The 127,794-nt window shown below is 39.1% G+C and overlaps 1 long non-coding RNA gene and 1 pseudogene across 1 annotated transcript; both read right to left on the reverse strand.

Moving 5' to 3' along the window:
• Nucleotides 1–25,825: 25,825 nt before the first annotated feature.
• On the reverse strand, nt 25,826–26,934 carry LOC114708347 (annotated as a pseudogene).
• A 21,849-nt stretch (nt 26,935–48,783) lies between these two features.
• Nucleotides 48,784–101,290, reverse strand: LOC119086131. Its single transcript, XR_005090692.1, has 3 exons — nt 101,270–101,290; nt 54,107–54,223; nt 48,784–48,794 (listed from the first exon to the last, which is right to left on the reverse strand). It is a non-coding gene; the product is annotated as an uncharacterized LOC119086131 (long non-coding RNA).
• Nucleotides 101,291–127,794: the final 26,504 nt, after the last annotated feature.

A 127,794-nucleotide genomic window follows, 5' to 3' on the forward strand; every position in this document is an offset into this window, starting at 1 on the left:
TTAAATAAAAACTAAAAATTAGTTTAACAAAATTTAAAATCATTGCTAAAATAATAGGTAACATTTATTGTGTTTTTACCCTCCTATATTTGACTTTGAACTTTAGTTCAGATTATACATATTTATTACTTTGCTTAAAATACAGAAGCAAAAATGAATGATCAAAAGAAAACTAATTTTTGCTAATGATTTATTCTGTGCAAGAAAAACAAAACCTGTTATTTTAATTGATTAAGTCATAAAGAGTCCCTGAAGCAGTCAAATCTTGCTATTTGCTCAGACAATTTCTGCTAATCCAGCAGCACTTAACAAGTTCACATGTGGTTAGCTTTTCTTGCCATAGCTATATATCACATTTCTGTGCTGCAAAGCTGTGCAAAAGAAAATCAATATGCCAGGTTTAACAAAAGGACAGGAAACATGATGTTCTCCTATATTTTCAATGGACCTCAAATGACTTTGCTGTTCATACTCAGGACAGCTTATGACAGAGAAACATACTCTTCAATGGAAACAAATCTACAACAGAATGAATTATATAATTTGGAACTGAAGTTCTGCCTTATTCCAAAATAGAGTTTATTTAGAAGAGTGCTATTCTCATTCCCTGGGCACAGTATATTCAGCCACTTATAAGACATTATTTCTCTTAATGAAGGCTTAAATATACTCTCTAGGTCAGTATAAATGTATACTACTTATGATAATATTTTGAGATACATACTGAATTTAGGTTTTAGATGTATGATATAGCACTGAGGAAACAAAACAAAACAAAACACAGAGGATCTTGAGCTACAGCCGCAGCTAATTGAGTGCAGATTTTGACACGTTCTCGAATTGCTGCAGATGTACATTATATGCTGGAGTAGATTAAGAAGAAAACACTCAGAATGAAGCAGGAGTCATCACGACCAATAGATCAGCACAGAGCAGAGCCAACCAGCCTCCTCAGCTCAGCAATGTGGAACCAAGTATGGCCACACAGGCAGCAAGCTGAACTTCAGCCAGGGATCCAGAGTGTGGTCACAGTTGCTCCCAACCCCCATCCCTTTTTTGTGTAAAGAGAAAATTGTTTTTGGAATTGTTAAAAGGGCCTGATACACAGAAAATAAGAAAGCAAAGTAATATATTATGCTCGAGAAATACATGTATACATCTGGAAATTCCTTTGGTAATTCTCTGCATCCTAATAAGAAGTTGTAAATAGATTAATGATGTACAGCTGAGGGGGGGTACTGAGCAGTGCTGAAGGTGTGACTACTACAGAAAACCGCAGACAACCACACCTTTCTAAACTTCCTACTCCTGTGCCATTAAAGAGAGGAGAGGAATATGTTCCCAATCAGAAACTAACACTGGAATGATTTTATGTATTGAAAAACATTAATATTGCTAAAAATAATCATTTTAGTGAAATTCATACTCTTGCTTCAAAATACACCATAGTTACAATATTGCTAAGATCACATCAGTGAAATGCAACTTGTCTGGTATTCAAAACATTCAGAATAACAGAGCTTGAAAAATAATCCCAAAGCACAAAAGTCATAATTTCACTGCATATTGAAGTAAACCCTTGTAATAGACTGTCTCAAAATATAAGCTTCTGAGGAAGCATAACTTAGCTGACCTCTAGCTTTACAAATATGTACATACATACACATGCATACCTGCATACATATGACACAAAAAATTCAAATATACTAATAGTCATATGTAATCCTCAGTTAATTGTATGGCCTTAATATAGTCTCAGGAAATTGGAAACAATACTGTTAGAAAATGCCCAGTTATGCTGTAACAGCAAAGAAGGGATCTGCCCTTTTTATCTGGAGGAATCCTACATTACTGAGAAAAGGATCTAAATGTATAATTGAATTTAGGTTTAAATGACAATTCATATAGATTTAACACACTGTAGTTTTTTTTTTTTTTCCCCAAGCTCTGCAATGGCTCTTGGTAACATGTCCTCCTAAATGGAAGTCATCCATTGATGAGATTTCCCTATTACTTTATTCCCAATTAATCCAATTACTGTCTTACTTCCTATGTAGACTACTAGCCTGTTTTTTGAGGCAACACTGCTCATCTTTGGCTGTCTTGTTTAGATGCCTGCCATTGGGTCTCTCCTGTGCCATTTTAAAGTCAACAGGGTAGGGCCTTCCTTTACTTCTGTGAGCACACTCCATTTCTGCAGCACCATCCTCTCGTTATTCCTGCCCACAAAGGATTTTCTCCAAAATAACAAGATAAATGGAAAGATCTTTTCCAAATTATCATATGTTTCCACCATGGCTCTTGTCTTTAGAGCAAAAATAAGATAGCTCTTACAAACTGAAATATTTGATGTACTTGAATTCTTTGCTATAGAGTGCTGATTTAATGGTGTGTAAATAAAGAAAAGCACTAGAAACTAACCCAGGGCTGGAAAGGATCAGGGAAAAAAATCCACGTGATTATCTAATACTTGAAATGGTAAGTGATCCAGAGTCATCAGTTGACCACAGCCACACATTAGTCATGTCTACCTTGCTGTTGCTCTTTCAACGTGCTGTCCTTGTCCCTTCACTGAGTATTGTCTCACAAAATGATTGCAAAGAACTGCCAGTTATGAAACTGTGTCCTGACAAGGTTTCTACGACTTTGAATAAACACATTCTTTTTCAACTGCTAAACCTTCTGTGTATTTTCCAATCACATCTTAATGTGACTCCTGAATCACCAATTCTCCCTTTCTTGTCTATTAAAAGGCTTTGTGAAAAGGCTATCTTGTTCATAGGCTCCTTTTCCTTGTAGGAACTACTTATTAAGTATTTTTCCTGAGTTAAACCCAACGTTTCAGAAATGTTCATTACCATTTGTCATTGAAAATGGAATTTTAAAATACCCCGCCCATCTAGTTTGTCCCCCTCTTCTATGTAAGGCAGACAGAAAATACTGTGGTTCCTGAACATTCACATGGAGTCCCACTCTGAGACAAAACATGTTCTCATTTTCTCTCATTTACTTTCTGTTTGCTTTTCTGAGCATTTTAGACTTGGTTGCCTTATTGACCAGTCTTCAGCACTAAAAGACACCTGTGGCATTTTGTTGCATTCTTTGATCTACTGAGGCCATCGCGACTTTCCCTTTTCTTTTTTAAATCCCTTCTGACACCCATTTAAGAAGTTGTAAAACAATGAAATGAAATGACTAGACTGAAGTCAACAGCTACATGTCATTCCCATCACTTAATCATCAACGCTTTCTGCTCAGAGCTCTGAAGAAACATACAATGTAGAACTAAAGCAGATATATATATTAAAGATTCTTTACTCTAACAGATCCAATGTACAGATTTCCCTTATCAAGTTCTTGAAAAGCGGGGGTGGGATGTTGCTCATGATAGCAACAGACCCTGGTTTAAGTACTAGCACCAAGAAAAACAGTCGAAAATGGTCGTTAGATCTTCATTTGAACACTTCACCAGATGGAAAGCTTGCTGTTTACAGCACAGCTCATTCTGTTTTCTTAAAACAAGTCCATTGCTATATTGAGTCCAATTAATTTCCATAATATACAGTCAAAGTCTTTGTTGTCATGTCTATTTGGAACTTCATGTCTGGTTGGGGTTAGAAACAACTAAATCATTAAGTCCTTTTTGAGTTCTTTTGGAAGCTGAACTTTAGATGTGCATAGCATCTTACAGATCTGTTTTCTTCAATGGTACCAAATATCTACCATCAAATGTACTGAAGAATCCAAGGAAAATAAATTTTAAGAATTTAAGTGGACCATTAAAAGGAAAAATTGACTGACTTCAAGTGACAAGAACCATACATGAAGACACTGGCCTTCAGAGAGGCGGTGATCAATAGTTAAAGTAGGGCACATAATTAGTCAAGTGCTGAGAACAATTTCCCACTGAGTGGAAAGCATGGAGGACTGGAGGACTGTAGGACAGCGGAGTGCTGTGAAATACTGCCTTTGGCACATAGCATGACAGTCAAGCCATGAACTCAACTGCGAAAGACCAAGTCAGTGAGAACAGTGAACATTTCAACAGGCTACACTAAATGGACTCAGTGGGTTATTAATAACAACTAAAAAATGAATAGGACTTAAGGGCGTGAGGGTGATGTGTGGGAGTGCTTGGAGGGGGTGGGAGGGAGAAGTTCCTGAGGGGAGTGTGAGGCTGAGATGAGGTTTATATAATTGTTTACATGCATGAAATTGTCAATGAATAAGTAACACAATTTTATTTTAAAAACATAAAAATGCCCTGTATAATATTTTAATTCCAACCAGAAAAGTCTGATCCATGAGTTTTTATTTCTCTTTATAAAAAAAGCATGTGCTTCCAAGCTTTACATCTTAGGTACCTATCTATGTTTTCTTTTTTTTTTTTGGTTTTTCAAGACATGGTTTCTCTGTGTAGCTTTGCGCCTTTCCTGGAACTCACTAGGTAGACCAGGCTGGCCTCGAACTCACAAAGATCCGCCTGCCTCTGCCTCCCGAGTGCTGGGATTAAAGGCGTGTGCCACCACCGCCCGGCTAACCTATCTATGTTTTTTGAATTTCTCCTTTTCTTCATGATTCATGGGGCCAAATACCACACCTACTGCTATGTGGTGTCTAAATAAGGTATGTCTAAATAAGGTGTATATACACTCTTATATACATGTATATATTTCATTTTGAAACAACATAATAAGAAACATTATATTTAATGTCAAAACCCACCAAAGTCTTGTAGTACAAGGTATAATTCCGGAAGAAGTGAATAAGAAAATGACAAATCTTGAAACTGAACAAACCTGCTAGTTCTCTGGACTGGTTTATTTAAGGAGTAGTTTTGATAGTTTGGAATGGGGAGTGGGCAGCACAGGAGTGGACCCTCGTCAGCAGTTCCGTGAGATGAGCTGCTGTGAGGGTGAAGTGGCCGTGACAGTAATAGCTGGAAACAGTGAGTGTCTGAGGCTTTGAAGTCAGTTCAGCTTTGATGTTGTGCTCTCAGCTTCCATACGATAGGGTGAAGAGGAAAAGAAGACTTGTCAACTCTGTCCTTGGTGCTTTTACTCAAGAAATCTTAGCAAGAAAAAAGACCGGTGTTTCTGTGAATTTTAAGTATAGCATGGGCCTGCCCTATATTTTTAAAAAGGCCAACATATTTTATTCATTTGAGTATATGTATAAAATTATCAGAACATATGAATTTATTAGTGGGGATTACATTAATGATGATTTTGTTTTCTTACTATGTTAAGTACTACTTATATTAAGTAAGTGGGTGTGGTTTCTAACCTTAAGAAACTAACAAGATCAGTGAGCTTTGGCAGGCAATTCAAAACTTACAAAAAGCTATAGACTTTATGTAGTCCACAAGTCTAGAAGAGCTGCCTTGATTAGAGACAAAAGACATCACTACCAAGAATACATGTAAATTAAATAAACCATAACCAAGAGAAAGGAATAAGAATATCTTGTAAGTTCTATACTGAAATCAAGTGAGCAGACTTTTCTTCGGGTAGAACACTGTTCTCTAGTTTCACTCACTTGTCCACACTCAAGTACTGTCCTGTAAAGCCTAAATTGAGAACTACCAAAACACTCAACCTGGTTTTGAAGTTACAAATTTTACTTTATTTCAAATATTTGCTGTATTTGCAAAGGTATTATAATCATGTTTTTATAATATTTCATTTTTTGAAATTACAACTCTATTATTTTCCTCTTGCTTTTATTTTCTTTAATTGCTGATCTATATCTATACCAGCATATATATCACATACTTATGCAGGTCTGAGTCCTACTCTCCTCCTGTTCCTCTTTGTGTATAGTCCTGTGAATCTTATCAGGATCTTGTGCAAGCGAGGCAAATGCTCTATCACTGAGCTATACTCCTGAGGCTCTCACATTTTCCTGACATCAACTTACTTTCTTTATTTGCTTAGTTATAAGTCAAAATAAACAAATTTAATCTACTTTTGTATGTTATACATATCTTTTTCTAATACAAATCATAATGAAAATAACAATTCAAACAAACTACAGTTCACTCATGAACTGCCTGTGGTTAGTGTATAAAATATGGAGAGCATTCTGCTTAAGGGTAAAGGCAATTACTCATCCTAGTTATTTCTTGTAGTTAAATGAGAACTAATGCATCTAAAATATTTAAAATGTCCACATGTCTAGGGAAGTAGGATAATTAAAGAAAAATGTTATTTTATTTGGTTGTATGGCTTGATGCTTGCCACCTTGAACATTTGTTTAGTTATTGGACTTGTCCCCGCTTACTTTATAGACCACAAAGAATCTATAGTTACAAAATCAAACCTAAAAAACTATAACATAAAACACTGAGGATACCCGAGGATACCTGAGGCTACAGTAGTAATCTAAAGGTTAAAAAGAAAATATTTCCTTTTGAATCTTTCTCAGCAGAGTAAACCTGTTGCCTATTGTTTCAAAAGAAAAAAGAATTCTATGTTTTCTTGACAGAAATTAAATAAACTGTCACACACCCATGGCTTTGATGGGAAAGTTAAAGAACAACAGAAGTTCTATGGCATTTACCCTTGCTTACGCATTGGTACCACAAAGTAAAATGAGAAACGCAAAGCTGGATACTGAAGAGAGGCTAACTGCATTGCAGGAAAGCAGAAGCGATGCTCTGCTAAATTCTAAGTGCATTAATGTTGGCTGTAAACATAAACAAAACCACTGGTAAGCAATTAAATCTGAAGAAGTAGCTTATAAAAGTGGAAGATTTATTGAATGAATCACTTATACAACACCTGATTTAGTAGTCAGATTTTAAGTATTGCTCTTATAATGCACATTAAATGGTCACAATGCATCAAATTTTATAATGCAGCAAAAATGGCAATTCAATGCATTGTAAGGATTGTAGGACAAGAACATTAAAGCTAATCAGAGTATACTCTTTCAGCTACTGTGAAGGGTTGGAATCTGCAGGCATTTGTAACAAGGACTTTAAGATGAATTTGCCATCCCCAAAGTCATCTCACTAGGCAGGAAAGAGGAACTTGGTGACCAATAAATTACAAGAGAGCAACACCTTGGGTCAGAGGCACTGATGACTTCAACAAATCTCTCCCAGCTCAGGCAACAGATTAAGCTGCGGGATAGGACGCCCTACAACCTTAACCTGTTAATACCTCTAAATTCTTAAGTGACCTCTAGTCTGCTCTCCCATATTAGTTGTTAGTTACACTAATTACAGCTTAGCTGGTATTGTTGGTACCAGTTTTCCCCACCCCAAAGTCATGCAGAGAAAGGTTATCTCTAATAGCTTCAAATAACTTCAGCCAAGTTCTGCTGTGCACATTAGGAGCACTTACCTCCAGCTTTGAAAGGGTCTTTTATGGACATCAAAGGAACACTAAAAGCAATGCGTGTTTGTGAATTCTATAAAGCATTTCATAAAGGAAGCTTGTAAAAGTATGAACAGAAACTTCTGTGACTAGATCTTTAGAGTGATTTGTAAAAATCTAAATATATTGTGCCTTTTATTCTTATGTTTAACAAAAGGGGCGTGTGATTTTGTCCAGAGGGAACTTGTTTTACTTTAAATTTGTTAGCTAAGTAATCTATCCAAATTTTATGATTTTTAGAAAGGATAATTACATTTCTACCATGATTTTAGGGAATTATTTTAAGCCCCACATTTTTATTAATGTTAACCTAAGATTTATATGGAGTTGGGCATAGGATTCCAAAGCTCACAAAGATTCAAATACCATCTGTGATGCTGCAGTAAACTTTAAACAAGGCACTAAATCAGAACAGAGACTACCACAGAGATTTACAGCCAGAGAGCCACAGCTGAATTATCAGGATTAATATGAGTAGCTTCACACATAGGAACTGCAGGTTCTTAATACCAGGATGGTTTGCTTCGATGATATCTACCAAGTTCCTACTAAATCTTAAAAATAAAGTTATTAGCATCTAAAAATACAAAACTATGAAAAGATAGATAATAATAAAGAAAGGTGAAGTCAAAAGTTAAGCTAAGATTAGCATAGTTATTGTTATGGGCTTGTGGACTGTGAGAACTAGTGGGTCTCTGACTCTTGCGCCTGCTCTTGGGACTCTGTTCCTTCTGTTGGGTTACTATGTCCAACTTCGAATGATAGTTTTTGCTTCATCTTATTATATTTTATTTTGTCATGTTTGGTGTTTGTGTTATCTCTTAGGAGCCTGTTCTTTTCTAATGAGAGACAGGAAGGGAGTGGATACAAAAGGGGAGAGAATGTGGGGAGAAACTGGAAGAAGGAGAGGGAGGGAAACTACTATGATCAGGATACACTGTATGAGAAAAGAATCTATTTTCCTGTAACAGAAATAAGAGAGAGAAAAAAGAAAGATAAGCTAAGGATGCTCGAGGTAAATAAAGTAATGAAAACCATTTTATAAAATAGATACATTAAGTAATGATGTCTAACATCAAAAAAGAAGAAACTTTGTTTTACAAAAATGGACTTTAAAGTGAAATTTAGTATTCTTATAAATGTTCACTAACAAAAATCTGACCTAAATGAGATTGGGAAATGAAGAATCCTAAGGGTCATCCACACAGCATACATAGCTTGTCTTCAGTGAATCCCACACATTGGACCCGAGTTCTTTGCCAGTGTTAGAGTTTGGTCTTACTTTGTTCAGACTGTCACTGCGCCCTGGTTCATCATTCTTGGAGTAAGAAACTATGAGACTTATTTTTTCATTTTACAGAAGTTAAGAGACTGAAATTTTACAGAGACTTTGAATATTTTAGAGACACTTTGAATACTGTAGAGAAACTTTGAGCTTTGAAAGAAACTATATGTTTAAATTTTTACAGACTGGGACTTTTAAAGTTATTTATGTTTTGTGTTGTGATATTAATATTAACATGCCATCTTGGGGCTGAATGAGAAGGAAGGTTCTAGTAGAACAGTGATATGTCTGTGTGTCAAGTTGACAGGGTCAATTGTGCTGTCCAGTTTTACGTCAACTTGAAACAAGCTAGAGTCATTTTAGAGGAAGGAACCTCAATTGAGAAATGCCCTAAACAGATCGACTTGTGGGCAAGTCTGTGGTGCATTTATTGGTTGGTGATTGGTGTGGGAGAGTCCATGCTGGGCAGGAGGCCTGGCTGCTATATGGTATCAGGCTGAGCAAGCCATGAAGAGCAAGCCCTAAGCAGTGTTCCTCCATGATTCTACTTTCGTTTCTGTCTCTGGGATTGTACTGAGAGTTCCTGCCTGGACTTCCATGGATGATGGACTGTGATGAGGGAGCATAAGCAAAATAAATGTGTTACTCCCCAAAAAAGAGGCAATAAGGTTACTATTGTTAAATTCAGGACAGACAACCGCTGATCTTAAGATTCATTATTCCTTAATGGTGCACGCCTTTAATCCAGCACTCGGGAGGCAGAGGCAGGTGGATCTCTGTGAGTTCGAGGCCAGCCTGGTCTACAAAGCAAGTTCCAGGAAAGGCACCAAAACTACACAGAGAAACCCTGTCTCGAAAAACCAAAAAAAAAAAAAAGGAAGGATTACCAATTATTATGGCACTTGCTTTCCTATTACACTGGCTGCTAGATGCATTCAAATGTTCAGCAATTAAAATAGTCTTTCAATCTATAAAATTCAATATTTTACAATAGTTGTTTGCCTGTCAGTATAGCTAGTAGGTTCTTCTGTTTTTTGTTGTGGGTACCATCATGACATGTCATGGAGTGTTATTAAATAGCATTATTGTATATGAAACAGTGAGGGAACACTGACCGCCTACTTCTTAATGTCTCTGATGATGGAAGAGGATAAACAGCAGCTGCTTTCATGAACTAATATCCTTACCTCTTCCAAAGTGTTATAATACACACTACTAAAAGAAACTATACAGTAAGATAATTTGGGAAGTGATAATCAGAAAAAGAAATCAGAACTGGAAAAAAGAAACAAAAGGAAGACAATGATAAAAATCTCATATTTAAAAATAAAATATATAAAATAATTTGTGAGCTATGGATTTTTTATTACAACATAAAAATACAGAATATTTAAAGCTGGGTATAGCAGTGCATACCTTTAATCGCAGCACTTGGGAAGCAGAGGCAGGCTCATCTCTCTGAGTTAGAGGCCAACCTGGTCTACACAGCAAGTTCCAGGACATTCAGAGCTACATAATGAGACCCTGTCTTGAACTTCACACACACACCCAAAAAAGATATATTTATGTATGAGATTTAGGGATTATTTTAGTGAAGCATAGAAACAAATAAAATGAAAAATACACAGACCTTGAAAATTTCAAAAAGTTTTTTTCAAATAGATCACGACATTCTATCATTGTTTATTACATGATAGACACCAGTGAAAGTGGAACTGGGAGAGTTGGATATTCAGCCTGTGATTAGGATGGGTAGATTCTCACAGTGAGTCTTAGAATGACTATGCAATACTCCACCAGACAAATGATTCATTATTGTCCTCACTGAAACAATGACCGAAAATACAGAGTTGGCTTTTAGTAGGAAGTGATAGTTCATTTATGTATGGTTTATTTCAACAGCAGCATCACTGGATCAACTGTAAGAAAACATTTAAATCATAAATTCAAGTCCCTTCTGTTTCTTAGATGTTCACATGGCACAGATATGTGCACAAAGAATGTTCATCAAATAAATTGTTTACTGACTAATGTAGGAAACTCAGTTAAAAAATTAAAATGATACCTTTTTATGGATTGTGCCATTATCTAGTGCCCCAAATAAAAAGGATAAAGACCCTTTCACTTTCCATGAAAAACATCACATTTCTGTTAGTATTTTATTTAAAATTTCTGGCCTGGAAGACAAAACTCTATGGCTGTTGATTAGCTACCTTAATGCTGTGGCACCGAAGCAGAAAGACACTCTTTTTCTCTCCACGGTGTGAGCATGCTTGCCTTTTGGGGTGCTAAGGAAAACAGTTTACATTTTAAGTTAGTACACATTCACCAAGAACACTAATGGCATGTAATACATGGAATGTGATCATCTGTACGGCTGATTATAACAGAAAGAATGATTTAAGGTTACGGCTGAAAATCATACTTGGTATTTACTTATAGTTAGCAATATTCTTAAAAGTGTTTATAGAAACGACAACCCACTGTCCAAACATCCTCTATGCTGTCTTTAGCTGTTTTCCTAAGTATATATAATCATAACAAATTAAAGATGAGTGACAGGATTGACCATGACACACTAATTTGATGATGTTAGTACACTCTGGTCAGACTCAGTCTGGTGAGATGGTGTTCAGGTCAAGCACCTGGCAGGGTATTTCTCTGGGAAAATGAACTGTGTCTTCATCAAGGAAGGTATCCAAGTGCTCTTCCCAAGTAATGCCTTCTACTCTCCCAATGGTTTCAACGCTCCTTCTTCCACAATAGAAAAAACAATACCTACTGACTTCATTAGCTCCAGGTTTACTTTTAATTCCTTCTTTTTAATAAATGATATTTAACCTTATCAAACTACAGTGAATGGTATTACTTCTTTTCAATACCCAGTTTTTGATGGAGGTTTTTAAAATTACTCATCTATTTATTTTACATCCTGGCAGCAACCTTTCCCAGCCCCTCTCCCCCACACTCCCTCCCTTCCCACCCCCAATCCCCTCCTCCTTTGTCTCTCCACCCAGGAAAGGGCAGGTCTCCTAAGGGTATCAATAAAACATGGCATATCAAGTTACAGTAAGACTTAAGCATCTCCTCATGTAATAAGGCTGAGCAAGGCAACCCAATATGGGAAATAGAGTCCCAAAAGCCAGTAAAAGAGTTGGAGACAGTCCCTTTCCTGCTGTTAGGAGCCACAAAAGAGGACCAAGCTACATAACTGTAACATCTATGGAGAGTGCCCAGGTCAGTATCATGCAGGTCCCGGTTGCTGGTCCAGTCTCTGGTGAGCCCTTACGAGCCAGGCTGTTGACTGGTGAGCCTTCCCACACAGGTGTCCTTGACCCCGGCCCCTACACTCCTTTCTCCTCCTCCTCTGTAGGATTCCAGAACTCCACCTTGTTTGGCTGTGGCTCTCTGCATCTGCCTCCATCAGTTGTTGGATGACACCTCTCTGATGACAGTTGGACCAGGCACCAAACTGGTCACAGGAGATGGCCAGTTCAGCTACTTATCCACTATTGCTGGAGTCTAAGCTGGGGTCCTCCCCATAGACTCCTTGGAGACTGCCCTGCACAGCTCTGAAATGCCCCCAGCAATCCCTTAGCATTCTCCCTCTATCCACCCCAACCTGATAGCTCACGTTCCCAACCCCACCTGCCCTGGATCCAGTCATGAAATCTCTTCTATTTCCCCTTCACAGGGAGATCTGGGGGTCCCTATCCCCATGAATTCTCCATGGTTATCCTTTATTTTATAGCTTGTACCAACTTATGAGTGAGTACATAACCATGTTTGTTTTTTTCATTCTGGGTTGCCTCACTCAGGATATTTTTTTTTAGTTCCATCCATTTGCCTGCAAATTTCCTGTGTCCTTGTTTTTAACAGCTGAGTAATACTCATTGTGTAAATGTGCCACATTTTTTTTTTTTTTTATACATTCCTTGGTTGAGGGGCATCTAAGGTGCTTTCCAGGTTCTGGCTATTACAAATAAAGCTGCTATTAATAGCTGAGTAAGTGTCCTTGTGGTATGATTTGGGATGATTGAGCATCCTTTGGTTATATGCTCAAGAGTGGTATAACTGGGTCTTCTGGTAGGTTGATTACCAGTTTTCTGAGGAAATGCCACATTGACTTCCAAAAGTGGCTGTACAAGTTTGCATTTCCACCAGCAATGGAGGAGTGTTCCCCTTGCTCCCTATCCTCTCTAGCATGAGCTGTTTCTTGTGTTTTTGATCTTAGCCATTCTGACAGGTATAAGATGGAATCTCAGTGTCTTTTTTTTTGTTTGTTTGTTTTTTGAGACAGGGTTTCTCTGTGTAGCTTTGCACCTTTCTGGAACTCACCTGGTAGACCAGGCTGGCCTCGAACTCACAGAGATCCACCTGGCTCTGCCTCCCAAGTGCTGGGATTAAAGGTGTGCGCACCACTGCCTGGCCAGTGTTATTTTTTTATTTGCATTTCCCTGATGGCTAAGGATGTTGAACATCTCCTAAGTGTCGCTTGGCCATTGGAGATTCTTCTGTTGAAAATTCTCTGTTTAGATCTGCATTTTAAAATTAGATTATTTGGTTTGTTGATACCTAGTTTCTTGAGTTCTTTATATATTTTAGAAATCAACCTCTGTTGAATGTCAGGTTAGTGAAGATCTTTTCCTATTCTGCAGGCTTTCATTTTGTCCATTGACAGTGTCCTTTGCCTTACAGAAACTTTTCAGTTTCATGAGCTCCCATTTATTAATTGTTGATCTTAGTGCCTATGTTATTGGTGTCTGTTCAGGAAGTAGTCTCCTGTGCCAGTGCATTCTAGATTATTTCCACTTTCTCTTCTATCAGGTTCAGTGTATCTGGATTTATGTTGAGGTCTCTGATTCACTTGGACTTGAGTTTTTGTGCAGAGTGATAAATATGAATTAATCTGCATTCTTCTACATGCCAGCATCCAGTTAGACCAGCACTATGGTAATATTTTATTTGTGAACTAACAAATAAAGCTTACCTAAAGATCTGAGTGAGGATCTAAGCTACTAGTTAGCCATAGAGACCAGGCAGTAGTGACATACACCTTTAATCCTAGCACTTGTGAGGCAGAGGCAGATCTCTGTGAGTTGAAGGCTACCCTGGGCTACACAAGATTGATCCAGTCTAAAAAAGAAACAAAGCCAGGCAGTGGTGGCACACACCTTTGATCCCAGCACTTGGGATCTCATGTCTTTAATTCCAGCACTAGGAGGTTGAGACAGTAAGTGATATGGCTGGGCAGAGAGAGGAATGATGATATGGTGGGAGGAGACAGGAGCTCACACTCTTTCAGGCTGAGGAGTTGGCAAGGTAAGAGGTGGTAACTCTTTTGTCTCGCTGATCTTTCAGCATTTAACCCTATGTCTGACTCTGGATTTTTATTAAGACCAATTAGAATTCCTGCTGCACAACACCATTTGTTGGAGTTGCTTTCTTTTTTCCATTGTATAATTTTGGCTTCTTTTTAAAAAATCAGGTGCATATGTGGATATACATCTGGATATTTAATTAATTTGATTCCACTGATCCATGTGTCTGTTTTTCTGTCAATATCATGCAGTTTTTATTTCCATAGCTCTGTATTAGAGCTTAAAATCAGAGATGGTGATACCTCTGGAAGTTCTCTTATTGTACAGGATTGTTTTAGCCATCCTGGATTTTTTGTTTTTCCATATGACGTTGAGTATTGTTCTTTCAAGGTCTGTAAAGAATTGTGTTGTGAATTTAATGAGGACTGCATTGACTCTGTAGATTGTTTTGGTAAGATGGGCATTTTTAATGTATTAATCCTATTAATCCATGAGCATGGGAGATCTTTCCATCTTCTGATATCTTTAACTTCTTTCTTCAAAGACTTGAAGTTCTTGTCATACAGGTCTTTCACTTGCTTGATTAAAGTTACGCTGAGATATTTTATATTATTTGAGACTATTGTAAAGGATGTTGATTCTCTGATTTCTTTCTCAGCCTGTTTATTATTCGTATATAGGAAGCTCCACAGTTTTTAGTTGAGACATTTTCAAATTTCCAGAGAAGAGATACCGAGATACCGGATATAGCTCAGTTGTACAGGGCATGGTTGGTATGTATAAAGCCCTAGATTTGATTTCCAGAAAACTCTTCTCCTCCCTCTCTCTGTCTCTCTGTCTCTGTCTATCTCTCTCTCTGTCTCTCTCTCTCTCTCCCTGCCTCCTTCCTCACAAGGTATATATAGAATAGTGATATTATTTAGAAAAGTGCCAAAAAGATAGACCATAGACCCGAAACAGTGTGGCTCTATGTCTAACGAATTTTCTTTTTTATCATGTTTCTATCTATTTAATTCCTTTGTAGGGAAAAACTGTCTTCTGTCCAACTGTCTTCTCATATCTGTGTTCCAATACACACCTGGATTTTCCCTGGGAGTGGTAGGTATTCTAGTTTGAATTATAGTCCCTTCAAATTGATATTCTAAGCTTTCATATCTTAAAACATGATCTTACTTGGCGCTAAGGTCTTTATAGAGGTGATCGATGTAAAGGAAGTCATTGGGTAGGCCCAGCACTAAGCATGTCAGGATGATTATTACCTTTATATGACATGCAGTGTGGACAAAGGAAAGATGACACAGAGTCACAGAGGTACTTCATGCGAGGAAAGCGGGAAGGCACTCTTGGTTTACAGCTTGACAGTGAACCAGTCCCTCCTTCACATTAATCTTAGACTTTCAGTCTCCAGGGACAATAGCTTCTGGCTTAAGCCATCTACTCTGAGGTGCCTTGACAGCTCTAGCAAGCTGGAAGAGCAGATTCTAGAAAAGCCGGGGAGTATGTGGTTATTTTCTCCTGGTCCACTCTGTTACTGTAACAAACACCTGAGACAATCAATTTACATGGATGCAAGGTTGATCTGGGCTCACTCTTCTGAAGAGTTCAGTCCATACCCACTTGGTCCTGCTGGCGTGGGGCTCAGGTGAGGCACACAGTGGGGGGGCATGTGGCAGAGCACAGGTACTCCTCTTATGTCCAGAAAGCAAAAAGATGAAGGGGAGGGCCAGGCCCATCATCCCTTCAAGGGTAAGTCCAAATAAACGGAAGCCCTCCATTAGGTCCCACTTTCTAAAGCAGCACCACCTTCCAGCTGGACCAAAGTGGAGGTCAAACCTTTAATATGTAGACTTGGAGGACATCTGGACTTTTCTTCATCTACATAATAGTAATGTTCAATGACGAGATTGTGTGAACAGTGGGAGGAGCAAGAAGGCAACCTTCTGTGTCGCCCTCAGTCTGGTGAGTGTGCCACCTGCTCTGCTCACACCTGTATTTCTGCTTCATCAGCCTCTGGTATAAATCCCAGGTATACTGCTCTGTTCTTACTGTGGATATTTTGCACTTGTAGGCTGGAAAAAAGAGAGAGCACCCATTTCAACTCTATAATGTTATATGGTTGTCAGAAAGGTTCAATCCGACTCCTTTAAGTGAAAACACTGTCATTTGTCCGATTACCTAGTTGTCAACTAAGAGAAAAGATTGTTATAAATCTGCTCCCAACCCCATCTCTTTTGAGACAGTAGTTCAGGCTAGCCCTGTACTGAGGTCTGTGTACAGAGATGTGCATGTCTCAGTCTCCTGAGTACAGAGAGATTATGGTGTGTGCCACCATCGCCAGCTTTATTCTTATATTTCAACCATTATCATCAGCAATGAAATCTTCCATTATGAAAGTTCTCTGGCAACTGAGAATAATGACTATACTTTCTGCTCTTTTATTTATTTTGGGCTACCAGTTGTTAAATGCTTTAGTTTACAGAGATGCAGAAGAATTATTTTTGTGAGTTATAAGCAAATCATAGGCAAACTGTAATAGCAGCATTATGAAGAAACAATTATTTAGTGCTACAAAAGAGATGGATTTCCTGAAGATTTCTTTCAATAGTAGTCAAATTTATTCTTATCAACTTTTATCCTGTTTATTGATAGATGTAAAACAAGGCTCTTGAATGAATTAATTTGTTTAAAGTAACAGGGACAGTAGATTACTGAGCCCATATTGAAACGCAGAAATACACTTACACGTATATGATGTATATGTATATGTACTCATACCCAAGAAGAAATAAATCATCTATTTGTGACTAGATACAAACATGTCAATTTAGTTTAAATTTTACCTCATTTATGGGAGAAATAGTATCTCCAAAAATACTCATATGCCATGGTATTACTCCCAGATTATGACTGTGTTCAGAGATAGGCCTTTATAGGTAGTTCAACTAAAGAGATTATTAGAATAGATTATAAACAAATGAGATTCAGAGCCTCATACATGAGGGATATGAGCAAGACCTTCAGAAGAAAGATAACAAAGATACAAGGAGAAGGAGGTCGTCTGTGAGCCAAGGAGACAAACCTGGCCTTCTCTCAGTGCTAATACCCAGATCTCACATTCAGACTCCACACCAGTGTGGAGACAGATTTCTGATGTTTAAGCCAGCTAATCTAGCATATTTTGTTTGATAGTTTTATGCAATGCCCTACCAACAAAGATTTGCTTTCAACTAAAAAGACTTATCTTAAGATTTTAAATTGGATTTAGTAGATTATTAAATAATAAAAGAAGAACAGGACACCAAGTTGGGAGGAGAATGTGTTGGGGAGAGTGCTGGGTGAGCTGGAGTGGAGGCAGAGGTGCAGATGATAAAATAACAGTGTATCTGTACTTGTATGACGTTCTCAAAGAATAAATACAAATGTTACAAGGAAACAGAAACTGCTAGAATAGTCTGTGCACTACTCAAAAGGTGGCAGAGGGTAGTTTTCTCTGAGAGCCTGTGTCCATTGCTTTTGAAGGTCTCCCACTCTCTCAACCATTGTGCCTAAGCCTCTAAAAGTATCTTTAATAAAACCTCCAATTCTGATACAAAGAAAGATTTTATTCTACTCAATCATGAGTTTTAAATTTATGCATTATCATACATTCTAAAACAACAAATCAAATTAAGTAAGTATCTGTCATAATACTGCCCTGACAGTTACATCCACTTGGAAGGGTCCTAGTCTATACAGGCCAACAGAAAAAAGAGGACTAGCTTGGAAACAAAATAGTCATTCCCTTGCAGAAGGAATGCCAAACATGCTGTACAGTTTTAGAAGGAAGGAATTTAAAATGTGGTGACGTTTTCAGAAGGCCCCAATTTTTCCTGTTTCAACGGAGTCTTTGGCATGCAGGCAGGCAGTCGAGGAGTGAGTAGCAGTAAGTAAAGTCAGTTTTATTTTGTCATTTTGTTGGAAGTCAGGAGGAGGGAAATCTAAGATGTCCAAGTTCAAGCCCAAGCAGCCAACTCTGTGCAAGTTCACAGCAGGTCTTCTAGCTGCAGTGAGGTGGCTGAGTGGCCAAGAACCATGGCAACAACTCACAGAGCCTCTTCCTGGGCTTCCTCTAGTGGTGTTGTTCTCTGAGGTTACCAGGCTTGCTTTGAGGATTCTACTAGGTACCAGGATGGCTTCAAATGGATAGAGATAGAATCCTAGAAACCGACCCTGCCTTTCAACTCACAATTCCATAGCTCTCCTTTGTATTTGTTTGGTTGCTTCAAAAATGACAAGCATGGAAGGTTCTGTGTTAAAAGCAGAATTTTGTATTTTCAAATACTTTTTAAAATTGAAAATAAACATTCTGAAACACAGAAATGACTTGGGTTATATTATACTCTAAATATGGGTTAACCACACAAAGGTATATAAACACACAGATAATTATTGTAAATTACCATGGTGCACAAGAAAATAGACATATGGCAGGTGTCTACACTTTCTGAGCAACATCACACTCTTGAATTAATGGCATTTGGTTTTTAAAAATTCCCTAAAATCTTAATCTTTAGCAATATCTTCTAAAGCCTAACATACTAGGTTGTGTGTGTGTGTGTGTGTGTGTGTGTGTGTGTGTGGTGTGTGTTTATGACCCAGTACTCCTGTGTAGCTGGAAGTTTTCCTGTGTCCCACAAAACTTCCAGCTACACTCCTGTTTAGAGAAATGTCTTTTATAGAAATAACAAATGCAAGCAAAATTGAAAAGGTTGCATTTGTTCTTTTAAGAAGTATTTTATAACAAAGAAATTACTATTTTACAGACAAAGATGACTGGGATAAAGGTATACTGTGGATTGTTAAATTTTGAACAGGTTTTTTCAAAAATAGTTGTTGGGACATATGTAAACTGATAAATGTAATCCACCACATAAACAGACTGAAAGACAAAAACCACATTATCATCAACATCTACTTTCATCCTTCATGATAAAAGTCCTAGAGACACTAGGGACATACAAGATATACTCAAAATAATAAAGGAAATACACAGCAAACCCATATCCGACAGCAACCTAAAAAGAGAGATACTCAAAGCATTTACACTAAGATCAGAAACAAGACAAGGATGTCCACTCTCTCCACATCTACTCATATAATATTTGATGTCTTAGCTAGAGCAATGAGATAACTGAAGGAGATCTAGGGGATATAAATACGAAAAGAAGTCAAAGTATTTTTATTCACAGACAATATGAATGTATACAAAAAAGACCCTAAAAATGGTACAGAAACCATCTACAGCTGACAAAAACTTCCATCAAAGTAAAAGAACTGTGTGATAAAAACTTTATCACACTAGGGAAAGAAACTGAAGAAGATATCACAAGATAGAAAAATTCCCCATGCTCATGGATTAACATAGTGAAAATGGCCATCCTAACAATCTTCAGATTCATGCAATCCCAATCAAAATTCCAACATAATTCTCCACAGAAATTAAATGGAAATTTCCAGTTTATATGGGGACACAAAAAGCCAAAGAGAGATTAAAAAAATCTGGAATAATAAAAGAACTGCTGGATGTATTATCATCTCTAATTTCAAATTGTACTGCAGAGTTATAGTAATAAAAACAGCATGGTATTGATATAAAACAGACACACAAATCAAAACAGAACTGAAGACCCACACCAGGTTCACATATTTATGGATACCCGATATTGATAAAGAAGCAAGAAATACACACTGGAGAAAGACAGCTTCTTTTATACATGGCGCATGTCAAACTGGATGACTACATGTAGAAGAATCCAAATAGATTCATATTGATTACCCTGCATAAAACTTAACTCCAAAAGACCAAGGACTGCAATATAAGACCAAATACACTGAATTTGATAGAAGAGAAAGTGGGGAGTAATTCTGAACTCATTAAATAGCACAGGCACTAAGAGCAACAATTATTAAATGGGACTTATGAAACTGAAAAGCTTATGTATGGCAAAGAACATTATCATCATTTGGACAAAGCAGCAGGTTACATAATTGGAAAAGACTTTTTTTTTTTTAAACCAACTACACATCCAATAGAGGGCTAATATCCAAAATATACAGAGAACTAAAAAGCCTGAATATCAAGAAAACAATTAAAAATAGGGTACAGATCTAAACAGGGAATTCTCAAAAGAGGAAACCCAAATGACCGAGAAATACTTGCAGAAATGTTCAACATCTTTAGTCACCAGCAAAATGCAAATAAAACTACTTTGAAATTTCATATTACCCCACTAAGAATGGTCAAGATGAATAAAAATGATACTTTATTCTGGCCAGGATGTAGAGAAAGGGCAACATTTACCTACTTCTAGTGATGGTGCAAACTTGTACAGTCATGACAGAAATCAGGAAGCTGGAGATACTGAAGATCCAGCTATACCACTCTTAGCCACATATCTAAAGAACTCTACATTCTACTACAGAGATACTTGCTCATTAATGTTCATTGTTGCTCTATTTATAAGAGTCAGAAATTGAAAACAGCCTGATGTTTGTCAATGGAAGAACAGATAAAGAAAATGTGGTACCATTTACACAATGTAATACTACTCAGCTATTTAAAAACCAAAGTCATAAAATTAACAGGCAAATGGGTGGAGCTAGAAAAAATAATTGTGAATGAGGTAACCCAGAACCTCCCAAAACCCCAAATATGGCACGATTTGCTTACATATGTATATTAGCTATTAAGTCTTTGAAAGGCAAGCTACAATCCCTATAACCACAGAGGCTAGGTACAGAATAAGGGATTCGTGGGGAGGGAAGTATCTCTCAAGAAAGGATAAAAAAGAACAGATAGTTATAGATGGATGGGGGTGGGGGGGGTGAGACTGGGAAACGAGGGTTAAATGGAGTTGGGGAGGGAAGAGGAAGGTACGAGAAGGAGAACAGAGAAGATATCTAAAACTAAAAGCCCTTTAAAGAGTTGTAAGGAAACTTACTATACTAGAAGCTTCTTAAAATCCATACATATATGAAAAATATAAATAGAATCAACAAATAATGGGAGAGACACAGTTCCAATTGGACATTTCTTGCAATTAAGTGAAACCTCCACTGCCAGGAGTGGATTACAACTAATTGAGCTGTTGGCCAAAGGAGCCCCGTGGAAACCAAAAAAAACCTAGATATTGCAAAGGCTATTAGTTCCTCTCCACAAACTGATCGTAATGCCCTATTGCTAAAGACAATACCTACATATCTCACTGAATACAGAAAAGTTGAGTCAGTGCCTAATTAGAACCTTCACCCCTATTGACTATGTTCATGGTACCAGCAGTCACTCTGTACACATCAGAGGCAGGAGGTAAACACTAACGAAGCTACCAACCCCGCTGTCTATCATGGTGACCTGCCTATGTGACAAAGTGCAGTAGTGGCACAACAGCTGCAGGCGTAACCAACCGCTCCTCGTTCTGATTCAGGCCCCTTCAATGGATAGACCCAGGCCTGACACTCTTCTGGTGGTCAAAAACCAGAGACTGGGCCATGGACCTAGGGAAAAACCAAATACTACTGTTCTGCTAAAAGAACATAACAATTCTATTATATTCATAGATCAGTGTCTTGCTCAGCCACCGTCAGAGAAGTTTCCTCTTGTAGTAGATAACTGGACAATGTATGGAGAGTAAGAGACCCTGGAACACTCAATCCTAAATGGGATGCCTCTATCAATTCCCTCCCCTCGGTGCTTAGGGAACATTGGAGAAGAGGAGGTGGATAGATTGCAAGAGCCAGTGAGGATGAAGGACACCAAAGAAAACAAGGTCTTTCAGAAAACAATACGGTTGACACACATAAAAACTCACAGAGAATGTGGCAGCATGCACAGGGATAGCACAGGTCCAAGGCAGATGGGGTCCCAACATTGATAGCAGAAGTGGACACAAGCCCCATCCCTGAACTATAAGCTATCTTCAATTGACAACTGATAGTGAAGGAAAAGTTAGTTTTCTCCAATGGAGTCTCACTCTGCATACACAAACCTCATGTAAAGGAAGGACCCCATGCCTAGCAGCAGATGGCTAACACAAAAATGAACTCAATGGTATTTTTGGAGGTTTTTTTGTTTCATATGCTTTGTCTGGGCATTTTTTTTAAATCTCACCTTTTGCTCATATATTATAGTTTCCAATTGTGTGTTTTTGTGGGACTTCTATACAAGCAAATGTGTGTGTCTCTGTGTCTGTATGTGTTTCCTGTGCATTTTCTTTGTCTTTCTTTTTTCTGTTTTGTCCTATTCTATAATTTTTTTGTTGTTTGCCTGTTTGATTTTTAATGAGATAGATAGATAGATAGATAGATAGATAGATAGATAGATAGATAGATAGATAGATAGACAGAGAGAGAGAGGAAGGGTAATGGGTGGAGAGTCTTTGGGAGGAGTTCTGGGTGGAAAATCATGATCAGAATATATTGTTTAAAAAATCTATTTTCAATTAAAAAGAGAGAAACACATTTCTTAGGGCTGAGTGTGATGGGAAAACAGTATAATCCTAATTCAAAGCTAACCTGGGCTACATAGTGAATCTAAGTCAAAATAACAAATACACCTTTATTTTTGAGTAGTAAAAGGAATACTGTAATGCTTACTCTGATCTCTGAAATTTTTCACATATGCACACAAGTATCTTTCATAAATATTCTTACATGTTAAAATGATGGGTCATGGAAAAATTAAAAGGTTTTCATGTGAATTACCTAACAGCCTTTTCATGATGGTGGCACCAATTTGCATTCCAATAAACTCTCTGGGTCAAATTTTCATTTCTGTGATTTTCCCCCATCATACTGTATAAAACTACTGCAGTTTCACAATATCTTGTATATATAACTAGGCCACCATATCAAATTGAAGACTTTTGTGCATCAAAAGGACAATATGAAGAGTAGAAGGACAATCCTCAGAATGAAAGAAAATATTTGCAAATTACATATCTGATAAAGGTTTTAACATCTAGAATATGTAAAGAAAGAAATACCAATTTAAAAATGGGCGAAATAATTGAATCAACATTCCTTTAAAGAGAAAAACAAATGGACAATTAGCATATGAAAAGAAGCTCAATATCATTTGTGAAATATCATTCACTGAAGAAATGCAAATATAAACCACAATGAACGATCACTTCACATCTACTAAGAAGGGTATAATGGGAACAATGATAGGGGATAACAAGTGTTGGCAGGAATACGGAGAAACTGAACCCTATATGTTCCTAGAGGGATTCAAAATGGCACATCTGCTGAGGAAGACCTTTGGCAGTATCTCAAAAGTTAATAATCCTGCAATGCTTGGCAATTAACAGGGACCCACAACTGGCCACCATGCAGAGATTAAGAGACAGCAGAGGGCTCAGCTCTATTTACCCACTCCCCAAAGGCTCAGGGGTCCCTGTGGAAGAGGGAGGTGTGGGGGCAAGACTGAGAGTCGGGGCAGTGGATGACTACAAGGACAGTGTCCTCTGGACTCAGCAGGGCATTTGCACATGTGAGTGTACAGCGATTGTGACAGTATGCACAAGACCCATGCAAGCTCAAGCCAGAGAAAATCCCAGCATGGAGGGGAGAGGTGGGCATGGAGTCCCACCCCTAACTGATGGGCTATTGGCATTCAACAGTGCTAACTGCTGGGAGAAGGAGAATCAGTTTCTTTAGTGATATGACCTCAGGTAGGTTGACCACACTCCAGGGCAGGCCCCAGACTCAAGACAATTTGGGAACATAGACTGGACTAGATGGGGATAAGAAAACAATCGATTGAGAGAAAACAAAGTTGGGTGGGTAGAGAGATGGGGATGGATCTGGGAGGTGTTGGGGGCTGGGAATATGAACAATACATTGAATGAAATTCTCAAAGAGTTAATAAAAATGTTATTAAAAGAAAATAAGTTAATAGAACCACCCGACTCAGCAATTTTATTCTTTATTCAAGAGAATTGAAAATTCAGATTCAACAGAGTCTCTAGTACAACTCTCCACAGCAATATTAGTCTAAGTAGACAGACACACAAATCATAGTATATTTATGCAGTGGAATATTGTCCAGTCATAAAATAGAATGAATTCTGACAAATACTGCAACATATACAAGACTTGAAAACATGCCAAATGAGATAAGCCAGACATAGGGAACATTATATGGATCTACTAATATAACTATCTGGAGTACACAAACTCACAGAGACACAGAGCAGGTGGCTGGGTCTGGAGGGAAGGAGTTAGTGCACAGTGGCTACAGAGTTTACACTCCACAACTGTGGCACAGAACTGGAGTAGGAGGGCAGTAGAGGTGCACATTTTGAATATAATTCAGCTGTACAAACTGAATTTACACTCAAAAAATGGTTGCAATAGCAAATTTTACCAGACGTAATAGTTAATACTGAACTATCAGCTTCTATAATGAGGAAGAACTTACTAACAAGGGGCATTAGGTTTGTCTGACTCATGTGTGCTGACAAAATCAATCATGGAATCCAGGAACAAGATCAGGATGTAGTTCGCCCCAGCTTCTCCTTCTGACTCCCCCAAGGCACCTCTCAAACAGGCACCAGAAAACAGAACAAAACAAGAAAATAACACATGAAAAAGGTAATCACTTCAGAAACAAATTAGAAAAAAGAATAATGAAAAGAACCAGAAGAAACCATGAAAAGACCATGACTAAAAAATCAAAATTAACTCAGAAAACAAAGTGCAAAATAAAAGTAACACAGTATGATTTCGAAAACGCCCTGGCTACATCATTTGAATATTGATGAGGAAAAGGCATGGTGGCGGAACCTGGCGAGTCAGCAGAAAGCCCCCAGTTACACCACAGTGATGGAGTTTTAACAGACCCTGTGCAGGTAGGTTTGCACCAGAAAATCAAAAGGCAAAAAGATTTTTAAAAAATGTTTTCTTTTCTTTTCTTTTTTTTTTTTTTGATGCTGGGATCAAACCAGGCCTCTGTGTGCTCTATCCCCAGCCCTGAATAGGAAGATTAGGAACTGATCCGAATGAAAGTGGAAAACTTGAAAAAATCAGCTTTGGAGAAAAGATTGGAAAGGGGGTGTAAGCGCCCATTGAGAAGCAGTTCTGTAGAGCCAAGTGTGGAGAGCAGGGAGAACAGTGCCTGGCCATCACTATTCACACCATCGGGAACCACTACAAGAATGACCCTGGAGGCACGTCACAGCTTGAAACAAAGTAAGGGATATCCCAAGGAACAAGCCAAAAGAAGCTCTGAGAATTAAGAGAGCATTGGGGCTGAGGACTGTGGTGCTCCAGCTTCCAACCTCAGGAACCGTCAGGTTTGGATCAGAATGACTTCACTACTAGTCAGGGAAAGCGAGGCCCAGAGCAGTGCATACCTGGAGAAGGCGGAGAACTGGCCCTTGCATGCACACCACCCCACTGGCCGGAAGTGAAAAGGTGGAGGGGGAAGGTCTCCAAGGCAGCTCATGTGACTGAAAGGGCTTCTGTGATACTTCCTATTCCATTTCTAGGCCTCCCAGGGAGTAACGGTCATCCTGGATTTTGGGTTTGTGCAAAGTTCTGTTTGTTTGTAATAAAAGCTGGTGTAGTAGTTTTCTGTGACTTGCATTTTTAATCTTATACTGTGTTCTTAAAGAAGTAAACTCTTTGTGATTCCTGAAACAATAAGTAACAATGGGCACATCTTTAATAATAAAAAAAGAGAAACAAGTGTTGAAGCCACAAATATATTGTAATGCCAACGCCAGGGACAAACAAAGGTAAGAACAACATGAAGCTAGTGACAAGCTCTAACATCCCTCCCACCCTCCCGTATTAGATCCATCCTCTAAATCCTTTAGGCAGAGAACTGAAGGCCAAACCCCCAAACAAGCCCCTCTTCTCTCTCTATCCTCTGACCTTCCCCTGCAGGGTAAGCCCCTCAGCTTGACAGCCTGGGGAGGCCCAGAGTGGTGGCTGGGGCCGACAGCAGGGCTCCTCGCACAGGAAATGGGGTAGAGGAGTACAGGGGTGTAAGACATGATCCCCCACAGTGGGGAAAATCAAAATGGAGCCCCGGTGCCAGTGTAAAGCACACTGGTGGCCCTGGGAAAGGAGACCCCGTTGCCCCCACATCCTCCCTCCGGGAGGTATCACTGCTTGGCCAACTGCCCATCTGGCTCCGGTTAGAAAACCACACTTGGACCAGATCCTTCTGCAGCCGTAGGCGCCCAGCAATATAGCTGATTTGCTGGGGCGTGGGCTCTGGACACTGCAAGAACAGTTTCTCCAGATTGCTTCCAATGCGTCTCTCTCTGCTAGCACGTCTCCGCTTCCGGGCCTGCTGCAGGATCATCTCCATTCTGCATATGCCCAGAAGATTCTTCTCATCTACTTCCTCTAGCCACATTTTCAGCAGGGGTCGCAGCTTCCACATGTTGGCAAGGCTGAGCTGCTGGGCCTCGAAGCGGCATATGGTCGTCTGCTGAGAACCTTCCCAAACATAGCTCCTACAGCAAACCCCACATCGGCCTGTGAGTAGCCCAGGGTCATCCTCTTCTGTCTCAGCTCCTTGGCAGCTGCTCCATCTCTTTCTGTATGGCTGAAACGTCCTCTGGCAGTGCCAAATTTGGCATGTACCTCAGGGCGAATGTAGCGTCCGGGGCAGGCATCCTCAGAGGAACCCTGGGACCAGGCCCTTGCCTCACCCACTCCGTAGGGTGCTATCCCGCCTCGGAATTCATAAGGTGAGGGACCCAGAGGCACTCCCCACACCTCAGGGCCTGGACAGATGCTTGGTCCAATACCTGGCCGCACCATTAACCTGCCTGTGGCTGCTTGGCTGCTCAACCAGGTTGGGGTATCAACTCGCATGGGCACTGGCCCTTCCAGGCCACCACCACTATTGCCTGGGAGGGGTATAGACGTTTGAAGACCTGCGCTCGGCCATGGGGTGGACAGCACCTCCAGCAAGAGTCTGGTAGGAACTGATGGCTTCGAGGCTTTCTGAACAGCCGCCAGCCTCGCCCTCGAGCCCCGCCCCCCAGTGGGCGGAGACAGCAGTACAGGTAAGAGACAGGATCAAGTGTTGGGAAGCTGGGGCTTGGAGACTCGGGTAACTGAGTTCTCCGGGCTGAAAACACCGCGCCTGCCTCTTGTTCCGACAGTTGCTTTTAACTCCCAACTTGGTACAAATCTGGAGCTTTGCACCTCCATTCAGTCAGGTCCCTCGGTCACTACTTGGATCCTACGTATCCTTGAAATGGGACCCAAACCTTGACTTGAGTTCTCGGAAACTCAGATGTCTCTTTCTTCTCATGCCCTCCAAACCACCATCGTGGCTTCACAAATACTAACTAGCCACTATAGTTTCAGGCCTTGCTGACAGTATCTGTTCATTCATTAACTACTCCATTTCTACGATCTTGATGCCAAAGTTCCTCCTGTGAATATCCTCAGTCCCTGTGCCTGAAGAAACTTAGGCATACATGCTCCAATTTCTAACTAGGGTCAGTTTCCTGCCTCCGATTCTAGACCTACACTCGCACTGTGCCACTGCACTCCACCCCGTGACTGGCAGAATTTCTGGATAATATTAATGTTTCTCCCACCAGTCCTGCAAAACGTGCATTCTAACTCAGCTTCCTCACTCAATAGACAACAGACTGTCATCTTGCATTCCCTCTGGAGACAGGTCTCTGGGCTGACCTGAGCTGAGAATGCTGCTTGCACTATCTGACTCATCACCACCATTTCTTCTGTCCCTGGCCTCTCTCCCACCAGAGACACAAAGTTCTCAACTTGTCTTTCGACCATGCCCCTAACTCAGGCATTCGGCTCAAGGCCCCAAGTGAGGAAAACAAGGAAAGAAAGGAGAAGAAAAATCTAACAGGTCCACAGCTTCTGAAGAAGAAAAAGTTCCTTGGCTGGAAGATCTCAGCCTCATGCCTTTAATTTTTTAAGCCAACCACATACAGCTCTGTCTCTACCATGTCTACTGAAGTTGGCCTTCTTGAGGTCACTGAGAGCCTTCCAAGTATCAAATCCAATAGCACTGTAAAAATCCACATTCTACTAATGTTTTCTGCACTGTCTGGCAAGATAAACACAGTTTGATCCTTCTTTAAAAAGGTATATGGAAGTATCAGCCAACTTTCCCCCCTGACTTGTTTTCTGACTTCCACATCTGTATTTCTGCTGTCCCAAATTAAATTAGTCTTAGGCTTCTCCTTCAGAGGCCACAGGGACATGATCATAACTCAGACACCCAAATGTAAACTTCAGAGCTGTTTCTTCAATTTCGTGATATTGACAAGGCATAAGACACTGGATAGCAGCCTTGTGAAACATGGGAACTTGCTGTCTCTGCCATGCTTCTTCTCCTTACCTATTTAATTTAGATCACAGGATTTCTCAGGCACTACAATAATAACTGGCTTGTAGTTGGTTTCTTCTGCTTCTCTTTCAGGTTTATCTTTCACATTACTGCTATAGATAACTTTCTAAAAGCAAACCCAAATCAATCCAAATTTGAAACAACCAAAGAAAACCTACTGACATCACTTTACTCTTTGAATATCTCCAAAGCCGGCCCCTCTTCTCTCAGCTGACAATGAGGGCTGTTCACAGGACTGTACAACTACTCGGTCCATTCATTACATCCTCTCCCCATTCTTAGCTCATGGTCAGGGAGAAACCTGCTATTTTTCCCTGAAGATGTTTGCACCCTGTGCGCCCCTGTTCATGTTGCTCCTCCTGCCCAACAGTTTTCCTGCTTCTCAGTCTCAGTACTGTTTAGGAGTCTGCTTAGATATTCTCATTAGAAAAGAATATTCCTGATCACTCTCTGCAAACTTCAGCCCTGGCTCTTCTGCTTTCCCCTCTCTCCTATTTTACTTTGGCCTTAGTATACACTGCTATCTAGTACATATTTGTCTATGTGTCCACTGTCTGCTTCTTTACTGCTGTGTCTACAGGGTCTACTATAGTATCTGGCACACACAAGGTAATCAGTGACTAAAGAAGTATGCTGTACCTCCTGTTACCTGCAAGACTCAGGATAGACATCCCCTCATGGAGACCCTTCCCAGGCAGAAAAGAGGTCTCTATTGCTTTGGTAGTACTCCTCTCATAGTTAATCAAGTTTTTACTTCACTATTGGAGTAGACATCAACAATTCTTTTATGTCTCCATCTCTTCAATTTAAGAACATTTATGTGTCAGTAAGTCTAGAACATGAGACAACCCTGACTAATATAATGCACAATAAATTTTTGCTGAATGGCAACTTTTATGATGTTGATCATAAAGTAATGCTAATGTAACATTAAGAAACTTGACCTCAGGATGCTCTCATCTTTCCTCTCTTATATTACAACAAGGGACATATAGCCCTCTCAAGATGAGGGGAGCACCATGGAACTAAATCAGACTCAACACTACAGAATATAAGATTGTAGATGTGGTGGTTTAAAAGAAAATGCCCCCAAGGGAGTGGCACTATAGGAGGTGTGGCCTTGTTGGAGGAAGTATGTCACTGTGGAGGTGTGTCCTTGTTGGAGGAAGTGTGTCACTGTGGGGGTGTGGCCTTGTTGGAGGAAGTATGTCACTGTGGAGGTGGGCTTTCAGGTCTCATATATGCTCACACTACACCCAGTGTCTCAGACCACTTCCTATTGCCTGTGAGTCAAGATGTAGGACTCTCAGCTCCTTTTCCAGCACCATGTCTGCCTGGACACCACCATGTTGCACCATGATAATAATGGTCTAACACCTCTGAAAATGTAAGCCACCCGAATTAAATAATTTTTTTTATTTATAAGAGTTGCTGTTGTCATGGTGTCTTTTCACAATAGTACAAACCTTAATCAAGACAGTAGATATGGCCTTGAAGTTGTTTATCAGCAAATCGAATGCTATATCTTCAGGCTGAGTATCTGATTTATTTGAAGTTTATCAGTTTCTGCTGGAATAAGTCTGGACTAACGGTAGGATGCTTGTCTCACTCAATGCTGCTCCCTGGCACCCACAGTACAAAGAGAAGAGACATTTATTTATTCATTTACTTTGTGGTGCTAGGAGAAGAAATGTCAACTTAGTGTTAAATAAATGAACCTCTGCAGCACCAGTGCTGAAAAGACTTCCAGTTTGCTGGAAATGGATGACAGCCTCTGAAATCCAGCGTACGAGGTAAAGAATTTCACTAAGGAATAGTTTGTGCTGATGTCTATTCTTTCCACGTATACGTGTATGCCCCTTCCACCCAACTCACAAAGCAACCAGTGTCTGCCAAGGTGTATCACAAAGAGAGATAAAAGGGAGACACGGCAATTACACATTAAAGTTTGCATAGGAATAAAAAAACCTCACTTGCACAAGAGAACCAGAGAGAAAAGATTCATTAGTTGTTTAAAAACAATAGTTGAATAGAAACATTTTAGTGAATTGGAAAAAAAAAAAACTGACGAGTTCAAATGAATTTGAACTAAGCTTTATTGTATTAAACGAATTAAAACAAAGTAGCTAAAAACAATATGCTTAACGTGAGGCTATATTAACTTGATGCATTTTAAAATTAACTTGGGTGTTCTCAATTACTCAGTTAGACCTCATTTGCCAATGTGCATATCTCCTGGTTTGTGCATATGGGGGTGGGGGCACTACAAACTGGAACTGAACTCTTAGAGCTAAAGAAATCTTGGTTATCTCTTTAAAAGTACATTTAATGCACTATGGAAATAGTATGATCAGAGGAAATAAGAAGTACTGTGTTTGGTTGGCATAATAGAGACCAGAGGAAGCAACTATAGGAATACCCAAGACAACCAGTTCTGCTTGGACCGAAGGGCTTCAAAGGCTACACTTCACCAAATATGGGAACTCTTCTTGAGTGACTAGATTATGATGTAAGAATCAGGCCATGCTTATCCATGGAATTACAGGAAGGCATAAAAAGCATGAGGTCTCAGGCTCTCAGGTGTTTATTATGTGAATGAGGGAGAAGACAGACTGTCAGAAGAACAGGGAACTTACCCAAGGGGAAGTTACACACTTTCTATTATTAGTGTCCTTGGAACTAAGGGTAGTGCTCTGAAAAAGGTGTTTTAAGTGGAAATGCAAATGCACTAAGTATGAGGACTTGTATTCTTGAGTTTTCTTTGAGTTTCTTATTCCGAGAAGGCAAATAAAACTACTAGGATCCATTGGTTGAGAATCAGGAAATGGCGGAAGAAGATTTGTAATAAATAACCTTGTAGGATGTAGCTCATCTTTGGGGGAGGTCTTGCCCATGTATTTCCCTCCCCTCTGGACTTTCAGATACATTTGCTGCCTTAAACAATTAGTTGGAGTTCATGTGGGAGACATGGAACTTCCCTGGGATTGTGATACAGTTTAATTTGTATGTATATGCCAAGCAATGTGTTAATGCCTTCATGAGTGATCCATACTGTTCTGAGGATAGTAAGTTCAACAAAAAAACCAACTGCTTCTGAGGTTGACTATCATTAATTTAGCGTCATACTGTCAGTCAGTTATTTCATTGCCTCGCAAGGTGATGATTTTATTTTTCCAAATGCACCCTTTGAAAGTGGGTCATGCTTCAGGTAGAAGGGTTTGCTTAAGAGGCTGGAGGGATGGCTCACTGTTTAAAAGCACTTGGTGTTTTTGCAGGGAACCGATCAGGACTGGTTCCCAGTGCCCATATGGAGGTTTACAACTATCCATAATTCCAGTTGCAGGGGCTCCAACACCCTATTCTGGCCTTTGAGGGAACCAGGCATGCACATGGTGCACATACAAGCACACAGGTAAACACTACATCAAGTGAAAGCAGAAAGTGTCTGGGACAGGCAGCGGGAGAAGGGCAAGGAAGAGGGGACACAGCCTGGGTGCAGGTCACAGGGTTAGAGTGTACGGTATGAATCTACTGAATCAAAGAAACCAGTCACTTTGTGTAAGTGAAATATAATAGCAAAAATAGAGTATATGGGAAGCCCTAGTTTTTTAGAAGTATCACAAATAAACCAATCTTTTTTTGAATCCAGTTAAATTATCAGAGCCAGCCAAGAATTATGCAAAAGCAGGACAGAAAAAAAAAAAAAAACAAAGTAGACTGGACTGTGCTGGTCTCTTATTTCTTTCCCTCTGCAGGCATCAGGTGAGTTAGCACTGCTAAGACAGCAGGGGGTTCAGGCGCTTTCTCTTAGAATGGCAGAAACAGGGCACAGGACCCAGAATGACCAAGGAGCAATATAAAAAGCAACCACAGGAGAAAAGATTCACAGACTAGTCACAGCAAAGTCTTCTAGATCTAAAAAGTAAAGTTAGGATTGTAGAAAATGTTAGCAATTAAGTATTATAAAGATAGGTTCCTTGTATCTTATAAGAAGTGAATTAACACAACAGTACAAAAAATTAGTTCACTGAAGACAACCTCAAAATACATCACAATGACTGTCTCTGGGTTTTAAGTGTTCAACTGTATATAGCAAAATAAGATGGAGAAAATAAGTTATGAATTTAAGAAAAATTAATATAGTATTATGAATGTGAAAGTTGTTACCACACAGAAAAGCCTAGTCAGAGCAATGCAGGGACTAATTAGCTTGTTCTTGTTCTAGTCTTGTTCTCTGAGATAACCTTCACGGCAGGTGATACACAGCAGTGTGTAGTAGGAATCTTAACAATTCTTGCCAATTCCTCAGCTGGTCTTGTTTCCTCAGATTGGAAGCCTCTGAGTCCTCATCCAGAAAGAATCTCAGCTGAACTGTGTTGGTCCAAATCCTGAAAGCTTAACAAGCCAAATGCTTAACCAGCCAAATGCTTCTAGTTTCTGGTCCTCACGCCTTATATATCTTTCTGCTTTCTACCACCACTCCCTGGGGTTAAAGGCTTGCTTTCTGGGATTAAAGGCGTGAGTCACCATGCTTGGCTGTATCCTTGGACACATAGATTTTTGCCTCTGGAATGCTAGGATTAAAGGCATGTGGTACCACTGCCTATTCTCTATGTTTAATATTGTGGCTGTTCTGTCTCTGACCCCAGATAAGTTTATTAGGGTGCACAGTATTTCAGAGAACACAATACCACCACAGCAGTGTTTGCTACAACACACAGTAGGTAACACTGCATTGCAGGTAACAGTGTTTCACATTGGGATGATGTGATGAGATCATGGGTGGCCAAGCACTGGGCCGAGCTCTGGGAGTTTTCCTGAAGAAAGGGAAGAGGGATTGTAAAAGCTGGGTGTGTGTGTGTGTGTGTGTGTGTGTGTGTGTGTGTGTGTGTGTGTGTATCTGTGTCAAGGTCACAACAGAGGAACCCACAGAGACAGCTGACCTGAGTTCGTGGGAGCACATGGACTCTGGACCAACAGTTAAGGAGCCTGCCTGGGATCGGCCTAGGCCCTTTGCATGTGCGTGACAGCTTTGGAGCTTGGTCTGTTTGTAAGGGCCCTAGCAGTGAGATCAGGACCTGTCCCTGGCACTTAGCTGGCTTCTGGGAACCTGTTCCCCATGCTGGATTACCTTGCCCAGCCTGAATGCAGGGGGAGGAGCTTGGTCCTACCTCAACTTGATGTGCCATGCTATGTTCAAGCCCATGGGAGGCCTGTCCCTTTCTGAGTGGAGATGGAGGATGAGTGGATGGGGAGGGGGGTAGATGAGAGCTGGGGGAGGGAACTGGAAGGGAGAAGGGAGGGGAAACTGTGGTCGGCATGTAAAATAAAGAAAAAATGTTAATAGAAAAAAAAAACAAAGATCATGGGTAGAAGGATAGCTCTCTGAATACTAACCACAACACAGGCTTTTACTCATAAGACAGTGCACAGCAAACCTGGACTATAGTGGTGGTTTGAACAAAGGGAATATTAACTTTGTGTTATGATGACAGACCTTTATGGTCACATTTTTATAATTGTTGCTGCTGTTGTTTTTGTTATTCTTTTTTTTGGTTTTTTGAGACAGGGTTTCTCTGCATAGCTTTGCGCCTTTCCTGGAGCTCACTTGGTAGCCCAAGCTGGCCTCGAACTCACAGAGATCCGCCTGGCTCTGCCTCCCGAGTGCTGGGATTAAAGGCGTGCGCCACCACCGCCCGGCCTTTTTTTGTTTTTTTTTGATTTTTTTTTTGTTGTTATTCTTTTTCTTAGTATTATTGATACAGGGTCTAACTATTTAGCCCTGACTGTCTTGGAATTCACTGTGCAGACCAGGCTAGACTCAACGTACAGGCATCCATATGCCTCTACCTCTCAAGTTCCAGGATAAAAGGTATGTGCCACCATGCTTGACTTCTTTTATTATTTTTAACTTTGCTGTCATACACTTGCTGAGTATAAGTAAATACTCATGTCACAATATGAAACTATGTAGTCAGAGACCACATAGGGATTTAGAATATTCAGAAAAATGCATTTCATTTCATTTTGTAAATCTGGGTATTCATGAGACATGAATTTCCTATGCTAGAAAATAATATTAAGAGTAAAAACCCTACAGCCTTTATCAGAAGCCTCAGCAAATTTTAGTTATATGTAGAGCAGGTGGAGCAGTTAGTTGAATGGGGCTAGCAACAGGGCATCAAGGGACAAGTCAGTCAGACTCCCGGCAGAGATACAGTCTAAAGATTCTCGTTATGACAAACATGACTCCGCAGAGTTTGTCCTATTACAGGAGAAAAGCTTCAGGGATGCACTGAAATTGAGTATGGCCATGGTCTCCTATATTCAAATGACTGTTGATTCCTCCTCCAAGCAGGAGACACACACTAAAGGCAAGTTTCCATTTTACTGCATGGTAAAAAACAACAGAAATGGTAGGGAGTGAAGAATGGAAGCTGAAATTCATCATATGACATGGGCTCAGAGATGTAAATGAGAAGTGGGACAGAATTCCTGTTTAAACCTGATAAATCTAAAGGTGCTGTGGAATTATTTTTGGGAATTTAAAATTAACTGACTTTAGTAATATTACCTGTACAAGTGAATGTCCTTGAAATCTTGTCAAGAAACTTTATGAACGGAAGCAAGTGGAACAGAGGCGTCCATGCATTCTTTAAAAAATGAACTCTAATTTTGGTGACATTAAATATAATTAGGACCACAGAATTCAGGGAGTAGAAAGAATTTACTTAATCTGTACACTTAAAAACTTCCTTTACCATTGAACTTGATAAAGCTTTAGTCAGAGCACATTCCTAATTCTAGCACTCGGAAAGCGGAGGCAGCAGGATTAGGAGTTCAAAGCCAGCCTGGACTATGCCATCAGACTCTATCAAATAAAACACGCACTACTGCTACCACACAAAACAAACGAACAAACAGAGCTGCACATGCACACATGAACACAAACCCACAAAAAATGAATAGAAACACAAAAGCATTTTATCAAACTGAAACCTCTTCCAGAGTCACCTAACTTTAAGTCTAAAAGAAGAAAAGCCACAAAGTCAGCCACTCTTGAGTCATGTCAAAATCAGACTGTCTGCAGTCCACTGCTTGAGTTCTCAGCAACCTGCTCTTCAGTCTTTGTATACAGAAAACATAAATAGTTGAAAACCATGTCTTCTAAAAGACTCTGAACTCTGGAAAACCCATCAAACCAATTGAGACTAGAAAACTAGAAACAACATTTCTACCACCACTATTGATTCTCAGTATTATTAAATACTTTATTCTAGACCCACTTGGTGGAGAGTGCAAAGGGTATGCAGTGTAAGTGCGTGGCACTCACATGCTTAATCGTGGCATCAGTGGAAGCCTGCTAACCTGCCAAATTCCAGCTAACACTTGATGTTTCACCTGTGTAACATTGTCTGTAATAATTTAAATTCAAGAAAGGTATTGTTCTGTGTGGGAGAAAATGGGCTCTAAGGGAGCGGCACTGTTAGGAGGTGTGGCCTTGTGTGTCACTGGGGTTGGGCTTTGGGGTCGCTTTTGTGTAAGTTTCCCTCAGAGTGACAGTCAGTTGACTTCCTGTTGCCTACAAGGTGCAGGACTCTCAGCTTTTCCTCCAGCACCACATCTGCCTGCATGCCATGCTCCCCGATAACATGATAATGGACTGAACCTCTGAAAATGTAAGTGAACCACCCCAATTAGATGTTTATTTTATAAGAGTTGGTCGGGTAAGGTGACCTGCTGACGTCCCACGCAACCCAAGTCAGAAGCTCATTTTCTAGTAAAAGGGAGACCTGTAGGGTCCTGGCCCCCGTTTTGGGTAACTGTTGCCTTGCTTGCAGACCTTGACCTTGATATCCTCCCTATGCTAATTCCCTGACAGGTTCCACCCTCCTGAATGCTTAAGGGAAGTTCCTTGTCTGTGTATCCTGAATAATGGGCGTTAACAGCTTAGATGCAAGATTGTAAAACATCAGTAGCGAACTTCTGCCCTCCAGGGTCCTCCTATAGTGCTGTAAGCCTGTATTTAAGACCTCCTACCCCCTTCAAGAAATGATATTCGACATTTAAAATTAATATATATATATATATATATATATATTTGAATGAACACTGCGAATGTAATCTATGAATACCACAAATGTGATTAATATCATGAGTGTAATTAATGAATATTATGAGTGTAATTTAAAAAATAAAGAAAAAAAAAGAGTTGCCATAGTCATGGTGTCTCTTCACAGCAACAGAAACCCTAAGACATTCTGTTATGATTGTCAGAAGTGTAGAGGAAATAAAACCAAACTACCACACTTGAGTTTGTTGTAAGGATGATTTTAAAGGAAGACAAAATATTAAAGAATAGACTAGCTTTCAGGGACCGCATGAGCAGGAAAAAGAACCAAAGAGACAGCCTTGGTGTAGGACTTAAGAAGAGACTCAGAGTCTGGAGAAATCAAATAGAATACTGAAGAACAGTGTCAAATAAAGAGTTGAAAATTGTACTTCTGTAGGTGGTGATCAGGATGGAACCAGAATTAGGACAGAGGCTACATACACATAGTAATATCCAGCTAAGCCCAATCATCATCAGAAAGACTTCCTCCAGCAGCTGATGGGAGTAGATGCAGAGACCCACAGCCAAACATTAGGTGGAGCTCAGAAAACACTGCAGAAGAAGGAGAGGAAGGATTGTAGGAGCCAGAGGGGTTAAGAACGTTATGAGTACATGGTCCACGGAATCAACTAAGCGGGACTCACCAAGACTGAAGCTGTAATCACAGAGCCTACATGGGTCTGTGCTAGGCCCTCTGTATATATGTTGTAGTTGTTTAGCTTTGGGTTTATGTGGGACCCCTAACAGTTGGAGAGGGGGTGTCTCTGACTTCTTTGCCTGTTCTTCCCCCGCACCCCCCCCCCACTGAGCTGCTTCTTCCAGGTTTGACATGAGTGCTTATGCCTAGTCTTATTGCATCTTGTAATACCATGTTTGGTTGATATCCTTGGGAGGAGGCCTGCTCCTTTCTGAAGGGAAATGAAGGAGCAGTGGACCTGGGGGAGAGGGCAGGTGGTGGGGCTTGGAGGGGGCTTAGAGGAGTCGAGGGAGGGGAGGCTGTAGTCAGAATGTATTGTATGAGAGAAGAATAAATTAAAAAAGTTAACGAGCAGGGCAGAGCAGGGTAGACAGTAATAAGAGGCTTCTCCTCGGTCAGCATCCAGAGGACACTCACCCTCCTCACTTCCTACTTTGGCATACTTTGGTCAAGACTGGTTTATTTCCCCAAGAAACCCTGGCTCTCCACCTCCCCAGCACATGGTAGAAAAGAAGTTTTATCTCCATTGAGAAGTAAGGCATCTTGGAGTTTCGCCAATTAAATAGGAACCAAGGTGGGAAAGGGGGTGGGTCAGGTCCCGCAGAGGGGGTAGAAGACGACTGACTGGCAGTGAACGGCCGGCGAGAGCCAACCTGGAGTGGAACGGGAGGATTCGACTGCTCTGTGACGAGAAACCCATGACTGGTGACCTTAAGAACATCTGCACCAGGGAGCTCACTTTCTTCCCAGGCACCTCCTCATCGACACCCATGTATACCAAGGGGCATCGGACCTTTGGGACGAAAGAAGACTCAAAAGAGAATGAAGTGTGAATCTCTGCTCATCTGGAATTTGCTGTGCTGTGTCTGTCTCCTCACTGATCCAAACTGGTCATCTGTCCTGGGGCTTTCTAGGACAAGACTCTGCTCTCAATGGAGTGTGAGAAACTGTATGTGCTTTGTACCTATGTGTGCTGTGATATGTGCATATATGTAAGAGATGTGTTTATATAAGTTATGCATTAGTTTATTATCACTATAATCAATAAATTTTACCATACAGTAGATTAAAATAAAATATATTTATTCCTTTCTCATGTCAAAAAAAAAAAAAGCAAGGCTCTTCTATTAGTTTGGAAATAGGTACATGTTCAGAAGATATACTAATTTCTTAATGTGGCAGAGTACTACTTAGTAAGAGTACTATTCCACAAATTATTTCTATAAATTATTTCTTATAAATTAAGAAATTATGTGTGTTTTGCATGTATGTGCATGTGCTCCTGTATATGTGTGCATATATGTGTGCTTTTGCATACTTATGCATGTGCAGGCCAGAGGTCAATGTTGGTTGTCTTTCTCAACTGCTTGCACTTCATTATTTTTGAGACAGGATTTCTCATCAAACCTTGAGTCTAAAACAGAGCTAGCTGGCTAGCAAGCAAGCTCCAGGAATCTGCTGTCCCCATGGCCCCATTGCTAGGATTAGAGATGTATCTCCATGGCCACCTTCTCTGTGGACACTGGGGATCTGAACACAGAGCTCTTGCTTCTCTGACAACCATCTTACCAGCTGAGCTACTTCTCAAGCCTGAGAAACTGAAATGATACAAAACAACTTGACTCAGTTAAGATTATGCCATATGGCTGTCCAGACTTCTATAAACTAGCTGGTAATGTGTGTGCTCCACTCACCAGCACAACACTTTGAATAGCTGGGGTGAGATATGTACAGTTGAAGGAGATATTAGCAGATACTTTGGACAGAAATACTAGTGCAAATCTCAAAGACTCTTTCAACATCAATGTTCACACATACAAACTTAAGTCACTGATCAAATCATCTCTCAAAGTTTATAAATAGAAGTAATTTCCTTTTGGAAAGAATGATATTTTAAGAAATGTGATGAAATAAAAACTAAAAATTATATTCCCGCTTTCAACATGTTGATAACCAACTTTGAATATCTTAGGATTTTATAAGTAGAAAATATTTGTACTATGTATAGTGACTAATGTTCACTTGGGATATTCATTTTAGTATCAAGGATTATTGATTTTAGATGTTCTAAATCACCCCTAGAAAGTGATGCTGTTTCTCTGAAGAAGCACATTTTGGGAGTGTTTTTTCCAGTGGGCAGATTGATCACTGTGACTTGCTATTTGTCTCTAACCAGGCAGTGAAGCAGGATGAGAAACGTATACTTGGGAAGAAACAGATTCGGGACTGTGGGAAACCCAGCCCATAGTCCAAGAGAAATGAAAGACATGGGGACAGAGGAAAACCATACAGACTGGGCAGAGAAGACAGGTATGTAGGCTGGGTCATGGAGTGTTTATGGGCTGGCAGGATTAAGAATTTCTAGATGGGAGACTGAAAGCCAAGGCCAATTTAACCTTTCTGACAATCATAACTAATTTTAAAGAACATATAAAAATTCATATTATTCAGCTATTTATCCAAAAGCATTCTAAAGATAATTTGTTTTGACAATTTTAATAAATCTGTAGAAAGGAGATTTTAGTAAAAGGAAAGTCACCACCTTTACTAAATGCCAACTCCTTTGCAGGCCTTTCCATAAATTGTTTTAGAAAGTTGTGAAACAACAGCAACAAGTGTGGTGGCTATGTAAGAATTATTTTTAAAGAGTGAGCATTCTGGAGTGAGGCGACTTACATCCACTGTGATCAAAATCAGAGGGGACCAAACCTGACTGCAGAGATGACAGACATATTTAGGTAGGTTTCTTAAACTCATTCTCTTCAATGATTTTCTCAGAGTTTCAGATTCTAGTTATTTCTAATGAATGATTCATTGGAAACAGAATTCTTGGGGGTCAATTTGGGAACACTGCTACCTTCCATTCACTGTAATTACAATGTAGCAGAGAACAATGGACAGGAAAACCAACTGACGAGTAAGAGCCACAAGGCCAGTCCACAGCAGCAACAACAACTGTCTGAAAAGTGCAATTAGCTGACAGAAATGTCACTTAACGGATAAGAGTGTATCCTTTGAATGGAAGGAGGAACTGAAACCTTCAGCCAAAACTGATACAATATCACATATGCAAGTATGCTTTGAATTTTAAGATGTTTACAAGACACAGTATAGATTTTCAATTACCTAATTAACTAGAAATGTGTCTAAAAACATAATAGACAACTTAACTTGACTATACATTTTGGGTGATACCACTTTTCAGAGGCAATTACTGTTGATTTTTTCATGCTATCTTTAGAAAGGAAGTGATTATTTACTAATAAAAGAGATGAACTCTCAAGTGTCATTTCCTCAAGACGTATTTCCAGCAATATAGTGAAGGGAATATTTAGCAAATATTCAGTACAACAATTAGTATAGTCTATTGGAGTGAAGAAAATTAGGGTTTTAGTAGCAGGCTGTCATCAATTCAAATTTACCTGTAACTGCTAACATTCCACTTTGTGTTCATGTATATTGGCAGTCAGGTACATTTTTATCAATGGTACCACTTCTACCTATGAGTTAAGAAAGGCTCATCTCAATACAGTTCAGTTTTCTACTTCAATTCTTAGGCCACAAGATAGCCATCTGCTACTTTTTTCTTTTCCTCCTTTTTACATTATATGATTAGCTTTCTATCAGATATTCTGAATGGACTTAAATCCTAGAGAAAAGCCTGTCCAAACCATTGTAGGAGTGAGAAACAGGATGGTTAAAGGTCTTGGAGGACATATGCCAACATGCACCGGGTACCTAGTGAATACTAAGATCTTCCTGAAGACATGTAGACGATGATGTTGTAACTAGAGGCGGCTTTCTCCCAGGTGCCAGCCACTACGGGTAAATCATTCTGGGCTTGGATCCTTCAGGTTAGGTAGCAGGATCTGCTCACCTCTGGATGCTTTGTGACCAGAGCATAGGCTGCTTCCGGAACAGTGGCCAAACTGTAATAATTTTTTGGTAATCATGACCTTTGGCCGCCATGAATTTCAGAATATTGGTAAAGCAGGTCTGAGGAAAAAAAGTTGATATTTTCTAGGACTCAGAAGAAAAGGCACCTGAGAGGAACTGTTTGTCATCTCAGAGCTTACGTCTAGGAAAGGATCTCTGAGTAAGTAAGCACCCCTGCGGCAGTGGGGGGAAGGCAAGCCTAAGAGAATGCCCTAGGAATAGCAGTCACCTTCTCGGCCAGGCCTTTCTGGCCGCCCATTGAACGTTCATATTCTCTCTTTTACACAGGCCCTTCTTCCGGTTCATATTTTCTCCTATCACTAAAGAAAGCTATATACTTTCTATCTTGTTTATTTTTCATCCTCCTTCTTAGAACAGGAGTTCTGGTGGGGGGGGGTGCTTTATCTGTTCTAACTCAGCACGTATCTCCAGCAGCAGGGGCAGTGTGTCTTGTGTGTGAGTTCAAGGCCATCCTGGTCCACAGAGCTGGCTGAATGAACACACCAGGGCCGTGTGAGTGTGCTGAGATGGGGAAGGATCCAAGCACAGCAGCCTTTAGCCAACTACAGCGCAGGCAGAAGTGTGTGACAGGATACCCTGTCGGCATTGCACTGGCAAAGGCCTGCCGTGCCAGACTCCTAAGTCAGAAGACAGCAAGGCTTGCCAACACAACCTCTGTTCAAACGTTTACAGCTTCCTGCCCTCTCACCCTGAAAATGGTAAGAAAATTCTGCCTCATACACAGTAAAATTTACTATTCACTATTTTATTGGTTTGAAACACACACTATATGAGATAGTATCTCATTAAAACTGTACCTCTACTTCATGTCTCTTCCAGCTTTTATTGTCGTTAGATTTCTATGTCCTTGGAACAGTTTATCCAACTACTCCTTTTTCTTTTCTTTTCTTTCTTTCTTTTTTTCCTTCTCTCTTTCTTCCTTCCTTTCTTTTTTTTTTTTTTAAAGACAGGGTTTCTCTGTGTAGTTTTGGTGCCTGTCCTGGCTCTCCTCTGTAGACCAGAATGGCCTTGAACACACAGAGATCCGCCTGACTCTGCCTCCCAAGTGCTGGGATAAAAGGCGTGCGCCACCACCGCCCAGCATCAACCATTCTTTTTTCATACTTTCTATCTTTCTAAGGGTCTAGTTTCCATGTAATATTTTGTGAACCTGTCAACATAGGGAAACACAGGGAAACATGAATAAATACACTTTTTATGAATAGAAGTAGTGGCAGGGAAATGAAGGGAGAATAGGTGTTCAAATGGTTTTCACTCCTGTAGGATGAAATAATCAACAATAGCTTTAAAACAAATGAAAACCTTCAAAATTAAAAAATGCTTAATAAGAATACACAGTATTGCATTATAGTCTAAAAATATCTCCTTCCTGAGGAATTAAAATTACTTTTCTAGAGTCTACAGAACTTGTTCACATAACATTTGCCCCAATAACCATTTTAGAACAAATAATCAACCGTGTGGACTATGAGGCCTACTAGTCAGTCATCTTACTCTCTGAGAAACAGTGCCCCTGACTGATTTAATAGTGTGAGGCACTGAATTAAAGTAGGAACTCAGTCATTTGACATTGAGGTAAGAAGAGGTAGTTTATTGCTACCTCTTCCCTCCATATGTCAAACCCAGGCCTTCCTAAAGAGTGTGGATCCTTTCCGAGGGCATTTCCCTTCTGTCCTCCACATCCCCTTTGTCACTACTACAACTTACATCATCACACCTAAACACCTGCTTTTCCATCAGCCTTGTTGAGGCAGACAGGGCCTTCTAGCTTCTTATTCTTTTCTTCAAAAAATTATCATTTAAAAGTGTGTGTGTGTGTGTGTCTGTTTCCATGTGTCTATCTGTGACTCTGTGTGTCTGTCTGAATGTCTTTGTGGTGATATATTGTGGACCCCAACATATTGTATACCCTAATAAACTTATCTGGGGATCAGAGGGCAAAGACAGCCACTGGATTAGACAAAGAAGTCAGGCAGTGGTGGCACACACCTTCAATCCTAGCATTCTGGAGGCAGAGATCCATCTGGATCTCTGTGAGTTCAAGGTCACATTGGGAACAGAGCCAGGGTGGTGGCACACACCTTTAATGATCCCAGCACTGGGAAAGAAGTAAGATGGCAGGGCACAGAAAGGTATAGAAGGTGTGAGTAAACAGGAAGTCTCGCTCTGGAGGCTGAGGAGTTGGTAAGGTGAGGTTGGCTGTGGCTTGTTCTGTTTCTCTGATCTTTCGCGTTCACCCCAATATCTGGCTCCAGATTTTTTTTTTAAATTAATAAGACCTTTTAAAATTCATATTACCTCTCTCTCTCTCTTTCTCTCTCTCTCTCTCTGTCTGCCTCTGTCTGTGTGTGCATGCGTGCATGTGCACCACAGTGTAGATGCGCAAGAAGAACAGATGCACTGCATCTCCCTGGAACTGGAGTCACAGGTGGTTGTGAAGTGCCAATACAGGTGCTGGGAACTGAACTAAGGTCCTCTGTTACAGCAGCACGTGTTCTTTATTTTCCCCGTATTCATGAAGTTTGCTAAGATGTCCTGACAAAAGTGTATGTTACTCAAACGTGTTTTCCTATCTCCTCCTGTTGCCAAGCCATCTCACTCTCCCTTTATCTTCCTGGTATGCATCCCCTGAGTACCTTTTGTTAACAAGTTAATACCAAGAGAAGTCGCTGACTTGGAGGAAGAGCTTTTTGCTTTTGTTAGGAGGTAGAACGAGAGGGTTCGGGACGGCGGCCCCGACACCCCTCATGTAACACCACATGACGCTGAAGCCAGCTTCAGAGGAAGAACGCACCTGAGGGCAGAAGGACCAACCAGTCAAGGGGACTGCTCACTGCTCTGTTTCCATCTCCAGGACAGTACCCAGAACCAGCTATTTAATATCTGAAGACCCCATGGATGTGTATGCTGAGTGTGTATGAAATCTCCTTCTGTTTCTGAGCAAGGCTGTTGCTAAGCTGCCCAGGCTATCTAAACAATCCTAGAGTTAGGGACTTCAGCCTAGCTTTGAACTCGTGTTAGTCCTGTTGCCACACCTGGCAGGAAAGCTCCTGAATTTGTTGGACTCAACCCCATAAGAAGATTTCATAGAGTACCCAGTTCTGCTCTAAGGAAAAAAAAATGGTCAGAAAATGGCTGAATAATTTAGATGACAGTGCAAACTTAAGTGAGAAAAATAAAACATGTTTTTGATGGTCAGCAAAGTCTAACAGGGGTAGCAGTGAGGAGAGAAGCAGAGGCAGAAGCATGATCTTCAATGAGCTCTTAAATGTCTTTCTGTAAGAATTGCCCTGCAGGCCCAGAAGGTGAGCCTCATAAGGTTTCCCTCTAAATAAGCACACTATGGTGTTTTTGCATAGGGCATGGTGACCACAGTTGATAGTGAATCTGCAATATTAACTCCCTCTTTCTATGGAGTCAATCACACCCTACACAATACTCATTTATCATCTCAGTTTCTGTGGGTCAGAAATCTGAACACGGCTTAGCTGAATGGCTTTGCATGGTCTCTCACAACAATCAACCTAGGGCTGGAGTTGACTCAACTCAACTTGGAAGAACCCTCTCTCAAGGTCATTCATGTGGCTGGTGGCAGACCTCAAGTCCTCACTGGCCTTCCTTCCCATGCCAGTCTCCCCAGAGCAGCTTGTAGCACGGCAGCTGGTTTTCATCAAAGAGCAGGAATAGACAGGGAGCCTGAGGTCTGCCAGCACTCCACGGCTCTACCATGTTCCCCATTGCCCCTCAGCAGCAGGCTTGATAGTACATTGGAATGACCTTTCGAAAATTCAGTTATGATGCCTGCTAGGTGAAGCACCTGGGGAGCTGAAACAGTGTCCTCAAAGCAGTGTTAATATATAGAGCCATTCACTTTTGATCTAGGAATGAAGGAACAGAAATGGGATGAACCTCTAACGGTTACCTCTAATGATCTACTAATAAAACAGCTGCTTCCACTGCTGACTCCAGGCCCTTCTGCTCTAAGGTACTGGTTCACAAGAAGGAGTATTTCATTGGTACCACAATAAGGATGCCACAGAAATGAAACCACCATCTTTCCACTTCAGTCTCTCGATACTCCTGAAACAATGGAAATGAATGCTGCTACTCTCTTCTCCAGATGACAGATCCTCATTGCCAGGAGAAACTGAGCTGCTCTGACACGTGGGTAAGGAAAAATTCATCTGTGTGGTGTGTGAAGGGGAATGGCCCCACAGGCTCATAGATATACTTGGTTCTCAGTTAGCTGAACTGTTTGGGAAGGATTAGGAGGTGTGTCACTAGGATGGGCTCTGAAGTTTCAAAAGACTGGTACCATTCTTCTCGCGCTCTCCCCCCCCCCTTGCTCTGCCTTCTACTTGAGTATCAAGATGTAAGATCTTAGTTGTTCTTGCTACCATGCCTCTGAAAGTGTAAGCCCCAAATAAACACTTTCTTTTAGAAGTGCCTCGATCATGAAGTTTTATCACAGGAATAGAAAGGTAAGGCAATCAGCAATGCTGAAATTCTCTAGACTGCCTGTTAGTACCTCATGTAATTATATTAAATAGATTATAAAACTCTAATTCAGGCAGGGCTGCATATGGTCCAGACTGTAGCTAGAATTTTCCTGCCTTGCCCACAGTCAGGACAAATCTTTGTCACCCGCCAGTCCCACAGCCGCTCAGACCCAACCAAGTAAACACAGAGACTTATATTGCTTACAAACTGTATGGCCGTGGCAGGCTTCTTGCTAACTGTTCTTACATCTTAAATTAATCCATTTCCATAAATCTATACCTTGCCATGTGGCTCGTGGCTTACCGGCATCTTTACATGCTGCTTGTCATGGAGGCGGCTGGCAGTGACTCCTTCTGCCTTCCTGTTCTTTTATTTCTCCTCTCTGTTAGTCACGCTATACTTCCTGCCTAGCCACGGGCCAATCAGTGTTTTATTTATTGACCAATCAGAGCAACACATTTGCCATACAGAATATCCCACAGCACCAGACCTTCCAGGAACAAATGGGTGGGTCATTTCACTAGATGAAAAATCTTAACTAGCTGAAAGCCAAGGGGGTAATGAATTCATAATAGAAGGTAGCTACAAATACCAGCTATAATTAATTACATGAACAGTTTCAAAAATTAAGAAACTGGTATTTGTTATTTTTATATTTATGGATATATAATGCATATATACATATGTCTGCATGTGGATTCCAGGCTAGAATTCACTACTCCTACTTGAGGACTAACCAAGTCTGGTCTTGAATTTGTGGTAATCCTCCTATCTAAGTCAAGTGTTAGAATTATAGATGTGAGTCATCATGCTTGACTAGACTATGTATTAAAGAGGTGCATATGAGTATAAAGCTATAAATTTGATAGGCTGAACTATGGTTATTATTAAGAAGGTACACAGGGTGTGTGTGTGTGTGTGTGTGTGTGTGTGTGTGTGTGTGTGTGTGTTTGGAGGTGGGACTGAGACAGGGATTTGTAGACTGCCGAGTAGCACCATTCCCTGAATACAGATATGGACACTTCTCTTTCTCTTTTGGTCATCTTGTGGTGTAAAGCAGTAGCTAGGATTGCTTTTGTTTTTCTTCCCTTGGATTTTCCTTCAGCATCTCTGACAACTGGAGCAAGTGTGTGTTCACTGAAGTCCATGGTAAAGCACATAGACTCCACAGGGCATGTGTACCACAGACAACAGAGGCACTGTGAAGGAAATAGGTCCATCACTGTGGACTCCAGCTCTTGCTTCTGAGTTCTAGTAATCCTTGTTCTTTCTATTTTACACCTAACTTCTATAACTGTCTGTTCTGGTACTAAAGTCCCAAAATCAAATGCAAATTATTGTCCTTGTAAAGCTTGTTTAATTAGCTCTAGTCAAATACTAGTAAAGGAGAAAAAAAAATCCTGTTATCTATATGGATAAAGTAACTGGTCTTCATTCTCTCTGTTTTTTAGAGTTCTGAATTCAAGTGCTCACTACAACTTATTTGTAACCCCAAAATCAACACTACGACACTTCTGTAGTCATTTACATACATACACAGAGTTATAAAAATTTGAATTATCATTTACATGTTTCAACAAGACCCAACTCTGCCTTCTTGTTTCAGTTTTAATATTGTAAAGAAGTGGGCTCTTCATGGACTACTTAGTGTCAGATTTTTCACATTTTTGTGTTTTGACTTTACTATTTCAAATGATCCCCCAAATACAGCACTGTGGTACTGTCTAATTAATAATCCTTAGTTCAAGAAAACTGTGACACACCTTATGAGAAATGTATGTGTAAGCCTTGCACAGGTGTGCATTGCAGTGCTGCTGGGCATGAGCCTGAATGCAATGAGTCAACAATACATGTGATATGATGTGTGTTTGAGTAGAAATACATACAAAAGAAGGGACTGGTGCTGACTGGTTGATGAAAAAATGACAAGCGGCTCACTGGAAACTACCTCTGCGTTTCCCTGGGAGTACGAGTCAACATTTGCTAATTCTGTGCTATCTCGGCATAAAGCACCATGAGCAACAAAAATAGGATGTATAATGTACATATACCAATATATCACAGCAGAAGTACCTCACAGTAGTTTTATTTCTCTTAAGGATTAAACCTTAACTGACAAACCAAAAAAAAAAAAAAAAATTTAGCTGTAATAACAGTGAAGCTCAGTTAAAGTTTATGTGTTAATGATAATGATATTTAGCTATAAACATCACTTTTCACCTAGATTTGAACTACTCACCAAATGGTTACCTTCACACAATAAACACATTTACTTGTGATTAGCTGTCATCTATGACTAAGACATGGAATAGTCTGTGTTCCAAATCCCTGCTCATTTTCCAGCATTCCCAACCATAGCAAGTCAACTGTTGTCACTAGTTCTAACTCTGTGTTATCACAAAAATTACTGGAAGCTGCAAAAGCAAAAATCAGAAAGCAATGCCAATGTATACCACTTTCTTTACCTAGGCACTCAGACACAAACTCTTTAGGCAAGAAATGGATACCATCCTAACACATCCCAGAGTCCAGCTGCTTCTGGATGTATCCCTGTTTTCCTTGCTATCAATAGGCAGAACACACTTAACTTAACTATCTCTGAACATCTTCAAATCCACTTGGCTCTGTTCCTTTAGAGCTGTTTCTTTTGTTTAGGGTAACACCTTGCTCACTTCCCACATACAAATCCTACGTTACACACAAGGTCCACCTAAAATCTTTGCTTGAAAGTAAATTTTTCTCTAGATTATATGATTGCTTGAAATATTATGGGATTGGTGCTCGGAGACAAACATATTTCTGAGGTTCTATATGGCTACTGAGTTCTTGTCTTTTAGGCACGAATCATCTCCCTATGCTCCACCAGAAACTATCTATATTATTCTTGAAGTGTTTCACCCAGTCACCTTACTGAGTCTGTTGATAAGCATTTAAGCTACTTAAACAAGACACATGTGATAGGAATAATTTGAGATTAGAGTAATATTTATCCACAAGCAGAATTTATCTCTGCAGATGCTTTTGTACTTGAGAGCACGCCCCCACTTTCATCGACCACACACCTGCAGAGACGCGGGACAGTCAGGCAGCATGGACTCCACCGACGTGTCCAGTGGCTCCGAGCTGGAGACCCAGTTTGCAGCAGTTCTGTCGTGGAACAGACACAACGTTGATTACATTAGATGGAGAGGAAAACCACATCTTCAGGTGAAAGAGATAAATGTGTCCTATAAACAAATCACTAGAAGGGTATTCATTTTCCATCGATTTTAAAGTGTTTTCTTACATAACAGTCATCTAATTATTAATGACTGTGGAAAAAATTACCTTTTCTAATTCAGTTAATAATCTGTGTTGATGCAAAGATACATAACCTGTAAGTATAATCTGATATATTTTTAAGAAAAGTTAGATGTGAAGGAAAAAAAAGCCTCAAATTTTGGTCCATATTCCCTTTTAATTTTACTCTGACCCACATGAAGGGTATATCAAAATTACACACAAATACAGCCTGGAGAATTGTAGCCATGTCTGAGGACACAAAACTTTAATATTAATGTTCACTCTCTCAGATAATGATGATTTGCAACTCAGATAAATGAAATAACATTCTATTTCTTCTATAAACTTAAATATATAGATCTAAATTCTGGTTTAAAAGATGTGATTATATGGTTTAAAAATACTCAGGACACAGATATACACACAAAGAATTTCCACAGACAGATTCTATTTTAAAAGAAACCCTCCATCAATCATGCTGGAGAAATGGTGACTGCTCTCTGGTAAAACAGTGGGCATTGTGCATTTTAGATGCTTGCTGCCTTGGCTGTGCACCATGGATCCGTTCTCACTGAGGACGGGTCCTTGACTGTAGATCAAGTGTCTTATTGTATTTCCTTAATTCATTCTGTCTGGAAGAAGATGTCAGCTGTGTTGCAGTGAGAGAAAATTTCAAAGGCCCCAGTCCCCACCAATAACGGCCGAGGAATGGCTTTTGATAGATTTGTCAAGGCAACCCTACTGTTCTGGGACCAGAGAGAGCAGGGATAACATAAAGGAAGGGTTTGCTGTATGAGATTACAGACGGAAGCTCACAAAGCATGGCAGATTTTTGTAAGAAACAGTGGATCAATGAAACTATTGAACTGTGTTGGAAAAAAACCCATGAAAACAAACACATCTATAATGTTCTTAAATGCTTTCACTCCTTTTATATTTAAAACAGATAAATATTAGTATTTTTCATGTATGACAAAAGCTTGATGGTTTGAAATGGATATATATTCTATAATGTGCATTTCTAATCTTAATTAGAAGCTGAATGTAAAATTACACAATGTAAGAGAAGTAGAAATTATAAAAGAAATAGGTTTTTAGAAGATATTTCATACATTTTGAAATAAGCAAAATTAATATTGACCATTGATAGACTACCACATCAGAGAATTCTAGATAATGCAGAAGATTAGCACACAATTAGCCAGCTTTTATATACAACGTGACAACTTGCTTGTAAGAAGTAAGTATTCTCTAAAGCAGTGTCAAGATATGTAAATGGATGATTTGTTTTATCATTCATCACAGCCCCTAATAAATTCAAAAATCATGACTTCTATAGGTACTAAAAATAGGCTCCAATGATACAGGAGATAGCTTCAATGAAGAATTGACTTTCTCTTTCTCTCCCCTTTCTTAAACAATTCAGTCTTTTCAATGACAGCAATTAGCACTACCAACAGACAGGCAGCGATTAGGTATATATTTTAATTATTATTCATCTTACTAGTGCCTCCAAATCTGATGAAAGTTGGCTATTACCCAGGTGATATGCCAGTCTTAATACTGATCACCTGCATCTCATACACGCAGAACTGTGCCTTACACAATTTTCTAGTATTAATAAAAGTGACTGCATATTATAATCTGTAGATAATTAGTCATTTTTTAAACTCACTTTGACTTTTAAAAGCTGAACCAAATGAACTTTTTGTCCATTTTAAAAGAAAACAGATCACCTTTGGCTCAAATACTGAAACAAAAATACAGGCTACCATTTTATGATTCTGAAATTTTAGTTCCCTCTCAGCACATGCTGAAAGCTTTCAGCTTTCCTGAAAAATCACGGACAGTGAAGTGGCCTGTGGTTAACAGTGAAGATGCCAGATGTCTTGTGTAACAAGCACCTACACTGGATTGGAAAGGATGGAAACCAAGCTGGAAGGGTGTGCATGCATGCATGCGTACATGCATGTGATCTTCAAGTGGCATTTTAGTTCCACTAGGGAAAGTATAGAGAAAGTAGGTTAAAAATGTTTTCTATATAAAAAAGTGAAATAAAATGACCCAGTTTTGACATATGTAAACAAAGGTGTACAGGAATTTACCTGCTTGAACCCCATCGTCTCACAAGTACCCCCCTGAGATGTGTTTCTATGGTTTAAAAACCAAATTTCTTTCCAAATTGTTCTACTGTCTATCTCTCCTTCTCCTTAATTCCCCAACTGGCATATGTTCTAGTTCTTCATAGACAATGAGGTATCCTGGTGGCCACAGACTAGGAAAATTACCTGAATTTCAGACATAGTAACGTTATTAGCCTCCAAGGTCTTATTCTCTGATGCATAGAGTAGTCAAGAAGGGGAGCCAGAGCACAGCACCCTCAGTGCCGCACTGGAGACCCATGCAGCATCCTAAGTAAAGCCAGGAGTCCTTAACCAGAGGCAAGATATTGGAATGGATCACTTAACTAGCATTTCTGTGTCCCCAGGAAAAATGAAGGCAATATAATGAATGTTTGCTAAAGTTAAGTGTTTCAATGTAAAAGGTTTCTTATGCCGAGATTATGACCTTGCAGATTTTTTGGTTATAAATTTCCTTTGTAAAATCTATACCTTGGGGACCAGTCACAGCAACGGGAAGTGTCTAATGGCTACAGTACTGAGTGACATGCTTTGACTTGTGCCAAGGTGGATGACATTTGAGTAGACATGGAATTAAGTTTTGTTTTTATCTTGTTTAGTTTTTAATTTCATTTCTTGTGTGTGTGCGTGTGTGTGTGCGTGCGTGCGTGCGTGTGTGTGTGTGTGTGTGTGTGTGTGTGTGTGTGTGCATGTGCGTGTGCCCACATGTTCTCGCTTTCCACTGTGGAGTCTGCTGACTGAAGTCAGTTTGTTATGTCTGTGCAGTAGGCGCTTTTACCACAGATCCATCTTGTCATGATATGGATTTTGAAGTTAAAATAAATTAATGTGTGTATGTGTATGCCATGTGTGTGCAGGTTTCCACAGAAGCCAGAAGGCGGCAACAGATATACTGGATGAAGCCGGAACTTGAACTGGTTATGAGTGGCTTTTAATGGCTGAGTCATCTCCCATCCCAATACAGAGGTGCAAGAAGAGGGCACATACAGGAAGACTTGGTGTGTGTGTGACTATGATCAAAATATATTGTGTGAAACTCTCAAATAGTTAATAAGATGTGATTAAAAGATTGTAAAATTTGGTATGTTCTATCTAAAAAGAAAAAAGGTGCGAGCTAACTCTGTGCAAGGTAGTAGAGAAGCTTGCTTCACTGGTCCAGTCAGGCTTTCACTCGTGTTTATTACACCTACATGCATTGTAAAAAATCATGGCCTTAAAGGCTGATCTTTAAAGTTCTTGTGCCTTAAACATGATTGTGTATCATTAACCAAGTTATGTTTCTAGGGCCTAGTGGTGTGGTTTGAAATAATACAGCCTCCAAAGGGAGTGCATTATCAGAGGTGTGGCCCTGTTGGTGTGTCACTGTGGGGTAGACTTTGAGGTCTCCTATGCCAAAGCTACTCCTAGTACCTCAGACCATTTCCTGTTAATATAGGGCTCTCAGCTCCTTCTCCAGCACCATGTCTGTCTATACCACATGCTCCCCGCAATGATGATAATGACTAAACCTCTGAAACTGTAAGGCTCCACCTCAATTAAATGTTTTCCTTTATAAGAGTTGCCATGGTCATGGTTTTTCCTCACAACAACAGAAACCCTAACTAAGACAGGCTACACTCAGAGTCGAAGGGTATCAGGAAGGGTCCTGATCATTGGTAGAACTGTATTTCTGGCTTGGCTACAGACTTTGGGGTCAGGGCATGTCGCACACTCATCATCAACAGTATGAGGACCTCACTAGAGAAGTTCCATTAAGGGCCCCTCCAGGCACTTTTGACCCTTCCTCACGGCTTAGCATCCATTTTTGGTCTTTCATCTGAGAAGGTTTTGTTAAAGGGATTTAAATCTGATCCTTCTTAAGAGAAAATGGTATTTAAAATTAAATAAAATACAAGTATAATTTTTAGTCTGTTGTTTGCTAAATTGATAGGTTTGAAATATTTAAGAGCCTTATAGTAACTGCTTAATTATAAAACAACATATCACATTCATTTGTGGCCTATGAAATCACCGGAGTCACGGCTTCAGCAGTCTCTACTGTAGGACTGACTAAGCAATTGCTAGCACTGTCTTACTTCCAAATGTAAGGCAGCCTTTGGTAAGATGGTTAATCAAACAAGGGGCATCTCTTCCATAGCTAGACATGTTTGTTAGGAGCAAGGATATTTTCCAAATATTTTAACCTTTTTGTGTGTGGGTTTATGTAACGTGTGCGTGCGTGCGTGCGTGTGTGCACAGTGTAAGTGGTGTGTGAGCATTTGTCACTCAGATTGACTTTAAGAACTTTCTAAGGAAAGGACAGGATATAAGTATAGCTGAGATATTACTGACGTATATGACCACTACTGATATATGACTGAGAGTATAATGTAAATTCTTATATTAAATCAGCAAGGTAAAAATATAAACAGATCGACGTCTGTAATAGGATCAGTGGACAATAACAAACTGTAGATTTTGCAAAAAGACACGGGCCACTTTGGATAGATCCTTGTAGTTTTCAGACTCAGCAGGGACATGCAGTAAGCAGCTTCCCTAGATGGAGGCGGGGCCATGGCCAGCTCAAGCATCTCTAACAATCTCCATTCAGCTTTTGACTGCTTCTACCCCAACAGGCAGTATTGAGCCAATCAATTTCATTGTGGCACATCCTGATCACATTTTCAGAAGGAAAGGACAAGAGCAATTACATGAAACTTCTTTCTGGAAATTAAGTAGCTACAGTTCTAAACAGCCAGAAAAATTAAACAGTAGGGAATATGAATCATAACATCAAGCCCTCTTTCAGCTAAAAGTCTAATGCATACTGTATACATACGTAATATTCTATTCAGTAGTGGGCAGAATGGATGCTTTCAAAAGTTTTGTTCTTCTAAAACATTTCTTTTATTATCCTAACTGTATCTAGACTTTTTATTCTATCTCAATATTCTGTCTCTAGAGAATGTAGGGTGGGAGGCAATATAAGTTGGTGGGGACTCCAGACACAAAGGCTCATGTCCATTCATCTCAGCACTGAACAGAACCATGCCTCACCTCTCTCATCCATTCTCGGATGGTTTTGCCAGCTTCTTGATGCCACACATTGTGAACAGAGTCTGTCAATGCCACAGCAGTCACCTTACTTTTTACATCTGCTTCTCGTTGAATCATCTGTTTTAAAAAAGAAAAATAAAACATAGACTCTAATTTTTCTTCCTGATAGAGGCTGCTTAGTCATAGACAATACTATATTAAAAATAAAAAGAGACATGCATCTTTGGCTCAAAGTTACTCTTTTCTATTTGAATACATATCCTATTCTTGTCCATGGATATGAAAAGGCCAACATTTTCTTTCAAAAAGCTAATACCACTTAAGTCTTGGAAGGACATAGCTCTATTATTTTCCATGTGGCTTGACAATTCAAGGATTAAAGGGATCACAGGGGATCCTGAGGGTTTCTTTATCAATTTCTTCCATCACTTCCTACTTCAGGGCTTCAGGGAAGTCGGCACCTGGGGCTCACTCTCCTCATTTTCAAGCAGTGGCACTGGTGAAGAAAGGTGCCTTGTTTTAGTTCTCCAATTTAACTGGCCTGCTCTTTACCACGGCCTGCAATTCCTGGTGATTTTGATACTCCCCCAAAAACTATTCTCTTTCAGTCTATTGATACTATTTTGCTTTCTGATATGTTTTGTTATGTTGGCAAACTATTACATTTTTAACTTCTACCTACACAATGTTTATATTTATGAAATTTACTATCTTCTGGAAAGAAGGAATTTGCCTGGCTTGAGACACTGACTACTTCATCAGTGGCAGGCCAAATAAGAAATGGAAAAGTAAAAATTGTATATCAAATGAAGCAAAAGCTATTTCAATCTGTGAATACTGGACTGCCTGATTCGGCATATTAAAACGTAAGAAAACATAACAAAAACTAAAGCCGGTGCTCTGTCACAATGCTGTGCTGTCCACTGGTGTCCCCACACTGATGAAAAAGGGCAGTTACTGCTTCTCCATCATTTGCTGCTAATTCGCATGAACTGTCCATCAAAAACATAATAGTGTACTTTAACAAAACAGAGAACTGTGAACAGTAAAGAAAGCTCACGCTGTAAGCTACAAGTCCAGACAGAAGACTCTCTCCCATATTCTGAACTAATATCTCAAAATCAATCCTCCCTCATATTAAACTCTGCATTTCATACCTATTAATGAAAATTACATAAAAGCATCTTTACCTCAGCAGCATTTTTGCACCTAAATCTTTTGTATTTTGGTGTGCCTATATTTCCTATAGCAACAAAATACTAAAATTAATATTCATATGCAATACCATAGTCTTACAGAAAAACACCCCCTGAATTAGCAGTGTCTTAAAGGCTTAAATCATATAACAATCCAGTTAAATACTTCATTATTACTAACAAGTATGCTACTTCTTAATTTTTCACTCACACTATTGGCAGATATAAAACAGTGCATCAACATCAGATAATTAAAAAAAAATCACACAATAGTGAATACATCTGGCTAAGGATGAAATTTTATGACCTTACTCTTATTTCCTAAACATGAAAACACAAAGAGAGCTAAAGAATTTGATAAGGTCACATTTAAGAATACCCTTTTCTGGCCGGGCGGTGGTGGGTGCATGCCTTTAATCCCAGCACTCGGGAGGCAGAGGCAGGCGGATCTCTGTGAGTTCGAGGCAGCTGGGCTACCAAGTGAGCTCCAGGAAAGGGCGCAAAACTACGAGAGAAACCCTGTCTCGAAAACCAAAAACAAAAAAAATACCCTTTCTGGTATGCTCAAAATTTTTGACCTGGGTTTATTGTTGTTGTTGCTACACATGCAGATTTACTTAAGGTTTTATCTGAAGACCCTAATCTCGTAAGAGAATAAAAAACTAAACATGAACAGGATAAGGACTCAGTGCAAACGCTAAATGTCTGTGGGTTGAAATTCTACAAACTGGATAATGCAGTCGTTAGATGAGTGAGCCGAGACCATCCATCAGGCAGACACTTCACACACCTGACATGCTCACGTGCCACCCTCCATTTCATCATAGTATAGCCCCAAACGACACAGCCATACAGGTCTGTAAAAATCTGCTTTGCAGTTTAAATCAATCTGATATTCACATTTAGAAATGTAGAATGGTCAAATTCCTGAAGATCTTAAAGAGAAATTCACATATGAACCCTATGTCAAATCTCAATATTTGATTCTTTAGGCAGTATCTATTTCTTCGTCTCAACATGGCTGCAATCCGACTCCGATGGGGGCTCCATGTGGCTGCACTTGTGTCCAAAGGCAGCACTTGGTCGGCACTGCTGGCCAGCTTCAGTCTCCCTCCCCTTCAGCTGCCCACCTGCTTCAGTGCCCAACGGTGTGAGCTGGGAAAACACTGAAGTAGAGTGGAGACGACTTTCTAGGAGACTCCATCAGAGACGTTTCAGAACTCACAGATCTTAGAAAGAATATAGTAAACAAAGGATGGGTGGAGCACAGCTGGACAGGAAAACAAATGATAGGTCATCATTTATAACACAGTAATGTGTTGGGAAGTCCAGAAATCTGAAAAGGAAACAGACATATCACTGAAGTTCTACATGCCCATCTAAGATGGAAATACTGGTATTTAATTAAAATCCATACATGTGTACACTGTAATTTTATTTTCATATGAGTACTTTTCTGGGGAGTGATCCTTAGCTTCCATGAGATTCTCAATGGGTCTGTGAGTCTCTAAAAATGGCAAGGCTCTGCAATCACAGTCTCCACATATTCTTGAATGAACTATGGGTACTTACTAAGTGATCCCCTAAGACAATCACACTTAAGATCCATTTAACATCTATAACCGTCTTTCGGAAAGAAACAATGCTATCCATTTCAGGTTGTATCAACGTCACTGAACAGAAGTGATCAAGAGTATGATAATTCATATAGTTAACATCCTAAAGTTCCATGGCTTAGTTCTTATGCACTGCCATGTCCTTACACAGCCCCAGAGAGTAACCTGACAGGGCGGGGAGGGAGCACAGAAATGACAGATGCGTGGACAGTGAAAGCTGAGCTATGAAGGCAGGCTTAGCCAATCTCTTGCCAGGAGTGGTCTCTGCAGCAGAGCAGTCCCAGCCGCAAACATCTGAGGAGAGAAAGCCACAGCGGACATTTCTGCACATACTATCAACATTTCACTCAGACTTTGCCGCCCCTCTATGCTTCATGCAGAGGGCAGGCTTTGCTGATCTCTAATGGGTCTGAGGAACATGTCAACAATACACATCCATTCATGAGTTCACACATTCAAGGCTTCCTCTACTCACTACAATGAATGGTAAACTTACAATCGGTATTTTTATGTGTATAATATTTATATCTGAAAATTATCCAATAAATTTTAAAGCAAATAATATATTAATTAGTAAGGATTGTTGATTTATTTCCCATTTTATTCATAAATACTACTTAAGTTTATGTTAAACATGTTGTTCACCTAAAATGATAATGAAACAGTCTGAGACCTGTTAAGAAAATGGTCACAGCAACAACCCACAACTCCAGAGAAGCTAGCTAAAAAGAAAAATCCAAAGAGGGACCCATGGAGCACCCGGGAAAGGGTAAACAGATGAGATCTCCATGAGTAAACTGGGGGTAAGAGGTGGGCAATGGAGAGTAGGGGATGGGGGATGAGAACATAAGCGGAATGGATGGTCAAGCTGGAACAGGAATGGAGGGGAGAGCAATGAGAGAGATTACCATGAAGAGGGAGACATCATGGGGATCCCGGTGTGCTAGGGAAGTTGCCAGGAATCCCCAAGGATGACCACAGCTTGGACTAGAAATAGTGGAGAGGGTGCCTGAACTGAACTGGCTTGCCCCAGTGACCAGATCAGTGAATACCTTAACTGTCATTACAGAGCTTTTCTGTAATAACTGATGGAGGCAGATGCAGAGATTCATAACCAAACACCAGGGAGAGAGCTCCAGGAGTCCAGCCAAAGACAGAGAAGACAGATTCTATGAGCAAGAGCAACAAGATCATGATGGGGAAACATGCAGAGATAACCAAATCAAACTAGTAGGAACTCATGTAAGTTGGATCAATGGCTGTGGAGCCTGCATGGACTGGACTAGGCCCCTGCATGGTGAGACAGTTGTGTAGCTTGACTTGCTTGGGGGGGGGCTGGCAGAAGGATCAGAATCCATCCTGGTGCATGATCAGACATTTTGGAGCCCACTACCTATGATGGGACACCCTCTTGCAGCCTTGAGGCAGGGGCAAGAGCTTGGACTTGCCTCTACTGGATGTGCCTCCCCATGGGAGGCCTTGCTTTCTTTTGTGTGTGGGGGAAGGGGTGGGTTGAGAGGGGGAGGTTCAGGAGTGAAGGAGGGAACACGGAGATATTTGATTGGTGTGTAAAATGAATGAAAAAAAATTCTCAATAAAAAGAAGAAAATGGTCACAGAACTCATAGGTATTAAGACAAGACAACTGTGGCTTGATAGAAGATGTGCACTGTTGCATGCATACATCCACACACATATACAAATACATATATGTGTGAACGCATAGATATCACAATGGATACTTTTTTAGCAAATTATGAGGTTATTGTCATAAATAAATAATGATTAACTCTTCAACAGCATTTGGGGTTTAAAAAATAATTTTAAAAATGACTCCAAATAAGTAAGGAATTTTGAAAAACCAACAAACATGCCAAGATAAGAACCAGTTTCAATTTAAAAAAAAAACCCTCAAAATCAAGAGTGTTTAAAATTTACAGTTCTGAACTAAATAATGTATAGATTAAAAGGAAATTATTTTTATAAACTAAATTGATGTTAGTGTATAAGGTATTTTATCCTATCACTTGATTTTCCCCTTCTTAATTCTACCCAGTAATCTCCTTATATTTCTTTCAATTCAGGTTCAATATAAATTAATCTGCTTTCACATTCACTATTTTGTGTAGATGTAATTCTAAACGGTCTTATTAGATAAGAAACATAGAGCCAAATGCAGAGTTAAAAGCCCAAAGATCAGAGAGCAGTAGCCAAGAGCTAAGACCACCTTCTTACCCCTCGCTGCAGCTGCATCCTTCCCCCTGAGCAAGAGACCTACTTCCTGTGTGTATTTTTATTGTCTTTCTGTTCTGCTTTCTCATTGGGTAAACCCAACCATGTGACTTTCTCATCACTGCCTGTCTATACAGACCTCCAGTCTCTATGGTTGGTACTTGGATTAAAGGTGCGTGTCACCATGATGGCTGTGTCCTTGAACACACAGACTCTGCCTGCCATGTGAGTGGACTAAGGGCGCATGCTACCACTGCCAGACTTCTGCTTAATGGCTATGACCTCTGATCCCAGGCAACTTAATTTCTTAACATACAAATAAAATCACATTTCAGCACAAATAAAATATTACCATAATTTTATATGTTCCTAGTCTAACAAAAATTTAATCCACTCAGTACCAAGTACTTTGAATGGGTCAAAAGCATATGCCATCTGTATTTGGGTTCATATTAGTCACATTTTTGATGGGGCTGAAATGAAATGGGGAACTCATTTGTCTTGCTTCTTCTTCCAAGGTAAGTTTTGAAGTCTTAAGCAACCACGGTCAGACTGATGGGCCTAGAAGATCATGAGGCAGGATGAAGAGCAGTGGGCCCTGGTCAGAAGCCATTACCCTAGTTCTCTCCACACAGGCCTGGCCTCTCTGCAGGGCTGCTGTCTTCTTCCAGCAGTCATGCAGGCCTTTCCTGACACCTAACTGACTTCACCATGTCCCCCAAAAGCTCTTACTGATGTATCTGACATTCTTTTAATAAGTTCTCGGCCAAATCTAGATGCTTCACACCATTCTAAAGGTTCAGTCTCCCTTCAGTATGGTTAAATTTAGACTTTCCTCCAGATTTCATTCTTCTGGAGCTTCACAATGAGCTCCCCACCCCCAGAAAAGAACCCGAAACACTGTGCCCTGACCACTGCATTCATGGGGTCACTGAAGCTGTGAAGTCTAGACCCAGCAACACTTGACAGATGGGGAGAGGCCTCCCCTGAGAGATTAGGGAATAGTTCAGAGTTGCTGGGGAAGGTTGCCATATTCTTTAGCAGTGTAGCCACTGATAAGCTGCCCATGCTCCAGTAGATAATCTCCGTCCCATAACCTGTGCATGTGACTTTAATGAAACTTAATGTGTCACACACGTAGAAGCCATGAAAGTATGAGGGGACTTGGGAAGAACAATTTCAGCAGAAGAGGAAGAAAAATTAGAGAAGGAACTGGGAATGAAAACTACTTAAATTCATTATATACATGTATGAAACTGTCAAAGAATCAAAGAAATGAAAAAATTGATGTAATTTAAATTAAATTAAGGGAAAGACATGTCTTGATTTTTATTTGAAGCAGGAAGAAGTTGACGCCTTAAGGATGTCCTGCTGTGAAGTCTTTAGCAAATTTTTCTGGGTCTCAGATTTTGGGAATTAAATAACCCCCAAAGGGTACTCTACCTAAAGAAGGGGGTTCTGAACTGGAATGGCTTCACTCTAACATAAAAGAAGTCATGATTTTACTTCCTGAATTTCTGGCCTTCAGGCTATTTACTTGTCCTCATGTTTAAAAACCCAAGAGACATCCTGAAAGAGGCCATTATGGGTTGGGTGTAGGGGTGTGTGCATGCATGTGCAGGGCATATCTACATTTTTATAGAGAATGTTTTAAACATGAGGGAAATATGTTAAGTCTTCTGTCAGAAAATACATGCATTATTTTACATTATGACATGTGTTACACATATGTACAGAGGGTTACAGCATGTGAATGTCTTGTACAGGAAACAGTATTCTGAAAGGAAATCAAACAATGCATGTTCCTTCAGATTAGGCTCTGACATGACTGTAGTTTATAAACCCAATGGCCATGACTACTGCGTGAGCATAGATACATCACTGTTCTGGTTAGTAGCACAGCTGAGCTTCGTGGTATCTTTTAAAGAAACGTGTATATAAATAGATTAGCTCCCTCTAGAGATCCACTGGTTAAGAATTCAGATTAAGCAGTTTCCAAAGTGCGAAGAGTAGTAAGAGCTAGTACCATTCAACCTTTCACTGTACCTCTGCACAGTGTTTCTTCTTGAAGAGAGCTGGTATATGGTTCGATAAGCACCAACATTTCCCACAACCCTCTCCCATCCCTTACACTCTGCCTGGATAGTCCCTATCAAACAGCATTCCATGCTGGGTACCAATGTGCCAATCAGCCAGCATTAGATTTGGCAATCTTTTCTGTTATGTCAGTGGCAGAGACAACTTCTCTTTCTTCCTTCTTTTGGTTAAGCCTAACCCAGTAACATACAACACAAATCTCTCTCTCTAGCATCACATTTTTACTCTGTCCTCCAGGGTGCTGGCTCTTCTGGTGATGATAATGAGACACAACAAATTTCAGTAGATGAAATGTGAAGACAAAGCTGTCCAGCAGGAAATCAGACCAAAATCACACTTAGCTCTCACAGTTCACACTTCAAATATGCATTTCCTATTTTTATGGAATAAAGTTATCACATAAGAAGTGTTCATAATTTAAATTTAAGGACTTTAGAGTTAGATTCCCTGGATCAGATACTTGCTTCAGGCAATCCCAGGAAAGATACCTTAAATAAATGATTTTGACTTCTTTTCAGTGCTTCAATTTTTACTATGAGAGTATATCAACAGAGATGATAAACGTACTTCCATTACAGCACCATCTTGACTGTTACAGGAGGAAAAGCAGCAGCAGACAGGACACTGAGCACACACCAGGTGGTCTATGCAGGTGTGCGGCACAAACTGTCCCATGCCCCATTCCCTACAAATGCATTTAATGACCAACACTCGGTTCCAAAACATCTTTCCTTGATGCCGGTGAGGCAATACTGCTATAATGGCATGGGTCAGTGGTAGGAAGTGCTAATTATTATGTTTCCTTAAAATCCTAAAATCAGAGTAGGAGAGCAGCCACAGCACCATGCACCGGAAGGGAGGGCAGCACTGCTGGGCAGCACCGTGGCAACTCTACCTTCCTAACGCTTGGGAGACCTTTCCAGAAGACTGGAGACGGCAAAGAAGTGTGGCCACACATGCAGCACCGCTAAGCCAGGGAAAAAGAATCCTTCGATTTTTTTGATACGAAGTGTAGCTCCAATTTTCTTAGGATAAGCCCTGAGATTTCAAGTATGTCCAGAGGAAGGTGGTATAGTGTTAGAGTTAAGAGCAGGCAGCAGAGGAGCTGCGAAGTCTTGAAGTTTTTCTAGTTCTTGTTGAAACCCTCAAATGAGAATTACAGTAGTAGTTACCTCCCAAGCAAACGGAGGACGAGGCACTTTATGGTGGATATGACACCAGCTATTAATGACCTCTACTCTCACTTTCATTTCCATGTTTTTTAGTGCACAATTCCTTTGAGATATGGTATCAACGTACTCTTCTTTGACAACAAAATTCATGCTGAGAGAGGAAAATTTTGAAGGGTCAGAAAACTGCTCTATCAATCTGTATTCCCATCTCTTCAAATGTATACAGTGATTTGGGCTTGCTAACACGTTTTTAAGAGCAATCATTTGGTATAGACAGGATGGCCATACATTTCCAGTTGCACCGGGCAGACTGGAGCGGATCTGTTAAACTATTGTAAACATTATCACTCTTTTCACTAAGCAAGTGTTCTGGCCTGGACAGAAGCTAACTTGGTCACTGTATTATAGCACAGACACTAAAAGTGATTCTCATTCTGTTGAATGATTAATAATTTAAGTATATGCTCCAAGCTTACATAGTTAACAGGACTTGGTGGGTTTTAAAACAAGAACACATGAAATTGAGAGGGAATATTGGTGGGATGGTGGGGAAGGGAAGAAACTGAAAGGAGGGAATGGAGGGTAGATTTGATCAAAACACATTTTGTGCTTGTGTGAAACTCTTTAAAAAGAAAAGAAGCCATGTAGAAAAATGAAGGACAAGTATTTTAAAAAGGCTCCTAAATTCAAAGCTAAGAGCACGCCTCAGTGCTTGCAGAGCCCCTCACGGATGGACAGGCAGTCTCACCCCCTGGTTAGGTAAACATGGCCAGCTGGGTCTCCACTACAGCAACAGGATAAGACAACATTCTTTTTTCCTGTGCTTTGAAGTTCTAGCTCCAATTCTTGCAACCTTTGTCTAATTTCAGGAAGGAAAAGTTCTCCACAGGCAAGGACACCAAGGGAAGGGCCTGTAAACTGAAGCTTTTTGGGTCACAGGCATTTATGAAGATAAGTCTCCAGCCACAGATAGGGAATGGTAAACTGTGATTTATTATTGCAGGCCGTCAGAAGAGAGCAGCAATAACTTCCTTTTCCTTTCCTGCCTCACCATGCTGCCATGGGCAGGCCTCTGCAAGCAGAAAAAGACACGGGTAAGGGAGGTAAAGGAAGGGAAAACAGGCAGCATGGTCTGGGAGTTGAAAGAGAGGATGAGCACTTACAAAACTACATGATGTGAAAGGAAAAGACAGTAACTGAAAACATACTCTATGAACCAAGAAGACAGCCAGCCAGCATCTCTTATATCAGAGTCAATTAAACTGTAGGAAAAAAAGAATGTCAGTACTAAGTAAATAGTTTAAGAAATGCTCACAATGGCTTATTTGAGAAAGAGGTTTGATTTTATAAGATAGACCATAGAAGGCAAGATATTATAAAACATGGATTTGGCAATTATAATGAATGTATATGAAAAAGACATGTTATAAGAAATAAACACTGTCAACCTCCAAGTATAAGGCAGCCTTAGCAAGAGAGACATTTAAATGGTGTAGTTGGGATTAAAAATGATATATTAATTACAAGTTTATGGATATATTTGATACTAAGTAATTTTGACACAAATTACTTCATATTTATAATATCCAGTTAAAACCAGTTCTGAGCTTTTGTTGATTGATTTCTTCTAGAAACACTTGGGCACACTAATAAGTACTTATTAGTATGTAAGTACTCAAGAATCACCATATATTCAATGGTTTGAGAATCTGCAGCAAAAAAAAAATTGCTATAATTGAAGAGTGGTAGGGAATATTCACTGGGAACAGAGTTCCAATCATGAAGGTGGACTGCATTACATATAGTCTGTTCATTTGGAAAACAGAAGATAAAGGAATGAGATTTTCTTCCTTCAAGAATATATAAACCTGCCGGGCGGTGGTGGTGCACGCCTTTAATCCCAGCACTAGGGAGGCAGAGCCAGGCGGATCTCTGTGAGTTTGAGGCCAGCCTGGACTACAGAGCGAGATCCATGACAGGCTCCAAAGCTACACGGAGAAACCCTGTCTCAAAAAAAAAAAAAAAAAAAAAAAGCTTTCCTTGCTGGGCGGTGGTAGTGTACACCTTTAATCCCAGCACTCTGGGAGGCAGAGGTAGGCGGATCTCTGTGAGTTCGAGGCCAGCCTGGGCTACAAAATGAGTCCCAGGAAAGGTGCAAAGCTACACAGAGAAACCATGTCTCGGGAAAAAAAAAAAAAAGAGAGAGAGAGAGAGAGAAAGAATATATAAACCTGCTTCTGAGTCTGATGACCTGAGTTCAAGCCCTGGGACCCACAAAAGGAAAAAGCTGATCCCCACAAGTTGTCCCTTGACCTCCATGTATAATCATATGTATGGCACATGCACACCCACACACACATATACATGGACAAAAAATAAATAATAATGCAACAAAAATATAAAGCAAGATTCTTATTACCTATATTGTTTTAAATATACTTTAACAACTATAAATTCTGTGATATGGCATGAACAGAGAAAATCGTATTCTCATTTATAAACTGTTGTAATATATGTTTTCTGACCTGTAGTAAGAGTTCACAATTTAGGAGGGAAATGGATCCATGTATGTCCTGTATAGGCCATTAACTGACTATATACATACATATGTCTAATTTCACAGAAATATTTATTTTCAGTGTGGAAATTTTCTTTAATGTTTAATAAGTGGTAAATTACATGTATACCATGGAATTTTTTCAATGAAAATAGATTTTTCCATTCTCGCACAATATATCCTGATTACAGTTTCCCCTTCCTCTACTCATCCCAGTTTCTCTCCACATTCCATCCCATCCAGATCCACCCCCTTTCTGTCTCTCCTTAGAAAACAAACAGGCTTCTAAGAGACAATAATAAAATAAAAATATAGCAAGACAAAACGAAAGCTAATACATTGGAATTCGCCAAAAAAAAGGGGGAAAGAGCACAAGAAAAGGCACAAACAGACCCACTCATTTGCGCACTCAGGAACACCATAAAAACATGAAACTGGAAGTTAGAATACAGACGCGATGGACCTGGTGCAGACCCATGCAGGCCTGTGCATGCTGCTCCAGTCTCTTTGAGTTCATATGAGCTTTGATCATGGTGACATAGAGGGCCTTGTTCTCCTGGCTTCCTCCATCTCCCTGGCTCTTATACTCTTTCTGCCTCCTCTTCTGCAGGGTTCTCTGAGCCCTGAGGGGAGTGATTTGGTGGAGACTGAATTTTTCAAGGTCTGTCATTATCTGCATAATGTCTGGTTGTGGGTCTCTGTATTTAGAACAAGTATTTTTTAAGTAGGCTGGTAGTTGAGAGATTGTACACTTGTTTTATATATAAGGAAATTGATGGCAAGGAAAATTAAGTAATTTTCCCATGTTCACACAGTACATGGCATGGCTACACCACTTGACTCTCAATCCTATGTCCTTATTGTTGCACATTATAGCCTAGATTTTCTTTTCTGAAATATTTACAATATTGGAAAATCATTTGCTTACTGCCTCTTTCCTGCTAAAATGTAGGTTCTTAGAGGTCAAGTTCACATTTTGCCAACACCACATTCTTATTTGTAACCCACTGATTAGAACATAACATACTAACACACAATGATTTCTCAAAAGTTATTTGTGGAAGGGTGTGTGTTTAAAGAAATGAACTACATCATGGAAGGGTGCTTAGGAAGCTAGAGATATATCTTGTTTGAAGACTTAGAAACGTTTTACATTACATATTGTATCTCTCAGTATCTAGCATGCAAGATAGCTGTGAAAGACAGTTCTATAATTAACAGACGATGAAGAGTAAAGAATGACATGATGGGCAGTGGGGGTGGGGAGGATACTGAAGGTCCAGTAATATCCATGTACAACTCTAGGGTGGGTCTAAATCAGGGGTCCTTCAGTGTTCTCCAAAGTTGCGTCCAGACAGCTCGGTCTTTAGTGTCCCATATGATTCCATCTTTGGGTCCAAGTGACTCATGGGATCCTGATGTAGCAGACAGTCCTAAGAGCTGGGCAGGGAACTCCCAATTGGAATGCAAGTCCACCACAGCAGGAGAGAAAGCCCAGCTTCTGCTTGCAGTCTGACTAAGCCGAAACTGCCTTTCTAGTGTGCCCAACACTCTACTCTCTGACTTGTGCATTCTATAATCAAATTATGATTTATATTGTGAATGTCTAACAGACCAAATAGATTTCTCTTAGATTTAAATCATTTCACAGTCTCACACATATTATCTCACTAAATTTTTCATTATTCCCCAGCTAGAGATCATGAAAAAAAAAAAAAAACCAAAACAACAACAACAAAAAACCCTCAAAAAACTACAAGTATTGACCGCTGAAAGCAAACCTAAATTTCAAATTGTATTCTGTAAGTCCAGTGGGAATGACTGGATTTTCAAAATTTCCCATGGAATGTGGGTCAGGTAAAGCACAGTTTATCACACGGACATTAAAGGCCAAGCTAGATGTGACTTCAAACTTGAGTGGACTTAGGTACAAAGTAATCTTAACTTCAAATGAAGTACAGAAAAATCACTATTCCACATGTTCTGAGACAAGATCAAGCTTTAGGGTGACAACACATGGTCTGAGAGGTGTCACTGAAGAGCAATCAGCGAGCTTTTCAAATTTTGGCCTTCTTATATGGATAAAACAAAACTGTGCTTTGTAAAGCTGTGAACTAAAGACACAAACATTTGACTCATTTCTGGAACACAGTTGCTCTGTGTTTTCAAATGTTTCTAACTTTTTGCTTCTAGAAATTCAAGGTATCTTCATTTGATCACTTTTCTTCAATGTAGGCTCTGATTTTCACAAGTAAAATGGTGGTACTGATATGGTCTGTATATATGGGGGGGGGCAGCTCCTGATCAGCTAAATCAAAGTCCTTGAATGTTCTTAAATTAGGATATGCTGATCAAGTGTGAATTATTATAGTTACTGTAAAAAAAAATTACAGGCTGACAACCATTTTTAGATGGGTAAAAGACAGTATTGTAACTGTAAGTAACTGGCTTCATGTACTATTTGAAAATATTTGAACAAGGGTCTCTAGATGGCTGCACTACCTAGGAACTTACATTAAATACCCAAGACTTCTGTTTCTGTTTCAACATTCAAGCAAACACTGTTTCTATAAGACATTTTTATTCAATCAACTACTTAGAAACACCATTTAAGCGGTGGAGCCCATGCCCAGCAGTAGATGGTCAACACAAAATGGACTCAGCGGCATCTTTGTAGGCTCTTTGTCTCATAAAGCTATGTCAGGGCTGTTTATTTTATTTTTTCTGCCTTGCAGGTCCTTTGTGTATATATCATGTCTTCCAGTTTGGGGTTTTATGGGATTCCTGAGTGAATGAATCTGTGGGTTTCTTATGCTTTTTTGGGGTTCTTTTTCTTGTTTTGTTCCTTGGTCATATTTGGAGTTATTTGGATTTATTCCCGACACGCCTGTTTGTTTTCTAAGGAAAACAGAAAGGGTGTGGCTCAGATGGGTGGAAGGTGGGGAGGAACTGGAGGAATAAAGGAAGGGAAACCACAGTATACTGTATGAAAAAAATCTATTTTCAATAAAAGAAAAAAAAAGAGGCAATAGCTGTGAAATTGCTCAGATTTAAATTTTACATATGTCATTAAAAATAAAACTAGAGTTTCTTATAAAAAATAAATGTACGGCCGGGCGGTGGTGGCGCACGCCTTTAATCCCAGCACTCAGGAGGCAGAGGCAGGCGGATCTCTGTGAGTTCGAGGCCAGCCTGGGCTACCAAGTGAGTTCCAGGAAAGGCGCAAAGCTACACAGAGAAACCCTGTCTCGAAAAACCAAAAAAATAAATAAATAAATAAATAAATAAATGTACACCACACTGATCAACATGTATAGGACAATTTTTAAAGAAGGGGTTTTAAAACACAATTCTGCAGAAATAAACATTTGGAATATTACATTTTGAAACAGGGCTTTCAGGAACTTTATTTTTTACAGATACCCTATGAAAGCTGGGTAGGAGAAAGATGAGACTGGGTTAAAAGTAGCTGTTTCCTTACAGGTATATGGCTACACATCATTTCCTAGACAGTGAACATGCACACGCACTACATTAGTAACAGAACATCTCTGAGTTCATACACCAGTGAACCATAAACAAGAGTCATTGCACACTAAGTGTCCTCTATCGATATCCACCCTAATGGAAAACACCAGAGCAGAGCTTCAGCTCACTAAAGGGAGAGAGGACCCTGAAGCGCTCATTTAGACATCTGATGACAGATCCGATGTCCAGGTGCACTGAGAAGTGCCACTGAGGAAGGTGATGCCGGGCACAGGAGAACTCTTCTCTGGGACAGTTTAAAGCTCCATTTGCCTTTATGTGTCCTTCCTTAATTCTCTCTCTCTCTCTCTCTCTCTCTCTCTCTCTCTCACACACACACACACACACACACACACACACAGTGGTGGCATTCTACCAGTTGAGTCCATGATTTGCAGCCTCTATCCTACTACTATGAAACTTTGCTGCAAATCCATGAGCCTGAAATAATCACACAGCAATAATTTAAAATAAACATAGTACTTAGCTTACACAGTATAAGATATTTAATAAGTGTCTGCATGAATTGTGATATGAGGCAAGATTTTGTTACATCACACCTTTTGTTAAGTAGCCAATTTAGCCGATATGAAATCCTATAAAACAGCAACGATATAATAAAGAGTCAGTAGTTCACTAATTTAGAAAGTCAATTATATGTCATTGCTTCATATCAGGTTAATTACTTCATTTACATTTTTAGAATTTTTAAGCAGTTCATAAAAGGTACCAGATTGACAGTAGTGCAAGCTGAAATTCTTACACTATTTTTACAGTTAATAATGTAAAAGGCAATATACAAAACAGAATTACACATAGATTTTATATGATGAGACTCAAGACACACTGTAGATATATATGAACAAGAGAAATGCTTCCAGAGAAAAATTACCAAACACATAACAGTACGCAAGGAAAGTAGCACACTGCTGGACAACTTCCAAGTTGTCCTTCTAGGCACATATATATGAAAACAATGGAGGCTACACAGCAACAAAACCTGTGATTGAAGAAGAGAGTGAATTGCATTCTAGAGGAGTTCAAGGCAAACTGGATGGAAAAGAGAGTAAAAGTGGCTGAGGGAAAGTTCGTCACAACCAGACAAATCATGCAATGGAGATCCACTAGCAACTATGAAAGAGCACGTACAGGAAACAGCACAGGGACAAACACAGTGCTTCTGAGTTCTCGCCTAAGCCATCCTAACAGAGCTCCACCCCACTCCTGACTGTGGTGTCCCGATGAAATCTACCGTACTACTTTCCGTCACTGAGCTGTCAGGCAAAGCAGAGCCTCTCTGCGCCCCGCCCGTCTCTTCCCACACAGTCGTCAGCACACACTGTCATCTATGAGTCCCATTCCTTAAACAAAAAGGACAATAAACTTAGTGCTGAATTTTCCAGTAATTGAATTAAAATTTCTAGGAGGTAATTTAATGTTGAAGGCACATTTTATTAGCTGGAGTGGGTGGGTTAGAGCCTACTGTTCTAAAATTTACATTCTGATCGTTATGAATGTGGTGTAACGGTGTCTCCTATAGTCCAAATGAATTTATAAGTTAACATATGAGTTGCTGAGACCAATTTAAGTATTAATAATGACATAGCTGTCCATAACCTCACACAGGAGAAAAGAATGAAAGACTGTCAAGGACAGAAGAAATTATCCAATTGTTGTTTGTTCAGTAGAGACAATAGGTGCAACAACCTAGGTGTCACCTGTGTGTGACAAGGACTAACATTAGGATCAAATGTCAAGTCCCAAAAGGGATGAGGTCTCTGCTTCATGCTATACCAAAGTGTCCTATCTGAGAGCACATGGGCCTCTCATTCCTGATAACACAGCCCAGCACTCTGCTTCCCAATAACATTGCAGCTCCATAGTGATTTACTTCTATGCAAGTTGTGGGTTGACAGGCCACCAAGGCGGTCTAAACACATAAACCACTTTCATTCTGTGGACTGAATAGCTGTTGTTTTTGTTCTTTTTCTGATCAATTTGGCAGGTCAAGTCAGTCAAATGGTTTCTTCATGTAGACACTGCCTTACTATGGAAATGAACATGGAAACATTCATCTTTGTCAGAAATTATGTCAAATTATTCAAATTTACTGGTGAATCACAGCAAACATCCCAGCTGACGAACACGGCAGTCATATGTTTTCAGAGAACACGTATGGCTCTGAACAGATAACACTGCAGTGAGCTTTCCCATTCTGAAGCAAAGTGTCTGGAAAAAAGATGTGGTCTGTTATTCAAGAGAGTCATTTATTCTAAACATAAAACTCCCACGATGTCCAGACTGTGGAAAATAAACGGTTTCCCGTTCTGTAGCACCACGGTTGTCTCCATGCTCTCTGGGTTTCTCCTCCTTGAGGAACCTCAGGAAGCTGTCTCTAAGACCGTTAGTGTCACTTCCCATCTTTTCTACTGACATGCTGAAGCCTTCACACTAACACTGTGTCTCTGGCTTGAGGTAATAAACGATTAGCCACAGCACAATGTGATGTTCATGTTATTCTTTGCTGTTCTATACCCAGCCAACCTCTCAAAAATTAATGCAAGTACATCAGGATCTGAAACTAACTTTTTATAGCCAAAAGCAACATCCTGATAGAAGGAATTAAAAAAAAACCTATTCTAAATGGGCTGGTATCTGATCACTTGTAGATAGTACCAGAAAATAACATTTCACATTATAAAATATCGAATATAGCAAAAACTGCCCTGTATTGACTAACCAGCACTTTGCTTATGAACTGATGAGGTATAGCTAGGTGGTAGCTGTTTTCAGTGACAGATCCATTACCAAAGGTCACAGATGAACCTGTACTGCTTAATGCTCTTATGATGCAATATGGAAGAAATTAGGAAAAGAAAATGATACACAACATTTCTCTCTGAACTGCGTATTAAATCTGAGCTTTTTTTTTTTTAGAAATTATAAAAGTTAGCAACTGATATACTGTGAAATATGTGTTATTCAATACACACTTAGTTGCTGGAGAGAACACTCATCAGATAAAGTGGTTGTTGGGCAAGCCTGAAGAGCCAACTTGGATCCCTGGAGTCCATGTGCAGTGGAAGGAGACACCAACTCCATAAAGTCGCCCTCTGACCTCCACAAGCACGACCTCCACTCGCCCTGCCCAACAGTATACATATACACAATAACACCAAGAAACATTTTAAAAATTTTTAAAAATTCAAAAGAAACCACTCTGTGAAATTAAAGCATGAAAAATGAATCTAAGGCAATGTAAATATGCATCTTTTTATAGATGTTTTAAAATAATTTATTAGAGTATTTATTTTAGAAAAACCTAATCTGGGATGCTACAAAGCTAAGCAATTTTAGTTAAAATTGTCCACTTATTCATATTCCAATATTCTACTGGTATTCTGACAAATTTTAAGTATATTAAGAGTCTCTTTTTTGTCATAATACCAAATGTGTCAGAAAACATTAACATATGCAAGAAAACTTTATTCTAACCTCTTATATTAAAAAGTCAGCATCTTTTATCAATAAAAATACAAGATGATTGGAATGTCATACACATAAAATATGGCCAGAGAAAAATATGACATGTTACCAGTTCTGTGATAGATCAAGTTCATTAGCAGAGCAGGATGGAAGGGTTTTCTATATTCTAAAAGCCTTCTATATTTGGAGGAGGGAAGATTGGGAGAGAAAGGAGAGAGTTTTACTTTTAAAGCATATAGTAGATGAAACACAAAAATGGCATTAATGTCCTTAGGAGAAACCTTCAGTTAACTATGTTGCTTAATTTTCTTTCATGTAGGCACCACAGCATTAGCATGTTATAATTATGAAAGGTAGCACATCACTTTACTCACTTTAAGTAATCAGCTGAAATAGCAGATTAGATAATGCTTAAAATAGTTTCAAAAGGCCACAAGTCACTACTGAGCACATGCTAAAAATAACAAATAGGATAACTAAAATAAATTTATATAAGCCAAAGTGCAAATCATGCCATTTGTGCTCATCACTCAAATCCTTTGTGTATCATTCTCTTGACCTTTATCCAAACGAATCACACTAACTTTTGAATGCTTTCTCTCACACTCGCTCCCTAGAAGCACAGCTGGCAAGGGATCTAAACCTCATCGCTGGGCAAACTTGCCCTTCTGGTTTTGCCAAGAATGACATTTCCAGTGGGAAAAAAGAAGTTACTGTATGGGATACTTGAGACTGTATTTATTTGTGAGAATCAATAGCTCTCCTTCCTGTGATCACTATATATCAGTATTAGAAATAAAATGAAAATAACAAAGCCTCAAACATCGCACAGCTCTCTAAATTCAATTGTTAATTAAAGTAAGAGCAAAGCAATCAGCTGAATATTTCTAATTTCCTGGAGAAAGACATAACTGAGGATAAGCAGTGCCCCCTAGTGTCCATAACTACAGACAATAGGAGCTAAAAGTAAGTTGCAAGTGTAAGCTGAAGTATTAAAATTACATATGTGATACGTTACAAATTCATCATTATTCACAATCCCTATTTTATATACAAAGGTACACCAATAATTTACTATGTATGAATTTGCCCAGGAATGTGTGTGAAGAGGTACACATGTGTATGTGCAAACACACACACACACACACACACACACACACACACACACACACACACACACACACCATTGTATACACACTGACCCAGTCAAGATGACTTTAACATTCTAGGAAACCAGGGGAACAAACTTCCACCAGAAGAAGAGGCCATGCATGAATCAAGTGTTAGCAGGCCAGATCACCCACTGTGAATGCATCCACTAGGCACTGCTGGGAACACAGCACAGGCAGCAGGGCCTAAATGACTGCAGTGGAATGGCCACGATGAACTGGAAAGGTTTCAGGCCCATCCCAAGATGCAATTAAATCTGTAGCATTGTCTGTTGGTGGTGAGGGGAGAACAGCTGAACTGAGCAGAGGCCGAACATGCTGTAACTTTTACTGTGTTATTCTGAATACTTAATACTGAACTTTAAATACATAAATTACATCTATTATTGCAAGAATATATAATATAACTAGCATTTTTATGGAATTTAAGTTGGGATATATTTTCTGATGAATTTAATGTATGGAAAAACTTAAAAGTTGTATTTAAAGGCCAATAAAGTATGGAGAGAGTGGCACTGTAGTAGTAGATGAAACCAGCTTTTCAGTGTCTGAGCTACTTTATCTATCAGTAACTAAATAAAAACAATAAATGGCGGCAAAAGGAAAGCACACATGCAAACAAAAGTCTCACAGAAACAGAAGTGAGGCAGGAGGAATGGATGTTACATCTCAAAGACACTACTGATGAAAAACAAAGGAAAACTATCGCATAATTTTATTTGCAAAAGAAAAATAATACGGGCAAAGAAAGGTTCAATGCTATTGAAAGCATTCATTGTATAAGAATTTACTCTTGAATTACTTTTCAACATAGAACAATAATGCACATACTAATAGTTTTACAGTTTAAAAAGCAAGAAACATAATTATGCTTTTATGAATAGTCCTACGTGCATTTCATTTGCTGTTTTTTAAGACAAGGTTGGTGAAGATGCACTACTTTATAAGGCCTTTATATACAAAATGTCCACAAAAATATTTAAAAGTAGGTGAACATTTAAAACCTTTATCACAATCTTGGCTAAGACAGAAATGGAAGCTTCAGTGTCCTAAATTTAGAAAAATGTTCTAAAATACCTAATGCTACTTTAAAAAAAGTTTACCTTTGCTAAGACTATTAGAAATCTCGGGGAACAACAGCAAAAATCCCTTCTTATAACACCATTTAACAAAAGCTCAGAAGAAAATAAAACAAAAGCAGATTTTTTTACACTAGTTATATTAATATAAATTTCTGCTGAATTAAAAATTATGAGCTTCCTTATAAAATTCTCCTCAGGAAATGGAATTTTATCATTTATCAGTACCAAGAGCCACCTGCTTAGACAGGTGATAGTGAATAGTAAATGAGCAGGTAGCATAAAGGCTTCTGTCCGCACATTACACTTGAACGCTGGGCGGCTGCAATTGCCACTAAGCAAGTGAGTTCTTGCAACTGTTAAACAAGCTAAAACATTACACATAGAAACCTGTTACAGTCCTTTACGTTTGTTATAAAGATTTATTTTCACAGGCATTTACAGTTTCCATTTCTCATTCAACTATTATTGTTGATTTTCAAGTGATGTGAGATTTCTACCAACCATATTAGTTGCCTATATTAAATCTGCAGTACCCAAGAAAAAATAGTAGAGTTCTATAGGCTAATATCACTAAGACATGCTTTTGGAGATAAACATTAGGAGCTTTTTAATTTACCCCAGAACAGTTTTGTGTGTATTGGTTTAAGGGATGTAGGATGAAATATTCATACGCATGATGTGCCTGCTGTCAAAAAAGGGCAAGGCAAGCTGGCCTGCGCCTGCGGTGTGAAAAGAGAACCACAGGGCTGCGGAGTGTGAGCTAGCCTCCTACACAGCTGTGCAGGAGTGAGCGGGATCTCAGCACCCCTCCAAGGTCAAAGGACTGGAAAGGACAAGGTCCACAATCCATGCACTTGCTCTGCTGTCTGCTTTCACAGCTCATGATTACAGTTTCTTTCTTTCTGTAACAACTAGATAAAAGACTGGAAAAATACATAAGCAGGCACCAAAGAAGGTCCGTTTTTAAAACATGAACATTCACCTTTAGCTTCCAAAAGCCTCTATAAAATTATCAAATATAATTTTTTTTGGCATGTGGGTTAGAAACAACTACCAATGATAGGAGTCTTATAAAATTCTTCTAAGTGGAAAAATAAAACAACATATAATTTCAAAAGAAGGCATTTCCTTATTGTATTTATATTTATCCAAATTTCCAATTACTCAATTCTTCATATAGATAGGTACAAATTATTTGAAAAGAATTTCCATATACTTAGATGATTAACAACTATGTAACAAATGACTGAGCAAAAATAAAATCAACAGCTCTTAATATACCAACAGTTTCATTCATGATGATTAAACTATAGAACATTTTCATAGATGATTCCACAATGGAAAGAACAAATACTATGCAAAGCACTTACTAGTCTTCAGATAGAATTTCTTTACTAAAGACATACACAGCATTCTGACCATCTCATATTTACCAACAAAAAGATACAGTTTGCTTATTAACCAATGGAAAGGGATAAGAAATAGTAATAAAAGGTAGTAAAATATCATATTATTCAGAAGTTATGTAATTTTTGTGTTTTTAAATTAAGTTCTAAGTTACCACACAAAGTAATGAGTTTTGTTAGATTATATTCATATATACATATATGGATATAATATACATATATATACATATAAATACATTATACTTTGTTCTTAATGACCATCCTGTCCTCCAGGGCCTCCTCGCTCAACCTCTGCTAATGTATACTTTCTTAGCTTATTTTTTTATTTCTCATGAAACTAATAATTTCACAGAAACTATATTATATCTTTTTAAACTGAAGGTTTTAATGTTTGTTTTTCTTATGACCTTAAAAACTAGAACTTTCACATATGGTATTAAAAACATAGTTCACATTAAAATATCAGTTTTAAGTATCAAATATTGAGTAACATTTTTCCATTTAGGTTCATAAAGAAATTAAGTATGTGGTTTTAAACATGGAAGAAGTTATAAAGTAATTTTAAACAAATTATATGACAAAATCTCCTTAGTTCATGTACATACTTGCAGCTCTTTGTAGCTGCTCCTGATGACTTGGATTCTGGGGTTGGTCAGCCCCAAAGAAGTTTATAGGAAGCCCCATAAAGCTGTTGGGTGTACACACCATTTTTTTTTTAAATGTCTAAGGAGAGGTACTCCTCAGCATCAGAATTAGCTTGTTTTGATCACAGATTAAGCACATTGACTCTTAGGACTTCAGAGGTAAGAGTTCCCTTCCACTCATGGCGTATTCATATTGAAGGAAGCTCAAGCTACACATTCATTCATTCAGCTGTGCAAGTTTAATCACCAGAGGCAAGTGAATTATGCAAGATGGTGCACATTCTATTTTACTTGGCAAAAATGTACAAACACTTTATCATTGCATTTCTGAAACCTACAATTGTACCTGAGATGCTTTGAACAAAAAAGCTGCAAGGTAATTTCTGTTTCCACAAATTGGATTCAGTTTTGAAAAGCTGTTTTAAAGAGTTGAGATGGTTTTCCAGTTTAATATTTTTATGTCTTTCATTTGGCATTTTTATAAAAGTTTTCCTCAAACTACCAAACTACATTAATGATTGTATGATTAAATGATCAAAGCACAATTACACTACTTTATAAATTTCTTTTATACTTTATGACTTATGTGTAACAAAATGATTATGAATTTAAAGTATTCTTGTTAAACTCCAATAACACATAAATCTTATTTTTCAATGTAAGTTCACATTTCCTAATATATGTAGTTTATATGAACAATAATTCTATTTATAGATATTGACTGGATAAATATCATAGGATTCATGTGTATGTCTCTTTAATGGTATAATTTTTACAGGGCATCTTAAAATAATAATGACAGTTTAACAATGGGATCTCTAATATTTTATCATCAAAGTGTACAAAACAATTATTAAAGTAGAATTATTATGGCTGAGTGGTATTTCTGATACCTATTTTATCTTTTAAGTTTTTAATTTCAATTATTTTAACAGCATAGAGAAACAATGACCCATTTAATGAAAATAAAACAGCATAAAAAAGTTATTTCTATTTTAGAAAGCTAAGCATTGATTTCTAAAATCATCAAGGATTTTCAGCATCAGAGTTTAATCATCAACAGCAAAAGAATTAAGTTCAGCCATGACACATTTTCACTGTGCTCACATTAACCTCCCATAGAAACTCTACCGGCTCTGAGGAGACAGCATGGTCTGCAGGAATACAGTGCCCTGATTCTGACAGAGCCTCACATTTATCTTGTCAGTTCCCAATCCATTGTAAATAGGTTTGGAGGTAATGGGCATTTTTTTGGATGATTAACTATATAGACAAATATGTTGTTGGGCAGGCAATATAAATGTTGACTTAAAGACTTGCAAATAACAAAAATTAGCAGGTTACATAGCATTCACTGTTCAGTTTTTCATAAACCGGCTTGAAGACTTGTGTTGTCAAGTTAGGATAGGAAAGGTATCCTATCAATGACTGATGCGTGGGTCCTCTTCCAGTCTGTGAGGCAGGTGTCCATGAGCCATGTGAACACTGCCAGTGCTGAGTGCCAAGCAGGGTCAGGAAAGCCAGTGCAGAGCATGGACTCCCAGTTGGGACAAACAACGGTCCTTAGTTTCCTAGATTCATAAAGCAATACACACTCCTCTTGAACTAAGACAAAGGGTATTTTTCTGCAAAAACCAGTCAACTTAGCTTATGTCCAGGTTTGGGACATTCTTGATTAAAGAAAATGGCTTTAAGGTGGAATCAAAATACACTGGCAAACAAAAATAGCACAACATAACTGGTATAAAGTCTGACAATTTTCTTTTTCAAACATAATCTAGTCCACAGTTGCAAATTGCAAAAACTTTCAAGTTCAGAGGAGGAAAAGCTATCTTATCCTCATAAAAAAGGCCTATACTTCTTGGAATAAAATCGAGACACCTGCAGGTAAGTTTTACCTTCTCCCTAGAATGTTTGGGATGAACCCTCTGTTACACTGTCTTCCAAGGAAAAGACAAAGTGATCGATTCAAGAACACATCAGGCAGCCTTGGACAGGGCAATCAATGCGAAAAAGAACCTTGCCCAGGGCCTTATGCAAATAGCAGCACGTCCTGTAAACCTAGGAGGGACATGCGCAATAGATCAATTAGATCGCAAAAACCTCTCAGCCATCTCAGCTGCCGACAGTGAGGACATACTGATGAATATCACACATTTCCTGCGAATTCTTAAAATGGGTTTATTTTCTTAATAACTTAGTTTAAAACTCTCCATGGGATCTCAAGTTCAGCACAGAGGAAGAAATATCAGGGGAAAATAGTCAGCTTCACTTTTAAGTCACTGAAAATAAAATTCTTATTTCTTAAAAACTGGCAGAACTGAATTTTGCTAACATGTCAGAAGGCTAAGTTTAAATATTATTTTATTCGTGAATAGTAAATAGAAATCTAAGGAGTACACACAATCTCAGGTCATTCTTGAACAAAATAAAAGAAAGAAGCTGTAAGAAAAATAATTTAAGATATAAAATTAGTTATTCTCAGATTAAAAACTCAATTGTCAATTTTGTGGTTGAATTTGAAGTAGGAACAGTTTTTTCTTTTTAGAGATAATGCCTATGTCTCCAGAAATGAGTCTACATTCTGATCAGGCTGTACAGCAACTTTGAAAATTAGTTAGCAGACAACGTTCCAACACAAAGCTCTATTCCTGACAAAACAGTTCTAAAAAACAAGTCAGGTCATGGAAGGGGGCATTCACAAAGGAATATTTGAGTGCAAATTTTTTCTCACAAGATTTTAAATTCTTTTTTGTATATCATGTCCCTTATTTTAAAAAGCCTTTCATAAGTTAAAAAATATTTTAAATATGAATTACAATGACGTAAACTAGAAGATAAACATTAACAAGCAAATAAGAAGATTCTGAAAACAAACGTCAGCACTTTTATCTTTCTTGGCTTCCACTCTGAGACAGCTGGAGCTTCATTCTTGTCAGACATTTAACAAATACTTCTAAGTTTAAATACTACCATATAATTATTCTTTTTCCTTTAGGTTGTAATGATTTCCTAACTCAAACATCATATAAAATATGAACATTGTGGCTCACTCATAAAGTCTGTGAGTTTAGGTTACTATTTAGCAATTAAAAGAGTTGCAGATATCCTAAATTACACTGGCCTCCTTAGTTGAAGGGAAGACACATGGAGCTAGGCAGGAAAGTCAACCACACTTAGTGTTTCTTCATTTCTAGAAAGCTGTCTACATCGGTGACACCTTAGGTCTCCCAGTAAAGTGCCCTAATGCACATTCACCATGCCAGTCAAATGCTTCATCCACTTACTTAGACTTAAATCTTTAACAAAAATTCAGTATTTTCCAAAGGGAAAGCATGGAGATAAAAAAAAAAAACAAAAACAAAGTAACATAATACTTTTTTACTGCTTTTCGAGTATTAAATAGCACATAAAGTACTTATAAGCCATGAAGCTGGAAGCAGTAGGTTAGTTTACAGACACTCAAATGTTTCCTTTCTCCTGTTTTAATTTTATGATATGAGTTGTGGGCAGTCTAGAACTCACAGTAAAGTGCAACTGCTAATTCATGGTATATAACAAAAAAGGTTCAACTACGGATTGCTTCTTATTAACAATATTTAACTCGTGCTTTCTCATCTGAATGATGAAAATCAGGAAAATGAGAAATTATTTTAGCACATAGTCATATGCTAGCTATATTTTTCACTGCAGTAGAATCAAATCAAATTCTATCCTACCTAATGTAAATTTGTGTACCATGTGTATTCCTTGCTTTTAAAACACATGTTCAAATTTGAATAGTAGGTGTCAGATATGTATAGTTTACTGAAAAATGTTCTTTATAATCATAAAGGCAGAATTTCGTAAATTCATTCATCATAATATCCTAATTTACTTTAAACTTACTTCATGAAGTTAATTAAAATATTAGTAGAAAGTGTGTCTTTTGAGTAAATTCATGGACTTGGATTTTAGTCAAGGCTTTGTCATCTGTGCAAATTTTCTAAGTCCTTTAAACTTTTGAAATCCTTGTTTATGAAACAAGAGTCATAATACCTACTTCTTAAGAGTTAAATTTAGGATGATCATGACTTGCTAATGCTTAATGACCAGACCTATTATATCCTAATCTTGTGTTACCTTGGAAAAGTAGCATATATAGCGTAGTGGTTATGAGCATGGGCTGTTGAGCTAGAAAACCAAGTTTAAATTCCAATTCCTTTATTTATTTCTTGTATGATCTTAAATAAGCTATTTAAAATATCACGTGTGTTCATTCCCTTATGTGGAAGTGAGAGAGTGATGCTAGTTCCTACATCATAGGTTGTTAGAAAGACTGCATGAACTAATATTTCTAGAGCACTTGAAACAATGCCTAGTATTTAGCAGGCAATACATTGCCTAACTATTCGTTATACTCATTAATAATATGGTAGCAAGAACTGATAGTAGAGATTGTTTTAACAGAATCAATTCTACTTAGTCGGTATTAGAAGGTAAGTATTGAATCTGTTTTGGCATGGTGAATTTAGACAGCTGTCTATTTACAGCAAGAATGAGCTACAAAGAGTCCATTATGGGCTTAGCTAAGACAGTTCATTCCTTTCTAGATCTTTCTTTTCTGTTTTCTCCCATTTAAATGAATTCCCTCATATCAAAGCAGATTCAATATTTAAGTATAACTGATGTAGAAGTTATTATTTAAAATTTCCTCATCTCTTCCACCTTCATTCGTTTGAGTAAACTGATTAGGTAAAAGTCTTCCTTGGAAGCACATACATGCATAAAAAAGTTAAGAGATTACAAAAATAAATTATCATGAATATAACAGAGAAATGTAAATCCTGGAGACATGAAAATCCAGAAATTATTTGAAGAATAAGTCACTAATGTTAGAAAAGCAGAAAGAAATTAAACTCCAAATTAGAGATAATTCTATAAAAAAAAAAAACCAGACCATGAAATCTGTCAGCATATTAAAAAGATTATACCTGAATTATACCAGGAGTACAAGGACCATTCAAACATACACAAATCAGTAAGTGTAATATATCAAGATAATAAAGGTTAAAAAACATAATTATTATCTAAATAGACACACAAAAATATTGAATAAAGTTTAATATACTTTCATAATAAAATCTCAAAAAGGAACATATCTTTCCCCTTTCTTATAATATAACGCTGTAACTGTAATTCCTTATCCCTTCCCTTTCATCCCTGCATCCCTCCCTTGTACCCTGCCCTTGCTCTGTTTCAAAATTCATGGCCTGTTTTTTCATTAATTGTTGTTATATGCATTCATGTATGAGGAATACACATGCATTCCTCAATATACTTGCTCAGTCTGAAGGAGTTGTTAGTAGTTTATCCACTGAGGTTGGGCTACACAATTCTATATATTCATTGGTTGTTGTTTCTGTAATGGTCTCCATTTTTTTTTTCTTTTTGCAAAGAGAGGTTCCCCCAATCAGGGATAAGAACAACACTTTGCCTGTGAGTATAAGGACAAATATTTAGAGTGTGATTAGAGATTATACTAGTTCAGTAAAGTAGTGGTATAGATTCTTCTCTGAGATACAAGACTTCATTCCAGCACTAGGTATGGCTTCCCTCTTGTTGGCATGCATTAAGTCCAATTAGAGAGCTGTTGATTACTTCCCAGGTATGAATGGCACTAATGCACTCTTAGGGTTACCATGTCTGTTGGTTTTTGTTGTAGTTCACAGGATTATAGCTGGGTAAGAGAGGGCTCTTGGTAGTCTCTTTCCTTTGGAAGCTTGCATGGAGCCTTCTGGTACCATGAAAGCTGGTCCTCAGGAAAAAAGCATTCAGGTCAATTCCAGCTCAGGGGTTTTGAGCACTATTTTTGAGGTGCATGGTGTCTTCAGCAATAGGGACTTACTTAAAGGACTATATCTTAACACAATAAAATCTTCATATGATCACCTCCAAACCAAATAAAACTAAAGTTTGAAAAGGTGAAAACATTAGCCTAAGATCTCGAGCAAGGCAAGTACATGAACTGTGATAATTCTGTCAACTTGGTAGAATCTGGAATCACCTGAGAGATGGGCATGCTTATGGAGGACTATCTTGATTGGTGTTGGTTGAGATAGGAAGATTCACCCAACTGTGGATGATCCACTCCCTAGGCAGGGTCCTGGTGATCCTAGACTGTGAAGACTGAAAGGTGAGCTCAGCACTAGCATGCGTTCTTCAATACTCGTTGCTTCTTTACTGCAGGTGCACTGTAACTAGCTGCCTCTAGTTTCCTATTGTGAGTCCCAACACAATGACGGATTGTTAAGTTTCAACTGGAAGCTTAAATGAGACGTTTCTATCCTAAGTTGCATTTGTCAGAGTATATTATTGCAGCAAAAAGAAAAGAAATCAACTTCACCATTTGTATATTCAACACAGCACTAGAAAAACAGAACTAGAAAAGAAAAAGATAAGTAAAATTATCTGTTTGCAGGTGAAATTATTTTATACATAAAAAATTCCTAAAGACTATCAAAACAGGAGTGGTCTCTTAAATGTCAGTAAATTTTCAGGATATACAAATCAACATTAAAAATCTTGTGTCGGTTAATTTTCACATTGCTATGACAATACGACAGGAACACTTAGAAAGAAAGGTCTATTTAGCTCCTGACTTTAAAGACTGCAGGAAGGACTGTGTGATGGAGGCTCTCACATCTCAGAGAAAGGGAAGCTAAGGGAGATCTATCCCAAACCAGAGGCAGATGTTACCCTTGTCAGCTAGCTACTCCACATTCCCAGACCCCACAACATCTCAACAGGATGACCAGCTGGGAATAAGTGTTCAAAATTTTGAATCTATGGGGTTTATTTTACATCAAAACCTAAAAATCAGTAGCACTTTTATACAAAAAAATTTAAAACATACTAAAATATCAAGAAAACCATCACATACACAATAACTACCAATAATATATAACAAATTATAATACATTATAATACCTAGTAAGTAATTTATGGCAGGAAGTAAAAGCTGTATATAATGAAAGCTAAATATCATTTGTCCTCCTGCCCCCCGCCCCCGCCCCAAACTTGAAACAGACTATAGTCATCTGAAGAAGTGAAACCTCAATTGAGAAAAAGCCCCCTCAGATAGCCTGTAGACATGTCCTTAGGGGATTTTCTTGATATGGGGGGCCCATCCATTGTACTGGTGACACCCCTGGGCTGGTGTTAGTGGACAGTAAAAGAAAGCAGGGCAGAACATGCTTTGGATAACAAGCCAGTAAGTTAGCACTCCTCTATGGCCTCTGAGCCAGTTGCCTGTCTCCAGGTTCCTGCCTTTGGTTTCTACCTGACTGCCCTACAAAATGGACTCTATAAGTAGGTGTATGCCAATAAACCCTTTCCTCCCAGAAGTTGCTTTTGGTCATGGGTTTTCCACAAGACTAGATAGAAGCAAACTAAGACAGGACTTATGAAAAAAATGAAGACAATACACACATGTGCAAAAAAATGCATATACATAGATTACAAGAATCAACAATGTAAAAATGTCCCTTTTATCAAAAACAGTCTACAAACTTAATGCTATTTTCTACCAAAACTCGATGATGTTCTTCCCTAAAACTGGAAAGTAAATAATGCTAAAAACTGTAAGAACCTAGAGCAAACAAACAAAAAACTTCTGAATCACTAGTATCATCTTGAGCCAAACATGTATAAGGATACACTGACTTCAAACATAGCGAACAGCTATGGTAGTCAAAACTGCATAGTTATAAGGGCAAATGCTTAAAGATGACTGTTAGGGATTAGGCGGTTTTAGTAAATTAGTAGTTATAGATTCTCATCCTAACAACAGACTGCAACAGATGGAGACCACTACAAAAACATAACCAATCAAAATACAGGACTGTAGATCCCAGTCCCAACAGATACAACTATAAAGCACTCCCACACAGAAGGCTAAGAGACCCTGCAGAATAATGGGCAGAGAGAGTATAAGAGCCAGAAGGGAGTTTGCTTGAGATCATGTCTCCTAGCATCATTAGAAGCAAACACCCAGAAAGTCTCCCCAACAGGACTACATGAACATCAGCTGAACAAGGCGTGACACCAACGAACATATCAAACTGGATAGGGACAAGCCGTGAGGCCTCCACACTACACAAATCATGATTTCTTCTGAGAAGAGTATAGAACCATCACAACTTTTAAAATTTAATTGTTCTCTATGCACTTTAATATTTTTCTCTTATAAACTGTAAATGCTGAGAGTAGGAGAAAGAGTCTTCGACAGTGGAGTGCACCAGTTATCTAATGGCAAACGGTCAGCCCTGAAACCTAAATACAAGTAACACAACACAAACTCAATGAGTTACATAGAAATATATACATGCAACATACAAATACTTATATATGTAATAAAATTAGTGGAAAAAAGAGGCCATGAATATGACAGAGAGCAGGGAAGGTACACGGAAGGGTATGAGAGAGAGAAGGAAAGAAAGAAATGTAATAAATATAAATATAAAAATAAAAAAAAAAACATCAAAAGTAAGATGTGAAAGATAAAAGAAAACTATTCAGGAGCCGGGATTTTAAAGATTCTTTGGAGAACACATGAGCAACACAGGAAACAAAGCCAAACAATATCCCACACTGAAACCCTCCACCAGTGTGGAGACATTAGCAGCATGAAGACAGTGCACCAGGTGGGAAATACTTTACAAATAATCCACCTCAAAATAATCCATAATATATATTAAGAGTTCAAGTAATTTTTCAGTAAGAAATAAATTAAAAAATTAACTTGATTTTAAAATAGGCAACACATATGAATAGAAATTTCTCAAAAGAAGACATACAAAAAGCTAACAGGTATATGAAAATGTTCAAAATCACTAATATTATGGAGCTGGGGCCAAGATTAGTAGGCCTATAATCCAGCATCGTCAGTTGTCTGGAGACAGAAGAGTCAGAAGTTGTTACAGGCCTGCCTGGGATGCAGAGTGAGTTCAAGGCCAATGATGTCAACTTAACACTGTCCACAAAAGAAAAATTAAAAAGAGAGCTAGGGCTATATCTCAGTGGCAGACTGCTTATCTAGCATGCATAATGCCCTAGGTAAAATGCACAGTACTTTAATAAAATAAAAGCCGCAAATAAGACAGCATCTCACACCTGAAAAAACAACTATTGCCCACAATTCTTGAAGATTGACAAACATTGCTGCAGATAAAGAAAAGGGACATGAAAATCACATATATACTGGTTATGAATGAGAAAGAAATTATGCTATAAATGTATATAACAAAATGTTGTTTTGCCATAAAAGAATGGAATCTCATTATCTGTGCCAACATGGCTAAATTGAAAGGCATTATGGTAAGTAAGTTCAATACTGCATGCTCTGACTCATGTAGAAGCCAAAACATGGGTGAGGTGAGAAGGACAGAAGGAGGTAGGAAAACAGGTACAAAATACAGTAGACAGGAGAAATTGGTTCTACTGTTTAGAACCTAGTAATTACAGTCTACAACAACTTAAGCATTTCAAATAAAGGTAAAAAGAGTCCTAATATATTTATAGGCTGTTTGATGCAATAGAAATTCCAGTTGCCCCAATTGTGTCATTACATATCATAGCTATGTATTATCATAGAACATCCCATCAATATGTATAAAATTATAAATCAATCAAAAAACAACATAAGGTAAATTCCATTTGCATACTCTTTTTTGGGTAGATATTTTGATAAGAGGAAAGAAACGAAAAGTTCCAACTATACAAAGTGAACAATCATCCCTTTTAAGGGAAGAGAAAGTATGTATAGTGATGAATTATGAGTATCTAGAAGATTTCAAGGTCATGTTGGGACAACTTACTGAGGCCCTGACTCAATTATTAATAAAAAAAAATAATAGGACAGAAAACAGTACAGCTCAGTGTTAACCTACTCACCTAGTGTGTATGACCCCTAGATTCAACACCCTGTATCTAAAAAAGCAAGATAATTACATTTACCTCTTAAAACTATTAAGAGGGGTTAAAAGGACCCCCGCTGACAGAAAAAGAACTACTTAAGCATTATTGATAATGATGATGGGCATGGAAGAAAATTGATACTACCACCTATTGCTCTGTACTGTAGACCTTGAGACCATAACTACCTCTAGTGGGAACATTCATCTTCATCTTTAGACACCAAAATGAATTGTTTAAAGTTTAATTTGATGCAGTTCATGTCCTATAAGACTTTATGGCTGACTGACGTATTCTATGGATTTCTATAAGAACAGAAGTAGAGAGGTTACATTAAGAGTAAGAACACAGCAACCAACTATGAAAGTATCTATTCTGAAGATCTACAGCAAGAACTTAAGAGAAAAATGCAAATGCTACCAAATGTTAGTTTATAATACACAAAAGCATCTAATGTCTTATTGTATTTTAATATTTAGACAGTAATATAAATATATTTAGTCTTGAACAGTGCCTCAAAATGTGTAATAGGAAAGCAAAACTGAAATTTGAGGATGAGCTTGTAGCTGTGGTAAAAATTGGCTTACACTGTTAGTATTATTACTCCTGGGAATTTTTTTTGTAGGTGAATGAACAGTGGACATAAAGGAGGGGGTTCGAAAGAAAATGGCCCATAGAGAGTGGCATTATTAGGAGGTGTGACAATGTTTGGAGTAGGTATGGCCTTGTTGGAGGAAGTATGTCACTGTGGGAATGGGGTTTGAGGTCTCTTACGCTCAAGCTACACTTGGCGTGGCCACTGTTCACTTCCTGTCACATGAGATCAAGATGTAGAATTCTCAGCTCTTCTCTAGCACCATATCTGCCTGCCTGCACACTGCCATGTCCCACCATGATGATAATGGACTTAACCTTTGAAACTGCAAGCCATCCCAAGTAAATGTTTTCCTTTATAACAGTTGCTGTGTGTCATTATGTCATTGTTTTTACAGTGTCATATGGTGGTATTTTATTTGTACTGAAATGTGATTTTCATTGTATGTAATAAATAAAGTTTCCGGGGGGTCAGAGCTATTAGGTCCATAGCAAGAGTGTGGCGGTGGTGGGTACGTGTAATTGCCCTAGCACTTGATAAAGAGCTAGGTAGATCTCTGTGTTTTCAGGTATATGGCCAGCATTGGCGACATACGCCTTTAAGACCTGGAGGGCTGTTACTTACAGGCAGTGACGAGGCAGTCATGTTTGGGTTTACAAATGAGAAGCAGAACAGAAAGACTATTTAAAGACAGAACACAGGAAGTAGCTCTCTCTCAGGGAGTAGGGAGCACCTCAGGAGGTAAGATATTATCTCTGAGCTCGACCTCTCGGCTTTCTCTTTTACATTGGTTCTGTGTTCTTGACGGTTGGTTACATCTACAGTGTCATGTCATGCAACAGACCTAACCAAAACAGGAGAAAACAATAGACCAGTGGATCACCATTTTGTCACTGTACATAAGAAGGCATCAGGGAAGGTCAAGGCTTCTCTGTTTTGAAAGGCTATTAGAAGAACACATTATTAACATTTGTAATTATAACACATTCCTTATCACTGGAAAAAAGCAAGACTGGGAATTTCTACCATTGGAGAATGTTGAAAATGTTTTATACTTCTACACAGTGCCTGTGATTAAGGCAAAGAAATAATGGATGAGGGAATATATATCAAAGTTTATTGATGTACAGGAGTAACCTGAGCATATATAGAAGCATAGATGCTTTTTACTGACTGAGGTCCATAATGAGATAGACAGCTACTGACAGGAACTGTTACTGGCCGCCTAACAAGGTTCCCTATGTCCTCACAGGTTCATAGCCAGAAAAGCACTGAACTCAGTAAGAAGCAAATCTTGAGTGTTGCTCTCAGCAGATTTGGATGACATTTACTTGGGACTCTAAATTTAGCCTGAAAGGTATCACTGTGATAGGTAAGGCTTTGAAGGCTGTTGAATAGAATTAACACATTTTTCAATATGACAAGAGCATTTACTTTGGAGGATCTGGAATCCTGTATTATGGATTCCAAGTTTGAGTCTGTCCAAAATTCGTATGTTAAAACATTACACCTAGGATAATGGTATGAGGAAGTGAGATCTCTGATCCAGAAAGTTTAAGATGATTTCCTGAGACTTAAACCCAACAACGGGATTAGTATCTTTAGAAAAAGATGAAGGGACTATGTGACTGAAAGTGGTAAGTAGTAGAGCCTCCATCAGCTAGTACCGTGATCTTCTGAGTCTACAGAATTATAAAATATTATTCTTTAAGTCATAAGTTCAGAGTGATTTATTATTACAACAGCCCAAATTAATAAACATTTAAATAGAACTAAATTTCTAAAAGGATCAGTGCTGTGGGATGGTCTATGTCAAATTGCTGTTGGTCAATAAATAAAAACTGATTGGCCAGTGGCCAGGCAGGAAGAGGTGTGGACAAGGAGAGAGAAGAATTCGGGGAAAGCGAAGGCTGATGGCGGAGAGACACCTGCAGCCGCCGCCGGCCATCAACCAGGCAGCATTGTGAAGACACTGGGTAAGCCACCAGCCACGTGCAAGATATAGATTTATGGAAATGATTAATTTAAAGCTATAAGGAAGAGTTAGCCGAAGCCTGCCACGGCCATACAGTTGGTAAGCAATATAAGTCTCTGTGTTTACTGGTTGGGTCTCTGAGCGGCTGTGGGGACTGGCGGGTGACAGAGATTTGTCCTAACTGTGGGCAAGGCAGGAAAACTCTAGCTACAGATCAGACTTAATTCATATTGAAATTACACCACAGAAAATATAACTGAAGCTTAGGGTTATGTCTAACTATTTCCCTTGAAAAGAGTAAGATAGATGAGACTTCTTAGTAAATTACGTATTGTACAAGAAATTATAGTATTCATTTACCCAGGAACACAAAGTTTCAGGGCCACAAATAATACATGCTACACACCCACGAATAGAATCTCTAAGTGCTCATCTTTTACATCATCTTTGCCATCTGCCCATTTTGGTTCTGTCCAGCAGCTCTACTTAAATACTCAGGACTGACCCGAATATCACTGGATTCAACATAGCAACACTAAGATACCGTTGTGAGAATTTTATACATACACACATACACACACACACATATAATTATCTGTTGTCTGTGTGTCTGTATGTCTCTCTATGCAATCTATTAACCAATCACCAAAAATGTCCATTGCTACACTGTTGGCAGGAGTAGAGCCTTAATATTATGCTGTACTACTTCACCAGTGATTGACCCTGATATTTTTTTCTGTACTTCCTTGTAAGGAGGTGATGTGAGTTACAGAGGGGAAAAAATGTTCAACTAATACTCTATGTATTTACAAAATAGAAGAAATTAATAAACTGTATCCAGATGGAAAGGAAGAGACAAAATTAGTTGTAGTCACAAGGCTATGGCCCTGAATATGAGTAAGTCTGAGGGTGCAGGTCCCGCACTGGAGATGGGACAACCTACTATGCTCACTCCCTTAAAGAGAAATGACTCTGACTTTCCTAAAGCCACTCACTACCAATTGCTAATAATTCCTCAGCTAAAGACCTAACTAAATGGAAAGACAATCCATGTTCATGGAAGGGAAAGCTTGCATCATCAAGACAGCAATACTCTCCAAATTGTGTACACATTTAATCAACCCTGATCAGAATTCCTGATGTTTTCTTCCCTTCAGCAACAAATACATTGATTCTAAAATCATAAGGAAATGCAAGGCGCCAAAGTAATCTTTAAAAAGTACTAGAACAACATCCTGATTTCAAAACTTAACTGCAAAGTTTCTTCTAGCAAGTCACTGTGGTGCCACTAAGAGGCCAGTCATGTTTTATCAATGTGACAGAGTCCAGACTTATATACACAGCTACTTGGTTTTGAACCAGATGTTAAAACAATAAGGAAAGCATAGCTTTTTTTCCCAATGAAGAGTAGTACAGAAAAACTGAATATACACACTCAAAATATCTACAACTAAATTTGACCTTTACCTCACATACATAATTTGTAAACACTAATCCGAGCAAGTCAACAGTGATGGTGCACACCATTGATTCCTATATTCAGGAGGCAGAGGTAGGAGCATCTTCCTGAGTTCTAGGACAGCCAAGGGCTACAAATGAGGACCTGTCTCAGAAAGGGGTGGGGGGGAGAAGAGCGGCGAGAGGAGGAGGAGGCAGCAAAGGGAGGCAGGAGAGGTGAGACAAAGAGGGGGAGGAGGGAGAGGGGAAAGGGGACAGAAGCAGGAAGAGGCAGATATTTAAGATTACTCATGTGATACTTCATGCACTAAAGGAGCACTATCTGAATTTAGATGTGGTGATGGTTGTATAAATCTGTAAATACATTAATAATCATTAATTTGTTATCTCAAAGGATGAATTTCCCAGCATCTGAAGTATATCTCAATGATGTCCAATAAGTATATATAATCTCAATAAATTGTATAAATTTTATCTCAAAAGTAAAATAATTAAAACAAAAAACCAATGTAAGTTATTAAGTCAACTATATGTTGGATGAAATGATTTTTTAGAGGTCTTCCATTGGCTGTGATATATACAAGGTAAAAACAAAATTTACTTTAATAATTTTCCTGTTTTACTGAAAGGAGTATACTTAATGAATTATAGAGAAGTGATCTTTCTGCCAAACTGAGAGTTGGGGTCACCAGCAGAAAAGGAGAACATTGCTTAATGAGAAAAATTGATTTGCCAGAAATTCGAAACCAGTCAATATTTAAATTGAGAGCAGAATGAATATTAGTAAAATGGCACTGCTAAGGCTTAACTCCATGTAACAGCAAACTAACTACAACTATTTATAACGACCTGTCAATGTTTGCATATTCTCCACCTTGGTTTCAACATTAGACTCTACTGGAAGCTGTTTCTTTAGCATTTGGGTGAACAAAGACTTAGATATACAAGACAAGTTTAAAGTAAAACTAATTAAAATGTATCTTATCATTTTAATACAAGTGTTATTTTTACTGCATTGACTATTTTCAAAGTAAGTTTACAAGAGTGTTTTCATTCCCAATTACTTTGATACCATTATGATTCCATTTTCTCTAAGTTTATCCTTCCTTATTTTACTTTCCCTCAATTTCGGATTCCCAGACACCAAAAATTTTGCAATTCATTGATCACATTGAATAAACTTTCTCCTGATATTTACTTTACTTTGTTTATTATGGACAAAATGTAATGTTACTACTTTAAGGTCAAAGTTAGCAGTTATGTCTCTAAAGGAAAAGGCTAAAAAATTTTAACTCAATTGCATTTCCCCTTCAGTATAAATCTAAATCATGTTCCAAGTAACTTGAAAAGATTAAGAGTAGACAGAGGTTGAGTGTCCTCATACAGCCATGTCCAAAACTAGCTTTCTACCAGCTCTCAAGGCAGCTTAGGCTGCCTGGAGGCCAGGGAACCCAGCACGAACAATGGCAGGAAATAGAGTTCCCTTCATTCCTTAATTCACATGCAAGTGAGGTGCCAATCAAGTGCTGACAAGCATGGAAAAACCAAAATCAAAAGTGGGTAGAGACATGCTTTTCAAAAGGAGCTGTTTCAGACATTTCTAAGAGATGTTTTTTAATGGTGACTGTGAACAAACCACTAACAACGCACAAAAAGAAATAAAAACGAGCAGATTCTAATATTCTATCAGTTGAAACAATTCAGTGAAGCCAATGAAATGTATTGATTCAATACTTGACACACTTTACAAAAAATATGAGCACTCTTGTTTTGGTTAAAGGAAACCATCTGAGTGTGATGTCTTGAGACCTGTAAGCACAGCAGTAAAGTGAGCCGAGGACACTGGCAAGCCAACTTATTTTAACAATGATGATGATGATGATGATGATGTTATTTGACTTCCTAAACTGATGAGCACCTGGAAAGACCAGAACAAAACTCAGTGACATGGCCAGTGGAAGCAATGGAATCATTTCAACCAAGTGGCTTGGAAAGAGATGGAAATGTCAAAACATGAATTATAATATGAAAATTAAAGCAAAACGAAACCAAGAGCCTGTTTAATACTAGGCTGCACTATCTGTACATGTCTTTCCCAATAATTTGGTAAACAAATTGCAGCTAAGATGACTAATTCTACCACATATAAAATTAAATTTGTAAGACAGAAATTTATGGCTAAGTATGATGACTTAGACCAGATAATATAGGCAGATACACTATTTTCAGAAAATCATCATCAATTGATATAAGACTGTTCATTCTCTTGTCTTTGACAGCTACATGTTGGATTAAAACAGGATGTCTTATTAATACTTGTTTTTGCTCAGATCACAGAAAATTCGGAGAACTGGACCTTTGAGTTTCACTCTATAATACAAGCAAGGGCAGTGACAGTTATATGATGCTTCTTGTGGCCACAGAAAACTGTAGACTGTTCTTATATGGCTAGACTCAGGATAGTTGCATTACAAGATATGCTACCAAAAATGAATACTGGCTTTGAAAATAAATCTTTCACTACTGTATGTTCTTCAGGAGCAATTCAACACTTTTTTTTCTTTTTTTGGTTTTTCAGACAGGGTTTCTTCTCCCTGTTAGTTTGGTGCCTGTCCTGGATCTTGCTCTGTAGACCAGGCTGGCCTCGAACTGACAGGGATCTGCCTGCCTCTGTCTCCCCAGTGCTGGATTAAAGGTGTGTGCCACCACGGCCCCAGCTGCAATTCAACACTTTAAGGCAGAGTATAATAATAAAGTATGTTTTTCACTTTCCGAAAATAATTAGGAAAATATGGACTAACAATTTGTTCTCCAAACTTCAAAGTAAGCATTTTTAATTTGAAAGTAGAATTTTACATGAATTTTAACTCAGTATATGGAAAGCTACATTACATAAGGTCCTATTGCCTGGTATTCAAATAGTGAACATTATACAAAATTGCATTAATTACGCATAGTTTTTAAACTGTACGTGTTACATAGCTGTCATTTAAAAAAATGTTCAGTAACACATCTCAAAGAAGAAAGCTGACTTACATGACGATGGCAGAGAACGATTTGTCCTCAAATATGATGGGGACACTGAGGCAGGGGATGAAGACAGAGAGCCCTGCAGGCTTTTAACTGGAAATTCTCAACAATCTTTAAACATTTTAAACCACTGAACGCTAACGTTTGATGATGTGTATAATGCACCCCCAAGAAAAAAACCTATACCACAATTTAAGATTTATAATCTTCACATTTTCTATGTAGCCAATATTAACATTTTGAAACCATGTAAGACAATTCCATATGTTACACTTATGCTGAAATATCCCGAGACAACACTTGTCAACATTTTAAACACTAAGACTAAGAATAACAAAACTGGAAAGAATGTTAGCTTTACACATAGGCAGGTTTACAAACACTGCACTTTTTTTTGTTAAAATACTTTCTTTCAAAAAGTATTTTGAAATAGAAACATAATGAAATTACACCTTTATTAAATTTACCAAAATGCAAACCTCCTCAGTATGCACTATTATTTGCTTGTAAGTTCCTTTTTAGGCCAAGACCACTCTTTCTTCAGTTGGCACTCTTGGTACCCCTGCATTACACAGTTTAAGCATCTGTTGCACATGTAGCAAATGCATGAAGTTGATATGATAACCATTCGTATTTGAAGACTAAACAAGGTATATTACATTAAATAGACTTCTCAGTCCAGCTCCTGCCTGACAGGCCTCCAGTGCCTCTATTATCTCCTCCTCCCATGCATGGCCTCCTGCAGGGACAGCAGACTACAGAAGTGACCTTACTGGGACCATCTTGTCTCCCAAACAAAGCTCCTTTTTAACTTCTTACTTACTAGTTACTTCCTGTGCTGGAGAAAAACTTTAGCTCAGCTTGTGATAATTTCACAGGCCCTGCGGACCCTGACCCTAATAGCCTCAAGGTCAGAAGTCAAGACTTGTTCTGAAACATCTGTGTGCTTTATATTAACGGGGAACAAAAGTGGAGAAGTGCCCAGCAGGTGGTGACACAAGGACAGGCAGCCAGGACCGACACACTGGTCGTCTGTCAATTTGGGCATCTTAAGTTCATTTCAAAAAAACAGCCTTAAATTCATCCTAATTCCAAATTTGATTTACAAAGTTTTTTTTAAAAATAAATGATTGCAATGTAAAAAAATTACAAGTCATATTTTATTGAAATTAGAAATTAGTGTTTCAGGACTTCATGCATTTTAAGTTACTCCACAAGTTAAAAAAGTTAATTTTAAAGTAATTTAATGGCTTACAAATAAAAGCTATCTATACTACAAATGTATAATTGTTTATCTGTAGATAGTGAAACATATTATTTGAAACATTGTATTTTCCCCCAACATCCATATTTTTTAAAAAACTCACATGAATGTGTTAAAAAGCTCCCTTAAGGTGTCTGTTATGTAATAACATAATATAAACAATAAACAAAGTCTGTGAAGCTAAAAATGCTTGTAAACAATCTCTAAATACTGAAGTCAAATTAGAAAAATGACAGCACATCTTGATTTTAGTACAGCATATGATTTCAGACATAGGAAGGCCACTGCAGTGTCCACAGGTGTCAGGGCCAGCAAGCAAAGGCCACAGAAATGTATTTACGGAAGTACACACTGAAGTTTAAAGGTTAAAGCAGGCAATGGCTAGCATGGAGTCTGACACAGTTCTTCACTGGTGACTTCCTAGCATCAACCACTCACTCACAATAGCCACAATGGTGTAACTGAGCTATTCTAGAATACCTCATCAATCAGATTAAATCTAAGATACCCGGCAACTGTTCCTATCATGTATACCTTACTCTTCAGAATACTTACAAATGCAAAACTTTGTGATCAAGCACAAAATGCTAGTTCCAAGTAAATTGATGAAACCTTTCTGATAGTTTTAATACTAAACACATAAACCTGATGTATTAAATACTAAATAGTACACATTAAAGTCCAGTTAAAATTTTTAACATGGGGGCTGGCAAGATGGCTCAGTGTTAAGAGCACTGGCTGCTGTTACAGAGGATGGGGGTTCAATTCCTAGCACCTATACAGGAGCTCACAACTGTCTGTAACTCCAGTTACATAGACATACATGTACGCAAACCACCAATAAAATACATAAATACTTTTTAAAAAATTATTAAAATGATAACAAATATAGAAAGGGTTTGTAGTTTTGAGTTCTATATGGATAGCATACATAATAATGGCATATAAATAAAATGTACATCTAAAATGTCTAGAAGTGGGCATGATAATATCAAAATTTAAAAACACTATATAAAGAAGGAACAGGCAAAAATCACAATATAAAGCTCTTATACTAAAAAAATTAGTATATTCTTTCAAAAATCATACAAGTATATCCTGGATGCATTTAAAATACATTTTAATTTTTAAATTTAATTTTTTTTTCATATTAAGAATTTTTATATTCATTTTACATACCAACCACAGATCCCTAAGGAACATGAGGTTTTTTTTCTTAAGAATTTTTTTATTCATTTACATATCAATCACAGATCCCCTCTTCCATCCTCCTGCTCCCCCACTCATCTTACTCCCCAACAACCCACCCCCATTCCCTCTTCTGCAAAGGTAAGGCCTCCCATGGGTAGTCAGCAAAGCCTAGTATCATCAGTTGAAGCAGGTCCAAGCCCTTCCCCCACATCAAGGCTGCATGGTGTCCTACCATAAGTAATGGGCTCATGCAACAGGGAAAGATCCTGATCCACTGCCAGGGCCCCTTAAATGGACCAAGCTACACAACTGTCTTGCTTATGCAGAGGCCTAGTCTAGTCCCATGCAGGCTCCACAGCTGCTGGTCTAAAGTTCATGAGTTTCCACTAGCTTGGTTTGGTTGTCTCTGTAAGGTTTCCCCATCATGACCTTGATGCCCCTAGCTCACAGAATCCCTTTTCCTCTCTTTGACTGACGTCCTGGACTTTGGCCTGTGCTTGGCTGTGAATCTCTGAATCTGCTTGCACCAGTACTACATGAAGGCTCTATGATGACAAGATATTTACCAATTTTATTACTGGGGTAGGCACCCTCTCCACTATTGTAGTAGTCTAAGCTGGGATCATCCCTGTGGATTCCTGGGAACTTCCTAGTACCAGGTTTCTCCCTGTCCCATGATGTCCCCTCCATCATGGTATCTCTCTCATTGCTCTCCCCACTCCATCCCTTTCCAGCTCGACCATCCCATTCCCTTCTGTTCTCATGCCCCATCCCCTACCCTCTATTGCCCATCCCCCCTTGCCCCAAGTTTACTCAGGAGATCTCATCTATTTCCCTTCCCAGGGCGATCCATATGTCATTCTTAGGGTCATCCTTGTTAGCTAGCTTCCCTGGAGCTGTGGATTGTAGTCTGGTTAGCCTTTGCTTTACATCTAGTACTTTGCTTTACATCTAGTACTCACTTATAAGTGAGTACATACCATGTTTGTCTTTCTGGGTCTGGATTACTTCACTCAGGATGGTATTTTTTGGTTCCATCCATTTGTCTGCAAATTTCATTATGTCATTGTTTTCTCTGCTGAGTAATACTCAATTGTGTAAATGTACCACATTTTCTTTATCCATTTTCAGTTGAGGGGCATCTAGGTTGTTTCCACATTCTGGTTATTACGAATAATACTGCTATGAACATAGGTGAGCAAGTGTCCTGTGGTTTGATTGAACATTCCTTGGTATATGCCCAAGAGTGGTATAGCTGGTCTTGAGGTAGATGTTGCTGGAGGGCTTCTCTCCAGGTTCCCCAATCCCTGCAGTCCCACAATCCACTTATAAATAATCACTCTCAGATGCTTATATCACTTATAAACTGTATGGCCGTGGCAGGCTTCTTGCTAACTGTTCTTTTATCTTAAATTAACCCATTTTTATAAATCTATACCTTGCTACGTGGCTGGTGTTACCAGAGTCTTCACATGCTGCTTGTCCTGGTGGTGACTGCAGTGTCTCCCTCCTCAGCTTTCCGCTTCCCAGAATTCTCCTCTCTCCTTGTCCTACCTACTTCCTGCCTGGCAACCTACTTCTGCCTGGTCACTGGCCATCAGTGTTTTATTTATATAGAGCAATATCCACAGCAGGTAGATTGATTCCCAATTTTCTGAGAAACTGCCATACTGATTTCCAGAGTAGCTTTAAAAGTTTGCACTACCACAACAGTGGAGGAGAGTTCCCCTTGCTCCACATCCTCTCCAGCATAAGCTGTCATCAGTGTTTTTGATCTTAGCCATTCTGACAGGTGTAAGGTGGTATCTCAGAGTTGTTTTGATTTGCATTTTCCTGATGACTAAAGATGTTGAGCAATTCCTTAAACGTCTTTCAGCCATTTGAGATTCTTCTGTTGAGAATTCTCTGTTTAGCTCTAAAACCCATTTTTAATTGGATTGTTTGGTGTTTCAATGTCTAGTTTCTTGAGTTTTTTATATATTTAGGAGATCAGCCTCTACACACACACACACAATATATATATATATATATATATATATATATAGATCATAGTCTTTTTACCACTGTAACCCTTCCCAGATTCTGCCCACCATCCTATACATCCAACTTCATGTCTTTTTCTCTCTCAAAAACAAAAACAAAACAAAAATGAAAATCTATGATTTTGTTGAATATATTTTCTGTGCCTTTGGCCCGACCACCAGGAGTCCAGTTGAAGAGAGGGGGAGGGATTTTATAAGCAAGGGAGTTGATCAAGATCATGACGGGGAAACCCACAGAGACAGATGACCTGAGCTCAGGGGAGCAAAAGGACTCTAGACTTACAGCCAGGGAGTCTGCAGAGACTGACCTAGGCCCCTGGCATGTAGGTGACACTTGTGTAGCTCAGTCTGTTTGTGGGGCCCCTAGCAGTGCAAACGCGATTGTCTCTGGTGCATGAGCTGACTCTTTGGAACTGATTCTCTTTGGTGGGAAGCCTCGCTCACTGATGCAGGGGGAAGAAGTTTGGTCCTGCCTCAACTTGCAATGCCATGCTTAGTTGACTCCCATGGGGGCTCTGTCCCTTTCTGAGGAGGGGATGGGGGGAGGGGAAGGAAGAAAGGAGGGAGGGACAAACTGTGGTTGGTACGTAAAATAAATTTAAAAAATTTACAATTAACCCCCCCAAACCCATCAAGACGTAAAATACAAAACAGAATGAGACAAGAAGTCCTTACACACACACACACACACACACACACACACACACACACACACACACACACACACCAGTCCATTGTGTTGTCTAACTACTACTGGTCATGAGGCCTGCCCTGGAGTGGTTGATATATCCAGTGTTACTCTATTGGAGAAAGCTAATTTTCCCTTTCCCAGCAGTAATCAGTTGCCAATAGATTCTTGGTTAAGGTGGGCATTTTGTGTCAACCTCCGTTTTTCAGTGTTGGAACTTCCTCTGATTTGAACCTGTGCAGATCCTGTGCATGCTGCCACTATCTGTGTGTGTGCATGCTGCTGTTGTGTGTGTGAATGCTGCAACAGTCTGTGTGTGTGCATGCTGCTACTGTCTGTGTGTGCTGCATGTGTCTGTGTGTGTACATGCTGCCAGTCTGTGTGTGTGCATGCTGTCACAGTCTGTGTGCATGCTTGCACTGTCTGTGTGGGTGCATGCTGCCAGTCTGTGTGTGCATGCTGCCACAGTCTGTGTGTGTGCATGCTGCCACTGTCTGTGTGTGCATGCTGCCACAGTCTGTGTGTGTGCATGCTGCCACAGTCTGGTGTGTGCATGTTGTCACAGTCTGTGTGTGTGCATGCTGTCACTGTCTGTGTGTGTGGCATCTGTCACAGTCTGTGTGTGTGCATGCTGCCACAGTATGTCTGTGTGTGTGCATGCTGTTGTCTGTGTGTGTGCATGCTGTCACTGTCTGTGTGTGTGCAGCTGCTGTCTGTGTTGTGCATGCTGTCACTGTCTTTGTGCATGTGCATCATCTGTGCTGTCATGCTGCTGTCTGTTGTGTGCATGCTGCATCCTGCTGCCAGTCTGTGTGTGTGCATGTGCACAGTCTGGTGTGTGCATGCTGCCACTGTCTGTGTGTGCATGGCTGCCACAGTCTGTGTGTGTGCATGTGCAGTGTGCATGCTGTCACAGTCTGTGGTGCATGCTGCCACAGTCTGTGTGTGTGCATGCTGCTCATGTGTGTCATGCTGCCACTGCTGTGTGTGCATGCTGGTCTGTGGTGCATGCTGCACAGTCTGTGTGTGTGCTGCCACATCTGTGGTGTGCATGTTGCACAGTCTGTGTGTGTGCATGCTGCACAGTCTGTGTGTGCATGTGCCGTGTTGTGTGTGTGCATGCTGTCACAGTCTGTGTGTGCATGCTGCACGTCTGCTGTGTGTGCATGCTGCACAGTCTGTGTGTGCATTGCTGTGTCTGTGTTGCATGCTGCTTGTGTGCACCCAGTCTGTGTTGTGCATGCTGCACAGTCTGTGTGTGTGCATGCTGTCACAGTCTGTGTGTGTGCATGCTGCCACTGTCTGTGTGTGCATGCTGCCACTGTGTGTGTGCATGCTGCCACAGTCTGTTGTGTGCTGAGCTGCTGCACAGTCTGTGTGTGTGCATGCTGTCTGTGTGTGTGAATGCTGCCACAGTCTGTGTGTGTGGCATGCTGCACAGTCTGTGTGTGTGCATGCTGCTACTGTCTGTGTGTGTGAATGCTGCCACAGTCTGTGTGTGTGCATGCTGCATTATGTGTGCATGCTGCCACAGTCTGTGTGTGTCATGCTGCCACAGTCTGTGTGTGTGCATGCTGTCACTGTCTGTGTGTGTGCACGCTGCACAGTCTGTGTGTGTGCATGCTGCCACAGTCTGTGTGTGTGCATGCTGTCACAGTCTGTGTGTGTGCATGCTGTCACAGTCTGTGTGTGTGATGCTGTCACAGTCTGTGTGTGTGCATGCTGTCACAGTCTGTGTGTGTGCATGCTGCTGCTGTCTGTCACTGTTGTCTGTGTGATGCTGCTGCATGCTGTGTGTGTGTGTGTGCATGCTGCACTGTCTGTGTGTGTGCTGCTGTCACAGTCTGTGTGTGCATGCTGTCTGGTGTGCATGCTGTGCTGTCTGGTGTGTGCATGCTGCACAGTCTGCGTGTGTGCATGTCTGTGTGTTGCATGCTGTGTATGTGCTATCTGTGTGTGTGTGCATGCTGCCACGTCTGTGTGTGTGCATGCTGCACAGTCTGTGTGTGCATGCTGCCAAGTGTGTGTGCATGCTGCCACAGTCTGTGTGTGTGCATGCGCCACTGATGCTGCGTCTGTGTGTGTGCATGCTGCCACAGTCTGTGTTGTGCCACAGTACAGTCTGTGTGTGTGCATGTGTCTGTGTGTGTGCCTGCCCACAGTAGTGTGTGCATGCTGCACTATCGTGTGTGTGCATGCTGCCATAGTCTCTTATGCTCATATGCTCATTTGTCCTGTTATGTTTGGAAGATGCTGTTTCCTTGGAGTCATACACCTATCCATTACCTCTGACTCTTACAACTTTTTAAATAACTTGAGGTAATAATATTAAAAAACATAGAGAGCATGCTGGGTGCAGTGGCTCATGCTTTAATCCTTGCATTTGCAAGGCAGATGCAGGCATCTATGCAAGTTCCAGGCCAGCCTGGTCTACATAGCAAGTTCCAGGCCATCCAGGGCTGCACAGTGAAATCTTGTCTCAAACCAAACCAAACTAAACCAAACCTGTAAGAAGGCTGAGAGCAGAATTAGAGTTAAGGAGTGAGCATGGTTCAGCTGTTAAGTGCATTTCCTGCTCCTACAGAGGACCCTTGTCAGTTCCTCCGTCATTGCAGAGAACACCCACATCCGTGCTCACAACTGCCAGTAACTCCAGTTCAAGGGGAATCCTTTGCCCTTTTCTGGACATGTAGGCACTGGTATGCACACAGTATACATATATACAGGGACTTACACACATACTTTAAGAAAACTAAATCATTAAAAATGTTAAACGTTCACTTACCAGTTCAACAAAAGCAAGTCCTCATAGCTGTGAGCAACAAAAAACACATTCTCAGCAGCAGATTGGGCTATGAAATGATCCCAAACATAGATTGCATGTTCTTCAGGAGAACCATTTTCCTATAAAAAGAAAACAAATATATATTGCATATTGTATCTAGTGATTATCACAGTAATCAGTTAAATCAAATTATATGCTTGCATACATAGCATAAGAATAAGATGGTTAGAGAACATTCAAAGAAATAAAAAAAAGAACTCTGCTGAATATTTAAATTAGGAATAGATTAGTATTAAAACTATTATTAGATTACTGCTAAGCTTAATGAAAATGTAATCTTTATAAACAACTTTTAAAATAAGTGCATATTAAGGGAAATAATCCATGTATACCTGTGATATTAAGATCTACTTAAGCATATTAGAATTATGTAATAGAACATTATGGTGGGTTTTATAAAAATATTTAATGCTATAATATTTAGGTTACATTCTTCTATATTATCATAAAGTACTTATATATATATATCTATATATTACTTGTTTTATGAGATTTTAAATAGTAAACTGAAAAAAGGTATATTCTATTGACGTCATTTAAAGGAATACATGCTTTCTAACAGCATGTTCTATACACATCTATTTCAAGAATCAAGAGAAATCTAAACACATAAATATAGGGGCTTTTAATCTAAGATTTTAAACCCTGGGAAATATATTCTAAAACCTCTATAATAACTTCATTTTACTATATTTATTGCATTAGCATTAACCAGCCTGTGGCAGGCTGGTTAAAGAAAAAAATCTAGATAATATGAAAATACTGATCAAATCATAATTGCTAAGAGTCGATCAGACCATTAAAATGTGTGTGTATCTATTCTTAGAAAAGAATTTCCTAACAACATCATGGATATTGCAAATGAAGAGAATTTACTGACAATTTCCATCTTTAAAAAGATATATATTTGGAGACACAATGCTCTTATATTCTTTCAGCCTTTTCTCCCACAGTAATTCTCTAAGCTATAGGGAGTTGTATAGGAACTGGGCTCCACAACTATGAATTTGATTGGCTGTGGTTTTCTGTAATGGTCTCCATAAAATTACACCAATGTGACTGTCTCAACAAGAGCTGAACAAGGACAACAGCAATAAATAAGTTGAAGAAAAGCCCACAAGGCCTCAATCCTACACAGAGAACTACAGGCAATGGAGGAATACTGAGAGCAGGAGAGATAACCTTCCCTGGGAAGAGCTCATCTGTTGGTCTAATAAAGAACCAATGGCCAATAGCCAGACAGAAGAAAGGATAGGCAGGGCTTGCAGGCAGAGAGAATATAGAGGAGAAATGTGGGAGAGGAGAAGGAAGTAGTCAGAGAAGGAGGAAGACACCAGGGGCCAGCCACCAAGTTACACAGCAAGCCACGGAGTAAGCGTGAGATTTACAGAAGTAAGAGAATGGGAAGAGCCAGAGGGAAAATGTAGTAGAATATTATTTGAAGGTGTGTCACTTTTGTTATGTTGCATTTGTTTAACTCTGTGAAGCTGTGTTTCTGTGCCTGTCTAAAACACCTAATGGTCTAATAAAGAGCTGAATGGCCAAGAGGAAGCAGGAGAAAGGATAGGTGCAGCTTGCAGGCAGAGAGTATATATAGAAAAAGAAAACATGATCCAGGATCTAGCAGCCAAAGAAGGAGGAAGACACAGGGCCAGTCACCCAGCTACACAACAAGCCATGGAGTAAGAATAAGATTACAGAAGTAAGAGAATGGAAAAGACCAGAGGCAAAAAGATAGACAGGATAATTTAGAGTTAAGAAAAGCTGGCAAAAAACTAAGCCAAGCTAAGGATGGGCATTCATAAAGTAAGAATAAGCCTCTGTGTGTGAATTATTTGGGAGATGGGTGGGCCCCCCAAAGAGCAAAAACAACAACACTCACCAGTTGGCTACAACAGCAAATATCAGTCATGAAAACATACATACAAGTAACATCAGAGACTAAGCAGGTTGAATTCAGAAATCACACACACATATACACACACATACACATACTTATTTATGTATATAACAACAATTAGTGAAAGAAGAGGTCATGAATTTGAAAGAGAGCAAAGAGGGTATATGAGAGGTTTAGAGGAGGAAACAGAAGGAAGAATATGATGTAATTATATTATAATCTCAGAAATTAAAACAAATACCTTTTTAAAACATGTATGTTTGGTTTTAGCTCAGCCTGGCCTGGAGCTCACGCTAGCGTGCACTGCTCTCAGACTCAGGGCTGTCTGCTTGCCTCACCCCAGTGCTCGGGTCAAAGGCAGGACTGAACGGCACAGCTCCACCTTACAAGTCTTAGAATCCAGCTGTTGTTCCCTAGTGTCTATCACCACGCACATTTCCTCCCGCAGCACCAAGTGTTGACCGCTGATCATTTCCTTATGGAATATCCCATGGACATTCAACTAACCCAAACCTTCCAGAACCCTCCTGCCGAAATCTGTTTGTGCGCCCACATTCAGCTGAAATCTGAACATCCCTTTTACATCTCCTTCCTTAAATTCCTCATGGAACCAGTCACTTCAATCCTGCCAATCCCGCCTCCAATCCTGTCAGAACCAACCTACTACCCCTCCTTAGCTTCATTTCTTCAAGTGCCTGAAAACAAAGCAACAAAGTCAGAGATAGCACTCTGGCTACTGGTCCTTAGCAGGTGGATGGGAGCATCCTAGCAGTATCTACACTGAACTCACTAGATGTTTATGAGCAGCAATGAGAAGGACTGCTCCAAACTGGCTGTGAGGAAGGAGTGACGGAAGATCAGTGAGAGGAACCCAAGAAACAGAAAAGGACGGTTAGGAGAGCTGCAGGAGTGGAGCAGTGTGACTACTCATGTGTTACTAAGCAAGGGGGAAGTGGCAACCAGGACAGAGATAACTAACAGAAGAGGTTACCTTAATAGAGAAAGATTGTTCAAAGTGATACATAAATTCCCTTTTGAAGTACTAGTAGTATATAATTAAATAGCTTTAACAATCAAAGCATTATTTTTGTCTTGTTGATTGAATTTTTTCTTTGACAGTTTCACACACACATATGTGCACACATATGCTCACACACATAGGGACGCACATACATGCTGCGAGTATGTGTGCATGTGCACGTGAGCACGCAAGCACACGCAAACACACACACACACACACACACACACTCATACACACTGCATTCTGTCCACTCTCACCTCTTCTTACCTCCCTCTCACCCCGGCACCATCCATTTTCTACAGGTTCCTTTCCCATGTTCATGCTTTGTTTTATTTTGTGATCCATTGATTTTAAGTAGGTCCATATGTGTGGCCATGAATGGAAGTATCCATTGGAACCGAGGGGCTCACTTCAGTACACAAGTGAAGATAATAATTGTCTCCCTCAGCATCCAACAGCAGCTAACAATTCAGCAGGGAGGGATGGGGTCCCATGAGCCTCAACCTAATCCACTTCTGCTGTTGATACACGCAGTTTAATGTAGGCCTAGTGCCCTCAATTGCAGCTAGTGTGAGATCCAGTTTCAACGCCATGTCCTGCATGGAAGATGATGTCCTCCTGCAGGGATGAAGTCCTGCAGGGAAGATGTCCTAGACTGAAGATGTTTGGACTGAAGATGTAGCTGACTGAAGAGAGCACCATTTTCCCCCTCTGGCTCTTCTATTCTTTAGACTCTCTCTCTACAATGTCCCCAAGCCTTGGAGAACTTTAAACATCATTTATTTTAAGAATCTTGAGCAATTAACAGACTTTATTTAATATTCAAAGAACTAATTTTTTTTTTTAAGTTGGAGATTTTTTTAAGACTTATTTATTTATTTATTATGTAATACAGCATATGTGACTGCAGGCCAGAAGAGGGCACCAGATCTCATTACAGATGGTTGTGGCCACCATGTGGTTTGCTGGGAATTGAACTCAGTAACTCTGGAAGAGTAGTCAGTGCTCTTAACTGCTGAACTAATTTTTTAAAAGGCAAGAAAGGAAATAAACCTTTGCCTAAAAGACTTGACTTCTCTATATAACTATCTCAGAAAGTTTTTCGGAAGCTCAGGCTTTCATTTGTTTACTTATTGATACCACCATCATTGGAGCATTTACAAAATCCTGTGAAATGGTTGTAGGTGTCTACAACTGTTATGTATGGAAATTAATACAAAGACCATAGTTCTAAATATATACTTGTGAAATATTACATTACTGACATGATAAAACTAAAGCTTCATTTTTATAAATGAGATGATGCTGCATCTAGGCAAAACAGCATTATTCTAACCTATAGCCCATATTGTGCCAATAATCATGTTAAGTTTAGAAACTATAATTTAGAGAGTATGTCACTAATAGTACATTTTGAAACAAAACAGATTTCAATGAGAAAAACTTCATAATACAGAAACACAAACAAACAGAATGTATTCGATAGGATTCTCTATGAAGTTACATTTTGTACTGAGTAATTTGTAAGCAGGAGACAGGGTGGAAGATGGTGGTTAGAGCATGGAAACGAACTGAAGGCATGAAAAGCAGTAGGCCCATCAGCTGGAGCTGGCAGGCAGCAGAGAGCACAGGTTCCATGGAGGGGGTGATGATGCCCAGTGCCCAGGACGCAGGCCGACCCCCCGCTGTGCTCTGGCCATCAGCTGCTAAATGCCAAGAAGACACGCTGCAATAACCAAGCCTTATCAACCAGGCCAGATTCTACCCCACCTGAGCACTGTGAGGTCTGCATTTATGATGGAATACCTGAGCTGATAACACACAGAACTATCCAAACAACATTTGCATATTTGTGTAATTATTTTCTAAGGTTAATTAGCTCCTGTAATGCTTTTGCCCTTTGAGACTGCTTACAGTGACAGGTTCACATATTTTCTGAACCACTGCCAAATCTGACAGCTTTTTCTTCAGCTAACCTGTTGCTACAAAGTTATAAAATGAGTGACCCTATAATATATACTTTATACTTACAATTCATTTAAAAAGCAAGATAAAAATGTAATAAATAGAAAGATCTCTTAAAATTCCCATTTTAAAAGTCAATATATAAAGGCATTACACACTGGAAGAGTATTAACATTTCTATGACAACAATCTAATATAAAAATTTATAACTTTAAATTAGCACATGCCAATGTCACTAATTCAGCTATGCCACCCACAGATAGCACCCATAGATGGACATTAATCTGCATCCACTACATCCCTGCCAGCTGCCCCTAGAGCCAGCCTTTATTTCTTTCTATACTGGAGGTTCAACTGGAGAATGAACACTACATGAAATATACATCTGTTTTGTAGACCAAATTTATTTAAAGTTGAAGTTTCTCCTAAAAAACTAAGATGTTCTATTAGGAAAGTATGTACCAATAAAATCCAAATAGGAAGCCAATGATAAATCAGATGGATTAAGACACAAAATGTAATCATTATTTTGTATCCAGCAAAGCCACAGTTACACAAATGAAAGAAAATTCCCAACTCCACAGAATATATCTTTAGGAGAAATGAAACTTAAACATTTTTCATTCTTTAACTATGATTCTGTTGTTTAATACACATAAATTAAAAATTTTACTAGCAGTCACTAGATGAGAGTTTCTATCATGACAGTTAGGGTGTTCGGCCATCCCATCACCAGAGTAGGTCAGCTCAGGCACTCTCTCGACCATTGCCAGTAGTCTATATGGAGGTATCTTTGGGATTTCTGGGGACCTCTCTTGCAGAGATCTAAGGCCAAACCCAGGTGGAGCTCCAGGAGTCCAATCAGCAAGAGAGAGAGAGAGAGAGAGAGAGAGAGAGAGAGAGAGAGAGAGAGAGAGAGAGAGAGAGAGAGAGAGAGAGAGAGCAGAGAGAAGGGATTGTATGACAAAGAGATATCGAGGCCATAATTGGAAAAAGCACAGGGAAAATAGCCAAACTAGCAGAAACACATGAACTGTGAACTAATAGCTGAGGAGCCCCCATGGAACTGGACCAGGCCCTCTGGATAAGTGAGACAGTTGATGAACTTGAACTGTTTGGGAGGCCCCAGGCAGTGGGACCAGAACCTGTCCTTGGTGCGTGAGCTGGCTTTTTGGAACCTAAGGCCTATGCTGAAACACTTTGCTCAGTCTTGGTGCAGGGAGGATGGGACTGGACCTGCCTCAACTGAATGTACCAGGCTGGACTGACTCCCCAGGGGAGACCTTGACTTGGAGGAGGTGGGAATGGGGAGTGAATTGGGGGGAAGGGTGGTGGTTGGGAGGAGAGAAGACAGGGGAATCCAAGGCTGATATGTAAAATAAAATTAATTATAAAATAAGAATATTTATAAAAAATTAAAAATTTTATACTCATGAAAACATTTAATAAAAATATCTGAATATAAAATATATTTTATAAACTACACAAGCTATTATTTTATTTTACTTATTCCATTAAATAAATTTGATTGAAATTTATAACTCATTTCTCCCTATTTTAAACATGCAAACTTTTACAGATTGAACATATTTGGCTTAGCAATTTAAAGGACTAGGCATATATATTATTACAACAAAATTACCAGTAAAGTATGCATATAATGATAACATTAAAAAATCAAAACCATATTTGTTCTCTAAATAATAAGTGGAATCACATGAGGATACCATTATTAAACATTTGGTTCTAAAATGAAATTTTATAAAGTTAAATTTTGAGCTGAATAAAAATAAGAAAGAACTTATTATTCTAGTTAGGGTCTCACTACTGCTGTGATAAAACACCGTGACCAAAGCAACTTCGGGAGGAAAGGGTTTATTTGGCTTACACTTCCACGTCACTGTTCATCATGAGGGAAGTCAGGACAGGAACTCACAGATGGCCAGAACCTGGAGGTCAAGGCCTTGGAGAGGTGCTTCTTCCTGGCTTGCTCCCCATGGGCTTACTAAGCTTGCTTATAGAACCCAGGGCTTCCACCAGCCCAGGGTGACTCTACTCATAATGGGCTGGGCCGTCTCCTGATAACCACTAATGAAGAAAATGCTCTACAGCTTGCTACAGCCTGAGATTCATTGAGGCCTCCTCCTTCAGATGACCTAAGGTTGTGTCATAGTTGACATAGAGCCAACACACCTATAAAATCAAAATATCTTGAAAACTCTTTCCCTTCACTTTTTAGATGACAAGATACTGTTAATAGTAATTAACCCTAAGAGTGTACTACCAGTCAACATGACTACTTTCATAAATTATAACTGGTTATGCACAGAAGATATTTGTAATAAATATAATTGACAAAAGTTCAGTATTAAAAAACTTTATCAAACATATTAGAAATGAGCATATAGTTCAAATGTCACATGCACAGAATAAATTCTGAATTAGATTTCCAACTCATTGTCTTTTTTTCTTCACTTTTTCCATCTTGTCAAGTGGTAACTTGACCTATCCACTTGTTCATATCCAAATCTGGAAGTCAACCAAGACATCTCCTCTAACTATACCTTCCACATTTACTTGGGTTAACTTATCCTCAATATATTTCAAGATCCATAAACTTCTTTTGGTCTCCTCTCTCAGTAGCCTAGCTCAAGGATCACCATGTCTTATCTATAGTGCTACTCACTGGACTTTGTCGCCTTTTTTTCTCCTAGTCATTATTTACAATGAATTTCTGACATAGATACTTTTGATAACCCTGTTTATGACAATTTGCTTAAGTTCACACACTTGCTAAAGTGCAAACTAGTCTGTTTGGTTATAGTGTCAAGTAAAACATTGTTTACTTATTGTGGGGGCAAAACGAGGGAAGGTGAGAGGGTGAGCTGAAGGAGCCCATCGAAGTAGGATCTCTCTTGTTTCTCTCTAGAGTAGCCAAGGCTAGCCCAAGAGCTCTCAAGTGGTTCTCCTATCTTTGCTGCCCATTACACACTCGAAGAGCTAGGATTTAAAGGGTGTAGCGCCACATTTGGATTACTGTTTTAAAAAATACATTTTGACAATATTTTTACCTCTATCAACTCCTCCAGATCATCTACACCTCTCTATCCACTCAACTTCATGTTTTCTCTCTCTCAAAAGAATAAAAAAAAAAATAACTTAAAAAATTAATACAAAAAATGCAAAGACAAAACAAAAATGTATATTCGTGTGCACTAATACACAGAGAGAGGGGGAGAGAGAGAGAGAGAGAGAGAGAGAGAAGAGAGAGAGAGAGAGAGAGAGAGAGAGAGAGAAAACCTCACAACACAACATGGGATCCATTTTGTCTTAGCCAATATTCCTGGGCCCTGGAGTGTGGTCGATCCATCTGTGACAGCCCCTGGAGAGAACTAATGTTCAGTTTTCCTGGCGGTGTCTATTGCTGACAGCACTCACAACCCCTGTCCAGGTTCCCATCAGACAAAGGGCAGCACTCAGAAGGGGACGTGGACAGAGCCCCACCCTCACCAGGAAGCTAAGTGCATTCGCTCTTCGTGGTTCTGATGCTGCGCAGCAAGCGCTTCTACCTGCTGACCCATCTTCTCGGTCCTCATGGTCTGAATTTCAACACTGATACCCATCCTTTTAGATCACACATGGCAAAGAGTTTAAAAAAATCTCAAGCTGACACAAACTTGTCTTTTTAAACGTCCTAAATATAAAATTTGAACCAAAATTACCAAGTTAGTTGTAAAAGAACAGAAAAGAATAAATAAATATGACTCAACACTTTACAGATGTGCTGTGAATGCTAGGTGATCAGACACTACAGCATAAAACAGGCTGTGCTCTGGAATGGGAAGCAGAAAAAGCTAGCAGATTCTTAAGTCCAAAACTGTGCACCTGATGTGTCCACTCATTTTAATAAAATGTAGACATTCTCCTTAGTGTAACCTACAATGCAGGCATAATAACATTTGCAGAAAGTACTTCTTTCTATAGTATATAACATGTCAGGCATGACTCACAATATAAATATTAGCACACCCTATGAGTTAGGAACTATTACTATCCTTACAGTCATATGAAAGAAGACAAAGAACTGATTAAGCAACTTATACAAATATGAATCATAATGTATAGCCAGACCTAGAATTCAAAGCTAAGTAGTTTAATTTCTTAATTTAATCCTAATAATATATATATAGTCATTAATATTGAAACATATGCAGTATGTCCTACTTTATGTAGACATATCTAGCATTGACACAATGCATAACAATAATCCAAGAGTGAAGGTCTCAAACACAAATGCACAAGAACTTGATTTAGGCATATACTATAATCTATGGTCAGGTTCACTTCAAAAACTACCTTGGAAAAAGAAAGAAGAATTTATTTTTGAAAATTCAATGTATCTGCTCTTCTTTAACTTTGCAACTTTAGAGAGAAACCGAGGTTAACTTAAAACATACTATTTTCTGCTGTGTATTTTATCTATGGTAACACACAAGGCTAAATGAAAGAAACTAAAACAAAAGATTCAATACATTGTTATCTGATTGGAAAAAACTAGTAAAACTGAAACCATAGCATTAGAATGAGAATTGGTGTCCAAAGGAGTCCAGAACATGAGAGGAAGAAGTGGTTGTAAGGAGTCATAAGTGAAAACATTTTTGGGTAATCGAAATGTTTGTACTTTGTTTGCCATGACTGCAGTGATGTTTACAACAACGGTGTACATTTACCAAGCCAACTCAGCAATATGAAACCCATATTGCTGATAATGATAACTGATCGTATTTTTTTTTAAGTTTTTGTTAAAACATAGTCACACATTCTTGATTATGTATTATGTATGGCTGCTCTTGCTATAGAGCAGTGGAGCTGAGTAGTTTGAGACAGTCAGACCTATTCTGCAATTGTCAATTAACTATCATCTTTTTCTTATGAAAGAAAAACATTTGTCAAATCCTGCTTTCAATATTTATGGTCTCAGCTCTACTTTTGAATGTCACATTAAACATCCAAGTCTGATTAGATTACCCCTAAGTCCCAAGAAGACTACAGTAAAAAGATGTCTTTAAAACAAAGACAAATTCACAATGCCTAGCAGAACAAGGCAGGAAAAAATGTCAGTTTAGAAGAGATACCTCAGATAGATAAGTAATAATTTACTGCGGTCTGACAAAGTTCTAATGTTATAGTTGCCATTGAAAAAGTGGAACCAACTCTGTTTAAGAATCCTCAAAAATGTACAAGAATGCAAATGCATCTACACTTATCATCATGCACAAAACTCAACTCTAAGTGCGATCAAAAGACCAACATAAGGCAGATACTCTGAATCTCTAAGACGAGACAGTGAGGAATATTCTTGACACCATTAGCACAGGAAAAAGACTTTCTGAACATGACATGGACAGCACAGGAACTAAGAACAACAACAAAATGAATGGGACCTCATGAAAGCTTCTGCACGGCAAAGGACACCAACAATCAGACAGAGTGCCAGCCTACAGAATGGAAAAAGATTTTTACCAACTACATATCTGATAGAGGGCTAAGAATGAAAATATATAAAGAACTAAAAAAACTGGGTATCAAGAAAATAAATAACCTAATTAAAATGGGTAACATATCTAAACAGAGAATTCTCCATAGAGGAAAGTCAAATGGCTGAGAAGCACTTAGAGAAATTTTATACATCCTTAGTCACCAGGGAAATGCAAATCAAAATTACTTTTGATATTCTACCTTGGCACAGTCAGAATGGTGAAGATGAATAGAACAAATGACAGCTCCTGCTAGTCAGGATGTGGAGTAAAGGGATCTCTCATCTATTGCTGGTTGGTGTGCAAATTTGTACAGTCACTATAAAAAATCAGTGTGGTAATTACAAAGGAAACGGAATAGATCTACCTCAAGATCCAGCTATACCACTCGTGGGCACATACCCAAAGGACTCTACATCCTACTACAGAGACATTTACTGAACCATGTTCATTGCTGCTCAGTTCATAATAGCCAGAGATTGGAAACAGCTGAGATGCTTGTCAATGGATGAATGATTAAAGAAAATGTGGTACCATTTACACAATGGAATATTAGTACTCAAGCATGGGGGGGGCAGAAACCATTAAACTTAAATCATTTGCATGTAAACGGAGAGAGCCAGAAAAAAAGAATCATCCTAAAAGAAGCAGCACAGACCCCAAAAGACAAATATGGTATGCATTCATTTGTATGTGGATGTCAGCTGTTAAGTCCTCGATACACTATGGTCCACAGAAAACACAGAGGTTAGGTGCAGGGTAAGGGACTAGGGGAGAACGGATCTCCCTAGGAAGGGGAATAGAACAGACAGTTGTGGATGAATGAGGGGGTTGGAGGATCAAACAGGAAGGAGAGAAGACTAGGGCAAGGGAAGGAATATGAGGAGGGACAGCTAAAACTAATGCCATGTTAGGGATCCTATAGAAACCAAACACAGTAGAAGCATCCTAAAATACATGAAGGCAATCTAAAGGAAATCACCTAATAACAGGTATTGTTGTGAAGACCAGACTTCAGGAGCTCAGGGATAGAGGGGGATCCACTTCCACTGAGTCAGTGAACTACTCAATTGACTTTTCTATCTGAGGGAGTGAAACTTAATTCTCTGGTGCCAGCGAGAAAGGGAAACACACACACACACACACACACACACGGCACGGCACGCACGCACGCACGCACGCACGCACGCACGCACGCGCACGCACACACACACACACACACGTCCAAGAACTCAGGATCTCACCCAGGGTGCTGGTGAATGGCAAGCCTTCAGCAGGTCAGAGAAACTGAAGAAGAGATGCAGAGCAGGCGAACTACTGGACAGACCCACACAAAAGAATTTTTCTGAGGGCCAAAACTTAGTTCTTCATTTTATTCTTCTTTCTTATGCTTGTTTTACTCCATTCTTTCTCTGTGCTGTTCTTCTGCACTGATGTTACCTTCTGTCTATTCTTATTTTTTCTCTTACAGCTTATATATCCTAGCAAAATCTCTCGCGCAATATAAAAATTACAATGTGGGTACATTCTATTTTTTAAGTGCATGGCTACAATGAATACAAGTAAAAAACAGCATGTTTTTTCATATCCTTATATGATTAAACATTTTACATATTTACAGGTGAAAAAAATACCAAGTTGTCCCAAGAACCCACATACCCATTGGGTACCCATTCATACCCAAGCAACTTGTTATAGATTAACAGTGTGTAAGCAAGCAAGGTATATTTCTCAGTCAGTTCTTTTTGCTGGCAGCTGCATTTTGCAATTACAAAGAAAAGATCAATCACTTTATTATTTTATCTCAAAAGGTAATCTTATAAAGAAATCTTAAAAGAATCACAAATTCAAACTTTTATATATGAAAAACAATCAGTCAGCTCTACTTTAAATCCTGAGGGTGCATACCCATTCATCAACAGTTTTTTTATATCAGGAAGCTGAGGGCAGAAATGGGTACAAGGAACTATCATCGCCCTTGATCACTAACCCATTCTAGCAAGAAAGGTACGTCAGCAGCAATAGCCAGGCTACCAATATTCCTGTTCCCTGATCTCCACAAGTCCCTCACTCAACTATTAAAAAGTGTGTCTTTATAAACTTTAAATTGTTCCCAAGATTTTCTACCTCAAAAGTCATTAACAAAAACATCTTAAACTAACCTTAAGTCATTATTTTAAAGCTTTGTTTTAGCTATGATGCACACTGAAATTCCTGAACACATCTCCCACATTAAGATTAAAACAACTTTAGCTTCTTGGACTCAATTGTTTTTCTTAATCATTAACCTAAGCCACAGTCTATATGGTTCAAGAGGACTCAGAAGTCCTAGCTGAGTGACAGACACTTCCTTGGTCCTATTTTTTTTTTTATCCTTTTTATCCCCTGCTTTATCAGGGGTGGGGGCAACACCATATCTTGCCTTTACCTATATTAATTTCCCCACTAAACTAACCTCTATCATAACACCTTACTATATTTGTCAAAAACCCTTAAGCTTCAAAATTCCATTTAAACTAAAAATATTATTTTATAAAATCACTGCTTCAATTAAATAGTACAACTTGAGAGGAAATCATAATAATCCACAGGTTAAAAACACCAGTAGAACAGGATATTTCCATGAGATAATCATGCCAAATTAAAGATAATCTCCCCACAACCATTCACTCCATGCCAGATACCAGAGAAAAATGGCAGCAGCAAACTTGTAAAGGCACAGCAGTAGCAAGAGACACTCTGGAGCCAAAGACCTCTGGGCCTTGCTTAGCTGAGATTCACCCATCAGTGCCTTGCACTATAGTTGGCCAATCTCCTGTAGTTAATTGCCACCTGCTGCTCCTTTGACATGGTCATCGGCAAATAGGGGAGATCGAAGCCCAACTGGACATCCCCCATCACCAAATGAAGCTTCCCGTGCCTGGAATGAGTTACATGTAATCTAGTTATTGGACAAGGGGGCCCCATTGAATTTCCCAAACAACCTATGCTGTTACCCGAGCCTATTGGCTGCTCTCCCCAAACTGACAGCAAAACTCAATTGCTGAAGGCAACATCTAGACAACCCATTGAACATGGAGAAAATAAGTTGGTGCCCACTTACAGACTTCACCTCAACAGACTAGTGTTCATTATACTGGAAAGCATTCTGCACTCTCAAAGGAGATGGGTAAACTCCAACCCAGCTACAAATCCTTAGATCTATAATGATGGCCTGCCTGCAAGATGAACTAATGCAATAGAGGCAGAAAGCTTGTGGGAGCAACCAACCAATATTTGATGGGACTTAAGGCCCACCCCATGAGATGAAACGTACCTCCATCACCGACACTATTTGGGTGGCCTGAGACTAGAAAGCACAGCGATCTAGGGAAAAACCAAATACTACTGTTCTGTTAAGGAACACAGAAATGACTCCTAATGACATTCTGCTGTACTTGTAGATCAGTGTCTTGCTCAACTCTCATCAGAGAAGCTGCCTCCTACAGCACAAGGGAATAAATACAGAGTCCACAGCCAGATATTATGTAGAGCGTGAGAGACCTCGAACACATGGTCCTAAATGGAATGTTTTCATCAAATTTCTCCTTCTGGCCTCAGGGGAGCTTTGCTAAGCAAGAAGCAAAAAAATTGTAAGAGGCAGAGGAAATGGAGGAAACCAAGGACCCAGGCCTTCTAGATACAAGAGTGATGACTTACATATGAACTCACAGACTGTGACAGCACACTCAGGGCCTGCATGGGTCCTGGTGAGATGTGGTCTCAACACCAAGGGGAGAAGTAGACGCATCCCCCATCTCTAAGCCAGACGCTATCTCCAGTGGATAACCACTTGCAAAGTAATAATTAGTTTTTTTCTAAGGGAGTCTCACTGGGTAAACAAAGGACATTTAAGGGCAGGCCCCATGCCCTGCAGCAGATGGCTAACACATGAACTCAAATGGCATTCTAGGAGGTTGTCTCAATGCTGTGTCAGAACCTTTTATTTATATATGTAGTTCTACTTTTAATTTTTTATCTTCTCCTTCTCCTCTTCTCTTTCTTCTTCTTTTAACCTTGTAGGTCCCAGTTCTGTGTTTTAAGGGATTCCTGTGTATACAAACGTGTGTCACTGTGGCTATATGTGTTTTTGTCTTTTTCCTGTTCGTTTCATTTATTATAATCGTTGCTTTATTTTATTTTATTAATATTCTTTAGATGTCTGTTTTCTACAAAAAGACAAAAAGGGGTGAATTCAGGTGGGAGGGGAGATAGGAAGGTTCTTGGAGAAGTTGGGGGAAGAGAATTAATATATTTAAAAAATCTATTTTCAATAAAAGGAAAATAGAAAGCTTTGGGAGAAGATTGCAGTTGCTTCTGAGATTGAAGGAGAATGGGAAGCGCATTTTAGAATCAGGCTGTTTAAGAAGCAGGTATTTTTAGACCACATGGGTATCCAATGGTCTGTTCCGTACCCTGAAGCCATGCTGCTGCCCGGGGCCACAGTGAGGTCACAGATGGCTGAAATGGTATCCACGGCCTGTGCAGCAGCAGAGGGCCATGCTGATGTCTATGGCCTGTACTGCCACTGGAGACATGCTGACACAGAGACCATGAGTAAGTACAAGATCCATGCTCTTGCTGACTGGAAAGGGCAAGGAAGCTATTTTTGCCATGGTACTGATGACTGCAGATGCACATCTGAGAAAGAGAGACATGGAAGGCTTCTATGACAACCTCTACTCCAACCCATCCCAAAAGGTAACAGCCTAGGCAGAAATCCATCAAGAGAACTCTTAAAAACTGTGATAAGGATGCTGTAAAGTGTAGCTCTTCACATTGGTGGCTTCTGGTAGGGGTGTAGGTGGGGAAGGACTCAGTTTTAAGGGCCTGGCCACTGGGAATTTGACCATGCTCCAGTGAGTATATGGGAAACACAAACTGGACTTGTTTTTTCTTTTTGTTTGTTTGTTTTGTTTTTCTTTTTCTTCCTCTTTTTTTTTTTGAGGGCGGGGGAAGGTCCCAAGGGTGAGAGATATATCTGGGAGGACTGGGACTGAGGGTGCTGGAAGTTCATAGTAAAATTCTCAAACAATAAAAATATTATAGGGGGAAAGAAGCAGGTAATTTTCCCCTTTCCATTCAGTGTAGTTTGGCTGATGACTTCCATATTTTGGCAGGAAGGAGACTTTGAAATGAGGACACGAGAAACAGTTGGTGTCCATTTCAGAAGAGAAAAAGGATGAGCAAGGGGCTGTGGTGGTTATTAATTAAATATTTTGGTACTGGGGATATAAGCCAAGGCTTCAATGTAAAAGGACTACACACTCTACCACTAAGCTGTACTACTGGTTTCATGATATGCACACTCAATGTGAAATGACTGGGAAACCTCAGCAAATCCTCCCAGTCTTTAATTCTCTAAACTTTCAGATGCTAGGCAGTCACACTCAGAGGTCTGAAGAGTTCTTCGTGAAATTAGAGTAAATTAAAAGTTGAAAAGACATGCACATGAGCATGGGGGAAAAATTCTCAACGTATAGACAGACCATAACTACAGACCCTGAAGAAAGTCTATAAATATAAACATAATGATTATACCAAAGAGAAACATGTTTAAAAGAACATGAATGGAGAATATCATAATTACCTTCAGAGGTACATACATAAAAATGCAAAAAACCACTACTAAAGATGAGCACTTGAGGAAATACAAGGCACGCTTACAAACAAAGCAAACAGGAAAGGTCAAAATTGGAAGGGTAAGTTGGAGCTAGGAAAGAGACGGCGCTGAGACTGTTTAGGTATCTGTACTCCAAGTATAAGTTCATGATTTAAGATCTTTGTTTACCAGACAATTGGCTATGACTTATAAACACAGATAATACAGATTCACACACACAAAAAGACAATCAGAGCTTTGACTCTTCCCTGTGCACGCTCAGCTTGCCTTACAACCCCAAGAGCTTTGGCTGCCCTCTGAAGTTCTGCATTTGAGCTTTAGGACATTAACTGGGGCTATTATGGTCAATACTTTAGGCAAACATTTAAAGAATGAAAGACTGAGACACATTGCATACATTATGGAAATTCTTAAGGGCTTAAAAATAGATTGTGAATAAGTGGTGTTCTCTCAGTGTGGAATACTCAGCCACAAATGGGACCTACCTCCTCCTGAGGTTCAGGGGTCATTGCGGAAGAGTGTACAGAAAGACTGTAAAAAACAGAGGTCATAGATGACAAGAAAAGCTTGTTCTTCAGAAACAATGGGGATGTTGTGCAGTATTTTGTTTGCTTTCTGACAAATAAAGCTTACTTGGAGACCAGAGAGTGAAGCCAGCCACCAGTTAAGCACAGAGGCCAGCAGTGGTGACACACACTTTAATCCAGCGCTTAGGAGGAGGAAGCAGGAAGATCAGGGTTTCAAGGCATCCTTGACTACAGGAGATTGAACCAGTCTAAAAGAAACAGAAACTGGGCGGTGGTGGTACACACTTTATGATCTCAGCACTAAGAGGTGGAGACCGGAATATAAGGCAGGTAGAGACAGGATCTTGCCCCATTCAGTCTGAGGATTTGTAGAGAACAAGATCTCCTCCATTCAGTCTGAGATTTCTTAGGGAAAAGAAGTCTCTCTGGTGTCTGCTGCTCTGCTCTTCTCTGATCTTTCAGTTTTCACCCTCAATATCTGACTCCGGGTTTTTTAGTTAATAAGACTAATTAGGACTGTGCATCATAGGGAAGTTACACATCAGAACTCAGAGCAGTTGTGACAACTTCATAAGACCCAAGGAAGCTCAAATCAGACAGGCTCCCCAAATGGAGGGAGTAGAGGGAACAAATCACACCAGCTGAGAGTCAGCCATTTGTCCAGGCTGGGGGAGGGAAGTGAAGCCCAGCCCCAGGCTTCCAGAGGTTTAGGCTAGAGAGTGCTGGGAGGGCCCACAAGCACTGAGTGAGTCCCAGGTTCCTAAGGGACTTGAAACCGGAAGAGTATCCATGGGATTTTTCAACCAATCATGTAAGTACAATACTTATCTATGAAATCATCAAAAATTTTAAAATAAAGATATTAAAAATAAACAGCAGATTTGAGAAAGAAATTTTTACTCATTTATATTAGCTCTTTGAGAATTTTATACAATGTATTGATCATATTCACTCTTTCCAACTCCTCTCAGAATCAACCCCACCCTTTCCTACCCAACTTGTCTTTTTTTTTTTTTTTTTTTTTTTTTTTAAAATATAAGACGTGAAGCTTATGCTGCTTATGTACTCTTGGATGTGTGGCCTTCACTGGAGCATAGTTGATCTATCAGGGCTCACACTCATTTTCTAATTCATCAGTGTAGGTCTCCAAGAACCTGGGGTAAATGGCTAACTGGAGGGCCTATTAACATACCAAGTCAGATTCGGGCTGCCAGGCTCTCATGCCCACCCCAACCCCACCTCAAACCTCTCCAGCCCCTGAGCTTTGCTTCCCTTCTCCCAGCTTCTCTTTACTATAGAACCTTAGCATTGTGGCTATGCTCTTTCTTGCTCCTGGTTCTCTCTCCCTGAACCTCTCTCTCTTCTCAGACCTGGTTCAGAGGCTAGTCAGGTTAAGTATGGATTCTTCTGTGGCCTCTGTTTGTGCTCCCAGAAACCATACTAGGAACAGTCATGGCCTGCTTTTCATTCGTCTGTATCATTCCCAAGTCCCTCTTAAGTCATGACTTCTACTTTATTATTACTGTTTACATATACACACAGATACCACATAACCTACCAAATCCATTTAGTGATGCTTAGAAGTACATGTGTTCAGGGCTGATCAGTCGGGGATTGGAGATGTGACAACCTATCATGTGGCATATTCCTGGAGAAAACAGACTCTCCTCTCCCAGCAGGGATTTGCAACGTAGCTCTTCATCTAGGAGTGAGGCCTTATGAGTGTTCCTCCATCTGGAGAACTATTACAGAGATCCAAACTAGTCAGATGAGGAAAGTACAATGCCTGTGAGGTGTCCAATTCCAGTTGACATATCTATAATGCAACCCTACACCTAAGGCTTAGGGAAACCCGAGGAGGATGGGTGGAAAGATCATGAAAGCCAGAGGACCAAGGTACCTCCTGAAAGACAGAGTCTTCTAGACTTGACAGGGAAGCTGTACCCTTGACATCTCAACAATATGGTTGCCTAAACAAGATCATAAACATTTTAAATAAATATTTTAAAACTTCTTTCTCAAAATTCCTACACACTATGGGAAAGGAAACTTTTTCATGCATAAATAACAAGAGGTATTATATTATCATTCAACAACATTTTTATGTTTTGAATGTAGCTTAGTTGGTACAATGCTTACCTCATATACACAATGATCTGGGTACAATCACTAGAACCTAATAAAATCTGCTAGAGTGGCACACTACAAAATCTCAGCTTTCCAGGTTAGACAATTTTTATGAATCAATTTTCTCAAACAAATATGTGTTGATTCGTAGCACCTTGCTTTGTATCTCCTTCGGATGAAGATATCAAGCAAATGGAAATGTTATATAATCATATTGCTATAATAATCCAGTGCTTAGTATAATAAGCTTGAGAAATTATTATATTTGCTTGACATAATTTAACTTGAAAATCTTGAAGGCATCTCAGACTGGTAAGTTTTAATTAAAAAACAAGCCATTTCAGAAATATATCCCCTTGAAGAAAAATATTTTATCTACTATGAACCCAGATTTTCTCACTATCTAAACAAACTGAAAAACTTGACACATTTTAATAAAATAACAACATATGGTATATTTAATTAGCAGTTCTGGTTTTAGAAGAAGGATGAACAAATGTTTTCTTTACTGTCCAGCAAAAAAATGCAAAAAAGAGAACACAACTTGCCATGCTATTTAAAGACTTTCCACAAATAGCAAACATACCCTAGTTAGTAAGAAAAATGTGAAGGAAAAAACAAGAAAAATGATTGTATTTTTATTGTGACCTCCTGAAAACTGCATGATTTTTAAATATAGCATTCTGTATGTAAAGTTAAGGTTATGGTATATACTATTATTAACTATTATGTCATGTAAAATGGCAGCTAACCTTTACTAGGCAGCAACTCTTACTAGTTTCTGGTGAAGTTGCATATATGTTTTTCATTCATTGACATTTCACAATAGCACTGTGAGGCAGGTGCTAGTATGGTTTCTCGTGCATATGAATGAAGCACAGAAAGGATGAGTAGCTTGCTCAAAGTCCAACGACCAATTCAGCATTAATCCCCATTAGATAGAGCACAAGAAGGTGAGTTAAAAATCTATCTTTTTTTTAGTGCATGTGATTACTATTTCCCCATTCAATCTTTCCTCCACAGGGTCTCACAAGTTGATCCACAAAAATTTAACTTGTACTTGAACGTTCTGTTCAAAAAATTCAATTTTAAAATGCCCCAAAAACTTCCCCAAACTTCAAATTTTTCAAGTTAAACTATTTCAGTAAATTTATATAATGCCAAAAATGCCTTTGAGAAAATACAACATGTCTTCATGATAAAAAGTCTGGCAAAGATATGAATACAAGCTCAAAGCTGAATCACTTTAACGAGAGAGGGGGAAAAAAACCTCCAACATTTCCACTAAAACCAGGCACAAGACAAAGATGAAAACTATTTGGGCAATAAGACAAGAAGAGGAGATAAAGGGTCACAAACAGGAGAAGAAGAATTCAATGTATCTTAATCTACTGATGCACATGATGATTCTTTATATGAAGACAAAAAAAAGATAACACCAGAAAACTCCCACGGCAAATGAATGCATTCAGCAAAACAGTAGCATATAAATTTAACACAGGGAAAACCAGGAGCCTTCCTACACACAAATATCAAACTCACCCAGAAAGATACTAAAAAAGCAGCACTATTCACAATAGCCTAAAACAAAAACTAAAACAAAACCTCAGAATAAACCCAACTAAGGAAGTGAAAGACTTGTACAATGAGAACTTTAAGGCACAGGAAAAAGAAGATTCCAGAAAACAAAATGGTCTTCAAGGTCATGGATTGGTAGCATTAATATTGTGAAAGTGAATATCCTCTAAAGTCAATTTATAGATTAAACATAATCCCTACCAAAATTCCAACTCAGTTCTGTACATAAACTGAAAAAAGAAATACTCTTAAACTTCATATGGAAAAACAACATGCCAAGAATAGTCAAAACAATCTTAAACAACAAAAAAGATCTGCTGGAGGTATCACCATCCCAGATGTCATGTTATACTACAGAGCTATTATTAAAAAAAACCAGCATGGTACTCAAATATTAAAAAAAACAAAAACAGATTCACTGATCAATGGAACTAGAAAGGGGTTGCCTACACATAGGCACACATTCCTACAACCAACAATGAATTCTTGACAGAGGCGTCAAGGATACACATTGGGGAAAAGTAACCTTCTTTAACAAATATTGTTGACCAAAACTGGATAGTTGCATATAGAAGAATAAAATTTTACCCTGAATAAAAATTCAACTCTAAAATGGACCAAGGACCTTAAAAATAAGACCTGATAACCTGTATCTGATAAAGGAAAAAGTAGGGAATGTGCTTGAAATCATTTTGCACAGGAAATGACTTTCTGAACAGGACCAACCAGCAATAGGCATTGAGATCAAGAATTAATAAATGGGATCTCATAAAAAGTTTCTGTATAGCAAAGGACACTAAAACTTGAGTGGAGAAGCAACCTACAGATGGGAAAAAATCTTTAGCAATTATTCATGCTGACAAAAGTATAAGAATCTATAATATAAAAAGGACCAAACAGAAAAACAAAAACAACACATCAAGAAAACTATACTCATAAGGTCCTCACAAACATGACTGCCTATGAATGGAAAGTTGATAAAGGATGACACCAAACAGACATGCCAAAGTGGTTGGAGAAAGGTCCAGGAGGCCTCAACTCTACACAAAAGACCTGCAGGCAACTGAGGAGTGCTGAGAGTGGGAGAGATCTCACTCGCCAGAAACAAGAGCGCACCAACTCTCATCTAATACCAAGGGCAGCAGCCCTGAAAACACACAACGATTAACATTATACAGACTGAGCAGGTCATATTTAGGAATAATATTATTTATATATATATATATATAAATATATATATAATATATATATATATATAGTTACTCATTATAATATATAACACACACATATATATGTGTGTATGTGTGTGTGTAATAATAATTACTGAAAAAGGAAACCATGAAATGAAATTTTAAAGAGATCAAGGAAAGAATATATGGGAGGGTATGGAGGAAGGAGAGGCATTAGAATTCTAGTTGCTCCCCCAGCTATGTGACCATGTGTGTGTGCTGGCAAGATGCTTAATCATCCCAGGCAGGGCCTTACATCCTACCGTAATCCCTACGCTGCATGATCACGCAATTTGCATCCAGCAAGATCATGTGATCTATGTGCATGCTTTGGCGTAGTTACATAAGCCCATATGCACATGTGTGTGGGGAACCTATAAAAGTGGGTTCCACTAATTTCTCCCTCTCTTCCTGCATAGTCATTCCATAGGCACATTCCTTCTGTTCCCTTCCCTTAATAAACTCTTATAGTGGGTTTTTGTTGTACTTAATGGCTTTTTCTGGCATGGTAAAGAGAGCCTCATGAAGAATAACATTGTGCCACTTAATTAACAAGAGGGAAGGGAGAAATTTGGTAAATATATTATAATCTCAAAAAGAAAAAAATAAGGCAGAGAACTCAATAGAGAGCTCTCAAAAGAATAAATACAAAATGACTGAGAAATGCTTAAAAAATGTTCAACATTTCTGTGGTGGTATTCTAATTGTACTGAAATGTGAGTTTGATTGTATGCTAATAAATAAAGTTGCCCAGAGGTCAGAGCTATTAGAGCCATAGCAAGAGTGTGGCGGTGGTGGCACACGCCTTTAATCCCAGCACTTGGTAGAAGAGCTAGGTAGATCTCTGTGTGTTCAGGGATACAGTCAGCATTAGAGACATATGCCTTTAAGACCTGGGGGGTTGTACATACAGTGACGAGGCAGTCACGTGTTTGGGTTTACAACCAATGAGAAGGCAGAACAAAAGACTATGAAAAAGACTTACACATAGGAAATAGGTCTCTTTTGGAAAGCTAGGAGCTCACAGGAGGAAGGGTAAGATTTTAGCTCTGAGCTCTGACCTCTCAGATTTCTCTTTTACATTGGTTCTGTGTTTCTTATTTAATAAGACGGTTGGTTACATCTACACATTTCCACAAGCTTTATGTCACCATTGTCTGGCATATCTTGCAGGTAGGACACCACTGTAGATAAAGGGTTTTGTGGCTGGCTTGGTGTTTACATTTCTCTTTTGACATTGTGCAGAGTACTGTACCAGATATGGTAGGAGGCAGGGATGGAGGTTCTCTGTAGACACTAGTCCTCATTCAATGAGTTATACAGGTGGTGTCTTCAGAGTTGTAGAACATTATTTCAAGGTGTGTTAACTTTTGTTTATGCTCTGGAATGTTTGTTTAATGATGCAAGGATGTGTTTGATTAAATTAAATTAAGTAAAATCCAGGAGGCTGAGTCAGCAACTAGCTGACAGGAAGTGGTAGGGAGGAGCCAGATGAAAAAGGGTTTATAATGAGGGGTGAGGAGAAGTGCAGGGGCTTTTTGGAGGATGTGAGCAAGGAGAGGACTACTTTCTATTCAGTCTCTTTGAAGAGCAGAATTCCACCTTAACCTTTGAATCTTTAGTTGCTCAGGAGAGAGGTTTAGTTAAGTTCTCTTCTTAAGTTTGCAAGAGTTGGAGCAGAGGGAATCGATTTCCCTCCGGCTATGGTCCTTGTGGCCTGACCACTGTGGAGAGCACTGGAATTGCAGTTGCTGACTCAGACAGCTGTGGATTAAAAGGCAGAAACCATTAAAAAAGGACAACACTTCAGCAATGGGGCCTTGCTGTCAGTTTGTGGAGAGCAACCTGTAGTCTTGGTAACAGCCTGGTTTGTTTGGCCAACAACTCAAATGTAACCCAATCCCCGTCCTGGAAGCTTCATTAAGGCTCCCCACTATTTAGAGACTTCATTAGGATCGCCTTCATATTTTAGAAAGCTCCCACTGTCTTAGGTTTCCATGCCATCTCTTCAATGCCTCTTACTTTTTACTCCCTCTCCCCGTATTCCCGCCTACAACCACCCCTCCCTTCCCACTCCCGACTGGATCTTCCCAGTCCAGCCCCACCCACTTCCATCCATTGCTATCTAGTCTACTTTCCTTTGCTAGTGATGTATCTGCTTCCCTCTAGTCAGAGGGGATAGAGGATAGTGAGAAAACAAGGCTCTCTAAATCAACATGAGCAAAGCTCAAATGAACTGACAGAGACTGAAGGAGCATGCAGAAGGACCACTTGGGTCTGCACCAGGCTGTCTGTGCTTACATTACTGCTTCCAGTTTAGTATTTTTATAAGATTCTTGAATGTGCAGATGAGTGGGTCTCTGACCCTTGTGCCTTCTCTTGGGCTCTTTTCCTTCTGTTGGTTTGTCTTGTCCAACTTCAATGTGATCGTTTTTGTTTTATCTTAATATGTTTTATTTTTTATATTAAAAAATTAATAAATGAATGAAAACCTAGTAACTAGGGTAAAGGTTAGTAACTTAACCACCATTTATACCTGCTGAGAAATGGAAAATCAGTTTTCTCCAATGGAATGACACTGGGTAAATCAACCACTTCAGGTAGGCCACATATTCAGGAGTACTTGACCAACATATAACGTACTCCAGGTTTTTTGGGGTGTTTTGCTTGTGTGTGTGTGTGTGTGTGTGTGTGTGTGTGTGTGTTTATTTGGATACAACTTGGTGGTTTATTTTTTTTTTTCTTTTTCTCTTGTGTGGTATTTTACTTTGTTTTCTTGGTTTGGGGGGATTTTGATGTTGTATTGAGTTTTTGTTTTTTGAGAAAGAACTTAAAGTTGGGTGTAAGGGAAGGGGGAGAGGATCTAGAAGGACTTGGGGGGGGGAAGAATATGATCAAGATATATTTAAAGTTAAAAATCGTTTTACAATAATAAAAATATAATAAAAAAGAAAAACAAGCAAACAAACAAACAAAATGTTCAACATTCTCAGACATCAGGACAACACAAATTAAAACTACTTTGAGATGTCTTTCAGGTACTTTCAGAGGTACCAAGACCAATGAAAAACAAAAGAGTGACAAATGCTGGCTTGGATGAGGAAAAGAGAATACTTATGCATTGATGGTGGAAGTACAAACTGGTATAACCACTATGGAAATTAGCAAGGAGGTTCTTCAAAAAGCCAAAAATAAGTCTACCACATGATCCAGCTAAAGCACTCACCACTCTTGGACATAAAGAACTTCATATCCTAAAGGTATCTGCTTATGCATAGTAATTGCTGTTCTATTCACAACAGCTGGGAAGAAGCCTAGATGTTGATCAATTGATGAATGGATACAGAAAAGGTAGAACATTTAAACAATGAAATATTATTCAGCTATTAACAGAGTGAAAATGAAATTACAAAATTTTTAGTTAAATGGATGGAACTGGAAACAATCATTCTGATTGATGTAACCCAGATCATAAAGACAAAAATCGCATGTTTTCTTTCATTTGTAGATGTCATCTTTGAATCCTTAAAGATGTGTGTTTTGTTTAGAACACAAGTCAAAAAGTTACTAAGGGGCAAGGGAATAGTAGAACAGGAAAGGATAACCTTGGGAGGGGCGAGAGGTGGGCAGCGTAGAGGAGGGAATATGGAGAAGAATAAATAGTACTAAAGACCTTTTGAAGAAGTTACATGGAAACCAAATACTACAAGAACTTCAAAAAAATGTGTGTGTGTGTGTGTGTGGGTGTGTGTGTGTGTGTGTATGAAAAAAATGGAGTTACCTTCTTGTGGGAATCCCTGAACCTAAGTTCTTGTTCAGGGCACCATCTGTGGGAGGCCAACTCCCACCTTTTCAAGGTTTCCTATGAGGAGGAGAGAGGAATAAGAATCTTTTAGATAGAAAGATAGCAGAGAGGATATAGAAATACAGGATAGCTTCAGGAGGACCTGGATAAAAATTCACCAGCCCCTTCTGTCTCTTCAAAAGGGCTTTTTATAACAATGCCAAGGGGCAGGGCAAAAGACCTCCCCTTGCTAGATCAAAGCATACCGCATAGCCAAATGCAGACTCTTCCAAACCCCTGGTAACCACATCCATGGTCAAATCATTCCCTTATGCAGCTCTGCTGGGTAAAGCAAGCTCTGATTCTCAGACCCTGAGTAAGTTCTCACTAGGAAACTTCTGTGGGTCTCTACACCTTCTAATGAGACAACAATACTCCTACTAGATATCACAGGTTAACAGATAAAAAAGTGCAGTATCAGGGAAGAGTTATCTCTTTGTGAATAGTTGGCCAGGGTATGCCATAGACCTTGAAGCACCACAGGCTATTGACAGTACTATTGGTTACCCTTCAGAACTTGATAAGGCCCTGCTACTGAAGAACATGGAAAAATTAAGCCATTACTCATCTGGAAGTTCCATTCCTACTGAGTAGCTTTCATAGTGCTGGAAGGTGTTACACACATTACTGGAGGAGAATAGTAATCATCAATCTTACCCAGGTGTGAAAATTACAAAAAAAAAAAAAATGACTGGCCTGGCACCACATGTCCACTGGTATAATAGTGGCATGAGCATCATGTGAGTTACGAACTTCTTTTTGATTGGATTTATGTCCCACTTCACAAGACAAAACCAATACTTGGCACCATTATTGGGTGAAGAACATATGTCCAGATAGGTCAAAGGCTCTGGGGGGAGAACCTGCTATGATCATCCTACTAAAAGGATATAGGACATAGTATAAACCACCTTTTAATGGCTTATGATTATAGTTCATAAATAAATGAAGCCCTCATCAAATACACTTCTTTTTGCAATAGATGATTGTCACAGAGACTGATAACTGTCCAAGATGCAGAGAATAAGAGATTGCAGGATGTTCACATTTAAAGAAAACATCACACACACACACA

Source organism: Peromyscus leucopus, unplaced genomic scaffold (assembly GCF_004664715.2).
Source record: "Peromyscus leucopus breed LL Stock unplaced genomic scaffold, UCI_PerLeu_2.1 scaffold_753, whole genome shotgun sequence".
NCBI lineage: Eukaryota > Metazoa > Chordata > Mammalia > Rodentia > Cricetidae > Peromyscus > Peromyscus leucopus.